Consider the following 130,195-nt stretch of genomic DNA (forward strand, 5'->3'; position numbering starts at 1 on the left):
ATCAAGTATATTATCATTGGAAAAAGATTGTATATCAATATGGGGACCATTTTAGATAAAGCATTTATATAATGAGTAATGTAAAAGAAGACTAAGTAATCTATACCATATCTAACAATTAACTTCTGTGACTAGCACGTGCTATTTAATAAGAAAAATTTATAGCAATACTATGTGTATTTGTATATATGGACATGATATCATCAAATTTTTTGTATATGAATAATAATTCACATGCATAATTAATTGACTAATGAGAAGATACGAAATAAGTTACAACTGAAGCACTTCTACCGGATTATATCTGCAAAAGAACGAATAACTTCTTGTATGTTGAGAAAATGTGTAGGAGGCAAAAGTTTATGTTGAAAATTATGTGTGTACACGTATTACATGTGAATATAAAACTAGGAGTAGGTTTACTGATAGAGATGGGGACCTACTAGTGAAGCTATCAGCTAACTGACGTGAAACTTAATCTCTTCTTAACAGAGAATGATAAGGGTCGTTTAGTATGAGAAAACTGATACCGTTCTGTGTTTTCAATTCATTTAAAAGTGAATTATTACTGAAAATATTGTTCATCACAAAGAGAAAGTTGTTTACAAGTTAAAAATTAAGGAAAATTATGGTCACTTTTAGAAATCTAAACTACGAAAAAGGTTGTTTTCGAGTATTGACATACTGAATGGAGACAGTCTATTATTAAATTGTGGAAAAATTATCTAAAAAGTCCTTAACCTATTGTACTTTTGCCAATTTAGTCCTAAACCTTTCAATTTTATCAATTTTGTCATAAACATTTTCACATTTTGTCAATTGAGTCTATCCGACTGATTTTAGTTGGAAATCGCTGACGTGAACGCCAGCCATCTTACATGTCACGTCCAGCACTAACGTGGACAATTAATAATATTTTAATATTTTTTCAATTTTCTTTTTCTTTTTTTTTTCTTTTCTTCTCTTTTCCCTCTTTTCTTTTCTTTTTTTACTTACCCTCGCCGGCAGTCGGCGAGGGTCGCATCGCCCCTCACTCGACCTCGCCCATGGAGGCCATATCTCGAGCTTGCAACTACCATGGTCACTCAAGCTCGAGCTCTGGGCATCAAATCTCGAACTTCCTATTGCCTCCCTCTTTTATTTTTTATTTTTTTACTTGTGGCGAGGATCGCAGCCCCGAGCAAGGCATAGCCGCCAAATCTGGAGCTTGCAGCTACCATGGTCACTCGAGCTCGAGCTTTGGGTTCGTGTCCATGGTGGTTGCGAATAGGCGAGTCTTGCCCCTAGCTGCTCAAGCTCGACTTGCAACCATGGTTGCCAAATCTTGAGCTTGTAGTTGCCAAGGCCGCAAGGCGGACTGAGGGTTTGGCGACCTACACCAGCCACAATTAAAAAGAAAAAAAATAAGAGAAGAAAATAAAAAAATTAATAAAAATTCGAAAAATATATATTAAAATATTATTAAAATTATCCACGACAACGCCGGCAGTGCTACGTAGGACGGTGGCACGGTCCGGGTGGGCGGTTCCCACCCTAGAACCGGGAACCCCCCACTAAAGACCAATTCCGAAAAATTGAAATCGGGAACCGCCCGCTGGTTCCATGGACCCACCCAGGAACCGGGCCGGCGGTCCGATCCGATTCCCGGGTAGGTCCATGGAACCGGTCCTACTAGCCAAGGACGGAGACGGAAAGATGGAGATGGAGACGAAGATGGAGAGTCGGAGTCGAAAAGGTGAGTATCGATCGAGAAAAGTGAGAGAGTGAGCGTGAGGCAAAAGCGAAAGAATGTGTTTCTTAGCTCAATATGAGGCTATGAGCGTTGAGCGAGTTAGGTTTAGTTTAAGGATTTAGGATTTTTCTTTTTAAAAAATAATTAATATATTATTATTATTATTATTATTATTATTATTATTATTATTATTATATTACCGGTCTGGTCCTAATGGGCGGACAGGTAGTTCCACGCCTGGAACCTTGAACCGGACCAGCACCCACCGGTTCTCAAAAATTGGAACCAACCGGACTGGTTCCCTTAGGAACCACCAGTTCTGGTCCGGTTTCTAAGCGGTCTGGGCGGTTCCCGATTCTTTTGCATACCCCTAGTTTAAGAGGTAAAAGTGTAATAGGTTTACGACTTTTTGGACAATTTTCCCCTTTAATTGTAAACACAATTCTTAACTTTGGTTACAACACAACCAAAAATATTTTTAAAATTTTTATTCATGTTGAAAAGTTTGGGAGAATTTAGATGACTGAGATATACGTTTCTCAAAAGAAAAAAATCAATATGACTTTGGGGCGCAATTATTTGCTCTAAAAGTTTTAAATTATCAGAGTGCATTGTGTTTTATTTTTCAAAGCTTAACATTACAGTCCATGTGACGGCCCGGGTCCTCCACTTCCACCGTACAATTTCGAGTCGGTCACATGTGCTAGTCATTCTTAGTGCCAGAGAATAACAAATTTTTGTGCATACCCACTCATTCTTGTAGAAAATGGCAATTATACATGATTTTGTTAGCTAATGCCTCTAAGCCACTAGTTAAGCATCTAAATAAAGAAGGGTAGCAAGTTTCAAACGATGCTTTCATCGTATTATAGATAATTAATATAGGGAAAAAAACGAAAACGTACTTGAATTTTTACCTACATATCACTTAAATACCTCTACTTTTAAGAATGCATGTTTACATAATCGCCTCAGCAAAATTTTCCTTATATTCATAACTTTGTCATTTCTCTAGTCAAAAACACCCTAATCATTCTCTTACTCATGCTCACACCTCTCTCTCTCTCTCTCAAGCTCTAGGCTCGCGGCGATGACCGCTCGAACTCTTGGCTCATGGCTGGAGCTGCCAGATGTTGAGTTCGCAGTCATGACCACCCTCCCTCTCTCTCTCTCTCTCTCTCTCTCTCTCTCTCTCTCTCTCTCTCTCTCTCTCTCTCTCTCTCTCTCTCTCTCTCTCTCTCTCTAACGGGGTTGAAGTACGAAGTCTGTATTTTGAAAAATAGAGATATGTAATTGATATCTACATGAAAACACACGCATGGTTTTTATATTTTCATGACAATTTGAAATCCAATGCTTAACTACACTCTATTAAGAACTAGAAGGACAATATACATGCAATCATGATTTAATTCTAGAAAACTTAGTGGGAAAATGACATAAATGGTCCCTAAACTTTGGTCTAATTTGTAATGCGGTCCCTAAACTTTTAATTTGTTCAATGTGATCCCTAAACTATAGCCCAATATGCAATGTGGTCCATAAACTTTTAATTTGTTCAATGTGATCCATGGACCTTTAATATTCAATATTGGTTTAAGGACTAATTTGAACATGTAACAATAGTCTATTAAATACATTGAATAAATTAAAAGTTCAGGAACCACATTGCATATTGGGTTAAAGTTTAGGTACCTAATTCAATAAATTAAAAGTTCAAGAAACACATTGAATATTACGATAAAGTTTAGGAACTATTTGTGGTATTTCCCAAACTTATTAGCAATCATTTGATGCAGTGATGAAGAAATTGTCCGGGCAGGCAACAGTTGCCCTCAAATAACGGCTCAGGTAATGGACGGATGGGGTACTTGATGTGAAGGCAGCCCCTTTACCTAGGCGTGTGATACCAATCAAAGATTCACATCCGCAAATCGCCACCCAAACAAAATAGGGAAATTGTCTAAAAAGTCATAAATTTATTTTATGGCGGCTAATTTAGTCTTAAACCTTTAAATAGTATCAATTTAGTCCTAAACCATTTGACAATTTGTCAATTTAGTTTTAAACTTTTCAATTATGCCAGTTTAGTCATAAATATTTTGATGATTTCATTTTAGTCATAAACCTTTTAACAATTTGTCAATTTAGTCCTTTTGACCAATTGTGACATGCTATCGCTGACATAGCGATCTAGTTAGCAACAATCGTCCTACATGGCACGGCCAGCGCTGATGTGGATACTTTTTGCAATTTTTTGAACTTTTTGAATTTTTTTCTTATTTTTTTTCCTTTTTTCCTTTTCCTTTCTTTTTTTCTTTTTCTTTTCTTTTCTTTTCTTTTTCTTTTTCCCTTTTTCCCTTCGCCGACCTCAAGCGAGGGCCACTCACACCAAATCAGGCAAGGACGAGGGGTGCACTCACCAGATTTGGCAAGGGCTACCCGACGAGGGTCACCCTCACCTGGGCTGGCGTGGGCTTCCCTCGCCACGCCTAACCTGGCGAGGGCGGCCCTCGCTTAAGGTTGGCAGAGGAAAAAGGAAAAAGGAAAAAAGAACAAGAAAAAATAAAGAAGGAAATGAAGAAAAGGAAAGGAAAGGAAAAAATAAGAAAAAATTGCAAAAATTATCCACGTTGGTGATTTCCGGCCAAAATTGACCAAAGAGACTAAATTGGCAAATCATCGAAAGGTTTAGAACTAAATTTGCATAATTGAAAGGTTTAGCACTAAATTGACAAGTTGTGAAAAGGTTTAAGACTAAATTGGTACAATTGAAAAATTTAGGACTAAATTGGCAGCCATATAATAGGTTTAGGATTTTTTGGACAATTTTATAGATAATTAATTTTGTGAAGAATACCAAAAACATACTCAAATTTTTACCTAGATACTAGTTACATACCTCTACTTTTGTAAATGCACATTTACACCCTTGCTTCAACAAAATTTTCCATTTATATGGGTGACTTTGTCAATTTCCTAGTCAAAAGCACGCTAACAATTCTTTTATACATGCTCTCTCTCTCTCTCTCTCTCTCTCTCTCTCTCTCTCTCTCTCTCTCTCTCTCTCTAAGCTCGCGGCCAAGACCGCTCGAACTCTTGGCTCGTGGCTGTAGCTACCAGACGTTAAGGTCATAGCCAAGACCACCATCTCTCTCTACTAGGGTTGAGGTATGAAGTCTATATTTTGAAAAATAGAGGGATACGTAATTGATATCTACATGAAAACACACTTGTATTTTTTAATATTGCTCATTAATATTTGAAATCCGATGCTTCACTAGACACTCTTTCAAGAACTGGAAGGGCCGATATACATTACACTCATGATTTAATTCTGGAAAACTTATCGGCAATCATTTGACAGAGTGATGAAGAAATTGTCCGGGCATCCGACAGTTGCCCTAGAATAACGGCTCAGGTTATGCCCGGATGGGTACTTGATGTGAAGGGCAGCCCCTTTACCTTGGCGTGTAGTACCAATCACAGATTGACATCCACAAATGGCCACCCAAACACCATTGCAGAGGTAGGCAGACACTATATGTTTGTGGCCGGTGCACCACATGCAACCATTATCCTCTCCTCCTCATTGCTCAACTTGTCAACTCAACCCAAAAGTCTCTCTCTCTCTCTCTCTCTCTCTCTCTCTCTCTCTCATACTCTTCATGTCTCCCTTCTTGCTTAAAGAGGCTTTTTCAGGTTTCGCCCACTCACCAAGTAGGTTGCAATTTTAGGGCAAGGTCACTTGTACCATGATGGGGTGCCTAGGCAAAGTCACGTTGGATCCATCAAGATATGTTGGTATTCGATTGTCAAATTCCTCATGACGCCATGATCCAATCCACCATGGTCAGATCGATGGCATGCATTAGGAAATGAAAATCGTGATTGGGCACTTGTGTCGAATGTGTGGACGAATTTATTAGATTAGTTTCGCCATATGTTATTAGATTGATTTAGGCAAAGGATTGGTTGAATCTTGGATAAACCCCATCATCAGCTTGCATCATCTTCAATCCCCCCCCCCCCTCTTTTGTCTTTTCCCATCTTTTGCTCTTGTGATTACTAAAACCTTTCATGTTTTGATCATCTCTAGGGCACAATGTATTATAATGGTGGGTGGGGTGCAATATTTTGGTGAGTTATTCTAAAGTTGCACGCATTTTTACTGGGCGCTTACGTATTTGTGAATAAGGTCTCGATCCACTAACAATGTGGATAATAAAGGTGTTTGGGTTATTGTAAGCGAATGGGCATCTTTTTAATCTTTTTTATAGGGCAAACAGGACACACTTTTTCGGGCCAATGTTTGCCCATGTCCCTGTCACTTGCTAACTGTTGTCGTATTATGAATCATCTTAAGTAAGGGTGAGCGGTTTCAGGTTCTTTACAGATTCCTTACAGGTTCTAGTGGAACCTAGAACCTACCATCGGGTACAGGTTCCTCATTTTTTGGAACCTAGAACTTATTTGTCGGAACTTGGAACCTGGAATCTACCCTGTCACAGGTTCTAGGGTAGATTCTAGGGTCTAACAAATTCTTTTTTATTTTATTTCATTATGAAAATGAACGCAATAATACTAAACAAGCTTGTCATTCACTAAAGAGAATACAAAAGACTAGTTTTACTAGCATTATGGTTCAAATAAATGCAATTAAAATGAGAAATCATTGCGTTAATCGATATTAGGGGTAAGCGGTTCCATGTTCCATATAGATTCCACATAGAACATACCCATGATAATAGGTTCATCATTTTTTAGAACCTGAAACCTATCGTATCACAAGTTCGAGGGTCAGTTCCAAGATCTACCTAGGTTTCACCTATATTATTAATTGAACAATTGCAGTGAATCATCACTTTTAATGAACACCGCTTGCTACTATAATCTACTGACCACAACTTATATTTAGACACACGAAGAATATGAAACATTAGCAAGTCATAAAATGAAAGCTCAGACTAGTAGTTCCAGATTATATACTCATCATTTAACACCATGAAACACAACAGAATCACACAAAGACATAGATCAAGAAAAAACACAAAAAAAACTCTTTTAGGTTTCAGATTTCAAGTTCTAAGTACTTACTCGTCGAAACAGGTTCTCTAATTTTTGGAACCTGGAACTTACTCTGCGTATCTTAGAACCTGAAACTTACAGATTCCCACCGGTCAGTTTCTCAAGTTTCAAGTTTTACCTGGAACCATGCTCTCCCTAGTCTTAAAGAGCAATCAAGCACTGTTCACAATCGCCACTGCTACGACTAATGAATTCTGTGTTTTCATAATTCGTGGGGTTTCTTGATTACTGTGCTCGAGTTAGGGTTGAGCAGATGGTTGAAGAGCTGGTGAAAATAAGGGCAAAGCCAATAAAGAAATGATAACAAAACGAGAGGCTGAGGGAAGTTCATCTTCCTAGTCACCCAAACAACGGAAAGGGATTCTAGTGGTAGAATCTTCTTAAGAATTGAACTTTGGTACCTAATCCAATTAGCAAAGCCTGACCTAAACTCATGTATTAACAGTTTACACGACTCCTGCAGCAAGCTAATCCACATATAATCAAATATCTTTTCTATTTTTCTGTTAAGACAGTGCTCTTATAAAATAATGAAACGTGCTGAAATGTAGGGGCCATTTCCTCTGGTAATGAAGGACTGGGCTCACAGACAGCGTTTTTCGTTCAAATGAACAATAGCAGGGGAAAAAAAGCAGAGTGTGGATGGCAAGTCTTTACCAGGACAAAAGCAAATGCACTTTCTGTTCTAGGCAGACAGATAATTTAGAGGGAAAAGAAGAAAGAGTTTTTATCAGATTCGGGAGGGACATTTCACGCTTTCGCTTTCTATCTTTTCCCTGATGATACGACACTCCTTGAAAAATGATACAGCTACCTCTCCTATGATGCGATATGCTGCAACATGCATCGATGACCCCAGACATCGTTCGACCGCTCGCACCTATCTATGTTCGACTAGCTTGTCGTTTGATTCACCAATTCTTTTGCTTTTTTGTTTCCCTTCCGCACCTTTCGGTGCTCGAGATATTATCTGAGATATCTTTTCCATCAAATCACAGATCCAAATGCTTGAGTGCGAGGGCAAAAGGAAGATCCCACGGGTACTAGGAGATGATTGGAAATGTTTAACTAACCAAAGCTTGAGGTTTTTCTTAAGCATAGATGACTGAAGAGAATGTCCCGGTGAAACATCCTAGAAATTTTTCATTAGCTCCATGATAATTTACTACTCTTCGCAGATCAATTGCTATCCAATCTACCATGAACTTACTGACACAGGTTCGAGGAGATCTAATTTATCTATTGATCACAGCTAACAAAAAGATGTCACCTGGCATATGCTTCACATATCAGCACAAATTGAAGATTATCGAAAAGGAAACAATACACAGATCTCATCTCTAATGTTGATAATCAAAAGACTGGCAATCATTTAGTAAATTGAGCTAGGGCCAAAGAGAACTTCACGAATTCTGCAGTTATAGATTAGATTCCAAGCATCATCCAGATGTGCCGCAAGGTAGTTTTGGGGGAAGAAAGAGTATCTATAGCAAAACAAGGTAGTTGTATTCTGCGGACTTCACAATAGCATGCTGAAGTTAGCCAAAATGAGAGTTACTCTTATTAGCTTCTCAAAAGGTTATGCCAAAAATTAAAATCATGCTCACATCGTGTTCTCTACTAGAAATTGGGTAAATTGCATGGTTATCACTCTCAGCTCTGGGGTTACATTAATCGGGTCACTGGACTCTCGAAACTTCCAGCCAAGAAAAGAACTCCAAAACCTTCAGCCAGATCACTAACCTCGGGGAGTACTTTTAATCAGCTTGCTCCGTCAGCCATCCATTAAAACAATCATCCATGTGCCCATGCAACATGCATTGAGTGACTGGATTGAAAGTATTCCATAAGTATAATAATACCTGGTTGATAGCCTGAAAGTTCAATAACTTAATTGAAAGTAGCTTCGAATTTGAACAAGATTAGGACACCGCCCACCCCACCCTCCACCCCCCCCCCCCCCCCCCCAAAAAAAAAAAGAAGAGATTTTTAGACTATCGAATCAAGCAAATCTGCCGAATAATTATATATCTAGTCCAAACTGAACCTCGTTTTGCACAAGTACTTGCGGGAGCCAGCATATGCAGGGTTTTGGTGCAAGTTGGTGCGAAGTTAGAAGGTAAGAAGAGGTGACCGAGAGTGCCAGAGAATAGAAACACCAGCAAACGGGGAAACATTAGAAAGACACTCCTGCAATACCCCATCCCCAGTCCCCCATCAACCTTCAAACCTGAAATGATTGTGATAATAATTCAAATGTTTCCACTTTCTTAAAAGTTATTGCCCTGAATCAGGAGTTACTTTGCAGGTGTGACAGCCACTCCCAGGAGTCACACAACCTCAGTAATGGTTTCTAGACAGAGTGAGTGCTTTGTTTGATTGCCTCAGTGGACACGATGAGGCCATAGGCACTTCATTCCATCACTGAAAATGACAACTTTGTTCCTTTCTACTTTCACACGTCCTCTGTTTTTTCCTTATGATGTAACATAATTTCCTTTGTGCAAACCTACAGAAATGAAAATGTAGGAGAATTAAATAACTGGTCATGGATCTGCCAATTTTTTTTTTTTTGGTGGCAAGATCTGCCAATTGTAATATCTCGACTTGGGCAACATACCAGATACATCAAAGGAGCAATTATCCAGTAATGTCATCACTAATGATATTATCTCTGTTGATGACACTAAATGCACTGCTACTGAGACAACAAATAGACGATACAAATATCTGGAACAATATTGCTCAGATGACATCAAACCTTCAAAACAGTAGCAAGTGAAATCCAGAATTGCAGTAGTGAAAATCCGCTGTAAAAGGCATATAAACATTGGCAGTGTATAAACTTGATGATAAACCTCAACACAAATAATTGCATGACATAAAATTGGATTAAAGAAAAATGCCTTAAGTGTTCGATAAAGCTGCTCACTGTTTGTAATTTGTAATTTCCTAGATTTTTCTATTTGAGAGCAAAGAAAAAGTTTTGCAAGAACATAACCATGCTGCCGACCCTGGAAGCATTTTGCAGACCTTTAACTCTTCTTACTTATCGAAAAACACATAAAAGCTTAGTTTTGCACATCTTTGTCAAAATGCAATAACAACTCGGAGCAAATATTTACCAATATCCACCATCCAATAGTGCGCGACTTAGCTTTTCTGAAGTACCTTCAAGAAAGGTGAAAACTGCAGGAGAAAAATCTCAGACAGAAAGTCCAGTTTCTTTTGTCTTCTTATGTATAATAAGTAAAATACTCTTACTTACAATAAACAACTGAATCTAAATATCAGAAACCAAGTCTAAATGCTTAAAAATGGTCCAGTTTGTCACGAGTGCCAAACCACCAATGTAAAGGAAGATGGCCTTCCCTCTCTGATTAAGTTATGTGCCTGCAAAGGTTCCAAGCGCTCTTGCAGAAATAAAATCCTAATGACTTTGTTCAAACCTACTCGAAAAACATTAACAGATTTACAGTCTGTCGATAATAAGAATCTCTTCCTAACAGCATTAATTTTCTTGAGCAAATATATTTTTCCCTGACAGCATATTTTGGCCGAACCCTAACAGCATTTGAATAACCAACTCAGTTTGTAACTTAAAACATGTCTAGAATTCTTAACATTGGTTGATTCAACCATCTTTCATTGATAAAAAGCAGAACAGTTTGATCAAGAACTAAAACTAAAAGCTACCTTAATTATCTCATTATTTTTTAACGTAGCAACTGTTAACTCATAAACTAAAGAAAGTAATGACTAAAATAAAAACCTAGAGTACTTTCATATGGATAAATTCCTTTCTACCAGTTCATACAAGAGTCAGAAAGCCAGTCAACTTTTTGGTGCGTAAAATAATTGTTTCTTATAACTTGTACAAGAACTTCCATCTCTTGATAATATGCTCACCAGTCAAGCACATAAATTGTTGAGTTTCTCCAACACCTGCAAGAACAATTTATGGAACTATCCTCCCCCAAGGTATTCTAATGGCGGTTAAAAGTTAAAACCCCTTCCCGAGCCCTGACCAATATAAGTTCTCAGAAGACAAGCTTTCATCTTCATATCGCATCACAATCACAAAATTCAAATAGAAACCCATACGCAGTCTTTCATCACTCTTGAAAAACCAGTTGAAATGTACTAAATCGGTTCACAAAATGGTGTTTATGAACTGCTAAAGAACATATCAATTGTACATTGTACTTAGCAAGAACCACAGAGATATATAACCAGTCAACTGTAATACAACTTGGGCTATACATAGAGGCACCGTATCTGGATGAAACTTCGGAATACATGCAACTCTGCAAAAAATCACATCATTTTTTGGAAACAATCAACACTGAGCCAGTAAAAAGCTCAATGATAATCACCATTCAGATAATTCATCAACAACACTGTGTTTCCATGTAATTTGCACATCTCAAATTGGCGTATCACTGCAGTCCACCCCCATCCATACCTCCATCCCTCCTGGTTCTCCGCATTCCCAGCCTCAAGTCCTCTTTCGGCAACTCAAACCGGCAAACCGGGCAAGTGTTATGCATCCTCAACCACGGCAAGATGCAGTCTTGATGGTAGCGATGCACGCAAGGCAACACCTTCACCTTCTCCCCCTCAACGAACATGTCCTTGCAAACCGCACAAACCCCATCACCAGTTCCCAATCCCTCTTTGCCCACAGTAAACAGGGGCAGGTCCTCCACGACCCTCGCCGAGGCCGGCGAATCGCCTCTTCTGGCGATCTCGTTCCGCAGAATCTGCTGCGCCACTGCAGCGAAAATCTCATCGGTATCAACATAGTCACCTTCAATGACAAACACAGGATCCGAATCCAAATTAGGGTTTACGCCCGAACCTTCCGGGGGGAAACTGAACGAGAGCTCCCGATCGGGGTCTCGCGACGGCCCTTCCCGCTCCGGCGATGCCATCGCTTGCTCAATCCCACCCACTGCTCCTTCCATCGCCTCTTCCCAATCGGACTCCTCCCCCACATCGAGCTGCGAACCCGACGCGACCGAGTCCAGATACTCCGAGTCCCAGCCCGAGTCCGAGTCGATGCCGATGATTTCGGCTCCGCCGCACGTCAAGCCGGCGACTTGGGACGACGGCGACGGCGCGGAAGGCTCGGGGGGCCGCACGGGGCGGTCGTCGTGCTCGGCCTCGAGCCCTGGATGTCGCTCCTCGTCCGCACGGTCGGACATGATCTCGAGGACGTCGTCTGGATCGGAGCAACGAGGTGAATCGACGAGGTCGTCGAGGTCGAGGTCGAGGTCGGAGAGGACGTCGAAGGCTTGAATTTCCGATTCCGACGAAGACATAACCGCCGGCCGGGACGACGGCGACGGTGCGGCGGCGGTGGAAGCTTCGGCTTCTGCGGAGTGCGGCGGAGCAGAGACGGACGAGCTCGACCTGAAAGTCTGAGCTCGCCTTCACGCTGGGATAACACTGTTTGAGTTCACAGTCCCACGCGGGGAATACGAAGGAAAATAACACAAATTGTAGCCCACTACTTTTAATTAGTTCGATATCGTGCCTAAACTACTGATAAATGTTCAATTTACCCTCCCTATAGTATATCAAAGTGTTCGATGCCGTCCTTTTGCTAATTCAAGTTAACGGCATCTGCAGGCGTGGCTAAAAAAGTTACGCGTGAAAATCAGTATACGATAATCCATGTCATTAGATAATGATAGCGGTGTTAACGCCCTGATTTTTCTTTCCTTTTCTGCGGTAGATGTATAAAGAGATTGATATGTTGACTCATCATTCTAAAAACCCAACTCGGTATATAATGAATCACGTCATCAAATAAGGTCTGATTTGTCTTTTAAGTAAACAAAAGGACTACATTAAATATTTCCTAAAAGTTCAGATATTACATTGAACAAAACTAAAATTTGGAGATGACATTGTACATCGAACCAAAATTTATTGATCATTTATGTCATTTTCCTGGAATATTAATAGGAAATGGAACAGCCTTTGCGGGGCTTTGAAATTTTGTTACATGAAAACTTAAGTTTGGGTCAAGGTTCGTGTTTTGATAGACTTTTATTTTTCAACCTTAGTCTTGGAATGTGATCCTCTAAATTTTATTTTCTGCAATCAAATTCTCTAACTTTCTTTCGTTTGCTCAATCATAGTCTTTGGTCAACCATTTTCCCTAAACCATCAAATAAATTAATGGTGTGGTAATGCTGGTATAGTACAAAATGGCCGATGCTTATGTGATGCGGAATAAGCAATAAACGAACCGGAAAGAGAAGGAAAAAAAAACTCTAATTTGATCTTATTGGTTACAACGACTAAAGAAAGCGAACATAGCACAAAATCAGAAAATTTGAGGATTTGATTGAGCAAAATAAAATTTGGAAGATCAAATTGTACGAATTGAGAAGGGAAAAAGCCACCAAAAACTCTAAACTCTGCCCACTATGACACATTTACCCTGAAATTTTTTTTTTGTGACATCAAAATCTCCAAACTATGCTCATTGTGACACATTTACCCTAAACCTTGTCTTGTGACATAAAAAATCTCAAACTTGTATCTATGTGACACATTTACCCTCCATCAAAATTCCGTCAGATGATTTTTCAGTCAAAACAATATTATTTTTTATTTCACTTAAGCCACGTGAGCACCATGTCAACAACGGTCACCGACGGGAGGTAAATGTATCACACAAGTATAAATTTGAGATTTTTTGTGTCACAGAAAAAAGTTTAAGGTAAATATTTCGCAGTAGGCATAGTTTGGGATTTTTGGTGACTTTTGCCCGGTTGAGCAAGATAAAGACTGATTGCACAAAATAAAAAATTAGATGGCCAAATCGCATAAATGCTGAAATTTAGAGAACTAAAGTTGTACTTTGACCCTCAAAGGATTCAATGTAACATTAAAAATCAATGAATTAATACAGATAAAAGGCCAAAAACGTACAGGAATTTTCACTAGGGTGTATCTAGGGTGTAAATATCGGTATACTGTAGATTTATCTTTTGCAGTTGCGTATTCTTCCGCTGTTGTACATCTGATTCCGCCATCATCGAAAATCACTACTGCTTCTGTCCAAAATGCTTTGAAATCCTACTTTCAAGCAGCCTGGTTTATTGACCAAAACAAAAGGTAGCCTAGCTTAATTCATGTCCGGTAATGTCCTATTCTTCCTTTGAACCCTGTCGTTTCATTGATATACCATTTTATTGCGATGTATATAGACTCGGTATGATGCCCATCAAGATAAGATACAAAATTATGGTTTTCAAATTCTCCCCATAACGAGTTCTTTCTTTGAAAGTAGGAGTCCGGTAATGTTGTATTCTTCCTTTGAATCTTGCTCCTCGTTTCATCTATATACTATTTTGTTGTGGAGTATATGGACTCGATACCATGCCCATCATAATAAGAAACCAAATTATGATTTTCAAGTTCTCCAACATGATCAGTTCTATTGCAAGAGTTCTTTCTCAAGATCAAAATTATGGATTCGAGTTCTCCCCATGATCAGCTCTTATGCAAGAGCTCTTTCTCATTTCGAATCCTTTTTGCAAGCTTTTGTGAAAGCATGAAATGAGTCATTCTTATCGGTTATATAGAATAGTCATTCACAACACGAGGTCCATATTTCTTGCCACCGAGACTCTATATCCTTGGGGTGATTTTCCAATCAATCATAAACATTTGCACGAAATTTCAATATAGTCATTCCAACCAATTATTATTGGAAATTGCTAAAGTGGCGTCCGATCATTATTGGTCATCCTACGTGGCACACTGACTAAATAATTTGTGGAACGTCAGCGATTTCCGGCAGTAATTGGCTGGAAAGACTACATTGAAATTTTAGGCATGGGTTTATAATTGCATTGGCAAAAGTCCAGGACTGAAGTATCATTCATCCAACGTGTTAGGACTGAATTGGTAATCTCCCCAGTATCTAGGCCCATCAAACAGATGGGTCAAATCGAAAATGGTACGATCCAAATTGACTCATTTAATTCGTTTTGACATATTTACATGCAATGCAAATGGGGCAACAAGTACCCAACCCACAAGCCATTTTTAGCTATTTTTTTCCTTAATTGTTGACTTTGAAGAATAGATGGCTCCATTGACCGACTCGTCGAGTTAATGAGAGAATTCGCGGGTCGGGTTATGGATGGGGGCACGATGGAAGTGGTAAAAGTACGGCTAGGCTAGCCATAAATCATGAAACAAGTTCCGACTTCGGTTTTGTGTTAAATATAGATAGGTTACGGAACGTCTATAAATCATGAAATGGGTTTCAACTTTAAGTTGGATCCCAATCTATCGCATTCAAAATCAAGACATTAATTTTAGTAGTTTGTTCAGTGGGCTTATATCTTGTCACTAAAATTCAAAGTAAATCCAAACGAATTACCCGATGTGATAGTGAAGATAGTCTATCACCATATTCCTCAGTCATATAAGATTCTACAGAATTAGCAGGGAAGCAAAGTGCTCCAGATAAACATGAACTTCCTGCACTTCGAAAAGCCCAGACCCCTGAAATCCTGCACTTCGATCCTATCAGGCTATGATCTCATCGAAAGAAGAAATATTTTCAAAGAGACTGGGAAATGCCAGTACAGAACAACAGTCACACTTCAAATGACACCATGTCATGCAAATTCAGGCATGAACAGGAACTTATCAATAACTTTCAATTGAATAATTTTCAGCTCAAACCATGCTATTGAAAACTGGTACTGCGAAATGACAAGAAATAGTTTCACGCGCAATCACAAGTTGCAATGCTCAACAGACTCCGAGAATTCCAGAAGCGTAAACTCACGCATCTCCGATCAAAACCACCGTCGAATCGAAAGTGAATTAGAACTGAATTGCAATGTCGAAACAGAAGGATGGGCAGAGGGAAAAGATTTTGACCTAGAAGCGAGGACGAGAGGTCGGCGAGGGCGGCGTTGCAAGAGGAGCGGAGAGCATCGGAGTGGCAGAGACACTAAGCGAAGAAGGACAATGAGCCCCGTTTATTAAATGGGTTGGAAATGGATTCATAACATTACCACATTAAACTCATAGCCCATTATGATCAACCTGTCAAATTTGAGGTGACCGATATATGATCGATATCAACAAATTTGGATTAATAAATGGCTTGAGACCCATTTTGACAAGTCTACCTATATCCTTATAGGATCAAAAAAGTTTAGATGTAGTATCTACAAACGACAATTACTCATCATAAAATTCTTAGACTGAAACGAACCTTTTGCTTGCCTACTCAGTGAACACGAACCGCGACAACTTCCCTCGCCGAACTCGATTTTGTGAAGACCACCTAAGCAAGAACAGAGAGTTGCTTGAAGTTCGCATGTCCAAGCTTTCTTCTACGGACAAGTTTTTCCTCACGGGAATCCTTCCACAAGCAGCAAATTGTCAACAGTAAAATTGTTACCACGAATAGTACCACGACCAATGCTCTTTCTTGTTGGTTGCCATTCAAAATGAGGCTGTTCCTCCATCTTTTATTTTCCAGAATGGCGAATTTTTTAGCATCCCAAGTCGTGTATTCGTGTCAGAAGAAAAATATTCAATTAGCAGATCTCACAGTGTAAAAAAATTTGATACATCTTTCATACAAAAGGTTGACAAGGCAAAATACTATTCTCTACTTTTCAAAATATTCCAAATAATGCATAAATAGCAACAAAAATAATAGGATGCGGCATCTAGTGCAACGCACGTGTGTTTTAACTTTTTTTTTAGAAACGTCTAAAACTCAATTGACTAATGAAACGTTTAGGATTCAATTGACCAGTAATTAAAAAATTTAGGACTTTTTTTCTCTTGCCTTTTCTCTTCCTCCCGTTCCATGTTGGAGTACTTGTAGGAGGACGTATCATACACTTTAAAAGAAAGTACCTAGATTAAATCTCTGAACCAGGTATCCAAGAATACAATAAGATCTTTTGAGAATTGAGAGAACCTTGAACTCTCTTTTATGCGAAATGTGAGTATGATCGTAATTGGAACTTATCGTGCAATATATTCTCATACATAGTACTCAAAATACAAACATTTCATAACCTTTAAGTCAAGCATATTCTTTTATTCAACAATCTCCTTTTAGTTGTTGGTAAAAGTTCATTTTAGGTCCTCCAACCTATGCATTTTTCCATACGAGTCCGTGAACTTTTATTTTTGCCGGATCAAATCTTGAACTCGCGTACCGTTTTCTGATAAAGCTCCTCTCCTTCCAAATCGAGCTATTTCGAATTGACACGTTTGTTGAAACCGGGTACGAATCGAAAAGCTCGTCTAGTGCTCATGTCGAGAAATCTCATGGTTTCAAAGGTCCGATGGTTGTGATCTTGTCCCATGCATGAGCTGATAATCCACGCCGGCTAAAAGGTTCTCCACGTCAGACTTTTGTTTTATAAGACATCGTACTCTTGCCGAATTTGACGAACACTTCAGCTCTCATTAATTGGGATAGGAGTTAAGAAAAACTCGATTAGACAAATAAAAAGTTCAAAAATCTTCTCACAGAAAAACGGCGCAACTTCAGAGACCAAAACTCAGACTTGTAACCTTTGATTTTATTACCATCTGTACATCTGTACTCTTTATGTGAGTAACCTTTTTTCTTGGATCCCTCCCATGTATTGTTCTAATACTCACCTTTAGTCATACTATTCCTTTCTTCTTTCCTTCATCTACAATAAATTTCTCAAAGATCAACTTGATATCCGCCACTTCTCTCCCTTTACATATCTCAGCTCAAGCGTCATCTTTTCAACTAAGTCAACACAGAATTAGGAAGAGAAAGTACCTACCTAAATTTCCACGATGAGAAACAAATTACTTGAATAAACAATCACTATCTTCATTGAAAATTTCATGCGTATTAGTATATTCAACTGAAAAGTTCGGATACAGAAGATGGAAATACAGCACATCAAGAAGCTGAATAGGTGATCAAGAGTCGGTAAACATACTTTAAAGAGAAGATAAACAACTCACATAGCACGAGATTCGCCTAAAAGTTTCGAGGGGTACAAAATTTGATTGAGCTCAGTAGGGAACAACTCAAAGCAATAGTTTGGGCAAGTGCAAAATCATGGCTAGAGCGATCTTAACCTGTTGATTTACTTGCCCGAACAACTCCAGGCAACTGATCTTCCGACTTATATATAGACTGAGCACCTTGTATCAAGTTCAGCTTTGAGTACTAGTACTTCACCTATAGACCACATTCCGGACGTGATTCTTTAGCACCGGCACTTTCAGATGAATCGTACCAGAAACTCCTGCCATGAGATAGAAGGGCCGCGATACATAATCAAGATATTTATTGGTAGTCCTCGCCTTCACAGTATTCGGTCATATCTTAGAGAAGGGAAAAAATTGATCCAAAATCCAAAACTGATCAGGGTAACGTACTTGGAAGATGGTGGTTACTTGCATCAAAAAGCCAGCCTAAAAATGATACACTTGTAAGCGCTCTCCAGGGCGCAAAAAAGCTCTCTCAAGGAACGTTCTGCTGTAGGTACACATAAGCTGCTGATGCAATTAGCGCTATCAGCCCAGCAAAAAGAACATGCTTGTAGTTGAGCGATCCTGCATCTATCCTCCTCACAGTGTCAAGCTGAGATGTTACTTCACCAGGCTCTGCTTGTGTTCCGACTGCTGATGGATCTTTAGATTTGTCATCTACCTACATTAGATGAGGACGAATGTCACACAACAGTTATTCCTTGTGGAACATCCACATCAAGAATTCAGGACTGTAGAATACAATTATTCTATGTACATATTAATATCATCAGAAGACAGAGATTATGCTGTGTAGAGCAAAAAGACCTGTACCATGGATGAAATTGCTGAAGTGGTCGAGATACATGATAATAGTAGAAAGGAAAAGAGAACTACAGAAAATATGAGTTTTTCCATCCAAATATTTGAAGATGTAAGTTTATGCATGTAAAAGGACAATAAACTACCAAAGTTGAGGTGGCTAAGGATTCTTTTTCTATTTCTTTGCATTCTCTCATAGATGCAGCCACAGGAAACTCAAAAGCGGGATCTTCTTGTCCAACATCGTGATTTCTAGGTACAGTCGAACCCTTGCTCGTCTGCTGCAACTTCACCACTAAAATTTCGTTCTCGATTGCTAGCGACTTCAACTGCACAAAAAGAACGTATTTCATTTACTCATCATCAATTTTGACTAGGGACCAGATCATGCAAACTGATACAGGAGGAACTACAATGAAAAATTTAATCAGTTTCAGCTGCATGAGGAAGGACCATCTTGAACAGATGTATGCACATGACAAACAGATTTACCTGCTTATGGAGGCGTTCTCTCTCAATTGCCAGCTGCATGACAAGATTAGCAATAACTTTGGTCCGAATTCCAATGTTCTTGGCAGTTGCTAGTTTCGACTCTTCGGCATGATGCAAGGACCCCTCCAAGCCTTGCATTCTCCCCCTCAAGAAAATCAGTTCATCGTTTAGCTCAGCATTGGATTCAGATAATATGATGCACTTCTCCTCTGCACTATCAGCGCGACTTTCAGCTTTTGCAACTTTAAGTTTCAGATCCTCAATTATATCCTCCATATCTTTAATAGCAGAATACAACATGGCTTGCTTCTCCTCACTAGCATCGGCTGATGCAACGGCATGTTGTAGTAGAATATCCGACTCCTTCAACTGCCTCTCGAGTGCTTCAACCTTCTCGGCTGTCAAGCAACTGCTTTTTAGAAAAACTAACTCTTCATTAAGCTCCTTATTCGTAACTTCCAGTGATTTGTAATTGGTTTCTGCATTCTCAACTCTGCTTTCTGCTTCTGATAACTTTTCTTTAAGATCTTCAATAAGATTTTCCATTTCTGACATTCTACAGACTGCAACATTAGTTTCTTCCTGACTTCCTTCTTCGGACCCCTTAGCAGTTTCAGATTCTTCCACCTGCTTCTCAAGTGAACTCACCTTGTCCCAAAGAATTGAATTCTCGGAATTGGCAAGATTTAGTTTATCTTGAACTTCCTTCAAACAGGCTCTTAAGCCGTCCACCTGAGCCGAAAGACAGTCACTAAGTTCCTTTCTGCTGACTTCAATCTCCACCAAAGCATTTTCCTTCACTTTCAACTGTTCAGTGGTATCCTCCAACTTAGATCTTAGCTCGGCTTCTCGCTGAATCAAGCCATTTCTATTAAACTGGGTGACTTGGAGTCGCCCTAGTAGATCTCTTGAGATGCCCAGAAGAACCTCAGCAGAATTATCTGCCTCAAACAATCTCTCCCACGCATCAAATACTTCTTCTTCTAAACAAAAAGCTTCTTGCTCTGCAGACCGCAGCCTCAGTTTCATGTCTTCATCGGTTTGCTTTGTCTCGGTTAACTTCTTCTCAAGATCTAATTCTCTAGCCAAAGATTTCTCCAGCATCCTCAAGAAATGCTTATGCTGTTCAGCTGTTTGAATTTTGGTTTTTGTCTTGACATTCAACGACCCACCATTTGCCAAGAAGCCCGCACCCATCTCCCTTTCCCCTGTCAAATAGAATCACAGATCATTCATGACTCGCTTTTTTACGCATGTAACGACATTCATCTTCACATGCAGCACGAAGAAGCAAATCAAAATGACACAGCAACTATTTACACAGATTCCTGATTATAGAGCCCCTATAAATTAACTGCCTCAGTTAAAATGGAGAAAATGGAAACAATACCATGACGACAACACAACCTTATATCATGATAAGGTATTTTATGTGACGGTACGTGGCAGTGACACTTGGTATAATAAGTCAACCAAAAGTGAGATGCATAACACACATGGCGCCAAGTAGAATAAGACTCATAGCACGTGGGCAATGGTAATTGGTCAGTTAAATCATGTTGTCATTGCAATGTGGTGTAAAAGTCACATAAAATACTTTCTCCTCATATCACTAAGTAGGCATCTGAGCAAATGGAAGGAGAGAAGCGAAACCAGCAACCCCTACAACCCTCAAACAAGGGAGGCCTGTTTCAATTTGAATATTAGTCTTCTATCTCATTGATTACTCTAACATTAACCTATAGATATACCAAGCTCAAAATAAGTTCCCACCAGTGCAAGTTATACAAAAAACAACAAATAAATAACTGAAAAACAAAAGAAAGAAATTCTGCCAGAAATTGTTTCTATAACTTACTCCTCTCTTCTCCAATAAAGCATGATAATGTCTTCTGGAACATTGAAGATTGTGCTTGCAACTCAAAGACCTGCTCCCGCAGCTGCTCCAATGTTTTCTCGGAATCACTTAACTTCTCTTCCAACTCTAGGAAAGATGTTCCTAGGTTTTGGGACGAAGATATCCACTTATGAGAATCCTCAATCTCTTTTCGAAGAGTGGTGATGAAATCATCCAATTCTTTCACCTCTGAATCCAAAAACCCAGACAAGATATCGCATTCCAAGCCCTTTTCCATGGAACTCACCATTTTCTGACCTCTCTCCGGATCAAGTACTTCGAATTCACTCTCTTCCGTCGCCACATGCATCATGAGTATATTAAGATTGTAAAACTTCTCGGAAGTACATGCCAAATCAAGTTCTATCCTTGTCAGAACCTCCCCAGCCCTTCCCAACTCTCCATTCATTTCTCCACTAACAGAGACACCAGCAAGCGAATCAACTTTACAAGACCCTAGCTCCGAGCAATTAGTGTCGATATCATCGACAGAAACGCTCACATCCGAAACAGGATCCGAATCCATCTTACGAGCTTGATATTCCGGATGCCCTCAATACCTGAAAACCAAATCCAAGGACAAAAAGGCCAACAATCGAGTCAAGAAACACAACAGAGAGGAAAAAGAAAAATGGCACGAGCACGAACTGTAAAACTCTGCCTGAAACAAAAAAGGCACCATCCAAAATAGAAAAAGATTCATAAGGGCATCCCGAATATCAATCCGCAAATTGAACAGGAAAAAAAAAAAGTTCTCCCAACGATCCAACATATCCATGAAAACGAAATACAATCCTCATAAACCATCTTCAGAAGAACCAAAGAGGCAATAACAACATCTTCCGAATTAGCGGATCAAGCAGCGTCCCAGAATTCTCGACAAAAAGCACAGATATATATTCACATTCATCCAGTAGAAACGTTTCCCATAAACAAACCATCAAGTGGTCCGCACAACTCACAAAAAAGAAGAAGAAAGAATTCAACCCAAAGAATTCATTCCACGCAATAACCCCACAAACGACCTCACCATTTCCCTCCAATTCATCAAGAACGAAAGACCCGTCTCAAGAAATCGTCTAAAACAGCCGCACGGAACAAGAAAAGGATCCCTTGCCAAAGATTTCATTCGTTAATCGGATAAAGAAGAACAGAACCCAAAAAGCTTCCGGGCAAAAACGAATCAAGAAAAGAGCAAAAGAGACGGAAACCATACTCGGAGGAGAGAGGATCGCTCGCGACGCGCCTCCACGTCGCGAGAAGCATCGTCGGGGGGGTCTTTCGGCCCTCCCTTCGAGCACCAGGAGCACGGAACAGGAACCGAAGCGCGGCGAGAGGCTTTCCTCGAAAAAAGGGAAATGAGGAGGAAAAACACTAACAAGAAAATGTGGCGAGTATTCGAAATTTAATGGTTTTAAAGGAGGGGAATAAGGAATTGGTTAGAAAGTACAACCTCGGATGAATCGGTTTCAGTTTCGTGCCCGCCCACAATGAGCGGCGCCGCTCCTTACAGCCGAGCCGGGCCGGGCCGGGCCGGTCATCTTGGGGGAGAATATCATTAGGTGCCCAGATCGGGAAAAGTACCAAAAAAGTTATAAACCTATTGTATTCGGTTCTAAACCTTTTCATTAAATCGATTTAGCCCTAAATATTTTCACATTTGTATCAATTCAGTCCCTTCTGCCAACTTAAGTCAGAAATTGCTAACGTTGACGCCGATCGTCCTACATGGCATAGCCAACGGATGATGAGCGATGATGTTGACATTTTTTATGATATTTAAAAAAAATTCCCCTTTTTCTTTTGCTTTCTTTTTTTTTTTTCCTTCTCATCCCTTTGCCTATGGCTGGTACTCAACCATGGGCAGTAGACATGGTCACGGGCCAGTTTTGGCCCAGAACCGATCCGGGTCAAACCCGGGTCCGGCCCGTTGACCGGGCCCACGGTTCGGAACCGGAACCGGCCCGTGGCCTACGGGCCCGGTTCCAGTTCCAATAATTTTGGAACAGGCCCGGAACCGGCGGTTCTGGGCCCGGTTCCAAAAAAAAAAAAAAAACTACTTAGCATGCACTCTGCAGCGATTCCTCTCCTTCTCTCCAGAATCTTCCCCTCCTTCGGTCCTCCTCCGCCGCCGCAACCCATGGCCCACGCGCTCCCCCTGCAGACCAGCAACATCGCCAACACCGCCGCCACACCGGCGGCGGCGGCGGCGCAAGGGCGGGGGACCGTGGAGGAGACCTACGGAAGAAGTCCCGGCTCGAGCACATCCTCCTCCGCCCCGACACCTACATCGGCTCCGTCGAGAAGCACACCCAGTCGCTGTGGGTCTACGAGGGCGACGAGGTGGTCCACCGCCCCGTCGCCTACGTCCCCGGCCTCTACAAGATCTTCGACGAGATGCTCGTCAACGCCGCCGACAACAAGCAGCGGGAGCCTGCAGCCCCACGTTCCAACCCCACCCACGCCCACCTCCTCTAGTCCTCCTCCAAATCCCTCCTTCCCCCCTCTCCCCGGCGCCTCCTCCGGTCCTCCCCTTTTCTCCTCCGCCCGCCCCCCGTCTTTCCAGATCTGACCCCCGCCGCCGTCGCTCTCGCCCATGGCCGCAGCCGCCGACGCCGACGCCCCCTCCTCCTCCCCCCTCGCTACCCTGCGCCTCCTCCCCCCTCGAACCGGAACCGGAACTGGCCCGGAACCGCCGGTTCATACATGGCCACGAACCGGAACCGCCGGTTCCGAAACGGAACCGGCGGTTCCTGAACGGTGGCCATGTCGAATGGGCAGCGACCAGCCACAGGCGAGGGTCGCCCTCGCTAGCTCTAGTGAGGGCTAGACCCTCGCGGCTTGGGTGAGGGCCGCCCTCGCTAGCCATGGCCGAGTACTTGCCACAAGCCAAAGGGAAGAGAAGGGAAAATAAAGAAAGGAAAAAAAGGAAAGAAGAAAGAAAAAAGGAAGAATTATTAAAATATTATTAAAAATGTCCACGTCAACATCGGCCGTCCGTCAGTCATGCCACGTAAGATGACTAGCGTCGACATCAACAACTTCCAATCTAAATTGGCCGGATGGACTGAATTGATACCATTGTGAAAAAGTTTAGGACTAAAATGGTCCAACTAAAAGGTTTATAACCGAATTGGTACCAATGCAGTAGATTTATGATTTTTTAGGTACTTTTCTCCACTCATACGATATAGACTCGGTGCATCTAAATCATTGGATCTTGTGAGGCCCATTTGAGGCAGAAGATTCAACAATTCGTATCTTTTGGGCTATAAACTGGGTGGTTCTCGATAATTTCTCTTTTAATAGTATCACGTGGGATCTATATGATTTGGGATGGCAAAGAGCACATTAAGTGCAGAGGTGCCTAACTAGTCGTGTTATTATGGCTTGTCTGCTACAGTGTGAAGGTGGACTTTCCGTCAAGACACCATGTCGGGCCTAGCGTGGCCCACAAACAAAGCGGGAATGGGTCGTTCTTGTGCTCATGTCGCTCTCGCATCGTGCTTGGGGCACTATAAACAGAAATTCATCGCACAATCATGATGGAACATGTCTCATCGTAGTAACCTAATTCAATCGATGATGATTACTAATGGAGCTACCCAATCTTTGAAGAACATTTTGGAGTATCACATTAAATCAGATAATCAAAAGCCGTTTCTGATGAAATGTTTTAGCTGAAGAAGTGGAATCATTCTTTAACCAAGATCTTGACGAGGATTTAGAAGCGGCAAAATAGGTCAAAGACCCACTTTTTAACTTATATTGAATAGATTGACCAAATAAAAATTTTATATTTAATAGGCTGGATTACATGCGGGTTATTAAAATTTAAAAAAAATAGCATGTTGAAGCAGTATGTTGTTTTATATGAATTTTAATGGGTCTACAATAAATAACCATTTTCAACTTATATTTTTGAAACTAGGGATTGTTGTTATTATTATTTTCTTCCTCAGAAACCTACGTAATATTTTTTTCTGAAGAGCAAGCACATCCCAAATAGTCATTACACATTATTTGACTGCATTATTCTCCCAACCAGATCAAATTGTTGCATTTCCCAAAGACATAAGTAAGATCAGTTCATACATCGTGTTTCTCTATGCTTGATTCTCAGCATTCTATGAGGCCATTTTTTCAGCAACAGATGTTGTCGCGTCAAACTACCGATCGAAAGCATTTTGTCCTGAAAAAAGTCAAGTTTATCGTTTTACTTTTCTATGACAACTGAAGTATTTCCCCCGATAATGATAATTCAGCCGGACATTAGAATTTTTCAAAAGGGTTTGTTCACAAATTTGATTTGAAATTGTATGTTTGTATTTGGAATTGGGAAAATGATACAAATGATCCCTGAATTTAGATCCAATATGCAATATCTATTATGAAATTTTAATTTGTTCAGTATGGTTCCTAAACTATTAATAAAGGTTCAATCTAATCTCTAGATTATATGAATAATGTTCCATGGCGTCCTTTCAATAATTCATGTTGACTGAATCTCCTGATATGGCTTCCAATCTGTTAAGTTGGAACAGTAGACGATAATAAAAAGTTACGCTTGGATTTTCTGAGTAAGATATTCATATCAAATCTAAAATAGATTGATAAAAAGATGAATATCCTAACTCATCATTTTAAAAATCAACTTAAATAATAATCCAAGTTATCAAATAACATCTAATTTGTTATTTGAGCAAACGGAAGGATTGTGTTGAATATTTACCAATAGTTCAGGAATCACATTAAACAAATTAAAAGTCTGTGGATAATGTTGCACATTGGACGACCATTTATATCACTTTCCCCTTATATTTCAATACAAAGTCTACTTTTCTAATTTTTATGCATCATCCCCACCAAAAACAAATTTATGCATCGTGATCACCTTAATTGCTAATTGAATTAATTGATGCTCATATTCTTCTTTTTCGTGTGTAATTTGTTTTTAACTAGTTGGTTTTTTTTTTTTAGTATACTATTTCCCATATTTGAGGGGGACAGTCTATGTGGCTTAAATGGGTTGATTCAGAACTCACTCAAACCGACCAGCCCATTTAATAGATCTATGAGGATCCAAGTATATTCCTTCATGTTCAATTAAGACCTAACCATGAGATTTGTCTTCCTTCGTCTTCTTTTGGCGGCAATCCAATCTTTCCCACACACGAACATTAGAAGTACATGTTTTTATTAGAATATAGGTGAAAAGGGTAATCAGCAACAACGATCCCCTTTGAGCATTATCATAAAAGCCACATCTATCATGAAATGTTTAATATGAGTCATAATTAGTTTACACCACTCGTGACCCAAAAGGGAATCTTAACAAATATGTCATTGTAGTCCCACCAAGATACTAACAATCATGGATCTCGCAATTAGTTTTTGCACATGAGATATGCTGCGTCTGAAGGTACTAGGTGCCAAATCACTTCGGAGAAATGTCATTGCAAGTACTTGAATATTTGTACTTGGGTACCTTGTAACGTCCTTATCTTACCACGGGATTATTAATTTGACATTACAGGCATGTCGTCGTCTCGTTTCTTTCATCTGATTATTAAACACATGCGGAAACGTGTATAAACAAATTCCCAAACATAATAACAGTTGGAAATCAGGGAAAGCATAACAGGCAAGACACATTATTGTCATTTTACTTAAACATATTTTACAAGCCTTTTTTCCACGGGCCGTCCACGCACAAATCATATCCCAAGTGAAGGCCGAGGTTAATCTTAGCTCTTCTATGTCATCCTTCATCTTACGGACCTGAAAAGGAAAACAACGGGGGATGAGTCGGGAGACTCAATGAGTAAATTCACTAATACTCGTGCAGGATGATGCCTCGTCGTTGTACTAACGCATACAAATATTTTCCCCGCCTTATGTCGATGGCAAATCAATAACAAAGACTTTTGACCTTGCCCTTGCCATGTTCACATGGAAACTCACCTTTATCCGATCACATAAATTCGGCTTATCAATAAACACATATACCGGCACACAATGAATTCATTACATATCGGCACACATATAAAATTCATTTATTGTCATCCTGGCTCAACCGGGGCATCCCGACTCAATCGAGGCATCCAGCTTCATGCTAGGCATCTTGGCTCAACTAAGGCATCCCGGCTCAACCGAGGCATCCCGAGGCTAGCTCACCTGAGGCATCCGAGCTTAACCAAGGCATCCTAGCTCAACTAGGGCATCTCGACACTAGTTTACCGAGGCATAACCGCCAATGCTATGTGACGACGGTCTTCTTCTTTTATTTAGTGATCACACATCATGGGTCACACAAGCCGGTTTATTATCTTGATTTCACTAGTCCATGCAATCAAGCCCAAAGGCGTGCTGTGCTTGTGTAATCATGATCTCTAGAACATTCGCCTAACATGCAAGTCACGGTCGAGGGCACGTGGTTTGGTCCACCATGCCAAGCGCCGGCTTAAAGCCGAACTTGGCCGGGATCTACACCTCCCAATATAAATTCGCACCAAGCCGAACTCGTCCCGTGATGCCACAACATGAGTACAAGACCATACGATACCCCGTTTCATGACTCGTACGTGCCTTGACTTACGATTATGAAGCAAAACAAGAAGCATTCATGCAAACATCGAGCATCACAGACACGATCACTACTCGAGCCAAACTCGTAACACCATGTCTTATCCTCTTACAATTTAACAAGCATGGATGAGAACATCAAGCATGGTAACAAGCGATGCGTGCAATTATCGAGACAAATAACAACACGCAAGTCTTAACAAAGACTCGGGTGAGAACTCAAGTCAACAACGCACCATAACTTCCTATCCCGAGATTAGGGAAGCCACTTACATGCCGCGTTCCAACCACGTAACACACTGCCCTATTCAAGTATTAGGCAATTCACTCACCTATAATCACAAGAAAACGTCTATGGCGATTGGCGGCGGCAAATGGTGAGAGAGAGAGAAGTGTTTGGTGTGAGGGTGAGAGATGGGAGAGAGGCGATGAAGGGGTGTGTGGTAACTAAGGGGGGGAAACTAAGCCTATTTATAGGCAAGCCAACTTGATCCCCAAGCTTAATCATGAAGAAAAGACAAATGACATCATGAAATAGCCCCTAAAGTCAAGTGCCATCATGACTATGATCTAGAAAATCTTGATCATTAATGACATTAATAGAGGAGAGCCAAATGACATTAATGAAATAGCCCCTAAAGTCAAGTGCCATCATGACCATGATCTAGAAAATCTTGATCATTAATGACATTAGTGGAGGAGAGCCAAATGACATTAATGAAATAGCCTCTAAAGTCAAGTGCCATCATGACTATGATCTAGAAAATCTTGATCATTAATGACATTAATGGAGGAGAGCCAAATGACATTAATAAAATAGCCCCTAAAGTGAAGTGACATCATGACTATGATTTAGAAAATCTTGATCATTAATGACATTAATGGATGAGAGCCAAATGACATTAATGAAATAGCCCCTAAAGTGAAGTGCCATCATGATTATGATCTAGAAAATCTTGATCATTAATGACTATGATCTAGAAAATCTTGATTGTTTCATTAATGATATTAATGAAAAAATCTAGCAAATCTTAACAATTAATAGCTCTCTCTCTCTTTCCCTTCTTATCTCTCTCGGCTCCCTCACGGTTTTCCCCCTTCTTGGCCAACTTCCTCATTTGTTTTTAGCTCATTATTGGTGACAATGAGTCACCATGCTCCAATAATAAGGGTGGAAAATTCAGCTATTGAGCAATTATGTAGGGGACACCTAAACATGACTCAATAATGGTGGCTTCAACAAGAAGAATTGGCCCTTGACTTGGCCAATTTCGTTTTCATATATGCCCCCTTCGTGTGACCTCCAATCAAAGCTTAGCATAGCTCATTTGAAAGCTCAGAATGAGCACATTAAATCACCAGAAGACATCAAGTCGAGATTCCAGCGTTCTCATATAGAAAATGATGAATCTTTGAAATCTGACAAAACAGGCAGTTTTTGTATTGTTCTAGAATCGGTCGTAAAACCGTAGTAAATGAACTTAGAAAATTCCCAAATTCGAATATGTCATAAAAAAGACCTTAACAAACATTTTCCATGAAGAACAAAAAATCTGAATCTTTCTGTAAACACAGATTTTAGTAGCTCAAAGACAGACTAAAATTGGTTTGCCGGAATAGAATCTTTGCTTCTCAAAGTAAGCTCTTTCCAGAATCCAAATAATCTCAAAAAATTCCTAAATTTATATATATTATAGAGAAATAAGTTCTAAACAACTTTTATGAAGGAAGTTTGTTCAAATTCGGCCCAGAAATGTTTTTAGAAAATCGAGAAAGTGTGAACATCACAGAAATACCCATTCTGGGCAGTTTTACACGGTCCGAAATTAGGCTATCGTACTACTCATATCAAGTTCAAAAATTATGAAACTAAAGTATGTAAAACTTCAAGATGTTTGGAGAAACTTTTAAGAAGGAAGTGTTTGAAAATTCGGATCACAAAAGTCTCCACAAAAATAACAAAATGAAAGGGATACAGAGGATCCAAATATGAGTTTTCCGGAACAAGAGTAGAATTGGCTCCGATTGGAAAACTACAAAACTTAAACCATAACCATTTCTCAGGGATTGAAATTGAGGATGTTACATACCTAAACTCTTTTTTTGCTGAATCAAATACCTCAACTTTTCAAATATCGGTCAATGCGATACCTCAGTTAAAATCACCACATTAGCATCCTATGTGTCCTCATGAGTTGATGTCACCTTTGTATAGACACATTAAATGGCTAAGATCGTCTAGGTCGGCATCCTCTCTCTCTCTCTCTCTCTCTCTCTCTCGCAACACTTCCATGGAATTGGCATAATTTCCACTTAGCGCTAGCAAGCCACGTCATCAATTTTGCTATAATTTTGCCAAGTAAGCGAGATCCGTCAGCAAAATCTTATGACTAGGTAATTTTTCAATGGAGACCTTACATCAAGTCATTTTTTTTTTTGGGTCAAATCATCAAATAAGGTTAGATACTTGATCGAATAAAAAAAAAGTCTAGATACTCGATTGTACCCGAGCACTTATCTTTTCGAAGGACATTCTCCCGGTTACTCTAAAGGCGAACTCTAATACCAATCTTGGGTCAAATTCGAGGTTTTAATGACAACCTATAAAATTCAAGAGCGTTATACGATAATTTGCCAATTTGGTTGGTAAAAGAAGATGATTCAACTGCCAGGGAGATGTCTGCAGAAACAAAACAAGCCCAGCCCTTTAACAATATCGGACCCAATGTCTCCCTGATTGCCATCAGCTGAAGGACACAAACCCGAATATCATGTGTTTGAAGTAGACCGCAGAATCCAGAGCTTCATTCCAGATTTCGAAAACTACTGAACTCTTCCAAGTTTTAAATCGTAACCCTCTTTCAAGAATCCCATTCCCATTTTGCACTCGTCGCTATGGTCGCAATCTTCCACAGATTTCTCTAATCTACATATGTAAACAATGCATATTCATTCCCCAGATGCTCGTTCCTCTTGCAGTAGATCCTCCGAACTAATCCAAATTCAGTGTCCCCATCCCCAAAGTTTCATTCTAATCTTGTCAGAATCAGTTTGCCACTTGATTGTGTCATCAGAATGCATTGAAAAAAAAAATAATCAAGAAAAGAATCTTATCTGCACTTAATAACATCCCAACAGGCAAGGTTCATCAGTATGAGGCAACCTCCTAATCAACTCAGTTTGCAGAGTATTTACACATTAAAACACTGAAAACCTTCTCGATGTACATAAGCTTTGGTAGTTGCAGAACCAATAGGCATCTACATAACCTTAATCCACAAGTCTTGGAAAAAATTTCAGCTTCACCATAGCAAGCATCAAAAGCTAATGAGACCCAGAAAGGGTGAGAGCAGTAATTTGAACTTAAACCATATGAAAATGCAGCACTGTCCCTGAATCACTGTAGATTTACCACATGTTTACGGATGCAAGTAAAGCCTAGAAAGATAAAACCAACTTCTGTGCACACCTTGTAGGAAAAGTTTATTTTTGGCATAACCCTGACAAACCTTTCAGCATAAGTTGAAAAGCAACAATGCCTTCTCATGTGCTCGAATAAACTACAAAGCTTTTTCCCAGCTTTTAAAAGAATAAAAAGCTCACAAACCTGAAGCAACTGATTCGAGTACAACATACACTCGAAGGCAACAATAGAAAGAATCAACATGATGAACATCATAACAGCAGAAGAAAACTTTGTAACAGAGCTAAACATTTCAGTCCTTCTAGAATGATGCCCTTTGAATATGCTCATAGTCTTGGTATGGTAACACTTTACATTTGAAACTTTTAATCTTCTGCAGCCTACAAGCTAACACCCACAGTGATGCATCGACCTGTAAAGTAACAATATGGGCGATAGAAATTCTGTTGAAAACAACAGAATGGAGAAAATATTCAGCATATAAACTGTTGAGTATGCTTGATAAACTCGAATGTGTTTTTGCTGTGATATACTGATCTCTTCTTGAACTGGTTACGAATCGTCAGCATACTTAAAGAAGTATAAATCACTTTTACCTTCGAACTTTCTCAAAACTCAATTGCATAAGTGTCGTTCTCCATACTCTCGGCGTTAGTTCTTTCTGATAATACTTAAAGAAGATTCTGCTCTCAAGTCATAATGGAAGCTCTTGTCTAGCGAACTCTTCGCAAGTTTTGAAGCATTAAAGCCCGTGTCTTGCCATCAGGCTTAAGCCCTTTCTCACGCATTCTCATGTAGGTCTTCTTTGCAGAATCAATCTTTCCCCTCAAGCACATCCCTTGAATAACAGCATTATATAGAGATGCATTTGGTGAAGCCTGCTACAAACCAGAAAAGTGTCACTATATAACAGATCTTTTACATTCTCCATGAAGCATCACCAAATTAGTGGCAGACAGCAGCAACTGTTCGGAAAAAAGATTTAGAGACTATGAGATGACAAAAGACCAAGAATAAAAACAACTTCAACTTGTTGGGAGTGTTAACCAGCTGAGGATGCAAAGGAAAGAATTAAGCTCCTGACAACTTTCCAAAAGAACTGACTGTCTCATCAAAACCAATAGATAAAACTGCAGAATTTGAAATTTCCAGAAGTGGCACCTATCGCTCATTTTAAAATATATAGAAAGATGGATATAGGTATGATGGCAAAGCATGTCAAAGAAGCTCACTTTACCTTCAAAATTTCTTCTATTTCAATCCAGAGAGATCCCCAAATGCAACTTCTTACTAGAGATAGATGGGTAAACATATCAGGAGTGCAGTTCTTGTGTATCATGTGTTCATACACTTGCAAAGCTATTTCTGGCTTTCTTGCAACCTCACAAGCGTTAATAACAAGATTATAAGATGCAGTAGAAACTGATAGCCCAGAACTTTCCATTTTCCAAAGAAGTTGAAGAGCTCTATCCCATAACCCAAGTTTAGAACAAGACATCAAAGCATTGTTGTACAGATGAACATTGAGCTGAGAGGCCTGCTCTCTCATTATGTTGTCAAAGAGCCGAAGAGCATCACCTGGTCGGTTTGCCCGATATAAAGCGCTAACAAGTGCATTCATTGTGTAAGCATCAGGAGTGTGGCCAAAAGATTTTGTAATGCTATAGACCTTGAATGCTAACTCGACCTTTCCAGCTTTGCCAAGCGAATTAATCAACACATTGCATGTGATCAGATTTGGCTCAAGTGCATTGCTCAACATATTCTGGTAGATGTTGAGTGCTAAATCCCATTTACCTTCTTTCGTGCTTGCTTTGATTATAGCTTGCGATATATCGGCATTGGGTTTATATCCATTTAGCACCATCTCCTCATAAGCATCAATTGCAAGCTCGTACTGACCACAACGGACGAACACACTGATTAATTCGGAATAAGTGACTTTGGTTGCTGTAAGGCCATTTTCCTTCATGCTCATCCAAAGCCTCTCACACTTATGCCAATAATTCATCCTTCCACAGATGGATATAATGGTGTTGTAAACAACAGCATCAAAATCTTTACTCCTATTTCCTTCCTCTTCTAATTCCATAAACATTCTGAGCGACGAATCGCAACCTTGAGCATGTGCAACTGCTTTAAGCATTAAGCTATAAGTATGCTGCGTGGTGATTGTTTTGTCCTTCATAAACCTAAAAACTCTCATTGCGTCATCATTAAGACCATTCCTCAGAAGGGACAATAATAGAGAATTACAGGCATGCGCATTTGGATGCAGACCCGCCAATTCCATCGATCTCAACAACTCCAATGCACTTCTAACCTTGTTTCTTCTACTGAGCACCAAAACCCGCTTCGATAACACCTCTGCATCCATTTCCTCTAGAAATTGCACGCCCTGTTGGTTCGCAACAACCGATTCTGACGCCGCTGGACCCTCATTTACACCTCCGAGCCCCAACCCAAAGTCATCGAAACCCGAATCTCTCCACGGAACCAACCCATTAACATGGAAACTCGACTCGAATTCTTCATTTTCAATCGGAACCACGTCTTCCTCTTCCTCTTCCTCGCACATTAACCCCGGTATCGCCTTCCTAAGCATAACCCCAACAGCACTAGACTCATTCAACCTCACCGAATTAGAACAAGAAGTTTCGGTCGTCACACCGGAAACCATGCCGAGTTTATGCATCAGCACCGAGCCGAACCACAGCAGGTGCCGGGACCGGGTTGTACACAAACAACCCGCGAACCGAGCCGATGAAGTCGCTCCGGAGACAAAACTATTCGACAGCGTTGCCATGACCCCGACAAGAATTACGTCTCAATTGCAGCCGAACATCAAACTTTTTTGGTTCCTAAAGGCAGGGGATTGACGAAGAACTCACCTTCGAATGCACGGCCAGCTCGAAGAACAGCTCAAGCATAAAGTGCTTGGCGGCTGAAAGCTTCGTCCACCCATCGAGTTGGAGGAAAGAGGAAGTGCGTGTCGACGAAATTCAGAGGGAGGAACGCCGGGGCACTGAGCCGGAGAGATGGGGGCAGCGGGCACTGATGGGTGGTGCTTCGTACAGAGAACTCCCCAAAACGGAAGGGATACTCGTATGGGGTGAGACAGATGAGGGGTGATCAGGGCAGGGGTGTGCACGGCACGGGGTACAGGACCGAAACGCCGGTTCTCGGCTTTACATGCAGAACCGAACTATCTAAATGGTTAGATTGATATGTTATTTTTCTTTACCAAAATCCTAAATCGAGCCGGTTCAATTCGGGAATTGGACCCGGACCGACCGATTTGGTCTAGTCCGATATTTGGCTTTAGAGTGGAACTGGCCCGAATTTGAAACTGATCACCCCCCTAAGGGTGATTGCCGATTGGGCAGTCATGTCGCTGGAGTGTTCACGTTAATTAAGTGAATTTTACGCGTGAATAATTGTCGTCTTATGGTAATTGACCCTCTTGACCTACCTAATAATATTTAGACATGATAATAAATTGTATGAGAACTTATAAGCGGTATGCCATCGTTCCTCTATTTTTTTTTTTGTTTCAAAATGATCTTCATACTTTTGAAAATGTTCACCGGTAGTTTTTCCATTAGTTTGGTCGGTCAGGACGCTAACTTCAATAATGGAATACACAAGTCACGTTAGGAATCGCTATAATGTTTTATGTAGACTTATCAAAATGGGTCTTAAACTTATTTATTAACGCAAAATTGTTTAAACAGGTCATATATGGGTCATCTTAATTTCGAATGACCTAATCATACGGGTTCCAAAAATGAAAAGCACAAAACAAACGGGTTTAAATGGGTTCTCGAATGAACCCATTTCGAACCCACTTAAATTAGGACTCTCTCTCTTTGACCCCCAAAAAAAAGAAATTAGGACTCTCTCCTGCCCCCTACTCCACAATACTAATATCAATATAGACAATATCAAGCAAAGCACAGAAGCAATCGAACATATAGAACTGATTTGAGCAAAGCGAATCGGCAATAATACATCCAATAACAACACACTTTCAATTCGCCGCTCAAGAACTTCGTCAAGAACAATAAACAGTAGCATACCTAAAAACCAGCATACCTTTAGGGAAGAGAGGCAAGCGGCAAAGTGGCGAGCGGCGTCGAGAGTGAGCATGAGGGAAGAGAGGTGAGTGGCATCGAGAGCGAAAACTATGTGGAGAGCGAAATAGAGAGAGAGGAGACACGAAAGAGAGGAGTGGCACTTTTAAGGTTTGTTTTAAAAGGGGTAAAAATGGAAGTATACTTGATAAACGAGGGTAAAATGAAAGGTTTTGAAATTTTCATTAAACCAAAGCTCAGCATTCCAAAAATGCAACTTTCCAAGGCACCTCTAACCCTACATTGATCTAAAGTCCTTTGGAGAGCATTGGAAATGCAATTGCATCTTCCCAAAGTGAGTAAAAAAAGTTATCAAGCGCTATTTGCATTTGGTCAAGGGACGTTAAAGCCCCGGTGTTCATTTCGAATGCTGAACCAAACGGACCTCAAACCCTCTTCCCTCTTCTTTAGATATACGAATATTCATCCCTTGCTGTTGGTCTCCATTTCTTTATCCACACCTCCACCAACCACAATGTAGTGGAGCCCAATCACCAAATTCGAACCAATTCAAGTGGATCCTTCCATACAAATTGTATCATATTGACCAACTGGATTGTGTTGACAAAACATCAACGTTACCAAACGATCCACGGATCAATTGGTCGATTCCTGGCCGTCGGATATACCGACGCTCCGTGGTCAGTGGGATACAGTTTCAATTACAATCAAACCTACCCAAAAATTCGATCCACCCGCTCGTTTTGTTTCAAGTCTTTTCTGGTCAAACTCTGCTCAAACTCACCTGCAGAACCAATACTGTCCAATTCTTCTGACCTGATTAAGTTTTAAGTCCTAGAATTTTTGTAATAATCTTGGAACGCACGTACGCACTTTTTTTCCCTTCCCACTCTTTTTTCATATGAATGTCTGTACGGAAAAGGAAAATCCTTTTACTCTTTTTTTCCAATATTTCAAATGGAAGTCATTATTTCAAAAAATTTCCGTAAAAATATAATATATGGTTTCGGGCTTCAAACGCTAATGTGTTTTGAAAGATTTTTAAACCTTTCGCGTTTGAATAAAAGTGAAAAAAATAGGAGCTGTCGAATTCGAGAAAAAAAAGTACCGATAAAGAATCTTATCAAACAGGCAGATAATGACTTTTAGTATTAATTTTGCAAAACCCATGTACCCCAATCAAAAGCCGTTTGAGATCGGTGGAAATTGTTTTATTTCATAAATATTCTTAGTATTTTGTTACTTTAAAGAACCTCTTCCAACGTTCGAACATGTTTTTCTTGAAACCAGCGAGAAAGAAAAAGAACAGGAAATTAGACCAAAAGATAAACAGGAGAGGAAGAGAGATGGGCTGTATCGTAGGTTAGTTTTCTTTGCTGCTCTCTTTCATTTCAACGCCAGAAGTTTTTTAACTTCACTGATCTCGGAGTCGGAAGTCTCCTCTTCTCCGACAAACCCCAGAAGCAAAATCTGGGATGGCGGTTCCTTCTGCCCGAGTGCGGAACGTGATCCCGTCCAAGAACACCTTTTGACGCATCTCTGACGCGGTAAGTGATTCGCCCGCATTGATTCATCTGTTTCTTGATCTGGGTTTCGGTGCTTGCTCCCTTTGAAGATGCCAAGCGACGGAAAGGTTTGGGCTTGTTGGGTTTTTGTCCGTGCGGCGGTCTGAATCGAGGTCTGGCGGTTGCGAATTTGTGATCTTTGTTGTGTGTGGACCATGAGATAGAGCTGGAAACTCGTCTTGGTAGAGCTAGGTTGATGGAACCGGGGCGCGCGGACGAAGTTGGGTCGTCTTCTCCATCTGGGTCTGGCGTTTCCACCTCCCAATTGACCGAAGATGGGGCTATTCGCGTCGACGACAGGTGCCCTAAGCAAGTGTCGCCCATAAGGGGTGGTGGGTCGAGAAACACTAGCCCCTTGAGCCGGGCAGGATCAAGAAACACGAGTCCTTCTAGGCAAAAGGTTATTAAGACGAAGCCCCGAGGTTTAGATGAGGAAACGGCGGCTACATTCAGCAAGATAGTGCACCCTGATGTTCAAATGGAGGATAATATATGGGCAATGTTGCCGGAGGACTTGCTGAATGAGATTTTAGCTAGAGTCCCCCCATTTATGATTTTCCGGCTTCGTTCAGTTTGTAGGCGTTGGAATTCTATCCTCCAGGATAGTAGCTTTCTCAAGTTCCATTCGCAAGTGCCGTCTCATGGGCCGTGTCTTCTGACATTTTGGAAAAATTCGCAAACCCCCCAATGCTCGGTTTTTAGTTTGCCTCTGAAAACATGGTACAGGATTCCTTTTAACTTTTTGCCGCCTTGGGCATTTTGGTTGATCGGCTCATCCGGAGGTCTCGTTTGCTTTTCTGGGCTTGATGGGTTGACTTTTAAAACTTTAGTCTGTAACCCTCTTACTCAGACATGGAGGACACTGCCAAGTATGCATTATAATCAGCAAAGGCAGTTGATCATGGTTGTTGATCGGACAGATCGGTCTTTTAAAGTAATTGCAACGAGTGATATATATGGCGACAAGTCGTTGCCGACTGAAGTGTATGATTCGAAGCTTGACATTTGGTCTCTCCACCAGATCATGCCTGCAGTTAATCTTTGCTCCTCAAAAATGGCGTTTTGTGATTCTACATTGTATTTGGAAACTCTCTCACCTCTTGGACTGATGCTATTTCGATTGGACAGAGGGCTATGGGAACATATCCCTGCTAAGTTTCCGAGGTCCTTATTGGATGGGTATTTGGTTGCTGGTACCCAGAAACGTCTGTTTCTAGTTGGGAGGATAGGCCTTTACAGTACACTTCAGAGTATGAGGATTTGGGAGTTGGATCATGGAAAGAATACCTGGGTGGAGATCAGTAGAATGCCGCCGAAATACTTTCGGGCTCTTTTTCGGTTGTCTGCTGAGAGATTTGAGTGCTTTGGACAGGATAACTTGATCTGCTTTACATCTTGGAATCAAGGGAAGGGTCTCATATACGATGTAGATAAGAAGGTTTGGTCTTGGATTGCTGGCTGCGCTCTTCAGTCATACAACAGCCAGATTTGCTTCTATGAGCCAAGATTTGATGCTTCCATTAACTGAACGGAGAAACATGGTATCATGCTTCTATTTGACAAGAATTATGTGGGATTGTTGGCTTCATCGGCATATGCATATATCAGCTACCTCTCGCTTCCCTTTTCCAATTGTTAACTGACCTCATGAATTAGCGGCATTTCTGTTGTTTGAGCTCTTCTTTGGGGATCATCCTCTGACATGACTACGATTGAAAGAAGTGCTTTTGTCTCAATTCAAGAGCACAACTAGTAATGACACTATTCATCAAGCTTTTCGTGCTGATTATTTGAAGATCATTGCGTTTACTCACTTGTATGGAAGTGGCTCTTGAGAGTCGTTGATTCGTGGACAATAGCCTCTGGGAGAGTATGTAATTACATCTCCTTTTGTACTCTTGGAGGCAATTATATATGGAAATTGTATCACTTGATTAATGGGCTCGTCATTTGGTTTTATTTTTCTTCACAATTGGCTCGTGATTGTGTCCCCATGTCGGAAATTTTCAGTGTCCAGCTATTTCTTACTTGTTTATGTGCACCTTTCCTTGTGCTGTAGTGATATCTGCTCGTCAACTTGCGACGTGCTTTGTACTGCATCTGTGTGAGGAGTTTTGCACGCCAATTTTTTAAAGTTTTTTTCCCCTGTAATGGTGCCTTTTACTGAGTTTAAAAATGTTTCAGTATAGAGCTTCCTTTATGGCAGTGTTTATTATGCCAATGGCATTTTTACCTGTTGACAAAAGCGTATGCTGGAATTCCATGTTGATAATATTTTAGGAAGAGTTCTTCTTAGTCTTCTTCACTTTCATGTCATAGAGTTCCAGCAAGTTGTAATTTAGAGAATAGAAAAGTAATAGGTACATCGATGCCTTCTGAAGAACAACTCTTAGAAGCTGATTTGACTTTGGCCACTTAAGTGGCATATCGTGAAAGGCATTGTCACAAACTCCTCGTCCTTATTTGTGGTCAAGACTCTCAAATAAGTAGAAAGTAAGGGTCTGTACTAGGTTTTGCCCTTAACGATAGAAGCTTGGTCATGGCCATTTCCTTACTTAGCAGGAGTGCCCTTTCCATCAGAATGGGCTTCCTGCTTCCAAATACCTGACCAAACAAAGGAGAAGAAATCTTGCTCAGAGTGCAATTCTAATTTTGCTGATTCTCTCAAACAAAAGGTGAACTGACTTGGCTCAGAATTGCGTGTGCAAAAGGGTGCCCATAATGCAAAGTTTCATTCTTGTCAAATATTTTTTTTAACTGCGCTGGATAATCCAGTCGAATTATGCAATCTGAACTTCTTGCTGTAAAGTTTGCTTTGCTGGGAAGTTATGGGTAAGATTGCTGGATATGGAGGGTGTAGATTGTTTCGTATGCTGTATCTGCTAAGAACTACTAATCCATTACTCATCAATACTGATAACAATGAGATCAATCGTACCATGGTAAGTACGTCGCAAATATTGTTTGAGATATGAAGTGTACTGGAAATGTTTATAGGTACTAGTTAATTCTCTGAAATCTGCTAAATCTTGTTTATCTGCTATTATGTCCCCAATAACGATGTCACTTTGATGAAGCTCTCAGCTAATCCGAACTAGAAGAGTGTGCTCTTTGATTTCCTGATGACAGGGTTCTCTCTTTTTGGTTTGGTCTAAGAAAGCTATTAAAAGAGCCATGTATTTGCAATTTTCTTCAATTCTTGCATAATTGCCCTGTTTGGGTTGTATAATTTACTGGTGAGGGAGAACATCTGGCTTGATTGGGATTTCATCTCCTGGAAAGTTCATGCTCTTTATGAGGGAAGATTCTGATTACTCGTCCTGGTAAGTTTTAGTTGGTTAGACATCCTGTTTGTGACTATGAAATGAGCCATGTATTGCCTGCTGAATGCTTTCGAGTCTTTTCCTTTGGGTTGGTTTTGACCTCAAACGCATGTGACATAGTCGTATCAGTTTCTCAGTGCTAGTCCAAAGTGGTGTTTTTGAAGTAACAGGAGTAGCCACAATTTTATGTCTGTCCTTGTGGGGAGTTCATTCTGAACCAGCTCTTAAGGATCTAAAGTATTTTTTTCTCACGAGATCGAAGATTGAACTAGTGTGAGCTAAAACAGTGGAGTTGATTAGTCTTTTGGAATTTGAATTGCGTTCTGTATGATCATATTAACTTGCCTGTGTCCTTTTTATGTTTAATTAAACAACCAAGCTGAATTTGAGAAGTTCTTGATTCCAGAGATGAAATAAAAGAAGACCAAACCAAGAAGATAGAAGAAACCTTGCTTGCCAAAAGAAAAAATTTGTGAGGGATCAAAATAAGAACTAAAGTTTGTTAATGTAGCAGAGCTTTTCAGAATTTGAACTTGCATCTTCCAAGTCTAGTCACCGGTTGTCAGGTTAGACAAGATAGGTAAACTTGGCCTACAATATTGAAACGAATGACCTTGTACCAGCTATGCCAGTGATTAGAAAATTTCTGTCGTCCATCATTCTCTCAATTAATTATTTTGTATTTTACTTCCGATAATCTGCAGAAGAAGGAAATACATCAGGTTTAGGATATCATTTCTATGCACACTTTTCCTGAACTGAAGGTTTTTCTAGTATGATTTCACAGTTGTATTTAACGAATGGGTAACGTCAAATGAGTCGAGGAGGAGCTGAAGGCATAGGCAGGCCTGGGATTATGCAAAGATAAAACAGAAGCTTCTAACATTTGGCCCGTGTGGGGGATATGAATAAGAGAATGGTTGAAACTGCAAAGAGTGATTTTGTGGATAACCACTGAAAGCCAAAGGAGACTAGAAGTGCTTGATATCATAGATATAGCGAATGGTCCGTCATGCCATGAGTCCTACCTAAGGCTAAGGCGCTGCATGATGCCATTTCTATGATGTTTTTTTTGTGACAAAGAGAAGGTTCTCCTTTTTCTTTACTGCTGCAAAATTCACAATGAGATGGGTCTATATTATCTTGACATATGATCTTTTAGGTTACCTGCTGATATATCATATAATATATATGCCGAGTCTTCTCATGCTTTCATGTGCTGCAGGAATTTAAGCTTTGGACCGGGAGCTGTTGTTCGAAGAACTAATCCAAGCACAAAAGATTATAAGAATTTATAAATCATGTGCTCTGTATTAATGGAAACAGGAATACTCTCTGTCTCTCTCTCTCTAAATTGTCAATGGTTCCTTGAGTTAAATTCTGCATGCCTTGCATATGGTAAGTCTATTCGGGACCGGATTGAAGCTGAGTACAGGTTGCTGCATTCCTTGCATGCATTGTGAACGCAGAAACTGTGAACACAATGGAGCAAGAACACAATGAATCAAGATTCAGTTCCAAGTCCGAGGCATGAGACAACGATCCCGAAGAAGGGAAAACATATTAGATGCGAAAATTCGCCGGTAGTTTCTGCTTAGCATGGGGTTCCGAGAGCGAGGATTCAGTAGTGACAGTGATACACTCCCTCTGGCATCTTTTGAAGTAGGATAACCATGAAACTTCTGGCGCTTGACTTTGCTACCTAAAACAATGTTGCTTTGTGGCTTTCAACCTCAGAATCTTTTCCACAGAGATGTCAGCGTTGGAGGGCTTCTCTTTTGTTACCCAATTGGCTACAAAAAAGTATGAAACTCCTAGTAGTGGATACGTTAGCAAAAGGGGGCAAGTGAGGAACAAAAAGTAATAGATGAGCGCCGTTGATCAGAGCTTAAATGATTACATAATGAAGGCAGCATATCAGAGGTTGATTTTTTAGTATAGTTTGGTTTTTAACAAAATAGAATGCATCTCCTCACCACCATATCATCCACGAATTGCACCATGTGTTGGTCTCTCTCTCTCTCTCTCTCTCACAGTTCAACCAAACATGCATGTTTTGATTATAACGCTCTAGGAATTGGTCTTGGGCCAGCCGGCACCCTAATTTGTCAGCATCCTACCAAACCCTCTATCATGTCTTCAAGTGCTGACATATTATGCCCGAGAGGTTTTCTTAATTATAAAAAAAAAATTTAAAAAAATCCACAAATTCTTCAGCAAATATATAAATAAAATGAAAGATTTTACATACAGGTCAACCATTACATTCCTCTTTCCTCCGTACACGCTACTTTGCATGTGTGTGGGGTCATGTGAGTTTCAGAAAACTCCCTTATTTAACCAGCTAGCCCCCCTAAACTGATTCATTTTTCATTTAAATGATTCATGATTGATAAAGTATATTTGGAAATAGAGATTTTGGATAGTTAAAAGTAATATGGAAACTCACACGGTGAAACAAAGGTGGACTAGAACGCCGCTGGAATCAATCAACCTTTTGGTTTGTCATAGATTTGATCAAATTATGTCCAAACGTTTTGATTTATAAGATGTGTTCGTGTGGTTTTAGGACAACTAATATTAAGTCAATTAATTTGCTGCGGCATTAAAAAGAAGATCGAAAAGATCGTACGTGACTTTGAACATCAATATATGTAGAATTATGTTAGAAATATTTAGGATTTTAAAGTTTGGGGGCATCCAACATCAATACATTCAAGATGTCGATCCTCCGAACAACGATTGAAAAAGTATAGTCACTCCAAGTACACACGTGCACGGAAAAAGGAACTATCGAAAACGGTCGCATTTTTTTTTTGTCGGAAATAAAAAGAGAATTCTTTTTGTAATCCAATTACGTAATCGTCGAGAAAATCATTGTCTCGATGGTGAAAGTCATTGTTATTTAATTAGTACACATATCAAGACAATTACCCATATAGAGAAAGTTAACATTCTATCCCGATTTTTTATTTTTTGGCACGGGACTGTGGACGAACTATAGCACAAAAGAGCTCCGATGATTGAAAAATATAAGTAGCATGCTTGAATTTACTCGTATTCAATTCCAACACATGTTAAGATAATTACCCATGTCAAGAACTTTAGAATTCAAAACAATTTTTTTTGGCATGGTAATGCTCAAAATGGGCCGCCCGTGCTATTCGCATCTCCATAGCCTTTTCGTCGATAAATGAAATTAAAATTTACCCACGCCGAGGGGGTTACACTTTCAAGATTCCATCCCGCAATTTTCCGGCACGGGACGACGGCCGATCCTCTTCGAACGATGCCATTGAGACAGAATCGAAAGCACAAAAGGAAATCAAATTGATTACAAGGATGAGCGTGAGCACCAACAAGATCGAGAAGGGAAAAGAAGAAAACGAAGGAAAGAAAAAAACGGGAGAGGCGGATCCGCCTAAGTCCTTGTTTTTCGCACGACCCTCTCGCAGATGACTCCAATGAATGTGCCGGTTCTTGTCCCCGCTACGCACAATCCCGTTTTATATTCAATCCCATTACCTTTTCTTCTGTTGGCTTCTTGGTTTACTATTCGCCAAGACCCACTTCAGCTTTTCCTCTTACCAATCACCGTGTTTCTTCAATCTCTCTCGTCTCTGCGCAGTTCCTTTTCGTGAACTGGGTCGTACCCCCTCTAGCCTTGACTCTTGACCCAGAAGCCAACCCTGAAGATGGAAGCCGGCGGAGGGCAAAGCGGGAGTGATCGTGCCTACCCAAGTTCCCCTTCTCTGCGCAGGAGCTGATCGAAGGGGAATTCTGCTGATTTGGCTGCTGAGCAGGCACAGCTCACGGTGGTGTTTCTGGGTGCTGAAAAGAAAAGCAGAGGAGGTGATTCCTGCGCGTTTCTTGTTTTTTTTGGTGAAAGAAGAAAAGGGTCGTGCTCTGTTGTTCTGAGGGTGATCCTTCCTTTTGTAGCTTTCTGGGATCGGTCGTTATTGTATTCTGCTTGCTTTTTTATGGTTGTCGTGTTTGAATGTTCGAGTTGTGAGGATGGTGGAGTGTATGTAGTGGAATGGGTGTTCTTCTTGTGCTTGCGAATTTGGAAGTTGTGTGCCCTCCTGGGGCTAATGATATTTATGTGAATACGTGTTTTGCTTAGGCTATGGCTAGTTGGTGTTCCCTCCCTTGTGTAGCAGGGATCGATGTCTCTTCGGAATGTATAGTCCGAGCTGATAGTTGGGAGGCTTTGGAAGGGAATTTGCCTCCTCTCATGTTGCAGTTTCGCATGTTAGGCTTTTGCTGCGAAATGAACTTCCGTAATCTATTGGTCATTTGTCGTATATCCTTTAATAGTGTTTGAATGAGTGAGAGTAATTGGCCAATAGCTTTTGGAATTCGCGCAATTGTAATAGGACTCTCCTTCAACCCTGTGTCTTTTCTAGTCTGGTGAACAATACATATTTCATACAAAAGCACCATATCCATCTTTTTTTCTCCCTCTTTCCTTTTGCTGACATGAAGATTATAAAGTGGTTATCTGCTAAATTGTCTTGTTTTGATGATATATGCAGCTTCAAATGATTTATTTCCACTTTGTTATTCATTCTTGATCACATTGTACAGTTGTACTAGACACTGCTTGTTTAGACTATGCATGCACGTCTTTCAGTGAAAATTATTTGACTCCAGATAATGTGGATATGTGACAGGGATTCTGCAGCATATCTGCCCTTCAAGATGTATGATCTGTTTGAAGTCCAAAAGCTGTTGCAGGATGAATAAATCTGATTTAATTATTGTTTGCATCTCTGTTGGTCCTGCCCTTGGCATTTTGATAGCTCTGCTCGTATGCTTCGGCGTAAGATGGTACAAGAAACATGCTCATCTTCGACGATGTGCGAATGAGCGTAGTATAACCACCCTTCCCATACGCATGAATGGATCAGACGCAAGCACTGACTTCAGTGCGTCATTGTCAATCTCAATAGCCAATGGGGCATCTGATAACCACCAGAAGAATTCTCCTTTTAACTGGCGGGGCCCCCAGAACAAAGAATGGCTTGCATCTGCATCAGGCATACCCCAATATTCTTACAAGTATGCAAACTGATTATCCTCAATAGCTCTAATATCCTCAGGATTTCCCTTCAACTACATATTCATTGAAATTTGAAATTTGAAATACGATTTCCGGATTTTTTCACTTCAAATCAAGCTCTTTTGAAGTTTATTTATTATGTGGCGAAAATATATAGATGATTTCTGTTTTGTCAAATAGAATGATCAATGTCCCATAAGTTAATGCTCTCTTTTCTTATTGTATGCATGTATGGCTACGTATTTAGTCTTTCTCAATGAATGATATTGTTGCTTCATAGCAATTCCCGCTTTGCGAAACAGGGGAGTATATCTCTCCCATGCTACATTTCAAGCCATGGACAATAGTTCAAATGATTGCAGGGTGATCGGATCTTTTCCACATGTATCATGTTCCCAAAAACTCTTCGTGAAATTTTATTATTTTCATTAGTAAAGTTGTGTGAGCCTTTGCACATCTGCAGGGACATACAAAAAGCTACACAAAACTTCACTACTGTCATAGGACAAGGTTCCTTTGGTCCTGTATATAAAGCTGTAATGGCAGCTGGGGGAATCCTAGCCGTCAAGGTGCTTGCCTCTGATTCAAAACAGGGTGAAAAGGAGTTTCAAACAGAGGTATGGGCTGAAGCAACATTAGGGTGAAGGAGCATATAATTGTTATAAATATAATAGACTACTTGTCTTTGGCCATTTTTTTCGTATAGTTGCCCTTAAGTTCTTTAATGTTTACTCCAATAAATAAGGATATTGCAAAATGTTTCTGAATAAATAAATGCATATGTGGGCAAATAGGTAGCTGGGTAATAGTCACAGGAGAATGTATGGCAAGGTTTGGAATGGTGGATCTTGTCAGAGTTTTTGGGGAATATTTTTGTGCTTCTATAAAATCGAGTCAATCACTGCAGGCGACTTTTTCATAGCGTCTTCTAAAAGAATATGCACTGAAGCATGCCAGGTAGTTTTTGACTTTGTTGATGCTATTGTAACTTACTCAACTGATGCAGCATGAATACACGAGTGAGCATGTGTGCACTGTGCTGAAATTGAGTTCTTAAATGAGGTGACCTTCTTAGATAATCCAGGACCAAGAGTAGTGAAAAGCAACTTCATATACCAATTACCAACCATGTGATTTCCTTACCATTGAATACATTTTGCCTTAGTATCTTTTATATTTCAAGTCTTTAGAACAAGCAACCTTTTCTTAATTGTGGATTTAGAGATTAATTTAACATGCTTTCTGAAATTGACAAGTATCATAGATAGCATTTGGAGCAAAATGTGTGCTAATGACACTGTCTCCTCTTTTGCAGGTGTCTCTGCTCGGTAGATTGCATCATAGGAACCTTGTAAATTTGGTGGGCTATTGCATTGATAAAGGGCAGCACATGTTGATTTATGAGTTCATGAGTAATGGAAGCTTGGCAAATCTTCTTTACAGTAAGTTCAAGGAAACCAACTGATCTGGAACACGCTACACCTTTACCATGTACATGTAAATTTCAGCCTTATGTGTGACTGATGTAAAGTTTCCTCAATCAGACCTTCCATTTTCATGATAGGTACAGGAGCTGGTTTCACTGTTTCGTCATTGACTGTTTCTCTTAATCTATTTTGGAGTCCCCGTTGATAAATCTCTTGTTGAAAGTTCAAAAAATTTGGTTATTGAAATAAACTTCAACAAATTTTTATGACCAATTGAACTGTTAGACTCAAAATTAGGATATGGGATTTCATTGTTGGTTCTGTTTAATTCTCCTCTTATGCTTATTCCTTATGTCAAATTTTCTGGCTTTGGTGGCTGCCTTCTTTCTACATCTGTAGCACATTGTGCTGTAAAATACAAGATATAGATAATGATGGCCAAGCAGAAAAGGTTGTAAAGTCCCAGCATCACTGTCACAAAAATTGGTTCACTCTATTTAAAGCAAGTGCCAAATGGCATCCACTTGCTTTGTTATACGCATTGGTCATCTTAGTATTAGTGGTTACGACTTATGACATTAACTGTCCATGTACATTTCTCATAACTGCTTGTTTCCTCAATTATGCAAGTGCACAGCCATATACTATTGTAGATGCTCAGACTGATATTTTTCCCCTTGTTACACGTTCAATGCTCCCTTTTGTACATGTAGTAGTGGATTTGCTAATAAGATTTTTCTGCTGCACAATGATCCAGATGAAAAGGAAAGGGTTTTGGATTGGGAAGAAAGGCTTCAAATTGCTCTAGACATATCGCATGGAATTGAATACCTTCATGAAGGGGTATGTTTGCTGACATTAGCTCTTCTTTTTTTGATAAATGGAGTATTCGGTTCTCTGATGAAAAAGTTTTGCGCAGGCAGTCCCACCTGTCATACATCGTGACCTAAAATCTGCAAACATATTGCTAGACCGATCCATGAGAGCTAAGGTAAGACACTTGTGCTCTTTTACATTCAATTTTTAATGTTTTTATCTCCTTTTTATGGTACATGATGTTGGACCTGTAAGCTGCCCTGCCCATTTTGTAGGTAGCTGATTTTGGTCTATCTAAGGAAGAGGTATTTGATGGACGAAATTCTGGCCTGAAAGGTACATATGGCTACATCGACCCAACATACATATCCACGAACAAATTCACAATGAAGAGTGACATATACAGCTTTGGTGTCATCATCTTCGAACTCGTTACAGCAATTCACCCCCACCAAAACTTGATGGAATATATCAATCTCGTGAGGGTTCTTCTAAACCTTCACAACCTTTTTTGTTTTGTCATCTGCACATCGATTCAAACTCATTGGTTGCATATTCTTTTTATAGGCTTCGATGAGTGCAGATGGTGTTGACGAAATACTCGATAAGCGACTGGTCGGAGAATGCAATCCCGACGAAGTGCGACGACTAGCTAGCATCGGTCACAGATGCCTGCACAAATTACCGAGAAAACGGCCTTCAATAGGGGAAGTTTCACAGGCTATATTGAAGATAAAGCAGAGGCGCCTCGTTAAAAACGATGAAGCGTCTTTTGCAATATCAGATATATCCAGAACTGTAAGCTTAATAGAGGACCGGCAGGTGGAGCTGAGTCAGATGGCCAGCATGAAGGAGAGAGATTGAACTATCGCTTCTTTGTTCTCCCCTCCTGGTTCATCACTTCTTTTCTTCCTTTGTTTCTTCGTTTCTCTTGTTTTTGTTTTTCTGTTCTTTTTTCCCTTTAATTTTCTGGTTTCTATTAGCATCCTCGTCTGGTCTTATTTTCAGCAAGCTTTGCCATAGCGTAGAGAAACAAGGATGTAGGTAGGTAGATGCCGATAAGCTTTTCTACACTAGATGAAGTTAATCAAAACCGAGCGGTGTAGATGACGATCCATGATGCTTAAGTGAGCTCAACAGTCTAGTTCTTGCAAGGCATATTGCATTTTGCTGTGTCTCGTGGTGGCCCAAGGCTCAAGAAACGGTTCCTCTTCTCCTCCCTGTGCTCGTCTAGTTCCTTGTCTTCTGAAATCAAAGTTTTGCCCCCACATAGTTGCCTTCACGCTCTTCGTTGTATGTTATGTGGCTGACGTGAATAAGGACCCACATTGAGCACAAATGGAGTGAATTGTAACTCTGATTCTGCGGTTTTTAAGATTGACCCTTTTGAAATTGGTGGGCTGGATACTGTCAACGCTTTGTTTGTAAACAAAGCTGCCTTAACCCCATCTAAGGAAGCATACACGAGCGAAAACTTTAATGAACCTGGAGAGTCGAGCGTCATCATCCTTGCTCAGCTTCAAGAGAAGTACAAGCATCACGCGTGGTAACTCCAAGAGGAGATGGTTTTGCCTTCATTGATTAAGCTTATGAAGATTATCCGGGTCAAAATTTTGTGGGAAAAATTACTGAAAAAGTGTTAAAACTATTGCAATTATATTAATTCAGTCCTTAATATTTTTTTTTTGTCAATTGAGTCATAAACTTTTTGCATTTGTGCCAATTCAATTTATTCGGCCAATTTTGGTCGGCTAGTGCTGACATGGATGCTAATCGTCCTACATGAAGTGGTCGGCATTAACATGGATAATTTTTAATAATATTTTAATATTTTTTCGAATTTATTATTTTTTCTTTTCTTTCTCTTTCTTTTTTTCCCTTCCTTCTTCCTCTGGCTAGTCGCTGGAGGCTCAACCTCGCCCAGATCTGGTGAGGCTTGCCCTGATCGTCGTTGGGCGAGGCAAGGTATTTGTTTTCCGGGGTTTGGTTGGTTGGTTGTTGGTTTCATGCATGTTGAGGGTTGCAATCGATTTGAAAATCACTCAATTTGATATGTTGTGTCGACAAGTTGGAGAGAATATGGCGGAAGAGCACCAGTGCCAAGCCCCGCGCCTCTGCACGAACAACTGATGCTTCACCCAGCGACGACGAGGTTCGAAGAAAAAAATGAGAAAGAAAATAATCGAAAATATATTAAAATATTATTTAAAATTGTTTATCTTAGTACGGGTTGGATCTACGTAGGACAACTAACGTTCACATCAACGCTAGTTGGGCAAAATTGGCCGGATGGACTTTACCAAATCAAATGAAAGTTGAAAACAGTTAAAATACATGGACTGCAACGTAACGATATATACATATTAAAGCTATAATTAAACAAAAGGCGTACTAAAACTGATACTTGGCTCTTTTCACCCTTACTTGTTTTTAAGTTATTTTTTGAATAATAATTTTCTAGTACAAAAACTGATACATGGCTCTTTTCACATAGCTTTGCACGTATCATATCATTGCATATTAGCCTTTTGATTCACAGTTTGCAGCAGCTCCTGTCTCGATGATCAATCATGAGGACTTGCTTGTGCTTGCTCATTGCAAACCAGGTTCTTCATTTTTCTCATAATTTATTTACTGTATTGATTATTAAGTATTATTTTCATGTTTACGCACCCACATGATCATTTTTCACGTGTTAGAGGTCCTGAATAATGAGATGATAAAGATTGCATGTAAAACACTTCCATTTAAAGAGAAAATGTACCAAAATAGCGTTAGAATAATTTAGCGCAACTTACATAACTGGTTTCTAATTGACTCATAAAATATTAGTGATGGCTCCAAGGTAAGTTTAATTATAAGTTTAATCAAGAATCTAAGTTGTGATCGGATGGGCTTTCAAGAACCCGTGTTAAGTGTGAGCGTCAGCTTCGTAAGAAATGTTAAAGTGTGAGCGTCAGCTTCGTAAGAAAGTCCGTCGTTCCCGCTTAGCAATTCGTCAGCTTTAAGGTCACCACAATTCTAATGTCAAAAGTGTCTGAAATTGCAGTCCACGGACCCAGTCAATCTAATCGATTGCCAGATCAAAACTCAATCACTTCCTAATCTCCCCCACTTGGATTCTCTGAGTTTGATCGATTAGCATTCTTCTATTTCAAACTGAAATGTTCCCCACCACATTCCAACATTATACATCAAAACATTGCCAGCCAAAACAAGTATCTGAAAATTCCACCTTATATATCCCATTATGAGACTCGAGAGAAGAAAACGAAAATGAACAAGAGGAAGGCAATAAATGGACAGAAGATTCACTTCGCAGCTAATTTCTCGGCAGTGGCCATGGTTCACGAACCCATTTTTGATCCTCCCCACTCCTCTCCTTCCAATTGGCCGTAGAAGAGAGGGAAGCAAACCTTCAAAAATATTGTGCTCATCAGACATCACTTGATAAGGATCGCTGCAGATTTTGTCAATGCCGAGGTTCCTCACCAGCAGCCGTTGCGAGGCGTAAGAAAAATCTGTGGAGAATAAGCAAGTCAGGAAAAAATGGTACATCCAACTACAAAACAATGCCTAGGACATCACAAAAGTTGTGACACAGAGCATGGACACGCAACTATACGTAAGGGAAACGAAAAGAACCCGCATTATGCTCATAAGAAATGTTTGATCAGTCCATCTAAACTTCGCTACTGGGTATTCACGATGCTAATCCGCCAAGTTTAATGGCAAGAAAACCGACTTTTCAACGTGACAAACAAAAAAGTCTACAACCCAGCATTTGGCTGAATCACCAAAATGATGAGATCCGATCGTTGCAGTTTGTTCTTGCAACGTATAAACAGTGGGCAAGCTATAAGTGCCCACACATTAGAATCCAGACATTGCTGTTGAGCCTGAGGATGTTAAGAAGGGTAAATTGCAGCACTGGACAAATAAGTAAAATATATTGAAACTCTGGTAAACTCCATTCTCATAACTGGATATATATACACACACATCACTAATTCCCTTCTACGTTCCACCCTTCCATTCTCAATTTATTTATGTAAACACATTGAACAGAAAGTGAAAGATGAAAAGAAAACAGATCCCCTCCCCATTACACAAGTATAATTAGATGCAGCGGCGACTCCAATCCTAAGTAGAAATGGTCCTGCAAGAGGATAGACCTGTAAAGCAAAGGTATTCATCTTTCCAGGTATGTTTGACAACTAACATTCTCCTTGAACATCAGCTATTGTACTGTTATTGTTCAATCTCCCTAAAATTGGCATGAAGTTCCAAGCCTCTGTCTCTGCATGTGACCAATACTCGCAGATCTACGACTAGCGAAAGCAGGAACTAGCAACTCCTGAAAATTTTCAAGGAACTGATCCCACTCTTCTTTATCCATATCAGCCAACTTCACAAAACTGCCACTTGCAGGTAGCTGCTCATTCACACTCCTGTTTCCAGATGATGTACCAGCCAAATAGCCAGTCCTCTGCCAGGTGCCCAGGTGCTGCCAGCTCTTCTCTCCATTGTGAACACATTTCACTGACTTGGACAACTTACAAATGCGTGGCTCTAGGTTTGTTGCGAGGTCAGTGTGCTTGTCTATCCTTGAAGCAGTGCTATCATTCCCATTCTCAGTCCCCTCTTCTTCTTCATTCTCCTCCGTGCTCTCCTCCAGCTTTGACAGTAGAATACGACCATTTCCACCTTTTCTGCCAGACCAAAAAGGTTTCATTTCCAAATTCTCTTCTATGTTAAACATGCATTTTAGTTCTTCTTCCTCACTATCGGCGTCAAACTGAAACTGGTTATCATCTTCTGGCTTAACCTCTTCAAAGGCTACTTCTCGCTTGTCTAAACGATGCCTTGCCTCAATGCAAAATAACTCAAGTTCACTTGGTTTCTCCTCATGGCCTCGAAACTCCCTACTCATCATCTCACCAATTTCTGCAAGACAAAATCCAAAAAACACTGCTGTCTTTAGGAAAATTGTGCAAATAACCAAGACACGATGGGAAGCCTCTCGGATCATTGGCAGCTCCATCCTAAGCATGTCAGAGTCCCTATCCGGGTCAAGATTATGTATATACTCAAGTTCATCCTCAGAGAAAGGGATTGATGCCTGTGGCCAATGTATCCACTCAAAGTATGGGTCCTCCAAGCTTTCTGGAAGACACAAACCATGATCAATGGGAATAAGCTCCACTTCAGCCAGGCTGCCAGTCCCTTTAAGCTTTCTAACCAAGAGGTTTCCAGCATGCCTGTCGGTGTTTAAAATTCGAACATCCAGTATTCCGATCCGATGAACTGCAGAAACAGGAAAGCTTGATGTTCCATGATCACTTGCATCAAAATCGTGAGGGATGAACTGCTGCAGTGAAGCAATCTTGCTGATCTGCTTCTTAATATGATACTTATTTATACTCACCCCATCATTTACATTAAAGATTGAGTGGGTAATCTTCACAAGCACCGTAAAGGGTACATTCGCAGAATGATCATGGTCAAGTAGGTAAGCTGCCACTTCTCTAAACCCCGTCTCGCCAACTCGTACTGACCGCTTCAATCCAGGTTGTCCAAGAGCTTTTCCCACAAAGCCCTTTGGGTTGTTAGGAGCATAAGGTTCCTCATCTGTTGGCTTCACAATAGCAACGTTATCTCCATCCGAGTTTCTAAGATAGTATGCACCGCCAAGACCACCACAAACAGGGATCGGATCAATACCATTCTTCATAGCCTTCACAATCTCCTTAATTAACTTTTTCTTTCCAGCAGAGCTATAAGAACATACTAATATCTCAATCGGACCACTCTGATCACTCCGTTGAAGGTCTTTCCCAGTTGGTGAGAGACATGGAGTGGAAGCGCTTCTGTGCAAAAAGTTCTTTGCAAGGAGCAGGGGAGAATCATTTCTAACAGCACTTAGATCATATCTCAACACCATATCTCCATAAAACAATGAACACTCTTCGGTTGGGACATCGAGAGCAAGCTGCAATCTCCTCTTTACTGTATGAGCATTGTCACTCCTGTCTAATTCTATGCCCATGACACAACCAGTTTCAGTTTGAACAAAAACACGCCTTCTAATAGAAGATTTCCTGTCCATCCTATGCGCACCAGACTCGCCTCTCAAAAGTCCTTTGAGGGCAGCAGCAGCCATTTGGTTATGTACAGATATGTCCAGATCAGGAAAAACAGAAGGAAGAGAAGTAAAGCATCATCCACTGGTGTCTGAGGTGGCAGCGGAAGAGAGCTGCTCTCTGAAACAGACAACCACCACAAATGCCAGCAACAAGTGAATCTGGGATACCTTTGTGTGTATGAAAATCATTTCAGCTTGGTAATAGGTTGAATCTGATCCGTTTATCTTACGTCTGATCAGAAATGCTGGGAAGTAAAGAGTTGATCAGAAAAAAAGGGTTACATTGGAGAAGCTGGTGGATATAGCTGGCTGAATAAGAAATATTAAGTGTCAAAAAGGATAGACGAGGAGAGAGATATGGTGAAGCAAATGCAAATCAAAACATTTATGTTGATGATAAAACTTTCTACTACAAGTCAAAGACAGTAAATGCTTTAAGTCTCGTCAACCTACCCAAAATCCAAGATCGACGCACTATTTAGGAGTCTACATTGCCAAAAAAACCATCCTGACATATTTTTATTGGAAATTAAGGGTTTGTTTGATCATGAAAATGTTTTCTTTTTCAATGAAAATGAAAGGAAAAATTCTACTTTTCGTCCTTGTACTTTCTTTACTTTTCTAATTAAGTCCTTGTACCTTCAATTTTCCTAATCAAATACTACTACTTACAAAAAATGTCTAATCAAGTCCCTCGAGCACAAATCTGGTCAAAGCCAACCAATGTGTCTGTCAGAGGATGCCGACGTGTGACGTGGATTAAATATTGCCGATGCACACACCCACTGTGAGGCATGGATGGTGGATGAATTTAATTTTGTTAATTTGTTTCTCTCCCACTCATCCTCTGTCCATGGTGAGAGTCCACGAAGGCCATGTTTTATCCACGTCAAACTCTAGCATCCTTCGACAGTCACGTTAGTTGGATTTGGCCAGATTTTATCCCAATGGACTTGATTAGATAAATTAAAATTGCCGAAACTTGATTTGAAAAAAAGTTAAAGTACATGGATGAAAATTGTAGAATTTATATACGATTTTATTTCATCTTCAGTTTTCTGAAAATATTTTTGGTACAAAAAGGTTGTCCAAAAGCACCAGGCTGGAGAGGGGTTGATGCATGCAACACCCCTGGTTTAGCTGTTTCTGTGACTTGAACCCTTGACCTAATGCCCTGATGAGCTACCTTTTACCACTACACCAACGCTCGCCCTCATGTTTGGTACACAGAAACGAATATTTTCATTTGTAAGTGAAAATTGCAAAAACATGTTTGGCACTCTCTAACAGCTAAAAATTATCCATTACAATTTTTAGGGGAAAAAGAAGAAAAGGCCTCATAAAATGACAATATAAGATATAATTACTTTATTAAACAAAATCAACTCCATTGACAACATTTGTTTTGGATTGTGTTCTTTTGCATTCCTCTTTCTTCTTTGTTATTTTTTCATTAAAGAAGGAATTTTCAAGGAAGCTTGGTTCCTTGCTTTAAGTATCTTTAGAAGGCTTTTGCGATTCCAGTAGCAAATCCATGTTTCATCTTTATTGCCCTAGTTGGAAACAGAAGTTTCGTTACTAACATGGCAATAGCGATTCCTCTTCTCACAAAATCATCGAGGTTCAAGCAGCTCATCTCTCCAGCAAACTGAAGGACCCTCCTCTCTCTCTCTCTCTCTCTCTCTCTCTCTCTCTCTCTCTCTCGTATGTGTCGATTTGTTTTGCTCTTTATGTTAATGTGTTCGTTTGTGCACCAGGGACTTGAGGTTTTAGATGAGTAATCATTAAGAGATCTCACTATCCAAGAAATTTTTCTTTGTTCCTGGCTTTCAGAAATGTGGAAGGCGCTGGAGAGGATACAAGGTTAGTGCAGAATGAAATTTTCATTTTGTAGTGAAAACTGACAAAAAGTGTTATCAATTCTCCAGCTAATAAATGAAAACACGAGGTGTTTTCAAAATCAACCAAATGTACTTTCATGGGGTGTTGTCATTCTCAAATCAGGATGGAAATAGAAATGTGGAATATACTCACATGACAAATAGCCCCTAAAACATCCGCTCCCCACCCCCAAAAGGAAAAGAGAGGAGAAAAAAGAGAGACACGGAAAGAAGAAAAACGAGAAAGAGATCTGGAGCATATTCAATCCATGTAGATTATAACATGCGTAGTAGCTATATGACCTATCCCATTGTAGAACTCCACAGAGCATAAAACCTAAGGTGACAGGAACACCTTCTTAGGTTGGCTTAATAAACCACATATCTTTCATCGCCCTCTTTGAAATTAAACTAGTTTCTCCAAAAGTGCCAAGTTAAGGCAGTCTTCACTAAAGTCTGTTTATCCAAATCTCAAAGTTCTTGGGAAACGTTCCAAGTTCCAAATAAGTAATACACTGCACCACGAGCATTTTCACTCTCATTGCGATAGAGGAAAACAGAAACAGGGCAAAAGCATTATAGGCAAATAGGCACAAACAACTGCATAAGGTTTAGCCCGAGAAGGAATCGAGTTTAATTCTATATGACCTTCGCATCACATCTCCAGTACATGCATAAAACATATAGTTTGTGCTCTTTTCTGACCGGTTGGAAAAGTCAGTTGCTCACTGTTTCACACCTTGATGTCCCTATACTTACGTCTCAGAATTGTATTAAAATCTAGAGAACCTCGACCCATCACCGCTCTCACACTCAGAAACAGGAATACCATTTCAGCGAGAAAAACGAAAAACAAGGCATGTCATGACCGGACAAAGCATACTACAACATTAGTGCCAAAAAAACGAAGAGACCTCAAAAACCCAATATCAGAATAAGAAAGAAAATGGAGACATCTAAGTACTAAGAGAGGCACAAGAGCGTTCACCTGACAGAGGATTCTTGCATTTGAATCAGCCTTCAACAGAGCTAGTGGGGAAGCAGGTCTCACTGCCAAATGACCAAAAACCCTTCATTGATCATCCATATCTCAGCTTCTCTTGACATTCATATTATCTGAAACCAGGCATTCAGCATTTTAGCCCAAAAAACAAGCCGTCTCCCAGACAAGACAAGACAGTGAAATGCAATAGCATGAGTCCACTACTCCGACGCTTAAATTACACAGCGAGGGAAACTGTTATGAAACTCAATGCTCACAAATTCCATTAATGGCTATCATTCAACTCCGAAAAGCCAAGAAACTGAAATTCCATCACTTAAACCCAACTAATGAGTTACGATCCACCATCAAGACACACACACACACACACGCAGAGGGATCAAATGCGAGCATTAAAGGGTCTTCAGAAGCACGAAGAAGGGACGAAATGCCGATGTTTACCACCGTCGAGCAGACACCCATCGTCGCCGACCGAGACGCAATCGCAATCACGCAACTTTCCGGTTCAGACATCGGATCGAATTCGAAGATCGGAACTCGCTACGCTAGCCCGGGTTCGGATTCTCCGGCGAATTCGGCGGCGCGTCGAGCCTACTCTCCGGAGGAGCGAAGGGCGGCGGAGGCCGGACGGCGGCGGCGCGATCGGCCGCCGGGAGCGGTGGACGGCCGAGATTCCTCGCCACGGTGGGAGATGAAGGGCTGAGATGCGACGAGGCTTCCCCCGGGGCGCGAAACCCTTTGGTCAGGTCGCCTGTCCCACTCGCTCCGAAGCTTCGGGAGGTTTTTCCTTTTTTAACTACCCGAAAAGGCGCAGGGATTTACCGCTGGGTCCCATGAGTTAAAAACTAACTATTATTTACCTAAAAAAGAATTAATAAACTCATTGCCCGGATAAATTTTTTTTACGTGTTCAACTTTAAATTGAGATAAAAAGCACCATAAAGTTATAAACACCAATATAGATGTATATTTATTCTAAACTTTTTTTGCAACACTAAAAATTTTAAATTTATACCTGTATAACACATTTACCCTCGGTCAATGAATACCATTAAAAATCTGCCTGTATAGATTACGGAAGGTATACGGTATTGATACGACGACCATTTGATTTAAGTGAAATAAAAAAAAAACTGCCGTTTTGGCTGAAAATCATCTTACGGAATTTGACAGAGGGTAAATATATCGCACGAAGAAAAAATTTAGGATTAGTATGTCACAGTTAGCAGTGTGCAAAATGGACTGCCCAAATCGGGAACCGACCGGATCGGATCGGACCGGACCGGACCGTACCGACTACATATACTTTTTAATTTTTTTTATTTCTTCAAAAAAAATTAATAAAATGTGAACTAAACCCTAAGTGAAGCATGTTTTGTGATTCGTCTTTTCAATTTGAGGATTACTACATACATATCACTTAATTCAACACGAAAAGATGGCAACAAATAGTAGGAAAAAAAAAGTGATCAGTTCCTGGTTCTAGGACCAACCGGTCTAGTCCCTGGTTCCGAATTTTAGAAACCGAACCGGACAGGGAACTGATCACCCCTAGTCACAGTTGGCATAGTTCGAGATTTTTGATATCACAAAATAAGTTCAAAGTAGGGGTGAGCATGGTTCTAAGGTAGAACCTGACTAGCAGGAACCTATATCTTCCAAGTTCCAAGGTATGCAGGGTAGGTTCTATGTTTTAAAAGTTGGGGAACCTATTTCGATGGATAAATTTCAGGTTTTAAGTATGTGGACCTGACTGGTGGAAGCCTGTAGGTTTCAGGTTCCAAGGTATGTAGGTTCCAAGTGAAAACCTATTTCGACGGGTAGGTTTCACGTTCCAGGTTCCACGTACCTAGAACCTAGAGCATAAAACCTTAAACAAGTTTTTTGTGTTTATTCTTGGTCTATATCTTCGCATGATCCTGCGGTGTTCCATGACGTTAAATGATGAGTGTATAATTTGAAACCATTAGTTTGAGCTTTCATTTTATAACTTGTTAATGTTTATATTCTTTTGTATATTTAAATATAAGTTATGGTCAGTAGATCGTAGCAGCAACTGGTGGTCATTAAAGGTATTGCAATTGTTCAATTAATAATATAGCTGGAACCTGGGTAGATCCTGGAACCTGTGATAGGGTAGGTTTCAGGTTTCAAAAAATGAGAAATCTATTCCATTAGTAGGTTCCAGATTTCATGTGAGCCTTGTACAGGACATGGAACCGCTCACCCCTAGTTCAGGTAAATATGTCATAGTGAACATATGGATTTTTTTTATGTTTTTTTCCCTTAAATTGGAAAATCTTACTTTTAAAAATAGTTGTGTAACCATATTTATCCACATGTTACTTATCCCTCGGTGAATTTGTGGAAGAAAATTTTTGTTGAGCAATAATAATCTTATAAGCATATTTAAACCTATATTTTTATTTCAAATCAATTACTACTTACTTTAGCTGGTGAAGGTTGCATTTTCTTCGAATTTGCCTCACAATTAATTTTATCGTATTTTATTTCGTAAATTTCCACCGTCTTCGTCAAAGGTGATCCCTAATTTGGGTGTTTTTTTTAAAATTGAATTTCAGTCATTTCTAGAACATGTGACATAGAAAAAAGAGGCACAATAATTGATGTAGATCTTGACATCTACCAAATTGGCAAATGATGGCTAAAAGTAAAAATTAGGTGGATCTAAGCCAATTAAAAAACAATTAGGTAGCTCTGTTGATGAATATAATTGAATATATGGCTTGGTTAGAAATGAAAGTTGGTGAGCGAAACCGGTTATAATTGCAAATTCAATTACACCTAATAAAATGAAATTCATCATGTTCTTTCTTGTAATTTCTTGACTTTAGCTGAGCCACCAGATTTTCAAGCCCATTATCTCAATCTTTCCAATTCGCTCCTTCGGAAGCGGAGGTCGAAAAAATTCACGATCAACCCTAATCATGGATTCACTTGATGTGATCGTGAATCCAGTGCCTGTGCATCATGGCAATGGACTATGTGCCCATGCCATGCATCGTGTCCTGGTATCGGGATTAGGTAATTTGCACGCCTACTGGGTTTCTTGGATGCGGTAATCGTTTTTTAGGCTCCATTTATGGAATCGAACCCTAATTTTCCATCATTCATCATCACCATAGTAGACTACTATTCTACCATCGAAAGTTGATAGGGTAGAAATTCAAATGATGTGTTGCCGGCCAGCACGATGGTTGTGCGATCTGTCAAGTCCGTTCTTATTCTCGTATACTATACACGTCTCGACCATAAGAGTCCTTAGCAATGTACAAAAGCAAGTGGAGTTTGAGTGTAGTATTAAATCACGCCATGACGAATCTGAAGCTCTATCATAAGTCGATTACGCCTACAAAACTACTTAGTACAAATCACGTGCCTGCGTATATAGATTTCTATTTAAGTACCAGTACTTGACCTTTCTCTTGTATTTTTTCAGAGATCGATGATAATTGATTACTATTATCCTCTATAAGTTGGCAAAGGTGTGTTTTGAATGATTAAATTTTTTGCAAATCTGTCGGTCTCCATTTGATTTATCAGAGATTGATTAAATATGTATTGTACTTTTAGTTTCGAGTAAAAAGTAAAGAAAAAAATGATTTATTTTGTTAAGCAATAAAAAAAGGGCAAATACCACGAAAAACTCCAAACTGGTACACTTGTGACACATTTACTATAAACTAATTTTTTTATCACAAAAAACCCCAAATTAGTACACTTGTGACAAAATTACCCCAAACTAATTTTTTGACCACCAAAAACTCTAAACCGGTACACTTGTGACAAATTTAACCTTTGTTAAATTGGATTAAGATCACGAAAAATCACAAATTGATAAACATGTGAATAACGGAGGGATAAAACCCAAAACTGTTGTACCCATCAACGGCCACGTATCATCTAACTCAGCAATTTGACGGTAAAATTTAACGGAAACTAATGGAGGGTAAATTTGTTACAAGTGTACCAGTTTAGGGTTTTTTGTGGTCAAAAAATTGGTTTGGGGGTAAATTTGTCATAGGTGTACAAATTTGAGATTTTTCATGATATTAACCCTAAAAAAATGGATGCTTAGTTTTTTTTTATTTTTATAAATAAAGATCATGTTCATAATCGAACAAGTACACAAAATGGGGTCCAAGGACAAAGCCGAAGGCCATGAAGGCCCAAACCATAAAGCAAGAAAAACTAGGGCCTGAAGGTTAATTATATCTATTATGAGATTGTAATTTACAAATCGAGAATGTAGTTTTCATGGAATTTATCGTTATTTTATTTAAATTTACCATAAGGTTATTATATCCATTATGGGTCGTAATTCATTTATAGTCGTCATTTTCACTTATAAGTAGTAATTGACATTTAGGAAAGATTCCAAATAAGAATTCAAAGTGAGGCTATTTTCTCAAACAAGGATTCAAAGTGAATATTTTTTTAAATAAGAATATGAAGTGGCTAAACCAATTTCAAATAAGGATCTGAACTGGCAGGCTAGCCAAATGTTCATCGACCGGCAAGCGTGTGACATTTTCGGTGGCTAGAATATGGGCAATTTTGTCCAAAAAATATAGATAAAAACTAACAAACCCTAAAACAAAAAACCCCCCAAATTCTTCACGTTCTTCTTCTTCTTCTTCTTCTACGTTCTTCTACCTTGACACTTGTAGCACCCAAATTCTTTGTTAATGGAGCACGAACTGAAAAACAAGAAACCCTACCTTCGTTTTTTCAAATCTTATTCCTTTCTTTTCTGTCTTTGTTTCTTTCCAAAGAAGAAAACATAGCTCGTGCAAAGCCACCTCTTCATTATTCAGACACTCGTATGTAATATGAGGGAATCGATTCTTCATCATCTTTCCTAGGTTCGTCATATACTTCGATCTACACTCACATTCAACTGAGGTCAGTTTTGTTCAAATTTGTGCAACCGATCCTTCGTTTGCCCAAGAGAAAGCAATTGTAGCTTGTTGAAGCAACATGTTGATAAGGTGTGGGCATGTGGTGGAATATCACATCGATGGCAGTGAAGACAGTGATGGCGGGAATATTTTTGTTTTGTAGTATTTTTTTTTTGCCATTGTGGTCCTACATGTTGTGGTGGGGTTCCCTGTTTTGCAATTTTTAATGCTCTCCTTTCGTTTTTTCTTGGTGTATATTTTGTCGCTAATGGCAAGAGCTTGTGCCATGTCCTCAAATTCAAAGGCCCATATAGATTCTTACGGGGAAAGTAGATAAACATGTAAATAAAAGCAATAATTACTCGGATTTTGGTTCTCTAATGGAGAAGTATTCAGAGGAGGAAGTTTGGTGAAAGCACATGTAGTCGAAATCAATTCAAGTCCATGTGCGCATGAGTTTAGAGTCAGAACATAGAGGCGTCTTGTTTTCAGTAATTTTTGTTCGCACTAGTTATTAGTAAATGGAGGCGTCTTGTTTCTTGTAGTTGTTGCGCATTATAATGGACGTAACTTCTAAAGCAACAATTTGTTAGATTTCTTATTAGAAATTCTTCTTCCCAAGTTATTAATTTAAAGACTATTTAATCTTTGTGTCAAGATGCATCTGGATCGTGCTAGTTAACATTCCTTACAATTTCTTAGTAAATCTACAATTAGGTCTCCCTAATAGGTTAGTATTTCAGCCTTGTGTTTTGAAAAAGAAAGAGAGAATCCAGACATGAGTTGAGCGACCAAACTTAGAAGTTAGTTGCGTTAGTTTCAAGCCAATAACAGTCATAGGAACCCAAGAAATGCTTTGAACGGAACTGGTTTTCTTTTTCGTACGGTATATATTCTCTAAGTTTGGTACTTGGACTACCATTGTTGGCTCACCTAAGGCGAAAGTTCTATTGACGCCGAAAACATTTTAAGTCCATAATGCACAATTTTTTTGTGACAAACGGTATCCAATAAAAGTGTGGTATGTAGTCACTAGTGTGACTAGTTTTCTTTCATTAATCATAGTGTGGTACAGATGCATTGCAATTTTTTACTGTTATTGCTATGTTTTTTTTGTGTGCATGTTTTGCATGAAAATATATTGACGTTATTTTTGCTTTCATTTTGCACCAATTGAGGGGTGTGAAGAAGTGAACTATTCCATATATGATAGTAGGTTTGATAAGGTTGTTGAGGGTGCTGAAGAAGATGGATTTGCCTTTACCGATGTTGATGAGTTATACATAAGATAATGTAAGATATGTTGGTGGTGATGGTTCAATGGAGAGGGATATGGACGTTGGAGACATCAGTCTGTACGAAGATGTGTTAGCTGATAATATAAATTTCTTGAATATAAATAGTGAAAATGAGTGTACACATCTTGAGTTTAATGCTGAGGTTGATATGGAAAATCTTATCTTTAAGTTAGGGATGTGCTTTAGTAATGCTGAAGAGTTAAAGAGGCTGTTAGGAACCATGCCATAAAAAATGGAAGAAATGTGAGGTTTTTTAAGAATACACCTAATAAGTTGAAGGCAATGTGTTTTGAGGGCTGTGATTGGCTTATATATGCTTCCAAAGTGCAAAGGGAGCATACTTTACAAGTCAAAACCTTCAATCTCGTACATACATTTAATAGAGCTCTACATGTTCCTCAAATAAAGCATTAAATGGTTAGCAAACAAGTACTGTGATAGGTTGAGAAACAAGGGGTGCTTCAATGAAAAATAATGGACTCTGAGAATGTTTTGAAGTTATTTAGGACAATGGTTTATAGAGCTAGGGCAACAAAAATGAGTATGATGACAAGGAATGAGGAGGAGCAATTTTGGATGATTAGGAGCTATTGCTAAGCACTTTTTGATGCCAACCCATGATCCACATGTATAATCAAGACTAAGCAATGTCAAGATTAATTCAAGTTTAAGGGAGTCTACATTTGTCTAGATGCATTCAGGAGGGGGCTTTATAGAGGGATATAGAGGGATGTAGGCGCTTTGTGGGGTTTGATGGTTGCCAATTTTCATCAGATTACATGGGTATACTTTTAGTAGCCATGGGCGTAGATAGCAACAATCAAATGTATTCCCTTGCATGGGCAGTTGTCGGACAAGAAATATACAAGACACGACACTGATTTATTAGTTTGATTGCAGAAGACTTGGGGATTACGGACCCTGAAAATTCAACGTACTGTGAAAATTCAACGTACTGGACATTTTTGTGTGACAAACATAAGAGATTGTTGCAAGCACTAGCAAATCTACTGCCTAAAGCAAAACATAGATTTTGCTTAAGGCATCTTTATGAAAACTTCAAATTGCATCACAAAGGAGTATAATTTAAACAAGATTCTTTGGAAGGCTACCGTGACAACTAAGGTATGTGATTTTGACTTGGCAATGGAAGAGCTGAAGGCAGTTGATGAGAAAGCATATGATTGGTTTTCCAAAGGCCTCCAGTGCTATGGAGCAAGTCCTACTTCTGGACAAGCTCAAAATGTGACATTTTCTTAAACAACTGGTGTGAAAGTTTCAACAAAAGCATCATTAACGCTAGGGTAAACATATCATCACAATGATTGAAGCTATATTAGTGCAGTTAAAGGAGATAATTTATAAGCAAAGAGATGGGATGGCTAAGTGCACTGGTGTAATCTATCCTAATATCCAGAAGATATTAGATCTTCAAAAACAATTTTAAGCATCATAGATTCATACCTGAATGGGGAGGATAAATTTGAATTGAGTGGCCCATGTGGAGACAAAAGACAAAAGATTTATTAATATTAGACATATTGTAGCCGTAGAAGATGGGACATCAGCGGATTATGCTGTGGCAATTATTATATAAATAAAAGAAGAGCCTGAAAAATCGATCAACACAAGTTTCAGTAAGGAAACATTCATATAGACTTATAATCGTGTTGTGCATGCTGTAGATAACATGGATACATGGCCTGCTAGAAAGCTATTACTCTCACCGGATGTGCCTAAGCAAGTTGGCAAAAAGAAGAAACAAAAAACAAAGTTAGTGAACAAAACAACTTATAAAAAATTGAAAACAAGAAAGAAGAAAATTCTACAAGAGCTTGTTATTACAATCACTTATGGGAAATGCGGTGGGTTAGGCCATAACAGGTATCATTGCAATAATCCATCGATAATATCAGCGGCAGTGGCAACGATAGTAGTAGCATCAACAACTTCAGCTCTTGCAGCTTATACATCAATCTCATGTTCACAGGATGCAGTGGAAAGCACTCTTTTGGGCCCATATGATTGGTTTTCCATAGGCCTCCTGTGCTACAGAGCAAGTCCTGCTTCTGGACTAGCTCAAAATGTGACATTTTCTTGAACAACTGGTGTGAAAGTTTCGATAAAAGCATCATTGACGCTAGGGATAAGCCTATCATCACAATGATTGAAGCTATAATAATGCAGTTGAAGGAGAGAATTTATGGGATGGCTAAGTGCACTAGTGTAATCTGTCCTAATATCCAGAAGATATCGGATCTTCAAAAACAATTTTCAGCATCATAGATTCGTACCTGAATGGGGAGGATAAATATGAATTGAGTGGCCCATATGGAGACAAAAGACAAAAGATTTATTAATATTAGACATGTTGTAGCTATAGAAGATGGGACATCAGCGGATCATGCTGTGGCAGTTATTATATAAATGAAAGAAGAGCATTTATTATATAAATGAAAGAAGAACAGTTATTATTTAAATGAAAGAAGAGCTTAAAAAATCGATCCACACAAGTTTCAGTAAGGAAACATTCATACAAACTTATAGTCATGTTGTGCATGTTGTAGATAATATGGATACATGGCCTACTAGAGAGCCATTACTTTCACCGGATGTGCCCAAGCAAGTTGGCAAAAAGAAGAAACAAAAAACAAAGTCAGTGAACAAAACAACTTATAAAAAATTGAAGACAAGAAAGAAAAAAATTCTACAAGAGCTTGTGGAACAAAGTTGAAGAGACAAAATATTACAATCATTTATGGGAAATGTGGTGGGTTAGGCCATAATAGGTATCATTGCAATAATCCATCGGTAATATCAGCGGCAGTGGCAATGATTGTAGTAGCATAAGCATCTTCAACCCTTGCAGCTTATACATCAGCCTCATGTTCACAGGATGCAGTGAAAAGCACTCTTTTGGGCCCATCAAAATCACAACTTGAGACAGTTGAATTGCTTGCTTCAATTTTTGGTAACATCTCAAGCTCGTTGTCATCTATAAAAAGCATGAAAATGCAGATATCCATCTGCCCTTCACTTTGTCCTAGAAGTGTTCTTATTTGCACTTGACTTTCTCTTGACTAATTGATTTATTTTGTTATCCAACTGTAGGTAAAGAGGAGGATGTAAAGATCTCAACATGAAAGTGTTGGAAGCCGAGCAATTTTTTTGGAAAAATGCAAGACCAACAAGACCAACAACACAAATATTTTTTTTTATTATTGTTAGTTGATATGGATAGGTCTGTATAGGTCTATTTAGGAGCAGCTTACAATTTTTTAAAAATTTTATTACTAACCAATTTTTTTTATTGTTAGTTGAGGTGGATGGGTCCGCAAGACCTACAACCACACAAATTTTTTGGAGCATCTCTGTTGTAGGGATTACATTGCATGAGTGCATCAATTGCAGTTTGTTTTCTGCAGGAGTGCAACTCAGGTTGGTCTTGGTAGTCCTTGGTGTGATTCGATCATAGCTAGAAAACCATATCTCGTCTTGCAATCCCTTCAGCTATGGGCAGAAATCCTTGCTTCTACTGTGGGGGAAGAACATCAGAAGTGCCAAAAGTTGTGTACGGAGCTCACTTTGGTGCCAAAAGTTTCATTTGGATCACTTAAGTGCCAAATCGGAGGAAAAATGATCACTTTGGTGCCAATGGCGAGAGATTCTGGCCAAATTAATACGTGACATTTATAATTAAATTTTTAATCTTAGTTGGATTTTTTTTTTTTAAAAATTAGTCTACGTGGCATTTCCACGTATATATTTTGATTTTTTAAATACTTTTCTGAATTTTTTTTTCTTCTTTTCTTTTTTTCTTTTCTTTCTTCTCCCTTTGGTCACTGCCAGTGACCAGAGGTCGGCCACCGGCCGCCTAGCCTCGCCCGAACGAGGCCGCCGCCGCCCGCCACGAGGGCGAGGCCCGGCCGACCCTCGCACAGGGGCGACGGCGGGCAAGCCCCGGCGAGGTCGGCCTTGCCTCGCATGGGCGAGGGCGAGCCCGGCGAGGGCTCCCTCGCCCAGATCCGGCGAGGCCGGCCGTCGCCCAGGCCACGGCGGCCCCGCCGGACGTCACCCAGGGGAAGGCGACGCCCGGCGAGGCCGCGGTGGCCTGGGCGACGGCCGGCCTCGTCGGATCTGGCGAGGGGAGCCCTCGCCGGGCTCGCCTCGCCCATGCGAGGCGAGGCCTACCTCGTCGGGGTTCGCCCTCGCCCATGCTAGGCGAGGCCGACCTCGCCCATGCGAGGCGAGGCCGACCTCGCCGGGGCTTGCCCGACCTCGCCGGGGCTTGCCCGACCTCGCCGGGGCTTGCCCGCCGTCGCCCGGGCGAGGTCGGCCGGGCCTCGCCTTTGGCGGGCGGCGGCGGCGGCCTCGTCCGGGCGAGGCCAGGCGGCCGGTGGCCAGCCTCCGATCACCGGCGGTAACCAAAGGGAGAAGAAAGAAAAGAAAAAAAGAAAAGAAGGAAAAAAGAAAAAAAGAAAAAAAAAAGGAAAAAAGAAAAAAAATTATTTAAAATAAAAAATGCTGACTGTACGTGCTGACTGTATCTCCGGCGAGCCACATCAGCTTCAGAAATTAATAAAAAAAATGCCACGTCGGATTTCCGGCCAAACTGACCGGAGTTGGCACTTAATTGATCGTTTTTCAAAAATTTTGGCACTTAAATGATCCAAATGAAACTTTTGGCACCAAAGTGAGCTCCGTACACAACTTTTGGCACTTCTGCTGTTCTTCCCCCCTTCTACTGTTATATTCTAACTGTTGCTAAAAGTTGTTAAAAGTCCTCTACTGTTTATTCTGACTGTGCTGTTCTATGATGTCATTGTAGCTAGAACTGAGCTTCTTGTCTCCTTTTCTGGATAACTCAGTATGTTGCTCACTTACCCATATTGAGAATCTACTTATGTTTGACCAAAAAATAGGTCTAGTTCTGATTTTAAGGTAAATATATCATCAGTATGTTGTTTTCACTACTGATAATGTTTACAATGTAAAATGCGGGTGATTATGGAGAGTACATTAGAAATCGAAGTTCGCATTCATAGAATGTGCTTATTGTGTCAAATGGTACCGATTTGTCCACCGGAATCGTTATGCAACTCCGCTAAAAGTTTTTGAATCAATTGTCGATCGAGATATGAAGAGGGACATCCGTTGGGAATCGCAAAACCAGAGTGCTTCACGCGCTTCACAAATTCACAGTACCATGTGAGACCATTAATAAATGCTATGCTTAAAATAGCTTCGTGATTGAAGAGGGATGTGTTACATCACGTATGAAATTAAAGCTGAAATTGCCACAGATGAACTACTGCCCTTGCATGATAATCATTTAATTGCAGAAGATAGACTATGTCATTGTTTTCAAATAGACATCCTACGCTTTTTTGACACATAAATAACTAAGTCACATTCATGAACAAACAACAGACACATCACTTTGTAAATCAATTTTGTGCACCAGTTTTAATGAGTCTACCATTTTTCTTACTGACATAACTGTTAGTCCCAAAACAGTCGTATTTCCTAAGCATAAGGACATTGACCAAGTCTCCGTGGCGATTGGACTCTCCAAGCGCATCTTCCTAAACGCCAGGGCTTTCAAACTTGGGAGCAATTGGAAGAGTCGCCTTCTTCCATTCACGCCCACGAATTTTTTTTTATTTTTTTTATGGAAAGAGAATTGTATTCATTACTCAAACTCGTTGGCCTTGGAGGGATTCACAGAAGACCCACATGGTACACACCACAACCTCTGATCTTTTGTTCAGCGACCCAAGAAGAAAATGACACCATTCCAACCTTATCAGCCTCTCTCTTTCTTCTTCTTCTTCTTCTTGATGTTGACTTTGAAAATTTGAAGTGAATCTAAAACTGGAATTCACCCGAACCTTACCTTGTGAGGGGCTGAGAAATGCTTAGAGGCAGCAACAATGGCTGCTTCAGGCACGGTTCGCTTGGTGTGATGCTTCCTATGATCCGCTCTTATGGGCGAAGCCAAGAAAGAAAAGAAGGTCTTGAACCAGGGTATGTTTTTCCGGTCGCCCTTCATCTTCTTACTCAAATTCTTGTATTCACACACCAGCCGAAAACATTAGTAAGAAATAAGACGAGAAAGAGGGAGAAGATGGAGTTGAACTTGTGAACTCGCTCCTTTGATGGGTGATTTGCTGTGTTTCTTGATTTCACAAAATTCATCTCCATGTATATACATATATATATATATATATATATATAGAGAGAGAGAGAGAGAGAGAGAGAGAGAGAGAGAGAGAGAGAGAGAGAGGTCATGTTACTTGATGTCCAAGGTTATAGCGCATACCGATTAGCAAAGAGACTGGACCTGACCGCGTTGAAACATAGGCAACGCCTGAACGTTTTGACCACAAGTACCATTTGGTTGACTTTAGTTCATTTTTTGTGTTATTACGCAGGCAATATCATTCGACTTTCGCTGCAGCCACAACTTCATGGATTTATCTTGGAAACCATCGTTGAAGCTTCCCCCTTCCGTAATTAAATTGGTTGAGTGAATCAAGAGCCGGCATTTCAACAAGTGAACAACTGAGTTTCTCATGTTAAACAATTTTCGACAGCGAAACATCAGCCATGTTATGAGAGTAGGACTTGATTTTAAACATTTTAAAAAGATTTAGAACTCAATCGTAGTAATATCGTGTTGAGGGGAGATGGTGATGATCATGGTGGGGGTGCCGCCGCTCCCCGGTAAATAGAAAAAATAAACGGAAAAAATGAAGACACTTGTGAATTATGATTGGGTCAACTCTCAATGGGATAACCTAAATCTACCCTTTAAATTGAGATATAATCCAATCTCAATCCTTCACCCAAAAGCATCATCTCTCGTTAACCTCTGCAGGATCAATACAGACATGACCACTTTGCATTTAGCACACAAGCTGTTATATCTCCGTGTGCATCGGGCAAAACTATAGGTAGCACTAGCAAACATGGCCAACGAAAACTGCTCTAAATGGGAAACTTCGTGATTTCACTTGTTTAAACGCCGGCCCTTGATTAACTCAACCAATTTAATGGCGGAAGAGGAAGCTTCAGTGATGGTTTCCAAGATAAATCCATCAAGTTGCGGCTGCACCGCAAGTCAAAAGATAGTCAAATGAATCTTCCTGGGGTCAAAACTTGAGGCGTTTCCCCTGTTTCTAGGCGGTCCGGTACAGTCTCTCTGCTATTTGATCATTGCTATGGCCTTGGACATCAAGTAACATGAGCTGTATATATATGTACATAGAGATCAATTTTGTAAAATCAAGAAAACGTACAGCAAATCAGCCATCAAAGAAGCAAGTTCACCAGTTCAGCTCTATCTTCACCCTCTTTCTCGTCCTATTTCCTATTTATTGATATTTTCAGCTGGTGTTTGAATACAAGAATCTGAGTAAGAAGATGAGGGGCGACCGGAAAAACATACCCTGGTTCAAGACCTTCTTTTCTTTCTTGGCTTCACCAGTGAGAGCGGATCATAGGAAGCATCACACCAAGCAAACCGCGCCTGAAGCAGCCATTGTTGCTGCCTCTAAGCATTTCTCGGCCCCTCATAAGGTAAGGTTCGGGTAAATTGCGGTTGTGAATTCACTTGAAACTTTCAAAGTCAAAATCAAGAAGAACAAGAAGATGAAGTAGAGGAAGAAGAAGAAAAGGCAGGCTGAGAAAGTGGGAATGGCAACACTTTCTTCTTTGGTCGCTGAGCGAAGGATCGGAGGTCATGGCGTATACTCGGTGTCGCTGCATTAGGACAACTGTGAATTCTTGGATGATGTTCACGTGGGTCTTGCGTGAAATCCATCAAATTTAAGGAGTTTGAACTTCGTGGGTGCGAATGGAAGCAGGTGCATGTTCGAATTTGTCCCAAGTTTGAAAGCCCTAGTGTCTAGGAAGATGGGCTTGGAGAGTGTATTTTTCATGGAGACTTTGGTCACTGTGCCAATGCTTAGGAATTATATCTGTTTTGGGACTAAACTTTAATGTTAATAAGTAAAAGGGAAAAAACCACCAAAAACCTCAAACTTTGCCATCTGTGACACATTTACCCCGAACTTTTTTTTGTGACACCAAAAACCCCGAACTTTGCTTTTTGTGACACATTTACCCCAATGTATTTAGTCCATGGGCATTTTCGTCTTTTTTGCTTTTTCTTTTTTTTTCCTTTCCGGCGAGGGGGCCTCGCCGACGCCGGGCCTCGCCGGATCCGGCGAGGGGGCCCTCGCCGGCGCCGAGCGAGGGCGGCCTCGCCGAGATCCGGCCGGGCGGCCCTCGCCGCGTCGGGCGAGGTTCGCCTCGCCCGGGCGAGCGAGGGCGGCCTCGCCGGACTCAGCGAGGTCGACCCTCGCCGGCGTCGGACGAGGGTCGACCTCGCTGAGCCGGGCGAGGGCCGCCCCTCGCTCGCCCAGCGAGGGCGGACTCTCGCCGACGCCGGCGAGGGTCGCCTCGCACCGGGCGAGCGAGGGCGGCCCTCGCCCGACTTAGGCGAGGTCGACCCTCGCCGACGCCGGCGAGGGTCGACCTCGCTCGAGTCGGGCGAGGGTGGCCCTCGCTCGCCCAGCGAGCGGCGAACCTCGCCCGACGCCGGCGAGGGTCGCCCTCGCCCGACGCCGGCGAGGGCGCACCTCGCCCGACGCCGGCGAGGTCGCCCTCGCCCGACGCCGGCGAGGGTCGACCTCGCTTTGAGTCGGGCGAGGGCCGCCCTCGCTCGCCCGAGCGAGGGCGACCCTCGCCGGATCCGGCGAGGGCCGCCCTCGCTCGACGCCGGCGAGGGCCCCCCTCGCCGGATCCGGCGAGGCCGACGCCGGAAAGGAAAAAAAAAAGAAAAAAAAAAAAAGCAGAAAAGACGAAAATGCCCATGGACTAAATACATTGGGGTAAATGTGTCACAAAAAGCAAAGTTCGGGGTTTTTGGTGTCACAAAAAAAAGTTCGGGGTAAATGTGTCACAGATGGCAAAGTTTAGGGTTTTTGGTGGTTTTTTCCCTAAATAAAATGCCAGACTCTTAAACCTACAAAACTCATTTCCTAAGTGAAGTGTCGGACCGTTATTCGTTCGCAAATATGATTCACTTGTTTAATGAATCGCTCAAAGTCGAGCACATCACTTAATAAATCAATTTTGTAAATGGATCTCTGTAAGCGTAAGATTGCTCGGTCAATACGTATGCATGCCACACCCACGGTTTACTTGTTTCTGCGACTTGAACCCTCGACCTCATGCCATCATGGAGCTACCTTTTTATGGATACACCAAAGCTCGCCCTTATGTTTGGTACATAGAAATGAAAAATTTTCATTTGTGAGTGAAAATTGCAAAAACATGTTTGGCACTCTCTTACAGCTAAAATATTCATGAGTTTTGTCCACAATTGTGTATCAAACTTGATTATGGGAATTCATAATAAAATAAAGGCCGGATTTTATTTGAATTGACGACAACTCAAAATCATCAAATTGGAGTTTTCCCTTTATTTACATAAGCTGAAGTTTTTTCCCCAATTACTTCCCATAATCAAGGTTTCCATGGAAAAAATCATGTTTAACTTCTTGAGCGGTGGAACTTGATAATTGAAGGTTTGTTTTCTGTTAAAAATATATTTCAAGATTTGGTCACCAAGATTGGTTGCTTTCTTTTACGAAAAAAAACCACCAAAAACCCCAAATTTTGCCACCTGTCACACATTTACCCCGAACTTTTTTCTGTGACACAAAAAACCCCAAACTATGCTATTTGTGACACATTTACCCCAATGTATTTAGTCCATGGGCATTTTCGTCTTTTTTTCTTTTTCTTTTTTTTTTCTCTTTTTTTTTCCTTTCCGGCGAGGGGGGCCCTCGCCGGTGTCGAGCAAGGGCGGCCCTCACCGGCGTCGAGCAAGGACGGCCCTCGCCAGATCCGGCGATACATACTGAAAAAAAAATTCATTAACTAATTCTTTCAAGCGATACAAGCATTCATTTACGAAAAATACTTGGCCAATCATTCATTTTCTGCGAAATAAACATAGCCTTGGCACACAAACTGGCATATCTCCATGCGGGCGTCGGCCATCGGGTAAGACTAGCACTAGTAAGAGATGGCTTGCTCTGACTTGTTTCAACGCCGGGCTCTTGATTCACTCAACCAATTTAATTACGCTAGGGGGAAGCTTCAACTATGGTTTCCAAGATAAATCCACGAAGTTGCGGATGCTGCGAAAGTCGAAGGACATTGCCTGCGTAAGAACCCAAAAATGAACTAAAGTCAACCATATGGTCATGAGGTCAAAACGTTCAGGAGTTACCTATGTTTCAACGCGGTCAGGTCCAGTCTCTTTGCTAATCGGTAAGCGCTACAGCCTTGGACATCAAGTAACAAGACCTCTATATATAACACATGGAGATCAAGCAAGAAAACACACAGCAAATCAGCCATCAAAGAAGCAAGTTCACGAGTTCAACTCCATCTTCACCCTCTTTTCTCTGTCTTGTTTCTTACTTACTGATATTTTCAGCTGGTGTGCGAATAGAAGAATCTGAGTAGGAAGATGAAGGGCGACCCGAAAAACATACCCTGGTTCAAGACCTTCTTTTCTTTCTTGGCTTCGCCGGTAGGAGCGGATAGTAGGAAGCATCACACCAACCGAACTGCGCCTGAAGCGGCCATCGTTGCTGCCTCTAAGCATTTCTCAGCCCCACATAAGGCACGGTTCGGGTGAATTGCGGTTTTGAATTCACTTCAAACTTTCAAGTCAACATCAAGGAGGAGGAGGAGGAGGAGGCTGAGAAAGTTGGCTTGGAATGGTGACATTTTCTTCTTCGGTCGCTGAACGAAGGATCGGACGTCATGACGTGTACTCTGATGAACCCAAAAGGAACAAGGAAGAAGATTACAACAAAAGAAAAAAAAGGGGAAGAAAAAGCAAAAGATGAATTATACATAGCCGAATGTCCAGGTGGCTCTGGGCAGTGATGGACAAGCGCTAGACGGCAGTGATGTACGAGTGCATCGAAGACGATGAACAGTAACAGCGATTACAGTACTCCGATTTTTTTTTTCTCTTTTTTAGGTTTAATTTTTATTTTATTTTATTTCCCTGACTGGGCGCTCACGTGGCGCCACATCAGACGTCACGTCAGAGACACGTCAGATTTTAACGTTGATTTTTAACGGAATCCTAACCGAGGGTAAATGTGTCACAATGAGCATAGTTTGGGGTTTTTTGTGTCACAAAAAAAATTTTAGGGCAAATGTGTCACAATGGACATAATTTGGGGGTTTTTTTGTGGTATTTTCCCTTTTTTTATTATTTTCAACTTTAAACTATTAGTCGGCTAAATTCACCCAAAACTATAACAAAAGTAAAATTAAATACTAGACAATCCTGAATAGGAGGTAAATGTGTGAAATCTTCATATAAATAACTCTATGTTTTTTTCTTTCAGAAAATGAGATAAAATTTCGTTTATTAAGACTTGGAATTAGCTTGGTCGGGGATGATCTCAAGGTGGAATCAATAATTCTAATGCCAAAATCTAGACATTGGCCCATTTAACACGACATAGGCCTTGCCGGCACAACCCATTGGGGATAGGCCAAGGGCCCAAGTTCATCGACACGGCCCAAGGAACGACCCAATTGGCGGAGAACCCGCAATAAATTTCTTATATAAGGTCCAACATTCTTGTAAGTATCATGTTGTACTACCATTTAAAAACACATCGAATTACGAATTCAAAAGGGGGAATAGGGTATGTTTCATATTGATTTTTCCTATTGGACCAGCACGTGTTCGAGCATGAGCAAGCGAGGGAGACAAGTAGAGTTAAGCATAGTTCCAGAGTAGAACCGGATTGCTTTCCAGGTTCTGGTGAGACCATGCCCAGTTCCCGGTTCCACAATTGTAGGAACCTTCAGTTTCTGATTTTCAGGGAAACCGGACCAGAAATCGAAAACCTATCCGAGAACCAAATCGAGAACCTACCAAACCATAAAATAGAAATTGACTTAGGCTTTCTCATTCTAAAAAAGCCCCTAATCTTCCTCTCTAGAGCGATTCCCTCCTTGGCTTTCTTCCTCTCCTCAAACCTCAAAATTGAAAGCAAGCTGAATGGTCATTGGCTAAGTAAACTCTTCATTATAGGGACATTTGACTGAATTGAAGGTTCGTATGAAAGGCTCTGACCTAGTAAATCAGTTATGGACAACAAGATGGTAACTGTAGCTACACCCAAATATTCCGTCACCAGATAAAGCAGTTTTATCCCTTCTCTTTGGCCTCTCAAATACTAAAATATGCACTTCTTGATCTCTGTTTGCCCCTCCAAATGGGCTCCCAAAGAGCTTTAATTGGATCTCCAAAATCACCTCATAGACCGTCTAAAGCTGTTGGGTTGGTAAGGCACATGCATGATGTACCAAAACAAATTTGGGGGGAAGATTTTGTCCTCTTGCTAGCATCTTCTCATTACCAGCTAAACTTCCCATTATTATCCACTTTATCATACCCGAGAATTCCACGTGGCAAGGGGCAACCGCCGAGAAGACCCTCGCTAAGTTTTATTTTAAGGCTAATATCATTAAAAACCCCAAACTGGTATACTTGTGATAAATTTTCCAAACTAATTTTTTATCCATCGAAAATCCCAAACTGGTACACTTGTGACAATTTTACCCAAAAGTAATTTTTCGACCATAAGAAACCAAAAACCCCAAATCGGTACACTTGTGACAAATTTACCCTATGTTAAATTAGATTAATACCACGAAAAATCACAAACTGGTACACTCATGACAAACGGAGGGTAAAACTCAAAACTGGTACATCTGTCAATTATCGCGTGTCATTTAACAAAGCAATTTGACAATAAAATTTAACGGAAACTAATAGAGGGTAAAATTGCCACAGGTATATCAGTTTAGGGTTTTTAGTGGTCAAAAAATTAGTTTGGGGTACATTTATCACAAATTTGGGGTTGTTCGTAATATTAATCCTTTATTTTAACAAAGGACATAATTAGCATTATTGATGTCACAGCTCTTTTTCCAAAAACAAAGATAGAGAAGATTCCACTCTCCCATTCTACAAAAAATTTAGATTTTATGTTACATGTTTTAAACCTTTTTTTTTTGGTTTTTTTTTTATTTTATGTGTTCATATTTTAAGGATTGTTGCTATTCACAAATGCGAAACCTTCATTTTTGTTGTTGCGTTCACTTTCATTTTGCTTGACTAAAAATGAAAAACAAAAAAAAGGAATTGGCCCTAGGTAGACCTTGGAACTTGTGACAATGTTGATTCCAGATTTTAGAATATGCAAGGTAGATTCGAGATTCCAAAAAATGACGAATCTATTATGACAGGTAAATTTCAAGTTTTAGGTGAAATCTAGACGAAATATGCCTAGAACTTGGAACACTCATCCCTAAAGACAAGCATGGGCATAGCACAAGCGCTTGCACTGTCGTGCTTGACTTTCTTATATTGAGTGGGACTGAGTTGGCCCATTATTCCATGTCTTTATACTTTGAGTTCATGACTCCACACTATCTTTTCATGTGTGCAATGGGATTGGCTGAGTTAAATTAAATGCTTAAAACTGTTGTTCCAATTCACATGAATTAACGTATGGATACAATAGTATTCCATTTTCTTTTTAGTGGTTGAGTGGTGTTCGAGCCCGCTTTCGTGTACCTCAATTGGTCTATCTCCCGGAGGATCTTGAGAACACACTCCTCCACATCGGCCGAGTACATTCGCGATTTTAATCCTAGACCACTCTCAACAATGCTTGAATCAAGACCGTAAAGAGAGAAGCAAACTGAATTGTCATTTAAGTCGACATCTTGCCAGCAATACACGATGATATTCTGTTAGTGTTTCCATAGAGACAATTAAATGACAATATATCAAATTACTTAACTAATTAATTTTTTTCAAAATAGGCCTTGCTGACTCCGTTATTACCCAATTTACAAAGGCTTGACAATGTAGTACCTGTGCCGATGGAAGAAATTTCTAGATAGGCCCTACTCTGAGGTGTGAATTTCCTTTAAGGAAAGCATGTAACTTTCAATGAGTTGGTGGATCTAAGCCGTTGTTAGATTCAAAGCATTCTATGACGCCTTGCGGGGTCATGAATACTGATGAATTACCCAAATTCCTTCGCTTAACATCTTATGTGCTTGCCAAGCATTTTCGCCGTCAGCATCATCTTACGCTTGACTCACATTATGCTGGTGCTCGCTTTAGAAAGTGGGACTATGACCTATACACAGTTTGAGCATATGCAATCCTCATATTGTTTACTTCGCACCACACTTATGCCTAGGTCAAATGGACATTCATTCATGCCGTTTTACTGGATCGGGTTCATCACAATCGTTGATCTTATGAACATTCGTCAATCATGTAGGCCATGTGAGATCTACAATATTAACGGTTGTGATGGACCCGGTCTTTTTTCAGTTCGGGTCTAAACAAGAATACTTCGCACGCACGACTTACAAGACGTTTCGAAACAGTGGCTAGCCTCCCAAATTTAGCCGAAGAAACGGTTTGTGTGGTGCGAAAGCTACGTTGAAAAGGGGCACCCGCTTGAAGTCGAAATTTGAGGATCGCTAGCCCTCAGCATACGACCAAAGTCATTGGAAAGCGGCTTCTTGGATCACCCAACAAAGGGCACGGAAAAACAAAGTCCTCGGATCACCCAGAAATAAAGCTTCATTGGATCACTCATTCCTCTCTCTATACTTAAGTGCTCCACCAACGACCCCATTGTCTCATTTTTCAATATCATATCTTCTGGACAGACTCGTTGGGTCCTTGGTGATTGCACTGAGATTATTAAATTCCTCTGCCACTTTGAGTGGATATTGGGCAATCATTTTGGGATGATGCAATAGGGCACGGTCTGTTCTCTCCACTTCGTGCACCAGTCAGACGTGAGTTCTACCAAATCGCGCGCACAATGTCTATTATTGTTATATAGAATGATGAAGACATCTGGTTTTTGGTCAAACTGGCAATACTTAATGGAGATGAACCCCAACCATGTTGACCACGGCTTATCCCAAGTCACACGGCTTTGGGGGAGAATTTATGGACAAACCCAGCTGGAAGAACTGAGTGCGGCTGAGGACGAATCAGAAATTCTTGAAATGTTCATGCATTTGTTGAATTCTTGAGTTACTCTTTCTCTACTTCCATAATGTCGTACCGGGTCTTGATTGGTTTGGCAATGCTGCACCTTCGAAGTCTTGATTTGTTTGGCGATGCTGCACCTTCGAAAACATTTTTTGGGGTTTCGAATCGATGCAGAAACGATTCTTTTGTGCAACATGATATTAGGATTATGGAATACAGTTTTGTTTGCTTCACGAGGCCGCAGATTATGGCAACAGGGAACATACTTGCGAACTAGAAAATACTTGTGTAACAAAAGATAAACTGATGAGAGATAGAGAGAGAGAGTGAGTCTGGTCGACAGTTCTAAGAAGGCAACTCTTTGCAACATGTATAACTGACATTACATCCATGGAGGGGGTGGAGTATTACAACTGTTGGACATCTTCATCACCCTCTAATTATCTTTGCAGCTCGAGTATGTAATAACCAATCAATGGCAAGTTTTCAATGATACATGAATCTGATTATTTGGAAAAATAAGGAATTACCGTTGGCCAACATGTCTCGTTCATTTACAGTAACCGCCGGTGACCGGAACTTCGAAAATCTTGACCCCAATGGGTTTCTGAGTTCCGACTATGACGTGCACACCGATGCCATTATTGTGAAGGGCACGTCCCACAGCATTTGCATCACCACTTCTGATGTTCAGTGGTTGTGGTCAGATCATGTACTTATCAGTGGCTCATCTAACAGTTGCAAGCACTCCTGAGGATTGGCATAGAAGTAATCTTCTTCCTTCGGTCTATCCGGAATCATGACTCGTGACTTTGGGCTGCCCATCCGAAGTGAATGAGCTTCCTTAACGAGAGAAGAGAACTCGTCCCAACCGAACGATCCATTCATGTACCGATCGACCAAACTGACCAGAAGCTTTCTGTCTAGCAAAATAGTCTTTTTGAAGCCCAAGAATCTGAAACAGAGTTTTCAAATGAGGCAGAGACTCAAACTTCGTGCACCTACCATAATACTAAAGCAGGCTACTGAAGTACCATAAACAGACTAGAGACTACTCCGCATTAATTTACCTTCGATGGCCTTCAACCACTTTCGCCATATTCCCATCGTACGTTGGAATAAATATATCACTTTCCAACGAGACTAAATAATCTAGTGCCGCCATTTGCGACGAGTGATTCTGGAAAAACTTCAAATCTGCTGGTTTCAGCAAAGTCTCTTTCCTCACCTGGGCCAATCAGCAGAGTTAACAAACAGTCACAGACGTAATAAGCAGTGAAAGAAGATTAAGAAATCTGTTTACTCCAACTGACCAAGTTACGAAAAGATGACGATAGAGTTTCCATCCTTCTCTCTCCACCATATATCTCTCCAGCAGCAATGTATATTTGGACGTTTCGATCAATACCCAATGCATCTAGAACAAGAGCAGTTTCTTCTGGCGTTAAAGGGCAGAAGCCTTCTCTTCTTTTCATCTCCGAGTCTATCACTTTCTCCTTCCACCACGGGTAGGCATATCTATAAAGTACGACAATGTCAGAGGATTTCTAGAGTAATAATAACAAGTTAGCATCGGGGATAGACTATGGCCAACTGGAAGATGTGAAGAAGGATTACCTGAGTCGTGTCAACTCCTCTACCTCCTCACTGTTGCAACCATGAGAGCAGCCGGAGAAAGCGAGCATGTCCATTTCGTATCTCAGATGCAGAACCAAGAAGGGGCCCTTTTCCCTCAGAATCCGGACGGCTTTTCTACCTAATTCCTCTATCTGGGGAGTAAATCTCAGAGAATTAAAGTTTACTCGACACCGCAGCTTCTGAATTTCCAGAGGCACCCCATTGTTGGCGAGCCGAGTGTCCGTTCGAGTCAAATGTAAAACTTTGTACTTTCTTGCCAGAGGAAGTACCTGTTGTAAATAGGTCAAAATTTGAGATTCATTCCCAGATAGGACTGATCTAAGTAGTTGCTTCATTTGTATGGACTTACTTGATCAAGATAGTAAGAAAGGTTAGACCAACTGATGGGTGGTAATGAGTAGAACATTCCTAGTTCCACTCTTTTCTTGAGCCTCGGGGGTAAGTCCTTCAGTATACGGACCTCATCTCTCAAAGAAGAGATGAAATGATCAACGTCAAATATGTCTTGGAACTCACTGCCTCGTCAAAATTTAGCAAAACTTTAATCTTATATTATTTGGATGCATCATCCATACATTGACAAATCCATTAATAGATATGGAACTTACCTCGGGTCAGCCCAGAAGGAGGTTTTGTCCAGTTCTGGAACAATTAGAGTGACATTCAAGTATCTGGCGATAGCAACCATGTCACATATCTGTCAAGCAAATTCAAAAGTAAGAGAGATGGAAATTCACATGAGGAATAGCAGATGAGGATTAAACGATAACCGAAAGTCGACATGGTTCTTTTATGCAACTAAGTTGAGAAGACTCGAAACAACTCACAGCAGCTCGCATTTGATTGAGCCCTCCATTGCATGAAACCATAAGATAACCGTTGTTCTTGTAAACCCCTGAAAAGAAATCATGGGGTTAAGCTAAACTAGGAATAGCAACCTTGGAAGCATCAACCTGATTGAGACATGGCTCTGAGAAGCATACAAATTATCAAGAAAATTAATAACCTAGAAAATAACTAAATACAAATGTCTGGAGGGTTTCAAAAAGCTCATCTTGTAAACAAATTCCTCGAATTCTACATCCCCCACAAACAAATTAATCCAGATGAAGGCTCAAGCACACGCATAAAGAAGCCTTCAGTTGTTCTATGACTAAATTTTCAATATTCTGTCTAATCTTTTTTTTTCACTGAAAAGGTGTTCACAAGCCAACTTACTCTTTGGGGGAAGCCGGACTTTGGTTGGTATAGAAGATGATTGAACTGCCAAAGAATGATCTGCAGGAATAAAACAAGAAGGCCAGTCCTTCAACAATCTCGGACCCCAAGTCCCCCCAATCGCCATCAACTGAACGACGCTAATCCAAATCAATGCGGTCGTGGTCACTCGCAGAATCCAGAGCTTCGTTCCATACTTTGAAACTAACGACCTCCTGAATTTCTGGACCTTTCCCTCTTTCAAGAATCCCATCCCCAATTCACACTCGTCTCTATGATCACAATCCTCCAAACGCTTCTCTAATCTGCACATCTTAGTACCAAGTAATTGTCCCTATCCTCATAAATTCACCATGACCATGACCCAATCAGTGCCACTTGATTAAACAGTCAGAGTGTATCCAAATGGTAACCCAAAAATTCAGGAATCTAATCTAATCTAACCTGATCTGAGCTTTCGCAATATTCTAAGAGCCACCATTTATCTCCACGAGGCGACCTCATTGTCAATAACTCAACCAGCAGAGTACAGACATCTTGAAACTCTAAAACCTCCTCGATGTAGGTAAACTTACTTAGCAGTTACACAAAGACCAATGCACATCTCCATGTACCTCATACCTCAACTCCCAAACAAAAACCAAAAGACGTGATCTTTGCAACTTCAGCATTACAATCTCCAGAATTCAACAAAACCCAGAAAGCACGGGAGCATCAATTTGTAGTTAAATCAAAGAAGAGCGTCACTCCCTCTCTAAACCACTGCCGATCCACAAGACATTTACTGAAGCAAGGAAAAAGCCTGCAAAAAGCTAAAATCAACTTCCACCCACGCTCTGCAGAAAAAAAAACAAAGTCCTCTTTGGCTTTTTAACAAATTCTTTTCCACCATAAGTTCCAAAGCAAGAATGCCTTCACATGAACAGATAAACCACAAAGCTCTGTTCTTTTTCAGCTTTCATGAGAACCCACGTTCGGAAAATGAGCAAGAACTGATTTCCCGGTGACATTTTGCCGAGCAGATCCCGGCCAATGCACCCCCCAAGAAGAGAGAGACAGAGACAGAGACAGAGAGCGGTGGCATTAAATAGCACCGCGGAGAACAGAAGGAAAAGCCTATGATTAAGGCGCAAGTGTTGATGCGATATCAAGAACAAAAAAATTCGAAACAATATTTACATAAAGAGGCGTGAAAGTAGGGAAGAAAGCCGAGCCGTACAGGATCACACCGTTTGTTGGTATTCTCTTTTTGTCCCTTATCATTACGATCAACCCACATGAACCCCCCCGTGACCCTGTGACGCATCCTAAGCAAAGAGGGTCAAACCCTTTTGATGACAGACAGACAGCATCGGTCTTGCCTGATCTTGATTCCAAAATGGGGTCGTGTCAAATCCTGCAGTTTTTGCCAAATTAGCTGACTTTTGGATTCGGGAAGTGTCGAACGGGGCGAACCATGGACCTTGTTTAATGGTTTGCTTCGTAAGAGTCATCGCCGTTGTTATCTTCAAGGGTGCAAATCTTTTGGCTTATGCATTTGGCAACTTGTGATCTTTCGCCGAATGGGGGCTTTTAATTCCTTTTTCTTGATAAGGGAACGATGGGTAGATCGCCTATCGTTATCCAAATCGACACTTATTCGTCCCTCAAATGGGTAGCCTTGCCCTCACCGAGCACACATTACCTCGACAAGAGTTGCCTAACCCTCGCCAGTCAAAAGGCCAAGGACTCGAACCATCATGGCGACATCCCCGTCGGCGTCCACGAGGAATTGAGAGCTGTTGAACCTCCGCTCTCTCCATGTACATTTTGGGACAGCTGAATCCCCGTCGGTTTAATGAATACATTTTTCTTTCGACCAAAAAAAAAAAAATCCTCGTCAGTGACCGGCTACTGCACGTCTCTCTCTGTTTTTCTTTTTCTTTTTTGGGAAAATTTTGTTGGTTGTCAATTTGTTGGTGGGTGCCGCTTATACGACGCCCTATCAGCACCACATGTCCATTTCACAGCATGGACGCAGTAAGACAATTAGGGCTATTGCGGGAGGACTTAACATGACAAATCGAAGGAAAAAAATATAGAGGATATGAGTATGCAATAGAAAAATTTAGAGGGTCGAGCGGGAAAGACGATGAACAAACATTGTAAAGCTTCATCTAGCAATTGTTACTTGTTTATATCTACGTAGCAATAGAAGTAGACTCAATAATACCAACAAAAATTTAGATTACAATGATCGAATGATAGAGGTTATCCTTTCTAGTTATTTGCAATTTTTTCTTTGAACATTCTATATATCGTCGGGTTTAATTAAGATGCTAATCATCCTGTTATGGACTTTTCTTCTCCGATTCCAAATGCTTTTAACGAATCTTTTTTTTTTTTTCCATATTGGAATATCATAAAACTAGACTTCTCATTGATTTTTGGGAATATCTTTTGTTAAACTTATATATATTACTATTTTTTTTTATCGTTCATAAAAAAGCGATGTATTGTAAACGTATATGTTTATCATTGAAATTGCATGCTGGTATGGAATTATGTGAAATCATACGTTATCTTGTAATTGCACACTGACCTCAAACGTTGTATGAAATTCGACGCGGATTGAGATTGCATGTTATAATTGCGTGTCAATCTTGGATTGTACATCGATTGGGATTGAACAATGAAATTGAAATTGAATGCTATCTTGATGGGATTGGATATGTCCCCCCCCTTAGTTACTGCCATGTTGTTTGCATTCCATGAGGTGATTGATTGAATTGGCATTGGATTCATGCACGTTTGAATGAATGCTGCTCTTGTTGGGATTGGATTCGTCCCTCTTGGTTGTTTCGCGGTAGGACGATGTTTGCATACGCGAATTGTACTGATTGATTTGGCATTGGATTCATGCCTGTCCGATTGAACGTTGTTATGATATTATTAGATTCGTTCCTGTTAGTTGCTTTCCGTGCTTGAACGTAGTTCTTGCACGCGTAGACGAGGTGTGTTGGCCTTTGGTTGGCATTGGATTCATGTCTATTTGAGCTTGTAATTCGTCATGGATTGGATCTATCTCTTTGTTTAACTTTCTTTGAACAAGTTGCATATTTTTGAATCACATAATATTCCAAGTTCCTAATCGACCTAAGAGAAATGATTGGTGGCCACTCCTGAAACGATCTTAAGATTTTGAATCACATTAGCACGCCCGGACCTAGGGAGACTCTCTATGCAATAGAAAAAATGGGACGGATTTTCAATTTTTTTTTTCTTTCGACTTTGATCCTCGATTTCGAAAGTAAAAGCTTCTGGAGATTCGATTCGCAGGCAGCAAGGCATTGCAAAGCCGATACTCAAAAATCGACCGCGAACGAGCTAGCTTTGCAAGCTGCATTCAGGTTTCACATCGCCACGCCATCATGTCCAGCACAATTCTGCGCATATCGTCACGTCATCGTGGATGTTCGCTCGTGATTTCATCGCGTTATTTTACATGTTGTCAATTGTCAAGGTGATCGCGCATGTTTGGAGGGACGACGCATTTTCATACGACAGTGGCACGCGACGAAACGGGCTAATAAAAAATCGGCGATTGCCAATTGAAGCGCCGGACAAGTATATGGCGAGGACAACATAATCGGTCGGTCACATTGCGCGGGTTCCGTGACCGACACAATAGAAGCTGATTCCAATTCAGAGTCGACGTACCTTCGAACAAAGATCGATGTTGTGTTTTTGGGCCAAAAGACTGCATGTGATGCAGTCTGTTGTTGTCGAAGGATGTACAGACCGGGATGATCACGTGCTGCAGTAAGCAAGGGGACCAAAAAAAAAGGATCACGGGAATTTGCCAGCGTCGCGAGTCCTGGAGGACTCTTCTTGGAAGTCCCGACATTTTGTCGCACCGGTCTTTCTCCTCGTTGGTTTTATCAGATTTGTTTACAGAATCACGTAAGGTAAAAAATGGTAAAAGACTTCTTTGTCTCTGCATTGATGGACTCTCCTTCTGTAATGGAAGTGAAGGACGATTTTTTTTTTTCTATCGATTGCAGCTGCGCAGCAAAATCAAGCGACGGGAAATTAATGAATGGACTGATTGATGAATTGTCCAATTCATTCTCTATGAAATAATTGATGGCAAAAGAAGGAAAGTGGAGCTAGAGAGAGTAGTTGTTGGGTAAATTCGAAGACGACCTCGTCTTATAATAATAATAATAATAATAATAATAATAATATATAATGTCTATTATATCATTCGCAAGATCTAGGGATGAGCATGGGGCCGAGGATCACATTACCTATCTCTGCCTCGCGAAGGGATGAACTGCCTCGCCATTGGCCCGCACCCCATGTCGGGCGGGGCCTAGGAGGCAGCAAAAGGTAGAACTTCTCTTTTCGGCCGCTAGACTAAAGAGAGAAACCCAAAATGTGAAGACGACGATGGAGTGTTTATTTGAGTATTGTCCGTTGCTGCGACAACAAAGAAACTCGAAAATGAGAGAGAGAGAGAGAGAGAGATAGACAGAGAGCGGAGACCACAGCGAGATGCGACATCGACAAAGCGTGCAAAGGAAGTGAAGACGGCCTCGACGATGGCGATTTGATGAGATCAATGACGAAGCTTGAAGAGGATGGTGGCGGAGAGGAACGCTCGATAAAAAAAAGTGATATTGGACAATTCTTAGGTTTTACATATTCTTCTATGGTTTTTTTAAAGAAATATCAATAGAAATAATAAAGAGGGAAAGGAGAAGGACACGATACTGGGCTCTAAATATCATGTATAAGATAGGCAGGCTTCGAGTACATGTACATATTACTAAATTGACAAATTATTAAAAGGCTTATGACTAAATTTGATAAATCGAAAGGTTTATGACTGAATTGGCATAAATACAATAAATTTATGATTTTTTTTATAACATCCAATTTTAAAAGTAGTTTCGTAGTGTGGGGCAAGGTCATGCCTCGCCTCGCGTGAATCCCTGATCCGCTGATGGCCCGTTTCCCCTTTACTTGTATCCAATTTACCCCGAACAGGACGGGGCACTGGACTCCGGGCCCATCACCAACAAAATCTTCGATTACATGGCCACGTGTCGAGGTGCGCTCGCCTAAAAAAAAAAATCCTATTTTTATGTTAAAGTAAGGGTATGCTCCCCCGCAACCATTTGCTGTCCGTGCAATTTTCCCTAAGATTTAACCATGCCTAGATCACTTCAAAGGTAATCTTCCCAAATAAACAAGTGATGTAGGCTTAAAACGTACAGACTGTATGGAGTCAGCTCAGAATCGAAGGGCGAACCTCAGCTATGTTCCTAAGTTTATCTGCCATTGGATTTATTTTATTGGACGGAGTCGTATAATTCCCAACATTCGAGGACAGAAAGTCGGAAGACCGAACGAAGTTGTTTATTTAGGACGCGAATGATAAAATTTCTCTTCCTCTATTTCTATTCTCCGGATGAGTTTCTGAGCAAAAAGTAGCGTTCGATAACGGCACAAAATTCCTATTCTTGGAATAGAAATTTGTTTGATAGGTTATTCTTAAATTTTTGTTTTGCGGTAGCCAGTTGATGGCGACGGGCAAAGCTGGACAGCCGGCGAGCAGTGGCAACGAGCGGCTGCCGGGGGCAGTGGCGGGCAATGAGGACGAGCAATAAAACAGAGTTGTTATTTCTGTTTCTATTTCAGAAATAGAAAAATAGAACATTTTAACTTCTCATTTCTGTTCCAAACCTATTTCTAGGCTAAAAATTTGTCCCGGAAATAGAATAATAAAATTATTTTACCAAACGGATTTCTGTTCCAAACCTATTCCCGGAAACCAAAAAAAAAAATAGAAAAACAGGAAAACATAATGGCTATCATTCGTGCCCTTAGAGTCCTTTGTGCGGAAAATAAATAATTTGAAAAATATTTCCTTAAAAATATGGTTAGAAAATATTTTTATCGTCCGCGAAAAAATTTAGACATAAATTGTTATCGATAACGAGAACATTTTTTTGACTAATTATTTCAAGCGACACAAGCGATCATTTCTAGCAAAATCTTCTTCAAATCACTCATTTTTCATGAAACAAACCGAGCCTTAATTAATCATCCGAAGGTCCTCCGCGATAAATTCCGAGGCGTGTCTGGTGTGCAGGTCCGAAGTACAAGAAGATTAGCCTCGGTGGGGGTAAAGACACTTAGATACAACAGCAATACGTACGGTTCATGAATCGAATATTGGAAGAGCTCGGATCAACTAGCCGACTAAGCAATATTGTAAAGGATACGCGACAGCGTTTTTTAAATTTCGCAAGTTATCTTTCATATTCGCATTACCTTTATTCTTTTATTCGTACTCCTTGTTTACTTTATCCTTAGTTGTTACTTTCCGGACCGCCACGAAACCCAACTCACACAAAAAAGCCGAAGAGCCAACTTCAGTGAAAGGTATTTTGGAAATCATTTTCGGCGAAACAAAAAGTTTTTCAAACTAAAAAAAGTTAATGTGCGCGAGTTGCAAGATTTTAATTAAATAAAAAATAAGGTCAAATGCAGGTGCACCTTCGATAACTTAATTGTAGATTCACTAAATTTTACATCGATCTAAGTTTAGGCGGAAATGTTTCATCGGCTTCTTTAGCTTACAAAAAGTACCATCAACTTATTATAATTTGGATCAATTACATATCTAGTCCTCCAAGTTTTAGTGTAACTACAATTTCATCATCTGATGACTTTTTTATTTTGTGCAATCAAGTCCTCTAATTTTCTGAATTTGTTCAATTTGGTCTTCTAAGTTTTACTTTGGCCAATCAAATCCTCTTTAACTCCCTTGATTTGGGTAATCAAGTGTCTCGTTTACCCACGGCAATTATAAATGCCAAATCACAATTTCTTTTTTTCTCATTTTTCCCGTTTTTTTTTTTTGCTCATTTAGCGACAAACTAGCAAGACGCGTCATTTTCTATCACACAAGCAATGCCACGTCACTAATTAATCCGACTGTTTAGTTACAGTACCCGACCAAGTGATTCGATTACAAACGTTAAGAAAGCTACAGGATTCAATTGCACTAAATAAAACTTAAAGGGATCAAATCGCATAATGCAGAAAGTTACAAGAGTTGATTGAACAAATTATAAAAGTTAGAGCGCCATATCGCATAACTGCTGTAACTTTAAGGATATATCATCTGTACTTTAACCCTTAAATTTTGATTCGATCAGATTTAACCGGGGCGGGACCCGACCCGACCCGACCCGGCCCGGCCCATAATTCTGATGGGCCTCATAGGCCATAGCCCACCGAGTTCGTGTCCTCCTAGGTTTTGTATGTTCTGCTCAATCTCTCTCCGTCTCTCCCTGCGTCTCTCCGTCTCTGTCTCTCTCGTCCCTCTGGCGTGTGTCGAGTTGTGGTGAGCCATGAGGAAGCTCAAGTTCCACGAGAAGAAGCTGCTGAAGAAGGTCAACTTCCTGGAATGGAAGAGGGAAGGCGGCCACAGGGAAGCTCAGGTCATGCGCCGCTATCACGTCACCGGTCGAGACGATTACAAGAAGTATAACCCTCTCATCTACCCACCCTTTATCTCTGCATGCCCATTATGTTGTGCTTGCGCCGCATTTCGTTCCGATTTCGCCGCGAAAATGTTGGGTCTCATTCGAATTTGGCGATGGTTTTGTTGTGGTGGTGGGGGGGAAAAAGGTACTCGAGCTTGTGCAGGATGGTGCAGAAGCTGGTCAACATACTGAAGCAGATGGACCCGAGAGACCCTTTTCGTGTCGAGATGACGGATTCGCTTCTCGAGAAGTTGTGAGTTCTTGTTCCTCCTTTTTTATGTTCGCCTTATGTTTGTCACTATGGGCTAAACTGAAGTGAAAGTTCTGTTTATGGGGAGTTTGATTGAAACTTCTTTTGGGAAGGGAATTGTTTGAATTGGAGATGGGGAAACTACCTCAATTAGAACACTGGTTTTTGGATTTCTTGTTTTAATGGTGATCAGAGTGTTGATTGTGTGATTGTTTTACATGAGGGTTTGTTGGCAGGTTTACTTTTGAACAAAGCTATTTGCTTTAGGGGATGACTTATGGGAAGGGTTAGGATGGACAAGAAATGGCGTAGTTTTGGTTTTGCTACTTTGTTTGATCTTAATCTTTCGCATGATGTGCTACAAGAACAACTTCATGCGTAAACTGGAGTTTTCCCTGGAAAGATTGACGTCGAGTTAGATGTGGCTATAGCTGTTACTTGGCGAGGCCTCGTCTACGTAGCAATTAAACATCTTCATTCTTCCGCATTTGCTGATTTCCTGCTTTGATTTTCCCAAGCTACCTGTGTCCAAGCTAGGACTCTCCGCCCACCCAAATATCCTTTGAAATTCTTGTGAATGCCAGAGGATATGAAATATCAAGTACTTGTCAAAACCACATGTAGATAAAGCAGTTGATGATTGATTGGATGGAGTGGAGTGGAGGTGATTATCTGGACACATGTGGTAGCATCTATAAACCGTTGCTTATAGTTGAACTATGGTCATGATCTGGGACTGCTGGATCTAGTCTTCTTGTATAATATGAATCATGAACAAATTAAATATTTTCAAGACCATGAAGGGAGGGCCAACCAAATTCCTAATTTTAGTTAGAAGTAATAGCAGTCAATCAAATTCCTTTAGGACTGTTACTTGGTTTACAACTATATCAGACTAATCCTGTGTTTAGATGTATATTTTGACCAGACTTGATTACCACAAGCTTCTCCTAGGTTCGTGTTTAGACATTAGTGTTTGCCAATCTGCAAGTCTTTAATCTGAGTCCTTATCTCCTCTGTTTCCAATTAAGGACATTCAGGCATATCATATCCATCAAGTGGTTCAGGTAGCTTGAGAATGTGTGCTGGGTGTTTGTCTGCACACTTTGTGCTTCAGAAGGTCTTTTTGTAATCAGTAACCTTAAAACAATGGTTAGAAGTAACTCATCAGCTGCTCAGTTTCTTAGATCATTACAATGCTAAATGAAGTGCAGCTTTGTCCATAATTGCCCGTCTGGTTTTCTTTGTTTAACAACTTCCCTTCCATCCTGAAACAGCTTTTATGAGCTCTAAGATTGTTCACCACGAGCCATTTAAATGTGTATATGCTCGGTTTTTTCCTCTGATCAGAGCAGTTGATGCAATACTGGAAGATTTTTGAATTTGCTGAAACTATTGCTGTTGTACAACAGGTACAACATGGGAGTAATACCGACGCGAAAAAGCTTGGCATTGTGTGATCACTTATCAGTTTCATCCTTTTGTAGGTGAGTGCATTTTTGCAATGTTATGTGAGTCATACCAACTGATTATCAATGGTATGGAAAATGTTGATACAATCCAACCCTTCCATCCCACATTCTTTCTGTGCGGACACAAAGTTTTGCTCCTTTTGGTAATTTATCAAGCACTCACCAGGTTTGCGCGTCTGTTTTGCTCTCAGACGGAGGCTTTCGACAGTGCTCGTGCGTTTGAAATTTGCAGAGCACCTGAAGGAAGCAGTTACATATATCGAGCAAGGTCACATCCGAGTTGGTCCTGATACGGTTACAGATCCAGCTTTCCTCGTGACGAGGAATATGGAAGATTTCGTGACGTGGGTAGATACGTCGAAGATAAAGAGAAAGGTCCTCCAGTACAACGAGAAGTTAGACGATTACGATGCAATGAACTGCTAAGCTGTGTGCTGGAGGCACTGTGTTTGCATACAGTTTAGCCAGCTCACACCGACGTTCATACCACATTCATAGGTTCATATTCAAAATTCGGATGGCTTGCTTTGCACTGTTTTGATGTAATGGGAGTTGGGAAACAAAATGAAAAAGGTGGTAGTCATCAGAAGCTCCAGCTAATTTTTGTTACTCATTTCGCGATGGCCAAGTTCACAATAGGCAAATGAGTTTCTGCTGCATTGAAATTTACATGTTTGTGAGTGGATTCATGGATTGAACGCCTTTGCTGGAAACGCATGCTTGAAACAACTTATGCAAAATACAAGGAAGCCTACTGGTGTTTTGCATTTTTTCGCCTGAGGGACTTTTCAAGTCTTGGCTGTTTTAGAGGAAATTTCTAAGGCTGTTACGCCTAGCCGAAGCTAGAAGTAGTGTTTTCCTCTTTCGAGACCTCTTTCCCTGGTAACTTGTCGATCAAATATGAACACTTTTATCAAATAGTTAACTTTCTTTGATGGTTTGAAAATTACGAATTTTTCTACTAATTTTTATTTGTATAGCTTACCAATGTAACGAATTTATCAACTCTTATATATAATTACTAACCTAAATTCGAAAGGCTTCCGACATTATAGTAAGTTATCAACAAAATTTGAGGAATTTACGAAGGACAAGTTTAATAGTAAGTTATCTAGCTTATTAAAAAAATTGCCATGGAAAATAGGATCTTACCATCGAAATTAGTAACGTACCTGAAAAAAAACTTACTAACTTACCGTACCAATTGGCCTCGCTTTTATAGTGGTAAGTTACCGACCAGACTATCAAGTAAGAAATTTATGGCCGTTCAATTTAATAGTAAGTTGTCAACCTTACTTGTAAATATCCCAAGATCATACCATTGAGTTAGCGCCCGTTTGGTTCGGCTTTTCAAATGCTATTTGGGGGAATGCAAATACTTTTAGGTGAAAACCACTTGGGAAAATGTAAGTGGCGTTTGGTAAAAAAAATTTTGTGAAGCTATTTTGGCCTAAGTAATGTTTGGCAAATTTTTTTTTGCAAAGGGTTTTGGCAATTTTTATTTTTAATATTCCTGTTTTGCCCTTGTTACTGTTCATCTTCTTCACCAAAATGTGACCGGCGAGGGCGGATCTGGCCAGCGAAGGGTCGGCGAGGTCGCCCGACCCAGGCGAAGGCCACCTGGGGTCGGGCGACCGCCCAGACACCGTCACCTGGGTCGCGACCCAGGCCGACGTCGCCTGAGGTCGCGCAACCCAAGCGACGGCGCCTGGGCGGTCGCCCGACCCCAGGTGGCCTTCGCCTGGGTCGGGCGACCTCGCTGGCCCTTCGCCGGCCAGATCCGCTCTCGCCGGCCCCTCGCCGGCCCTTCGTCGACCACCCTCACGGGCCACCCTCGCGGTGAAGAAGATGAACAGTAACAGGGGCAAAACCGATATATTGAAATTTGAGTGAGGGCAATTTGCGAAGAGAAAAAAAGGCTTTAACATTTGTGGAATGCCGAAAGCCCAAAACTGGTCCGGACCAGCTTTGGGCTTTTAGCATTCCAAATGCTAGCTTTCGGCTTTTCGGACTCGGAAAGCTGAACCAAACGGTTCAGCATTTTGGGAAGGGGCTTTCGAAGCCAAAAGCCCAATCCCAAAGCTGAACCAAACGGGGCCTTGATAACTAACCACTGTAATTTGTAACTTATTAATGGATGGTAAATTTTGGGCAAGTAAGTTACCAACCAATCGAGTGAGATTTGCCAACATTTGTCGATGGTAAGTTGTCAACCTATCTATTTGGTTTGTCATTGCCAAATGAAATTAGTAAAGGCTCGCATGATAACTATTCTGTTTTTCTGTTTTTCTATTTTTCTGTTCCCAAAAACAGGTTTAGAACAGAAATCTATTTGTAACGCAATTTCATTTTTCTATTTCTGAAACAAATTTCTACTCCAGAAATAGGTTTGGAACAGAAATCAGAAGTAAATTTTTTTTACTTTTCTATTTTTGGAAAAGAAATGAGAAATAAAAACTCTTCTCATCACTTGCCCTCACTACTAGCCGGCCGCCCACCCGCCGCCCCACCGTTGCCGTCGGTCGCCTCCCACCGCCACCAGTCGTTGTCATCAGTCGCCTGCTGGTCGTCATTCGTCGCCGTCCACTGTCAGCCACCTCCCGCCGTCTGCCTTTCTTCGCCGCCCAATGTCGATCACCTCCCATTGTTGGCTGCTGCCTCCCGTCGCCGCCCAACACCAGCCACCTCCCATCGCCACCCGCCTCCCGTCGCCGCCCAATATCACCCACCTCCCGCCGCCGCCCAACATTGCCCACCTCTCACCGCCGCCCACCCGCCGGCTGCCTCCCATTGTCATCCTCCACCGCCAGACGCCATCCTCCTCCGCCGCCCAATGTTGGCCATCTCTAGCCGCCGCTCGCCTCCCGTCGCCGTCCTCTGCCGCCGTCTACCGTCGTCCTCCGCCGCCCAATACCGGCCACCTCCTGTCGCCACTTGCCTCCCGTTGCTGGTCGCCTCCCGCCATCGCCCGCCGTCCACCGCCTCTCGCTCGCCGGCCGCTCGGGAGGGAGAAATTTTGTGTCATTATCAAATTAATTTTTATTTCAGAAATAGAAATTTTGTATTGTTATCATATGCATATTTTTGCTCAGAAACTCGTTCATGGAATAGAAATAGAAAAATCAATTTATGGAACAAAATGGTTGTCATTCGCGCTCTAACTTAACAACCTGCTTATTAGCACATTACCAACAAGTTGCGAGCGAATGAACGGAGCAAACTGTAAAACTTATAGTAATCCACTATTAAATTTGAGGGCGATAAAATCATTAATCCGTTGATATTCTAAATTGATTATTGGTCTGAATTGCAAAACTTAAAAGAAGTTCGGTTTGAGAGGTAAAATCAAGATATTATTGGTAACTTAGTAATGGCCCATGGACCTTCCTTGTAAAGGTTAGGGTTCATACCACAAAAAATTCTAAACTGGTGCATATGTGACAAATTTACCCCAAACTAATTTTTTGATCACTAAAAACCTCAAATTTATACACATGTGATAAATTTACCTTAAACTAATTTTTTTACCATCAAAATCCCAAACTGTTAGATTCATGACAAATTTACAATTTAACACAACGAAAAACCACAAATTGGTACACCTGTGACAAATGTAGGGTAAAACCCCAAACTGATATACCCGTTAACTATTGCGTGCTATCCAACTCAAAAATTTGACGGTAATATTTAAAGGAAACTAACAGAGGGTAAAATTATCACGGGTGTACCGTTTTTGGGTTTTTAGTGGTCAAAAAATTAGTTTGAGGAATAAATTTGTCACAAGCGTACCAGTTTAGGGCTTTTCGTGGTTTTAATATGCAAATTAGCAATGTCACTCTTCCTATTAAGTGTTTTCTTGGATAATTTTTACTATTTTCTCTCATTATTACAACAACCTCATTGACTGCCTCTATAACCCCCCATTGTCATGTATAATAACGACAATGAAGAACTTTTAATTGTTATCGAGCACTTTTGTTTTGAAATAATACATAAGAAGAAATTTTATATGAAATTGTAAACAATTTAAAGGATAATATATACATATATATAATTGTATTTACTTATGTAAAAAACATATTCCAATCTTTTACAAAGGAAAATAGGAAAAATTTCAAATAAGAATCTAAAATACCATCATTTTTTCAAAAAAGAGTCCGAAGAGAATCTTATATCAAAGCCATGTCAATCTCAAATAATGGCCGGAAGTAATTATGATAGTCTCAAATGGGCGCGCATGATAACCATTCTGTTTTTGTCTAGAACTAATTTTCTGTTCCAGGATCAGGTTTGGAATAAAAACCCGTTTGGTAACGCAATTTCATTTTTTTATTTCTGGAATAACTTTTTGTTCCAGAACTAGTTCTAGACCAAAAATTAGAAAAAAAAAATTTCTATTTTTAGACGAGAAATGAAAATCATTTCTAAAAAAACTTGTCTTCTCTTTCAAAACACATCTCTTTCTAAATTTGGCCCCGTCTTCTCTCATTTCATATGCATTTTAAATCTCTCTCTCTCTTCCTCTCTCTCTTGCCGTCTTGCTCGCTCGCTCCGGTCGAGAGGAAGCCAGGGCTGCCGTGATCGAGGAGGTCGGCTTCGGTTCTCCTCTGTCTCTTGCTCCGCGTAAGCTCCGATCCCGCGCCGGGTTTTCGCTTTTCGATTCGATTCTAGATCCGGAAGTCGCAATCTTTTTGGGTTCGACGCGCTATTTTTGGTTTGTGTTGTTTCTTGGGTAGATTGGCTTCGGTCTGATGCGATTCTGAATGTTGTGTATGTTTCTCCGGGTGTGTGAAAGTCGTGGGCTTTTGTCCAGTTTTGGTTTCGATAGCTTTTGTGGGTGTGCTTGTGTTGCTGATATATGGGCTGTTTGGTCGTCTGTTGGAGCGAACTGAGGCTCAGCTGCGTGGTTGATGACGGATCCTTTGCTTCTCGCTGAGAATGGCTTGTTGAATGTCTCATGCATGATTCGAGTGCGTGGATCGGTTGGGTCTGGTTGTTGTGTTTCTCGATCTGTATATGTGGTTTAATTCTCTGGTTTGCTTTAGTCCTGGGTTTCTTATCTTATGGTGGCTTGCCTTGGCTGGAGTTTTGGGAAGTTTCCAACTTTTGGAAGGTTGGCTGTGTGATGTGTTTTGATTTCTGCTCAGGAACTTCGATCTTTTCTTTCGTAAGACGGGGTCTGCGTCAAAAGCTTCTCGTTTTCGTTTGATGATATGGGATGGTTACTAGAAAGTGGTATGGATATTACTGGAATTAATTGTGGGCATGAGACAAATCTGGCTTGTTCTTCCCTTCCTTCTCGTGATGCCCTGAGTTGTGGCAAATTGCAATGTCATAGACACCCAATCCATCGTCCCAAATATTAGTTGTCGAAACCAACAATATGCAAACGCTTGGATGCCTGCTTCATTTGTGGAAATGGAGGCTCTGCATGATTTACAGTGATCTAGATGGGATGAAATCCTGAGATGCTTGTTTTCAAATGCTTGCTGGTTTTGAGGTTTAAAAGTTTTGGTGTTGCTTATTGTTGTTTGCATTTGTGAAGATGGAATGGCAGTAGCCTGAAGCTGCAAGACAAGGAAAATGATTTCTTGAAGCTTGAATTGTTTGACTTATGGTTCTAGATTTATTGAAAGGAAAAAAAAAACAGAGAAATCGATTTATAAAAACAGAGAAATCGATTTTTAAGACTTCTTTCAATTTTTTAGGTAACTCCATGTTACATTTCCTCTCACCCTAAACTCGATGAGGATGATATATGCTTGCGATATATGCTTGCTTGCACAATATGATATGTGGATCTTGACATCAAATCTTCTGCATTTGAATTGGTACACCGTATGATATAGCTCATTTAATGTTCAACCAATTAAGGTTAAATGGCATCCCAAAAAGAGGCATTTATGGCAAAGTGAATTGAGCCTTTAACCAATTTGCTTGTAAGCTTGATGGTAGAAGAGGTAAAAAAGGGAAAGCGCACCACCACTACCTATAACAAAGTAGGGTGGAATAACATAGTTACTGAATTCAATAAACAAACAACACTCCAGTTTACTGGAGTTCAGCTGAAGAACAGGGCAAACAAATTGAGGAGACAATATGAGAGTTATAAGAAGCTTCTTTCACAATCTGGATTTGGATGGGATAATATTAACAAAACGGTTATTGTGGAGGATCCAAGTGTATGGAAAGATCACATCAATGTATCACTTTACTTGGGTCATTTTGTTCTTATTGTGGATGTATGCTTCAATTATGTTGCTGACGTATGTCACTGTTTTGGAAAGTGCAGGATAACATTGAATGGGCTAAATTCCGGAAGGATGGGTTTCCTCAATATCCCGATATGTGTATTGTGTTCAGCGATACATATGCTACTGGGGATTACGCAGTAGGAAATGTAGAATACTTGGTGGTATCGGAGGGGGAAGACAATGGTGGTGGTGCTTCGGTAGGTGATCCGAACGAACTTAGTAATGGAGTCTTTACACCTGATGTGACTGCCACGCAAGTTCGCGAGAAGCACAAATTGGATAGGACTCCAAATTCCAAGAGGAGGAGAAAGAGTAGCATGTTTGATATTGCTAGCACCTGCAAAGCCATTCAAGATATGATCAAGTCCAAGGCGGATCAATTAACAAGTCGCTCTGTCACCTCACATGCCCCCCCACCCGAGAACCCCTACTCCATGGGAGCTGTGGTTGTCATCATAAATGACATGCCTGACTTGAAGCAGAATCTTTACAACAAAGCTATGAACCAAGCATGCCTTAGTGCCAACTGGAGAGAGGGTTTCATCATATTTTTACCTGAAAGGAGATGTGATCTTCTTGAATCTTTTTAAGTAGATGTTGAGGAATATGCTTTGGATTCATGTTTGCTTTATTTTTACTTTATGACTTGTGTCCTTGAGAGACTTTGGTTTGTTTTTATTTATGGAACTATGATGACTTTGGTTTGTTTTTAATTATGCAACTATGATGACGTTGTGGCTATTGTTGATTCCTGACTTATTTGTTGTTTTTGTGTTCTTCGTGCGATGGCATAGATAATATAGAGGGGGTGAAAGTAGCGTGAATAATGGTCCAGTAGCATCAGTTGAACCAGTTGAACAGGTCTTTGATGATTTTGAACTTGATACACTGATAGCATGGTTGTGTATTGTTACGTTGGACATGTCTATGCAAATGAGAGAACTTATTAGGGACAGTAAATTGTCAGGGCCCAAATGGATAAGAAAGATTCTTTATGGATATTCAGATAGAGTATATGAAGCTTTTACAATGGAGAGACATGTTTTTCTCAACCTTTGTGATTTAATGAAGACAAGAGGTTGGTTGGAAGATAGTCTATAGGGTAGACGAACAAGATGGGGTATTCTTATATATGATTTGTCACAAGAACTCGAATATAAATTTATGTGAGAAATTCCAACATTTGGGATAAACTATCAACAAGTACTTCGCTAAAGTGTTGTAAGCAGTTCTGAATATGGCAAGAGAGATTATTGGAGAAAAATGTCAAAAAAGTCCTAAACCTTTTGCATTGGTGCTAATTTAATCCTAAACTTTTTTTTTGTGCCAATTCAGTCCTAAATATTTTGTATTGGTGCCAATTTAGTCCTAAACCTTTTTTTTTTGTGCCAATTGAGTCATAAACCTTTTGTATTGGTGTCAATTCAGTCCTAAACCTTTTGCATTGATGCCAATTCAGTCCTAAACCTTTTTTTGGTGCCAATTCAATCCTAAACCTTTTGCATTAGTGCCAATTCAGTCCTTTCGGTTAATAGCTATTCACGTGTCAGTCCTTCCTGTTAATAGCTAGTCACGTGTCGAAAGACTGAATTGGCACCAATGCAAAATGTTGAGGACTAAATTGGCACAAATGCAAAAGGTTTAGGACTGAATTGGCACCACAAAAAGATTTAGGACTGAATTGGCACAAATGCAAAAGGTTTAAGATTGAATTGGCATCAAAAAAAGGTTTAGGACTTAATTGGTACCAATGTAAAAGGTTTAAGACTAAATTTGCACAAAAAAATGTTTAGAACTAAATTGGCACTAATTCAAAAGATTTAGGACTTTTTTGACACTTTTCCCGAGATTATCATACCACCTTCCTTTGATGTTGTCCCAGAAGAGATTCTTATGGATCCTAAATATATTCCTTACTTTAAGGTAGAATTTTCATGCATTCTTCTTCACTGTCATTTACATTCTGTTGATAATCTTGTATAATGCTAGTCTTTGCTAAAATGACAGGGTTGCATAGGCGCTATTGATGGCACCTACGTTCATGCTTCTATACCACTGTCGAATCAGATTCCATTTAGAGGCGAGAAAGGAATTACCACTCAGAATGTGATGTGTGTTTGTTCATTTGATATGAAATTTACATTTGTGTATGTTGGTTGGGAAGGCTCTGCCAACGATTGTCGGGTGCTCTCGGCAGCACTCGAGACACCTCGCTTACAATTTCTTCGACCACTACCGGGTATTTGCTTGTTCTTCATGGGATAATTTTCTTTATAAGTGTATTGCATTTGCAAATCATAATCAATATATGAATACCTTGTGATAGGCAAATACTATGTGGTAGATTCCGGTTATGCTGCAGCTTCGAGATTTTTGACTCTTTTCAAAGGTGAACGGTATCATCTGAATGATTTTAGGGGTAGAGTGAGGCAGGCAACAACTGCAAGAGAATTATTCAACCATAGACATTCTTCACTAAGGAATGTTATTGAGATATCATTTGCGGCATTAAAGAATCGCTTCTTCATTTTGAGATACATGCCTTCATTTAGGAGATCTATGCTGAAAATAAGGGAAAACAAGGTCAGTTTTGCAATAAGTATGCTATCTCGCACGGGCGAACCTCTTGTTCAAGCCCTTCAGGGACTACATTTTAACTGCAAAACTACTCGGAAATTTAATTCAGAGCATAGAGACACTCAGAGTTACCAGGATGATGTTATGCTTAACTGGCCGAGTTGCATTTTTTAGAGGATCATGCCAGGCTTTGAAGAAAAGGATTTTTAGAGAGGCATGGAAGTAAGAACTCTGAAATTTTACAACTTTCCCTCTTATTTCAAACTGAAGGATTACATGGCCTTATATAGGCGCTGGGGAGTTCATTGTTGGACGACGGTCCAGATAAAACAAAATACATCTAAAACACACTCAACACACTCATAGGGTTAGGTGAAACAGTACCAGGCTCTTATATGTTACAATGAATAGTGTTGGTTAGGTGAAACAGTACCCAGCTATTATATGTTACAATGAACAATGCCGGTTAGGTAAAATAGTACCGGTTTATCTCCATCGAGAGTTATAATCATAGTCCGAGCTGTCTGCACATTCATGTTCTGCTATTTGTCTCTATTCCAGAATTTGTTTAAAATTGTCTTTAGTAATGACTGGCGTTTGATTTGAGGAAGAGGATGCATATGTAGAAAAGGCTGGAAGAGATTAGTTTTGACTTGTTCTTTCAGGCATGACTAGCTAGGGCCAATTTCTTATTTGAGCATAATAGGAACTTGTACTGGTGTCAATTCCAACGGATAAGGACAATGGTCCATAGTCATAGGGATCTTGAGAGAGTGGTCCACCCCATAGGTCCTGAGATGCTCGTGCTGGATCTCCTGTGTCTGACATTTTTTGATCTTGTGATGATTCGAGTTGTACTTGTGCCTGATCGTATTCTCTGAGTGCTTGTCTCGTTGCAGATGAAGATCATTCGTGATCCCATGAAACGGGTGTGATGTAATCCCATGCTTCTTCTGAGATAATATGATTTTTTTGGCATAGGGTCCTCTGGAGTTCCCTGTAATTATATTCAACAGAGCCAATGCAACTAGAGAACGAATTATAGACACGTGCAATTTGAAGATGTGACTAGGGCTTGTAGGTAGTAGTACCTACTACCGTAGGAGTATCGGAGATTGTGCCATTGTTGTGCATAAAAGTCCATGGACGATGGAGGAGTACAACTGTATGTATTTATGGATTATCTCGAACTTTTTTCAACTCTTCGAGAAAGAGTCGTTTCCAATAAACAGGAGGGTAAAACCATTTGAGCACAGTTAAAAGATTTTTTTCGTGTTCATTTAGCTCAATGTGATCGGCCATAAGCAATCTAGTTAATTTGAAAAGAAATTTTATGGTGGGAAACTCAATAGCTATTAAGTACATACTGGTTAGGTACCATAATACCCATTTAAGTTTTTTTAGGAAAATCATTTTCTTTCCAAATTAATAGGTGAATGAAAGGGTACCTCGAGTGTAATCTAGAAGGGCTAAGAATAGAGCTTCCATGTAGTCTAAAAAGGTCTGTGTGACATTGCCACATGAGGTTGTCAAAATTTTCAGTGAACTTATCCTTTTGAATTTGTTCAACTATTTCTTGGGGATATTCCAAGTTGGGCCATTCTCGAAATCTTTCAATTTTGTACCTGTTTGGTTGAAGAGGGAAGGAATGCCTAAGAATATATATATTGATTTCTGCCGATGCTTTTGGTCTAGAGAGAAAATCTGCAAGCACATTCTTTTTTCCTACAATATGTTTGGTTTTGAAGGAATATTTCGAAAACCATTCAGCCCATCTGAGTAGTTGAGGATGAGGGATCTGTTTCTATTTGAATTTGATCATCTAGAGAAAAGAAGCTATATCCAGTTCTACTAGAAAATGGTGGCCAATAAGATGGAATTCAAACTTTTTTATTCCATTTTTTACTGCCAAAATTTCCTTGAAGGTAGAGTGATAGTGCATTTCTACTCGAGAAAACTTGTCACTTTTGTAAGCGCTAAGATGTCGCTTACCGTGAAGTTCTTCGAACAATATGGCCGCCCAATATTTATCACTGGCATCAGTCTGCAAAATTCTCTTCCCTTTGGATGGGATTTATAGAGGGGGAAGATCTTGCATAATTTCTTTGAGTTCCGCAACTGCTCTGGTTTGTGCCTTTCCCCATGGCACTGGATGCTTTTTTAACATCAGTTGCAAAGGGAAAAACAACCTTGTAATGTTTGGGACAAAATCTCTAAGATAATTAATTATCTCGAAAAATTGTTGAATTTGCTGGGTTGTAAAATCCTTTTCAGGAAATTTTAGTAATTCCTTGGCAATATGCGGCCCTGGATAATATGTACCTTTGTTAAGGTACATGCCTAGGAATTCAACTTCTGTTTGGGTACTGGTCATCTTTTTCTGGGAAAGCATGATGCAATATTTCTTTACAATTTCTGCAAACTGCTCAAGAAGTTGGCAGTGAGATTCTTCGTTTGGGTTGTAGAGTAATATGTCGTCAATATAGACAGCATCACTAAACAAGATCAGCTAGAATATGCGACACATAGCCTTTTAGAATAAGGAAGGAGCAACCTTGAGACCAAATGGAAGAACTCTCCATTAGAAGTGTTGGTTTGGGATACAGAATCCCGTTTTAGGTCTGTCATCAGGATGAATGCCCAATTGCCAAAATCCGGCTTTAAGATCAAACTTTGAATAAATATGGGCTGTAGTAATTCCCGTAAAAAGAGAATTTCGAGAAGGCAAAGGGAATTTGTCATTTTGGAGGAAAAGATTAAGAGGTTGGTAGTTGATAACCAATCTCATATTACCTCTATTTTGCTTAGCACGTTTATTGTTATAGAAAGCTTCACAAGCTCATTGAGAATTTAAAGTTTCAATAAGGCTTTGTTGTAACAATTCTAGGCATTCTTTTTTAGCAAGAGCCAAATACTCTGGATTCATTCCTGAATGACTTGCCTTAGTAGGATTTATATCCTCATTTTTCTTGAAGGGGAGCCGAACATAAAATTCAGGGTTTTTCCACAAAGGATAAAAACATTTTTAGGAGAATTCGAAATGATTTTCTGAGCATGATTATAATAGTTTCTGCATGATTAGATCTAACAGACTCATCTAGATGGAAAAGAGCCTTTTGTTATTGACAAATTCAGAGAATTGGTCTTTATACTTAAGTCCTTTTCTAGGAACAATTCTAAAGTCTGGAAGTTGGGTCATAATATCCTGCCCAATAATCAAATCTTTATTGGGAAGAAAGATCCAAGAATTCTAGTGGTAATGGAGCACTGAGGGAAAAACTGAATAGACATAGGTGTGGTGCGAACATTTGTAGAAAAAGTATCTCTTGAAGCAGAGTTGAAATACCGAACACAGGAAGTCCAGTATTCTTCAGGAAGAACTTTCGTATCTAAAATTGAAGCACTAGCACCAGTATCTATAAGGGCAATGACTGAAATTGGTTTGGCAAACTTTGAGAGATAGATTTTTACTGGAAAATGGGGACAATGAAGTTGACTGGAATGTATACTTGGGGTCCAGATTTTAATTCTGTGAAGATAGATGGAAAAGTTTTTCATGTTCTGAGTCAGAGTCTGTTTCACTGGGGGTGAAATAATAAGGAATAACACAAAGTGTTTGGTCAGTGGGATTTTCATCTACAGAGAATAGGGATTCGATATCATCATTGTCAAGAGAGATTCCTGTCTCTAGTTCGATATTATGAATAAGATGATTCTGACCTTTTTTTGCCCGAGGACAATTTTTGGCAAAGTGGCCCTTCTTGTTGTTAATGAAGCAATGGTTTGGTTTCTTGCGTCTTGTGAAATTTCTTCGTTTCCACAGGAATCGCCATTTCTTCTTCCTTCTGAAGTGCTTAGATCTTTTCACTCGATACTTCTTGAAGTGCTTGTTTTCTTGAATATTCTCCGCAAGAACCATTACAATCTTTCTTTGAATATTTGATCTTCAAATATTGTTTGGAGCAAACACCATCAAGTTCACGATTGTCTCTGATGTAATTTTTCATCATCTATCTTTGGAGGCAAAGTTCATCAAGACAAAGATGGATTTCTTGTTATAGCTCTCCAATGGGGATATCAACAATTCTTCTTTGCTTGTTGAGAAAAGATCTCTTAACTTGTTGGGAGAGTTCTTTAGGAATGGAAGCTAAGAAAACTTGTTTTAAATTCGAATAAGCTTCTAGCCCATAAAAGAGTTTAATAATTTCTCTGTAATGGCGATCTCGGTGGTTTTTTTTTTAAGAGAACAATATTTTCTTTCAAAGTATTCTCTTCTTTTGAGTTCAAAAAGATCAGCGGGTTTTCCTATGAAATATAAGTAAATGATTCCAATGGCTTGAAAAAAGTCTTGCAGAAAAAGAAAAGTTATTTGATCTGTCTCAGAAGTTGCTTGCCACCAATGTTTAAGGCTTCCAGTAAACCTTATGGCAATTCTAAAAGAACATCATATTTGCTTTCAACAACAAGAGCTCTGGTCTTCAACCAAGCATGGAATTCATCCAATTTTTCTAGCCATTTGGAATAAGGAGTATCATCAAAAGTGAAAAACTGTTTGGATTGGAAAACAGAAATCTGAGATGGGTTATTAATTTGAATAACCTCTGGTTCAGATGAATTTGGTTCCATGTCTTTTTCTGGTGAATCAGCCATGAAAATTGGAGGAGTAGTTGATGGTATATGGAAAGATTCAATGGAAGGAGTTGGAAAAGTAGAGGAAGAGGATGAAGAGTCAAATTCCAAGTCTGAATTTAGCAAATTTGATACTTTTGCTATTTTTGGAGAAGTGCACTTTTGTAGATGTTCTGAATCAGCTTCTGATTCTTTTGTTGATCTTTGCTTAAATCGCTCAGAAAAGATTTTATGGGGTTTGAGATTATCATCTGCTGGTCAGAATTCTTTTCAGGTTCTACAGAGGACTCATCAATAGATTTTGCTTTTTCCTTCATTCTTTCCTTTCGGAGCTTTTCCATTTCTCGAATGCAATTTCGCATTTCTATTATATCACTTCTGTCTCGTTGGGAAGAAGTTTCGGCTGCAAGAGCAGTTGCAGCAAAAACTAGAGAGTTTTAGGGTGGTGGAGGAGAGTATCCTATTCTTGGAATAGAGAAAAAATTAGTAAGCTTAAACTTTCCTTCTTCAAGGAGACTGATTTGCCTTTTGAGTTTCTCTATTTCATTTTTCGAACTTTCAAGATAATGATATCCAAAATGTTGTCCTAATTCCAGAGCATGAAGCCTTTTCTGGAAATGCACAAGCATCTTTTTGATAGACTCGTCATATCTTCGGATTTCTTGTTGCACATCAACAATTGGAGTCAATATTATTGAAAGTTTGATTTTGTGCCAGAAGAGTTTCCGATTGCCAATTTAGAACAGCCTCAGCAATATGTGTTCTTTTTGGTCTTCCACGTTCATCTATATCAGTGGGAGAAGGAATTTTTGGAGCATGAAGATATCTTCGCTGTGGATCAGTAAATTCCTTAGTAGCAAGAAAAGAAAGTTGAGAACTTTCAATATGATTTAAAGGAGAGAAATCAATTTCATTGAACATGGAAATAGATGGAAGTTGCCTGGTACTTGAGTTTTCAGGAAGGACGGGGATTTTAAGTGGACAAGAATTTTTCTTTACCCATTTATAGATTAATTTGTAAAAAAGGGAAACAACAGATTTTTTATATGTGAGTAAAACTGGAGATGATGGAGGTGATGGAGTTGACGGAAGTGATGGAGATGATGACGAACCATATGAAACCATAAACAAGTATCCGCTATTTTCTCCAAGGGTATTAATGGTTGAGTTTCCATCTGAATATCATCGATAGAAGCTGTTCTTGACGTTCTTGGTTTTTTGGCTTGGCCTGGTAGCTGGATTTACTTCATTTGGGGAATTTGTACATGAAGAACACTGGCAAAAAGGATCCCAGAAACAATAACCATAGGGGTAGTATTGAACCAACTTTTTTGGGTTTGGTTCTTTAGGAACTGGATTAGGAACACAAGGTTCTATCATAAAAATAGTAGCAAAGATGCAAGGAGTTTCTTCTTTTTCTTTGCTGAATTTGATGGTTACAATACCATCTCTTTTCCTGACGAATTCAGAATTTGAAGACTACAGAGGCTTGCTATTTTGGTGGAGTTTTTCATAATTTGTTATTCAAGATTTAGGGAGAGGCTTGGCTAACTTTTCTTTTGGAATCTGCCGAGGAACATGGATGCAAGAGGCCTGATCATTTTGCATGGATAGGAACAATGCATCTTCATTTCCATTTTGGAAATTTAGATATAAGGCATGATTAATCATGTATTGTGATTGCATGTTGTGCTATCCATAATTACATCCGTGATCAAGACAAGATGAATAAGAACTTTTCCCTATATGGTGATACGGAGTACCCGTTTGGAAGTGCACAAGATGAGGTTATAGACGATACATCGATCGAAGAGGGTATTGAGATCAACATACTTAAGAAAAGAATTGCCAATCAATTGGCAAGTGATAATAATATGGCAGAGAGATTCCATGAAAATGTGTTTCCGACTTTTGTAATGTATTTTCATTATTTTGTATTTGAGGATTTCCTATGTTGGCTCTTGTAATGTGATGTGCTTTGTTTACTTTTCTCCATAAGCATTTGGGATATTATGAGGAACAATGTATACTCACAAATATTGAGAGCTATGGTGGTTTAATGTGATGTGCTTTGTTTACTTTTCTCCATAAGCATTTGGGATATTATGAGGAACAATGTATACTCACAAATATTGAGAGCTATGGTGGTTGAATGCTGAAGACCCGTTCCGGTGCTTGGCCCTTTGCATTAATCTTACTGAAGCTTTGAGAAGCTCTTCTCCGAAAAGACGTAAAATTCAAATCGGAAAATTAGTTCAACAAAATTTATGTGATTAATTAGAAAAAAATCAGGCGATAATTTTGAACATACAAGGGGTTTGCATCAAATTTGTTCTATTATAAAGTTTGGAAATATAACTTTGTGTTGTTAAAAAAAATGGATTTCTGTTCCGGGAAATAGAAATTTTATGCTGTTATCAAACGGGTTTATGTTCCATAAATAAAATTTTTTGGTTGTTATCAAACGGGTTTCTTTCCACAAAAACTCGTCCTGAGAATAGAAATAGAAAAATCTATTTTTGTTCCAGAAATTGTTTCTGGAACAGAAGGGTTATCATTCGCGCTCTAAATATTCCAACCGATCAGGAGCATTTTCGTCCAAAAATAATTTAATTTTAAATTAATTTTTTTTATTTCTTTTCTTTTCTTTTCTTTTTTTCTCAATTGTCGTTTTTTTTCCCCTTTCCGGCGAGGGTCGCCTCGCCCAGTAGGGGTGAGCAACTTGGACCGCCCAAACCGGGACCGGACCGGACCGGACCGACGGGTTTGGTCCGGTTCTCGGGACTATCGGTCCGGTTCCCGGTTCCAAGGGGGAACCGGACCGGACCGGACCGACTATTTAATATATATTTTTGTTATTTTTTTCTTTAAAAAATTAATAAAATGTGAACTAAACTCTAAGTGAACTTCATTATCATAAATTCATTGATAAAAAATAGTAAAATGTGAATTAAACCCTAAGTGAACTTCATTGACATAAATTCATTGACAAAAATTAGTAAAATGTGAACCAAACCTTAAGTGTTTAACCAAAAAAAAAAACTAAACTCTAAGTGACCGGGTCTATTGGACCGGACTGGAGTCGGACCGGACCGGCGGTCCAATCCGGCTCCCGGTCATAGAACCAATCGGTCCGGTCCGCGGTTCCCAAAATTGGGAACCGGTTCTCTCGGTCTGGTTCCCGGTTTCACCTTAGAACCGGACCGGACCAGGAACCGATCACCTCTATCGCCCAGGCCCTCCTCGGCGGCGAGTGAGGCGACCCCTCCCCCACCTTGCCCGTGGCTTTCGAGGGCGGCCTCGCCGGGATCCGGAAAATATCTAAGATGAAAATTCGCGCTAAATCAAGGAAAACAGAGAGGAATATATATGAAGGCCCGCGCGGCTCCCTCCGTCGTTCAGTTCCATTTCGGTGATGGCAGATGATGATGAGTCGCCAAAGGAAGAAGGTCTCTTCCCGCGCGCCGCGCCCAAGCGCGAGCCCTCAATCTCCTCCTCCTCCGCCTCCCCGTCTCCTCCTCCAAGCCCTAATCTCCGCTCTCCAATCTCCTCTGGTACGCATCTCCTCCCTCCCTCCCTCCCTTCCTCGCGTGCTTGAATTCCGCCTCGCGTGCGCTTCGATTTGATATCCCGAGACGGCGGTGCGGTGCGGTGTCGTCGCCGCCGCCGTTGCCGCCGCCGCCCTGGCCCCTCTCTTGCTGCTTCGGTGTCCTGATTTCGTTCGTTCGTTTCATTTTTGTTCTTTCTTCTGTTGATGGTGTTTTTCCTCTTCGAAGAATGAGAGGATGTCGACCGCGCCGCGCGCCATTTCCTTGTGCCTCGGCCGATTCGTCGGTAAAGAATGGCCTTTTGTTTGTTTCACGTCATGTGAATGCATCTCAGCTGCTTGTCAAGAACTCGAAACGCCTGAATTTCCAAAATTTTTCTCGAGCTGATTCTCTTTGAGGCGAAGAAAGATTGGTGGGGTTTAAAGATTGAGGCCCTTGTTGTCCGCTGAGTTTATTCGTCGTCGAAGCCGTGTGAACTTTGGTTTTTCTAGTTACGAGTTGGCCAATGTAAGGAGCGGAATGTAACATAGGTTTTCCTAGAAGTTCTTACTGAAGTGAATGGCATTGCTAACAATTACCATGTGGAGAAACAAGAACTCGTTTGAAATGGTAGTTTGATTTTACCCAAGTAGGTGCATATGGGTGTGTACTGACATCTCTTTAGGATGTGATGATCGATGAATGAGAATGTTTGGTGTGGCTAGTTCTTTTGTTAATTGCAGTCGTTTGTAATGGCAGTGTCCGAAGCCACCACTCTTGAAACGATTGCGTGCACTGTTGATGTGCTTCTCCTTGAGAACGCCGGACAGCTCTTGCCTTGTCAATGTTTTACCTCAGCAGGATATATGTAAGCTGTCCGAAATCCTATACGAGGAACTTTGTGAAAGGTCTCAACAACTATTCTCTGCTTTGCAAGAAATTTCCACCGGTCAGAAGCATGCAAGGACACTATCATCCTCCAAGTTGTGGAATAACGTGGAAGAGCCAACCTTGCTGTTAAGGTGCTGTTTGTCAGTATTAACTCTGCTCAGCTTCGACCAAAATCTGATCCTTGAGAAAGCACGGGTTCTCCTTTCAATGCTCAGCAAGTTAATTTCTTTTACTTCAAGTGGAAATGATGAGGACACTTCTATTTCCTTTAAGAGGTTCCATCGGGAATGCAATTACTCTGAAAATGGTTACACTACTTCGGTTGCAGAGGACCTTGTTGCATCATTACATTTTCTTCAACCTTCAGATCCACGCAGATCACTCATAAGTGCGCTTCTAGAGGTACTTTCGATAAATTTTACATACCATGTTATGTTATTGTGAAAATATCAGTTGTGTTCTCCAGTTTAAATTCGTTCTTGTCTTTAGCTTTTAATGCAACTGCTCCATGAGATCCTAAAATAGACTCTATGTGAATTTCCACTTTTCGGGTTCAAGAAGTTCTTATTATTAGTGCAATATGCATATTTACCTGTTGATGGGTGAAGTAAGTTCTGATGCTGTCCTGTACTATATTTGAAAACCATAATTCATCAAAATCAAGAAATTCAAATGCTTATTGACAGGTCTCTATCAGAGTTGAGATTGAAACAATCATGTCTGGTACAACCTTGTTGAATGGGATGACTTGTCACCAGATCTAGAACCTAAGAAGGCCTAAGGACTTCCCCCATATTGCTAACAATGTCTTTATGTCGCATGACCTCTTAACCTTACACCAGGCACATTCTCAATTGGACGTTGTTATTGTACTAATCTTGTTGGGAAAATGCCATAATACAAGCTGAAACACGAGATAATCTATGCAAATAGATCAACATGTATGAATCATAATTAAAGTTTTAGAGGCGAGGGTTGAAATTTGGAGGAGTGGCACAAGATCTCGTTCCTTCAGCTTTTAAAAGTCCTTCAGATGGTTTTGATTAACAGTTTGTATGAAGTGTGGTTATTCTAAAACTTTGTTTTACTTGAGACGAGTCGCAAAAACAAGGGCCTAAAGAAAAGGAATTAATGGTGGATGATTAAAAGTAAGAATAGGTCCTTCAGGATGTTGGGAAGTGGAGTTCATCGGGGATGATGAGGATCCAGAATGGGATATCAAATCCTTTTTCTTCTTTCTTCTAGCTACTTTGCATGTATTGGATAAATTCTTCATAGGATAATCAACTGAGGTGGATGTTAGAGTCGATCTAGCTTATTTTCAGTAAGATCATTCTTTAGGAGGGCTAATTTAAGAATCAATCTGCATGGCAAGTCATATACGACATGGAGGATTATTTTGTTAACATCCCCTCTCAAGTGCAAACTGGACTGAGAACGGCACATGTAATTGACTAACGGGGAGCCTCACACAAGACATTAACTGGGCAGATTTTGGCTCTGCCATTATCTTAAAAAGTTCTATCCAAAAGTTTAAGTTATTAGTGGTGGGAGACTACATGAATATAAGGCCCCTCAAAACTCCATAGACAAGTGATGTGGGATACTTTAATAAGGGACTAACATAAACAAGAACCACATGCCAAACGAAATATCATATAGGACATGAAGAATTGAGCTATGATACCATGTTAGAGATCTCACTTGGTGCTTATAAATTAACTTCCAGGGTATGGAGGAAAATAGAAAAATAGAGAAGGTGTTTCCTGTTCCTGTTAATTCCTTTTTGACTATAATTGTGAATCCTGTTGAGCATTGTCTTATCTTCAGGTTTTTGCAGATGAACTCCTGTTAGAAGAATCGCTGAGGGGTCTCTTTGTTTCTGTCGATTCTGCTTTCTGCCCTGATGAAAATCTATTTATGCGAAACGGTAATCATCATAATGTTGGAGTCGTGCTAGAACTGATGGCAGCTCATCTTATGCTGCTGGATTCTAACGAGGGAGCAATTGAATCTATTTTGAACAGAATAGATGGGCACCATTGGAAGGAACACGAAATTCCTGAACTTAGTTTCACTGCGGCCTTGGCATTGCTTGTGAACCCTATTGCGTCTTTTGTGCCAAAGATGCTTCAGGCACATATAGTTCTGCTAGTTTCTGAAGTTATGGATACTCGCATGTTCTCTTTAAGAACAGGGCCAGATCTTACAGAGATGGACCTCTATCTGAAAGCATTTGAAAGGTCTGTCAATTTGTACAAGATGCATATGTGTAACTTTCGTGTAGGTCGTTATGCTCCGAGTGTTGAAGAACCATTCCCTTCATGTATGCTTGGGAGAAGTCAGCCATCCTTTCAATCTTGTATTAAGCAAGTGACTAAGGAGAAACTCGATCTTTTTGTTGCAAAATTAGAAAATTCATGGAACTCTTACAGGCAGAACATGATTTTGGAAAGCAAAACAGACATGTTATCTGCATCTATAGCACATGTCAAGCAAATATGCAATGTTGTGAATTGCTCGGACATAGATGAGATCTTATCAGTCTTAGAGTGCGTGATTTTAAAAGCATATAATCATGACCCTAGTCATAGCGTCCCTCACAAAAACGGGGGAGTGAGTTTTCAGGACGTCTATCTCCTTTCATCCATTCTGAATTTGATGAGCAATTCCATGTTCCAAGTAATAAGGCTCTTCAGGAATAATGGGTACACAAGTTGTCTGCACACCTCACAGGATGTTTCTTTCCAGAGGCAGCACAATTTCTTGCTTGAGATGGTTCGCTGCTTTCAACAATTTGGTGTTCATTTACCAGTTCAATGTTTCTTATTCGAGAGGATGAAAGTGCACAATTTGAGGCATGAAGAGTGTACAGGGATACTTTTTCATTTTCTGGGACTGCTATCATTATGCTTCGACACAAGGTTTGACTTTTTAGTTAAGGCTTGCTTGTCTATGATCATGGTGCTTTTGAATCTGATTATTTTGGAAGAAGGGGATTTAGTTGCGGTAAGGTCGTTACTGGCTCTAGAAGGAGAATCTTCGTATCATGGATTTTTCTCTAAAGAAGAGGTAAGTTTTGGTTTGATCCTTGTGGTCTTATGCATGCCTTTGTTAATTTTTTGATCTTCATGTGTCTAAAATTGACAGATCCCTGCAGTTGACAATTCTACTCAAAAAGTTGCGTCCACATTTCAGAAAATTCAGAGACAGTGTCTGAGGTTAGAGTTGTTTTTGTTTATCATGCAGAACAATAATTGCTTATTAGTTTAATTTATGCTGTAGAAGCTTTGTTGGATTGCTGATAAACTGGTGTTTCAGTCGGAAATATTCTCAGTGGGTAATTCTTTTGAACTTATGATTGGGGATGTACAAAATACCTGGTGAGCCCCAAAAACCAAACCGAACTGGTCCAACCTAACTGAAATCTTGGTTTTGATGAAACTCATTTTGCTTTTTGGTGGAAATTTTTTGTTTATCGGGTTTGGTTAAGGCCATTAGTCTAAAAACTGTGGACCATGAGGGCACGGTCTGACCATGTATGGCAAAATCTCTGGTTTTGTATTTCCCAATTGTGATAACCTTTCCTCTATCATTTTCCTCAAAAGCCACCAAACCGATAGAACCAGTTCTTAAAGGTGGTACTTAGTGCCTTCTGCATCTCTCTCTCTCTCTCTCTCTCTCACGCAGAAGGGAGATAAAAGAAGGGTGAAACCCCTGGTCCGAACCGATAGAACCAGTTTGCTTGAGTCTTTAAGGTATGTATCTGGTTGGGGTTTCACTTTTGAATGTTTCGAAATGAAGCGAACATTCACACCCACACTTGTGATTGTGATTCCTTTCTCATTGGTAGTTATGTCCAGGTTAACTCTGCTTAATTTGATTCCAGTGGGATTTTGCTTGCTTACACATTATTATTCCTGTGTACCCAGAAGAGTATACTATCAGTCTGATACGATTGTGATCTGATCTTTGGTTCTCGGCTAGCCATGTCTTTTCTAACCTGTCAGTATGAAACTCTGTTCTTTGGTTGGTCACCAGTGGCTACATGAACAGACTGAAGTAGGGTCTCCAAAATATTGAAGGCAAATAAGAAGATGAAATGTTTACCTTCTTCTCATAGCATTCTCGTTTTCTTATTTACATGTAGCCTTCTATGATAAATTACACCTTCATATATTAGTTAGGGTAGCTTCTACATCTTTCTTTGATCCTGCCAAAGTTGCCAAGCGTCGTTTAGTTGCGTTGGTTCAATTACCAAACAAAACTCATTATTCTTGTTTGGCATGTTTTTTCTATCCTCCAATTCGAAGAGTAAGGTCTTGTGATCATCTCTTTTCGGGGACAGCGTTTTATGCTGCTGTATAGTTTACAGAGACATCTGAAATGTGCAAGCAAGGTTTTAGAAATGAAACGCATGCAATATTGTTCTTTTGATCTTGCTATCTTCAGTTTTTTATTCCCCCTTATTGTGCATACAGGATGGTTCCTACCAGTTGCTTAAGCAGTAACATCCAAGAAGTGCAGGGCGATACTTCTAATAATGCCTTGGGAGCGAATCATGCAGAGTCTTTTTGTGTGGAAGAGAGTACAGAAGAAACCTGCAATGGGGAAATCTTTCTCAAGTGTCTCCTTGAAGGCTCAAAGAAGTCATGTGATTATGGTGATCTAGTAGATTTCATTGAGCTCAAGAAAGGGAAGGATTACATCGGCTGGTTGAGGAATAGGGTGAAATACCGAAGAAGGAAAAGCGAGCGGATGGCCGTCTTGAGGTGGAAGAAAAAGAAAATGACTTGGAGAATGACAAAAGGTAAGAAAAGCTAAGCTGGTGTTCAGTGTTGTGTCGGTCACCATTCTTTTTTTGGGGGAGAGAAACAGCAAACTCTTCTTTTTGTGTTTACATGACGTGTTATTTATTGCCCTGAGCAGTCTCCCAGAATGATGTACATAATAGTCACTGTGTTAGGATCCTGGAACAAGCGGCGTGTCAAGTATTTAATCCGCTTGTTTGTAGCATATTACAGTGTATTTGTATTTGTTCTAGTGTTAGTCTTCAATTGTCTAAATATAGTATCAAAATTTGTCGAGCATGGATCAAGCTTAGTGTATGGCTAAATCAGACTTGGATTGTTTCTACTTCATTTTGATGGTTACAGTTTCATTCATCTGCTCTGACCTCTATTCTTGTTACAACTATCCTTTCTCTGCACTCTTACCTGAATTTCATTCTATGGCTATTGCTCTTCCTAGCACAGCTGTGTTATGAGACAGAGGTTTCCCTTTCGTAGCTGCTGCCGCCGTCTTCGGGTGTATCATGTCTCAGGGATATTTATGAGATTGACGTAGGACCGTCGTCAGCCGAGAAAATTCTCACATAACCATAGGTAGGTATATGGTATAGGTGTATTCAAGTTGGTTTATCATCCAATTTCAATGTTGTCCGTCCCACCATGATGTGATTGGGAAGTTTACCATAGTCAAAGAAAATGGATTTTATTGATGAATTTCTCGGACACTTGTTCTGAAATCGCAAAGTTTAGAGTGGGGGCATAAGTGAGTCAAGCTACTCGTCAGTACCTTGTGCCCAACTCAATAATTACTTGAGATCGACTCAGAATGCCTTGGGCAGTCGTTCCGAAATTGCAAAGTCTGGAGCCCATAACAGAGTCAAGCTACTCGCCAGTATCTCGGACTCAGCTCGATAATTACTCGAGGTTGTTTCGTCTAATTTTGAGTCGAGTTCGAACTTGAGTTACTTGAGAATCTTGTTGAGTCGAGCTCGATTTCGCCAATACTAAACTCGGCAAGCTTGCAAGCATCAACGAGCCATATCAAACTTTTTTTTTGAAAAATCTTTCATGATTATAGAAAGCCAGAGAAGTCCTTAAAATTACATGTTGTACCCATGTAGATATAATGCGGTGCTAGTGGTCAAGCTTATTAAGCTTGAGCTCGAGTTTTTGTACAACTCTTTTAATCGGCTCGAAGTCCAGTATTTGGAATTTCTATGCGACTTGAGCTTGAGACTACATTCTCGATGGAGCGCGGGTCGAGTTTGGAGCATCAAGCATACAAGTCAAGTTAAGCTCAAGCTTGGCACTGTATCGACCAGATTACATCCCTAATTTGGAGTAAGGAATGTAATTCAAGTAAAAGATTTCTTGAATAAGAAATATATCATTTTGGGTTTTTCGTGGTATTAATTCATAATAAAATGATGTTCCAAATTCTAAAAGTTTGATACTTTTAATATGAAAATTGGTGGAAAGATCCAAAAACACTAGTTTTAGGGTTACCTTGGTTCAGCGGTTGTCCGGCTCAATTTGGTTCCTACTTGGGAACCATACAACATAGTATCGGTTCCAATTAGAACTAGGAACTGGACTAAGGAGTCTAGGTACCGGGAACCAAATCAATTTTTTAGGGTTTGTTTGGTTTGGTTCCCGATTCTACTCGGGACCTATGCTCACCTCTAATTAAAATACTGATTTCATCAGGCCATGTCTAGCAATAGATTACAAAGTACTTTAAGATTTTATAATTGAGCTCCAATGAAATAACGATTTAGCACGAATACCAGTATCCAGTAGTAGAATACTAAATGCTTTAAGATCTTACAAGTGATAATGATTTTATCAACCCCATCAAGTGATAAATTACCAAATACGGGGATAATTACCAAATACTTTAAAATTTTACGGACGAGTCCAGTCAATTGACTAGTAACTAAACAATGAAATTAAGATTTTCCATCTTCAGATCCAGTATCCATTAGTAGGTTATCAAGTGTTTTATATTTTACAAGTGGGCCTAGTGAGAAACAATAATTATAGGGCTTTGTTAGCATAATAATCTTTAGACCAATATGAGAATTGCAACATGTTGTGACCCACAAACTTTTGAAGGAGTGAACCTCACAACAATTTATAATTATTTTTTTTGTGGTCCAGAACATGCTGTTATTCTCACAGTAGATTAAAAACTATCATCCAATCATTTCTCGTAATTATACCACCCTAACACCTAATAGAAGATTACTAACTGCTTTAAAATTTTTCAAGTGGACCGGTTAACCAATTAATAAGTTACACTGAAATAATGATTTTATCGTACTCCAATCCAGTACGAGTAGTAGATTATCAAGTATTCTAAAATTTACTAGCGGACCCATCAAATGCTTAATAAGTTACCAATAAAATAACGATGTTACCTCAACACATCCAATAGTAGATGACCAAGTGCTTACAATTGTTACGAGTGGGTCCCTTTGCTAAATGATACTATTCTAATGAAGTTGATAACATACTATTTCACTTGTGATTGGTAAATTCCTTAATATGTTCGCAATTTCACTAGTAAGTTGTTAGTTTCACCATCTTATTTACAATGGCAGCCTCCTATATAGAATGATAAACTTGCTGTTGAAAATTTGATGTTGATACATTTCATACTTCTTCTGGCACTTGCTACCCTAGAAGCAAGCATACATTGGTAAGATACTAATTTCACTGGTACTTTTAACTTCAAAGGTGAAGCTTTACAACTTAATATTGAACTCGACGTCGGTAAATTCTTCGAATTGTCGGTAACTTACTATACTAAAAGCAGGTCTACGTAGGTATGTAACTTAATTCAATGGTAAGTTGCTAATTTCGATCTTATTTCCAATGGCAAATTCCTTAGTTTGTTGATAATTTACTAACTCATAAAGGGACTAGTGTTGATTAGTTATCATTTTCACTGGTAAGTTGCTAATTTCGGCACTAAATTTTCATTTTGGGTGGTAAATTTCTAAAACAAGTGAATAACTTACGACTGTATTTAATGTTGGTAAATTGCTAATATTGTCAGTAAACAGCCACCCACGTGCAACCACTTGGGTTTGCCCCTACACCAGTGGCCACTCTTTCCATTTGGGAAAGGGGAGGGGAGGAGTTCGATTTCCTACCTTCTCAGGTGGGTGGGTGGAGACGTTTGGTTTCAAATATGTGTTTCGACTTTTACGCTCTGCAAAGAAGCAGGACAAAAGTCTGAAAGTGAGTTGAGAGATAGTAAGATAGACAAAAAAAAACCACTCGCGTGCTTGAGCAACAAGTTTTTAGTTACATGAGTTTACTAACAAAATTTTAGAATTTACTAATCATATTAGGAAATTACCATGCATGAAAGTTAGTTCCGTCTTCGGCAAACGGAATAACATTATTATTCTGCTAAATGCACATTATTGTTGCAATAAAACAAGGACGGACATTCACTCGCAGGATGCTGCAGCTTGTACCAATGGAAGCTATTTTTCAGCATTATTATTCGCAGGTTACAATATATTCTTAAGGTCCCTCCATAGCCATGTTATTGACAAGGAAAAAGCAACCAACAAATTTTCCCCTACAGCATCCGATCCGAATCCTCCATGAAAGAAAACGAACGAGACACAACATGGTGCATATAATCTCTCCAAGAGAGAGCTTCACATGGGCATATGCTTATGTGCTACGTGCTCCATCAAGGAGTAGTCTTTGTCGGAAGAGACGAAGCAGGCGGGAATCCTGGTAAGCCGGGCGAAGGCTGGATTGGAATTTGAGGAAGGGGAGCCGGGAAGGATGGCGCAGGGGTTAGTAGTCCTGGAATTTGCGGAAGAGGGATCACATGCTCTGATGGTGGCTGGAGTGGGTTTGGTGGCAGGACGGGGTCCGGCTGGAATGGGTTCGCTGTCAAATTAGAAGCAACAAAGAGCTCCGGTGGACTCTTCTCTTGATCAAGTGACGGGACGGGTTTGGAACTGTCGTCGCCAGGTTTGGTGTTGGAAGATGTCCCGAAAATTGGGGGCAGTTGTGGGAGCCCAAGAAGAGGAGGGAGAGGAGGGAGTTGCAGCAGCGGCGGAAGCTGGGGAAGCAGCGGGATCGAAGGCACCGGATTAATCACCGTTGGGAGGTCTGGTGTGGCGGGGTCTTTAAGTGGAGGGGGGAACGTCGGATCATAACTAGGAGCAGGAAACTTCAAGATTTTCTCGGAGCCGAACTCTGAGCTCGGCTTTTTGCTGCACAGGTTGGGTCGTTGCCGGGGCTTGAACGTGAAGAACCCGGCAGAGAACACTTGGTCTCCATCCTTTCTCATTTTGAAATCGAGGGACGAAGAGGTTACTGCGGAGGCCACGGCGCAGTTTGGCTCGCTGCTGCTCAACTTCACAGAGCAACCCTTGATTCTTCTCACGTGCTTACCGACGGAGAAGGGCAAGTAGACTTTGAACTCCCCATGCTCGTCAGTCTTCGCTTCTTTGCGAAAGCTCGGTTTGGCGCCTCCATCTTTGCATTCGACCACCACAGATGCACCTGCACAGAACAACTACCACACGCTATGAGCCATTATGTATGAACCGTAAAGTTCAAAAAAATAACAAACCAAGGCTAATTTGTCGTAGCCAAAGTTCAGATTGGACCTGGAATGAAGTGGCTGGCCTTCGAGAACCGTTGCATGAAGCATGTGTCACAGTAGACCGTCCCGACGACTACGGTGGAAGGAAGCTTCTTCTCTTGGGTGGCTTCGGAGAAACTAAATGCAAAACTTAGGAACAAGAATGCTATCAGAAACCAGGACATTGTGATGGTCTTATCTAGAAGTTGGTCTCGAGATAGAACCAGAATGAGACGAGGCACCGAACAAAATTCTGCTCTCACCGTTACTTGTCCCTCTCTTAGCAGAGTCCGAGGCGTATATATAACATGCTCATCAACTTGTGAATCCACCAAGTCCTCCTTTATGACATTCATGCCGAAGCAAGTCAACTAAAAGCTTAGCAGCAGTGAATGTAGAACTGGTTCCTGCCAACGAACACCCGCAAAGCAGGCGAGTATTGGATGATAGAAAGCCAAAAAAGGTAAGAAAAGAGAGGCCTTGGCATGATTGCTGTTGGGTGTTAGAATGTGAAGTTGCACCCGACATTTATTGAGTTCGTTCCTTTGTTGGTTTGGAAACTCTGGCCAGAGAATAGTTGGGTCACTGTTGGCTCACGAGATCCTCTTAACGAGCCACGAGTTTCATGGATTCATCTTACTAATTAGCAACAAATGAGGGAAGCGTCTATTGCTACAAGGGAGTCTGGAGACATGCGGTCGATCCTCTCGAAAGTAAGTTCGAACAATTTAGTATGAGTTCTGTTTCACCGGAATTGCTTCCGTGACGAAATATCTTTCACCGAAACTAGCTCTTCGGCTTTTATATGAAGAGATCAAGTCCTGCACTAACTCCAAACAGAGAATATCTCATGCAAAAGGGAATCAATCTCTCCAATTTAAACAACAATAGACAATCCCAAACCAATCAGCAGCGATTAAATTCCTGATTTTCTGCTAGAGCTGTTAAAAGTTTAAGCCGTCGTAGTTTATCGCAAGTCATGTTGCCGGAAGAATCGTACTCGAGAAAATATAAGGCGATGCAGAGACGATGCGACTGGATAAACAAGGGTCCTGTGCATGCCAATAATGCTTTCCATCAATTTTCAAGAATCCAATTTTCCAAATTTTTGATTTCTACATCAATATGGCCAAAAAGGGAGCGTTTCACTTAAACGTGGAGATGCCCAATTGAAGCCAAAACATAAATCGACTCCTCTCAAATGTTATAAATAGCATACATGCATGCCCACGGACATGAACATGCGGTGTGCGTAGGCCTGTTAAATAGGTGGATTGGGTCGAGTTTGGGTCGTGGTCGAAAATGGTCCGATCCAAATTGATCCGTTTATAGACAATGTAAATTTGACGACCCATATCCAACCCAACCCAGGATCCGTTTTCAGCAATTTTTCTCCTTAAATTGTTGCTTTTGAAGCATGGACATCTTTGTGGACCAACTCATCGAGTTAGCGAGGGAGCTTAGGGTCATGTTATGAATGGAGGCGTGAAGCTACCATAGACACCTACTCTTCTTGAAATACAGTAACTATGGGACATATAATCATCTATTCATGTAGTTATGAGAAGTTCGTCTTGCTTTGTAAGCTCTACACAATTGCCTCCATTTACAGACCCTGAAAAGCGTAATATCTTGAGTTAGCCCACACAAAGCAACTGGATCCAAAATGACTGATACATTGGGGGATATAGGACACAGAAAAGTTGCAGAAAGTTGCTCACTTGAAAGTGAGACGGTATCACGGTCACAGAGAATCGTCGAGGTAATATCGCGTAATTTTCCTCATTTTTGTACCATGATCAATGTAATAAGCAGTTACGGATTGGGGTGTTGGGTTGAAGTATCTCTTAATCGGCATGCAAGAGAAAGGAAAAATGGCAAAAAAGTGCAGAGAACTTAGTTCCGGAATTTTTGGCTTCTTATTTATAGAAGCTTTACTGATCCTCCTGCATTTCTTTTATGCCTCTTCTTTTTTTTTTTACACTGTAAGAAGATATGTTTAATGATGGTTATAAGCTTGAGTTACGTGTGTTTTTATCAAATTGTAGTCGTCAGAAACTCAATCATCCCTCTTGTTAAAGCCCGATCGAAATCGATGGATAACCAATTAAAGTATCAAATCAGACTTCAAATCGAAGGTAGATAGATTCTAATATAGCTTGAAATCTCAAATTTGAATGACTAAGACAACGCACAAGCGAAATTGGAAAACTAAAAATTGGAATTGGAAAGAACTTTTACTGAGAACTTGAAATACGAAAGGGAAGCAAAAAGCTCACAACACTCAACTTAAAAGCTTTTATACTCAAAGAAAAATACTGAACTTTTTTTTTTTTTGGATCGACAAATGCTGAACTTAGGAAGTATAATCTAGTCCCATTTGAAATTCAAAACCTAAGTGAAGGTCTGGTGCGAATTATCTTCTTAAAAACCAGATGGACTTCTTGATTGATATTGTACAATTATTGTTCAAAGTGTTCTAATTGTCTTCAGAGATTTGTCTAATGTGTTTTAGATGATGCTTAGCTTCCTCTGACTTCGATTCCTCCCCTATCTTTAAGGAATGTTTCGGTACGCATGGTAAACTTCCTTTGCAAGTATCTGATCCTTTAGCCATGTTTATCCCTCGGTCGATGGATTCCTCTTGATTCAAACTTAAACTTCCTTTCATGTCTCGAGTCGATCGGTGCTCTGGCATGTGTTATAATTTCCATTTAAACTCCATCCACTGGAGAACTCACAATTGAACGAGTCCTTTGGACATTCCATCGACGGTTTCGTGGGCAACCTTTATGATTGACATGCTTATTTAAGGATTCTATTGAATTGTTCTCATGAGTTAAGTGTATTGTTTTGATCTGGTTTGAGCCATTAGTTTCTTTCTATTGGACTCGGATTTTGGGCCTGGTATCAAACAATGTCAACATCTCATTTGTGACGATGGTGCTTGAAGATCTCACGCGAGTCATAATGTGCTTGACCAGACCTGTACTGTACACGGAGTAATTCGACTTGTCTGCTACATAAAATGGCTATTATTACATTTCAGACGTGGAAGAGAATGGATTCGTACTAGACTTATAATATGTTCTTCCAAAGTTTTATCGAGAAAAGCAAGAACTATCTTGAGATAGAAATTCGCCCGTTAATGGCATGAATGTAGTTATTACAATGGAAAAAAAGAAGATATGGATGACAAAGTTGCCTTTTTCGATTACTTTAAGAAATGAATTGAAAGTATTGTCGATGTGTTGGAACCAAAAGGCAAATGAAATTTTGGATAGTTTTGTAGTAGGAGCACACAAATACCAAAAAAGGAGAGAGAAATAGATTCAAAATGCTTTTTGCGCAGGCTTTACAACTTATTGAACAAACACACACATATAAGCAATTTTACTATTTCTAGCAGGATGAGATAATTCTATATAAATTGAATTCGGAAAACACCCTAGAAATCTATCGTATATGATAAAAGGCTTGCCTTGGCACGGACGAGAAAAAATTAGATTTTTCAAGATTCACGATAAAAAATTGAATGGAAAAATTCGAAAGATGTTTGAATGAAATTCTGTTATCGAAATTGAAAATAAAAAGTTTCCCTTGTTATAAATACATTGTATGATGTGGATGTATCACTTTTCACCATTTCATGAATAGTTCTATACATTCCCTCTTTCAATGTACATGATCACCTCCTTTATTAATAGTATACATGAACACATACATTCATGTACAATGTACCTATATTATTCATGTACCCTCTAGCCTATAAATAGAGACTTTTGTAAACTTGTTGACGGGAGTAAAAGGGTTAACATTTGCTCCCCACTTCTCTCTTATCTCTTCCTTTCTCTCATATTATACTTCAAGTTGATTTCTGAGTTATTCCAAAGATCACCGTTTACTTTTAAAAAACATTATCAGAACGAACTTGTTAGAATCTTGGATATCACTCAAGGTAACATACCTTTACCTCTCCATTATCTAATATCTCTATAATTTCTTTTTAAGTATGTCAAACATTACCAAGAGAGTTTGCAACATTAGATATTACCGGAAGTAATTATCTAACATGGGCATTTGATGTCAAGATACACTTAACATCATTAGATGTCAGTCAATCTATTCTCCCAGAATCGAATTGTACTCTAGCCCAGAAGGCTAAGGCTCTTATCTTCATTCGCCACCATTTACATGAAGATTTAAAGGCTGAGTATCTAACTGAGGAGGACCCTGCACTTCTATGGCAATCCCTGAAGGATCGCTTTGATCATCAACAAGAAGTGGTCTTTCCTCATGCCAGGTTTGAATGGATCAACTTACGCTTTCGGGATTTTAAGTTCGTAGCAGAATATAATTATGCTATTCACCGAATTGTATCACAACTAAGACTCTATGGCCAGCAGATCACAGAGATTGAAATGTTTGAAAAAATATGATCCACCTTTCATGCCAATAACCTTGTACTCCAACAGCAATATAGGGCAAAGAATTACTCCAAGCATTCAGAGTTAATTTCTGCACTACTTGTAGTTGAAAAGCACGACCAGTTGTTGATGCAAAACCATAATTCTTGTCCTACTGGATTTGTACCTGTGCCTAAAGCACATATCGCACATCATAATAACAAGAGCCACAGACATTGGAAGGGTAAATGGCGTAACTTGAAAAATCAGCCTTATAAGAACTGAGATAGAGGTTCACAAGGACCTAAACATGGCCCACAAAGAAAAGAGGTCCAGAAGTACCTAACCAGGTTGGTGCCAATGTTTGTCATAGATGTGGTTCTGCAGGCCATTGGTCTCGCACTTGTCGCACCCCAAAGCACCTGATTGAACTCTATAAAAAGAGAACAAGATGAGAGAAAAAGGGAAGCCAACGTTGCAACCAAGCCCTCAATAGAGAATAAAGAATCATCTCTTGACAATACATCTCTTGATATTTATCATTTTGGTAATTTAGATTAAGCAATATATATATATATATATATATTATAAGTCTATGTTTATTCACATGTATTCTCTTAGTTTTGAATAATATTCATGTTTAATATTATAATTTCATTTCTTATTCTTTTTATGTTAGTAATCAATGATGCTAAACAATTACCTCGAGGAGAACAATGGTATTCTTTGTCTTGTAAACAATGGTACTACACATACTATCCTCCAGCAGAGGAAGTTCTTTGAGAAATTGAAAAAAATGTGAAGGTAATATTACCACTATTTCAAGTGATAGTAACATAATTACAGGCTCTGGAAGAGCTCATGTAATGCTACCAATGGGCACAGAAATTTTCATTAATGATGCTTTATTTTGCCCACGATCTAAAAGGAACCTACTTAGCTTTAAAGATATTCGTTTCAATGGGTTTCACGTTGAAACCGAGACCGAAGGTGGTAAAGAATACTTGTATCTAACCCAGATGAGTGGATACAGAAAACAAATTATGGAAAAGTTACCGTCATTCTCCTCCGGGTTATACTATACTTACATACATGTGAGTAATAAACATGTTGCGATGAACCTGAAGTTCACAAACCTAGAAGGTTTTCAATTATGGCATGACCGTTTGGGTCACCCAGGGTCGAATATGATGCGCCGAATATTAACACATTCAGTTGGGCATTCATTAACAAATCGTGGGCTCCCTTCACCCATTGATTATGTATGCGATGCGTGCGCTGAGGGTAAATTAATTGTACGGCTATCTCATACTAAAGTAAGGGTGGAATCTCCTATATTTTTGCATAGAATTCAAGGAGATATTTGTAAGCCTATCCACCCTGCATGTGGACCTTTAAGGTACTTCATGGTCCTAATTGATGCTTCAACGCGATGGACATATGTTGACCTGTTGTCAACACGTAATATGGCCTTCGCAAAAATTACTTAATCGGTTAATTAAATTACGTGCACAATTCCCTGATTACCCGATCCAGAAGATCCGGTCAGATAATGCTGGTGAGTTTACGTCTAAGGCTTTTGATGACTATTGTATGGCCATTAGGATAGACGTTAGGGGTGTCAATAGGTCGGGTCGGGTCGGGTTTTCATGATACCCGACCCGACCCAAATATTGGGCATATGTGTTCGACCTGACCCGAGACAAGACCCGAACAAGATAAAGCTACACGATCGGGCCGGGTCATGTCGGGGTGGGTTTTGTGTTTCAAACAATGAAGCCTCAGCGATTCAACCGCCGCTGCGGCATCGCCGCCTTCTGCGCCCATCGTCCCAGCATCATTGCTGCCGCAGCAGGAGGACTCCGCGTCGTCGACAAGCCCGCCACCACCGCCGCCGCAGGCGTCGGCTTCAGCCTCGTCTTCTTCGTAAGATTCACGAAAGCTCTTCCCACCCCCTCTCTCTCTCTCTAGCGCTCTCTTTCTCTCTCCTCTGTTTCACGATCTCCGTTCGCTGTTCGCATTTCGGAAGGAGGACGAGGAGGGAGGAAGGAAGGTTTTGAGATGGCGGATTAGCTCACCGACAACCAGATCTCCGAGTTCAAGGAGGCCTTCAGCTTGTTCGACAAGGACGGTGATGGTTCGCTTCCCTTCCTCTCCCCTCCCTCCCGTCTCCCCGTCTCTCTCTCTCTCTCTCTATCTCGCGCGTGGTTTCTCTCGCTCTCCATGATCTGTACGTATGCTTCTGTATGTGTCCGCATGCGTAGGGGGCCGTCCGCCGGCGACGGCGGTGTTCGCCGCTCGCTCGCGTCGCCTGTAGGTTTCGAGTGTTGGATCTGGTCTTCGCCGGTCGCTCGCTTCCTCCAGCTTTTGACTCGATAGGCCTTTTGAGTTTTTGCGATTCTCTTTTGAGTGCGGTGGAGATGGTGTGCGTTCTCGCGGTAGGGCGGCGATGGGGTCTGCGGAGAGGTCGGAATCGGAGGAGGCGAGCTGGATGACAAAGTCGCGACGGGAGGGGGGGAGGCGGGAGACGAGGGGCTCGGGGGAGCCGAGGAAGGGGTGGCGGCCGGGGAGGGGGCGGAGGCCGGAGGCACGGGGGACGGGGGAGTCGGGGTCGAGGAGGAGGCGGTCGAGGTGGACGAAGTGGACGAAGTGCATTTGAAGTGGTATAGGGTTTTGGTTATTGTTTGGGTTGGGCTTGGGTACCCAAGCCCAATAGATCCAAACAATACCAAATTCTTTTTATTGTTACCCAAACAAGTTGAGATTTAACCCGACCCAATAAGAAAATTTCGTGTTCGGGTCAGGTCGGTTCGTGTTTCGGTTCGGGTATCGTGTTTGGTTTTGACACCCCTAATAGACGTGGAGCATCCTGTGCCACATACTCACACACAGAATGGCCTAGCAGAATCTTTAATTAAACACCTGAAAATGATTGCTAGACCGTTGCTGTTGAGGGCCAAATTACCCTTTAGTTTATGGGAACATGTTATATTGCACGCTGCAGCACTGATTAGAATTCGACCTACTGCATATCATGAATACTCCCCGATTCAACTTATACGTGGATGTAAACCTGATGTTTCCCATTTGCGAATATTTGGTTGTGCCGTATATGTTCCTATACCACCTCCACAGCGTTCCAAAATGGGGCCTCAATGTCGACTTGGCATTTATGTGGGATATGAGACTCCATCTATTATAAAATTTTTGGAGCCCCAGACGGCCGACTTGTTTACTGCCCGGTTCGCTGATTGTATATTTGATGAGGCACATTTCCCGGCATTAACGGTAGAAAGCCTGAAGCTTAAAGAATGCCGTGAAATTTCCTAGAAGGAAAATCAATTGAATTACCTTGATCCACGTACAAACATGACTGAACTTGAAGTTTAGAATATTATTAACTTGCGAAATTTAGCAAGTAAACTGCCAGATGTATTTATTGATCATAAAGGGATGACTAAGTCTCATATTCCTGCAGAAAACGCACCACCTAGAGCGGAGATCCCTTTGCGACAAAAAATGTCTGATGAGCCTAGTCAACGCCGGAAGTGTGGACGACCCATAGGGGCTAAAGACATAAATCCGTGGAAAAGAAAAAACATTCAGTCACCCAATGTACCTTCTGTAGAGGAATGCAATCCTGGTGAAATTAGTGCAGTTGCCCCAAATAACAATCCCGGGAATACGGAACGGCCAAATCCTATTAATCTGGGAAACGAAGAGGATTTGGTTGATGTTAACATAGAAGTTGCAGTAAATTATATGAACACGGGAGTAAGATATGATAGAATTACAACCGTTGTCGATGGCTCCTTTGCCTCCTCAGTAGAGCTCACTGTTTCAAAAGATAATCTGGATCCAGAACCAAAATCCATTCTTGAATGCTAGAAGCGTTCATATTCGAATAAATGGAAGAAGGCAATTAAGGCAGAACTAGACTCGCTTAATAAACGTTGTGTTTTTTAACATGCTGTCTGAACACCCAAAGATGTTATCTCTGTTGGATATAAATGGGTATTTGTAAGAAAATACAATGAAAAGAATGAGGTGGTAAGATATAAAGTGAGACTAGTTGCCGAAGGATTTTCACAGAGATCCGGTATAGACTTTGATGTCATTTATTCTTCCGTAATGGACAACATTCGTTCTCTTATTTGATCAGTATGGCAATAAGTATAAATCTAGATATGCACTTGATGAATGTTGTGACTGCATATTTGTATGGGTCACTTGCCACTGATATATATCCATCGCTCGAGATGTTTTGGTGGTGCCCGTCTCGACTGTAGCATCAAATGTCGCATTCAGCACAAGAGGTCATGTACTCGATGTCTTTCGTAGCTCCTTGACCCCAAGCATGGTAGAGGGTCTTATATGTGTTCAAGATTGGCAACAATCCTCGCCACTTTCACTTTCAATTGAGGATGGCTTAGAAGAACAATAAAATTTTGAGTCAGGTCATAAAACATAATTGTGCAATATTTATTCTTTTCTATATTACAATGGATACTTAAGTTCTCATTTTGATTGTGAATTTAATGCAGAGTGTTCAACTAAAATTATGGAGTCGAACTCGATATCGGTTTCTCTTGATGATTGACGAAGTTGGAAATTGGTACTTACTAAAACCATTTTTTTTATTGCAAATTTACTTTTTTATATTCAGATTGGGCATTTAGTAATTGTTGTCTTCTTCATTTCTTACTTGCAGGTTGACTTTACTGAAGAATGGTTTCCTTTCTTTCCAAATCTTGGATGTGGGGTTATCAGCACCTGCTTTACTTTTTTATCATTGCCCTAGTTTGTGAATTGGTCCTAATATGCATGTAAACAAGGTTGTATAACATTGGAGTTGCCTTGGTGGAGTTGCTTTGGTTTGTTTAAATTTTAGTTGCTTTGGTTTGGTTTGCTTTGGAGTAGATTTGATCCACTTTTGTCTTGTTGAGGGGATGAGATGGGGTCATTGAATTGATTTCGAAAGTCAATAGGTTCCCATCTTGATTTTGGACTATATCGTCTATCCGACTTTGTTGATATGTGTTTGGAGTTTATATACGTCACGCCCCGTACCCTACGAGCATGTAACATCCCGCCGCGGTCGTTAAGAATGTGACTCCCAGGATTCGTCGCCGACCCGTTACCATCGAATAAGAGAATATACGCGGAAGCCAAACGAACACTCCATTCAACAAACATTCAAACAGGATAATAGAGAGAGACAATTTAAACAAACCAACAAACCATTTTATAAACTTAACGTCACATACAGTGATAACATATACAAGCCTTCCTGAAGGCCACAAACTCAGACCACGCATACTAAAAAAGGGATAGGGTGGTCGATCTGCTCCACTACTCTATTCAAAAGAGGAGCTCCAAAAAGGTAGGGATTTCTAACCCTATCAAAAACCTCCACAGCATTCTGGCGGTGCTCCTGGCGAAGTCGGGTCAGATACCTCGCTATAAGAACCAGGCAGCAAAGGCTCCGGTTCAGGGTCTGACTCCTCGGACCACGCCTGGGGTTCCGCAACCATCGGTTCGGACTCAGGATTAACAACAGCTCCATCAGGGGGATCAATTTCCATAAGATCCCACTCTCCTAAACCATCGTCAGGGGGAATATCAAATCCCCGGAGACGACCAAAAGTCTGAGCTCCATTCCTCAGAAATCATACCATATATTTGTGACCTATCAAGTACTGCTCACCATCAAAAGTCTTCAGGCTGCCTCAAATCAACAATGGCTCAAATAATGCATCTCTCATAGGAGAAGACAATCTGGACTTCCGAAGCTGCTGAAAGATCGGAAGTTTACTTACCATTTGTATAGTTTCTTCAGGTAAGATGGATTCTTGCTAAGGGCTCAAAAGAGAAACCAGCCGTCCCGTGCAACGCCCAGGGCCCCATCGCCCCCGGGACATCGCTGGCCGGAGTGGGCTCGCTCTCGGGGATCCGGCGAAGCTCCGTCTCCTTCCTGGGTCTTCGACGGGGAAGGCACGAATATGGATCTCAAAGGGGGTGCCCGGCGTGGTCGGGAACTAGCGCTGGTCCAATCCGGGACTCCTCAAAGCCGGCGACTCCTCCTCTATCGTGGGGCCGGTCGCCGCCTGGAGTAGGTCAGCGCTCGTCAAAGCCGGCGTCTCCTCCTCTGTTGGATGAACTTTTGATCTGAACTGGTGGGGGTCTTGGTTCGATTTGCTGAACTGGTTTTCTGGTATCTCTGGTTTCGTTTTCTGGTTCGGTTTTAGCTTTCTGGGTTAGATTTGTGGTTCGGTTTTGGCTTTCGGTTCTGGTTCACTGGTCAGGCTCTGGTTCTGCGGGTCTGTGAATTCCTGCTAGAGATCAATCCCCCCTTCGTGGTTTTGTGGCTCGGTCTCGGTGTTCTGGTGTTCTGTGGTTCTGTGGGTCTATATCTCTGGTTCCTTGGTTCTGTGGCTCTGAGAATTCCCTGTTTGAGCCTTTCCCATCCGCAACCATGTAGGAGGATTTTGGATCCCTCCCCCCATCCCTCCTTGCTGACCCATTTTCCTCTCTTAGTTGGTTGGCAATTTCTTGTTTGGGCATTGATTGGGCTAGCTTGGTTGGGTTCTTTATTCTTCTTCTTGGTTTTGGCATGGATTAGGTGGCTTGTGCTTCTCTTTGGTTTGGCCATTGCTTTGGCTGCTTCTTTGTTATTTTAATTCTTCTTTGTGTGTGGCTGCGATCTTTGGTTATTTCTTTGCGTTGGTTCTTCTTGGTTGAAATTTCTTCTTCTTTGGTTTAATTTCTTGCATTGTTTTTAATTCTTCTTTGTTGTAGATTCTTATCTTTGGTTAATTTCTTGGTTTAGTTCTTCTTTGGTTTAGGCTTTGCTACTTTGCCTGTAATTTATTCTTTGGTTAGTATTCTTCTGCTTGATTTGGCGCAGTGGGTTTGGGTTGGCTGCTTGCTCTCTTGATTGTTCTCTGCTACTGGTTGGCGTGGTTTGGTGTTGGCGTGGATTGGTTTAGGTCTGATCTGATTGTCCATGGTACAGGTTCTTGAGAGATTTGATCCAACCCCCTTTGCTCATAGATTCCAACCAGTTGCTTGGGGATCTTCGAATATGGTGGTAAGCACTAGGCGTGGTAAAGGTAGAAGTCGAAAATCCACTCCTCCTCCGATTTCTCCCGCGCTCAACGCAATCTCTGTAGATATAAAGAACAGTCTGTTCTGTGCTACGCCGAAGGGTATTGATGCAAGTGACGAGGCTGTCAAGGGTAAAAGTTCTCGAGGTTTCTCATGTGCTGCTTCCTCTAGTTACATTGCTGAAGATGTTGTGGCTGAGGGTAATGGTCTTGATGGCACTCATACTTGTACTAATGAGAATGGTGGGGGTATTGGGCTGTCTGCTGATAAATCTAAGGATAGCATTCCTTTTCCTGTATTAGCTAGAGACCCTTCTTCTCCACCACCTCAGGATGTTAGTGTGAATAGGACTTCGACAGGTGTATCCTGGAAAAATATCACTATGGGAAATATTGCCCAGTCCGCTAAACTTGACTTTCACCCTCCTTTGAAGTCTGGAAATAAACTTATTGCAACTCCTCCTCCGGAGGTTATAGATGAGGGTAAATATCATTTCCAACACTGCCTTGTTGGATATTTTCTTGCTGCCAATGCCTCCTTTTACTTAGTAAGAGGAGTTATCGAGAAGTTATGGGGAAAAGAGAATCTTATAGATATCACTGCCACGGAAGATGGCTTTTTCTTCTTCCGGTTCTCTAATGTAGCGAAAATGGTGGAAGTAATGGAGGCTGGGGTGTGGGATATTGCACGGAAACCCATGTTTCTTCAAAAGTGGCACCCACTCATTAGATTAGAGAGAGAGAAGATTACTTCTGTGCCTGCCTGGGTTCGGCTATATAATGTACCTCATGTACTTTGGACCAAGTCAGGACTAAGCTATGTTTGTAGTGTATTTGGGAGGCCTCTCTATATGGATTCAGCCACTGAACAAAAAAGACGACTATCCTATGCAAAGGTATGCATTCTCATAAACATCGATAGTACGTTTCCAGAAAAATTTGATATCGACTTGGGTAATGGCGACATCTTCGAGGCTATGGTACAATACAATTGGGTGCCTCTGAGATGCAAGAAGTGTAACTGCTTTGGCCACAAAGATTGTACTGGTAAAAGCAAGGAAATTTGGGTTCCTAAGACCCAAAAAGTTACTACCACTCCCAACTCTTCGCAGGAGCCAATAATAAGTAGAGATGGTTTTAGGGTTATTTCTGGCACTCCTAGGCCAAAGTCCACCCAAAGAGAAGATGTTCAACCCCAGGATGCCAAGGCGCCTAGCACTCTTGATGTTATGTTTAATCCATCTTTTTCTCAGCTAGTTGGTAAAACGGCTCCTGACTCGTTGGGGGGGGGAATGTTGCCTCTAACGGTGTATCTTCTGCTAATAGGTTTGGTCTGCTGGATGTGGTGGTGGATAATTCGATTTTCCCATTGGATGATTTGGGGGGCTTGGGGGATGTAACGGTACCTCCTGATTTATGAATATAGTCTCTTGGAATGTGAGGGGCCTTAATCGTAGCTCTAAAAGAAGAGAACTTGTAGACTTTGCTTTGTCTCTAGACCCTCATATTCTCATTTTGATTGAG

At 40.5% G+C, this 130,195-nt stretch overlaps 10 protein-coding genes, 1 long non-coding RNA gene and 1 pseudogene across 19 annotated transcripts; 6 read left to right on the forward strand and 6 right to left on the reverse strand.

Annotated features, from left to right (window-relative positions):
- Window positions 1–10,905: 10,905 nt before the first annotated feature.
- LOC115674013 (E3 ubiquitin-protein ligase RDUF1-like) lies at window positions 10,906–12,306 on the reverse strand. 2 transcript variants are annotated; one of them, XM_030596309.2, is made up of 2 exons: window positions 11,682–12,306; window positions 10,906–11,594 (listed from the first exon to the last, which is right to left on the reverse strand). In XM_030596309.2, exons 1-2 carry the CDS (start codon window positions 12,142–12,144, stop codon window positions 11,260–11,262), a joined length of 798 nt encoding a protein of 265 aa, XP_030452169.1. In that variant the 5' UTR covers window positions 12,145–12,306; the 3' UTR covers window positions 10,906–11,259. The 2 variants fall into 2 exon arrangements, with proteins under 2 accessions (XP_030452169.1, XP_030452168.1); XM_030596308.2 differs by having other exon boundaries at window positions 10,906–12,306.
- Window positions 12,307–17,678: 5,372 nt separating this feature from the next.
- LOC115674012 (WPP domain-interacting tail-anchored protein 1) lies at window positions 17,679–22,438 on the reverse strand. Of its 2 annotated transcripts, XR_004004893.2 has the most exons (6): window positions 22,276–22,438; window positions 21,021–21,619; window positions 19,163–20,370; window positions 18,817–18,999; window positions 18,257–18,530; window positions 17,679–18,123 (listed from the first exon to the last, which is right to left on the reverse strand). XR_004004893.2 is itself a non-coding variant. In XM_030596306.2 (5 exons), exons 2-5 carry the CDS (start codon window positions 21,583–21,585, stop codon window positions 18,342–18,344), a joined length of 2,145 nt encoding a protein of 714 aa, XP_030452166.1. In that variant the 5' UTR covers window positions 21,586–21,619; window positions 22,276–22,438; the 3' UTR covers window positions 17,679–18,341. The 2 variants fall into 2 exon arrangements, 1 of the variants encoding a protein (XP_030452166.1); XM_030596306.2 differs by having other exon boundaries at window positions 17,679–18,530.
- Window positions 22,439–31,031: 8,593 nt separating this feature from the next.
- LOC115674082 (pentatricopeptide repeat-containing protein At3g29290) lies at window positions 31,032–33,953 on the reverse strand. 2 transcript variants are annotated; one of them, XM_056320141.1, is made up of 3 exons: window positions 32,306–33,953; window positions 31,665–31,946; window positions 31,032–31,480 (listed from the first exon to the last, which is right to left on the reverse strand). In XM_056320141.1, exons 1-2 carry the CDS (start codon window positions 33,872–33,874, stop codon window positions 31,782–31,784), a joined length of 1,734 nt encoding a protein of 577 aa, XP_056176116.1. In that variant the 5' UTR covers window positions 33,875–33,953; the 3' UTR covers window positions 31,032–31,480; window positions 31,665–31,781. The 2 variants fall into 2 exon arrangements, with proteins under 2 accessions (XP_056176116.1, XP_056176115.1); XM_056320140.1 differs by having other exon boundaries at window positions 31,032–31,511.
- A 2,502-nt stretch (window positions 33,954–36,455) lies between these two features.
- On the forward strand, window positions 36,456–38,699 carry LOC115674071 (F-box/kelch-repeat protein At5g15710). The gene has a single exon (XM_030596399.2). The coding sequence runs from the start codon at window positions 36,924–36,926 to the stop codon at window positions 38,253–38,255; it is 1,332 nt and encodes a 443-aa protein (XP_030452259.1). The 5' UTR covers window positions 36,456–36,923; the 3' UTR covers window positions 38,256–38,699.
- A 4,894-nt stretch (window positions 38,700–43,593) lies between these two features.
- Window positions 43,594–48,532, forward strand: LOC115674007 (calcium/calmodulin-regulated receptor-like kinase 2). 2 transcript variants are annotated; one of them, XM_030596300.2, is made up of 8 exons: window positions 43,594–43,902; window positions 44,724–45,111; window positions 45,576–45,729; window positions 46,428–46,554; window positions 47,297–47,382; window positions 47,459–47,530; window positions 47,631–47,834; window positions 47,923–48,532. In XM_030596300.2, the coding sequence occupies exons 2-8, from the start codon at window positions 44,756–44,758 to the stop codon at window positions 48,217–48,219; spliced, it is 1,296 nt and encodes a 431-aa protein (XP_030452160.1). In that variant the 5' UTR covers window positions 43,594–43,902; window positions 44,724–44,755; the 3' UTR covers window positions 48,220–48,532. The 2 variants fall into 2 exon arrangements, with proteins under 2 accessions (XP_030452160.1, XP_030452159.1); XM_030596299.2 differs by having other exon boundaries at window positions 43,594–43,853.
- Window positions 48,533–50,741: 2,209 nt separating this feature from the next.
- Window positions 50,742–56,604, forward strand: LOC130140486 (uncharacterized). Its single transcript, XR_008818466.1, has 2 exons — window positions 50,742–50,865; window positions 56,360–56,604. It is a non-coding gene; the product is annotated as an uncharacterized LOC130140486 (long non-coding RNA).
- LOC115674006 (phosphatidylinositol 4-kinase gamma 7-like) lies at window positions 51,287–56,495 on the reverse strand. Of its 2 annotated transcripts, none has more exons than XM_056320006.1 (2): window positions 56,369–56,495; window positions 51,287–53,745 (listed from the first exon to the last, which is right to left on the reverse strand). In XM_056320006.1, the coding sequence occupies exon 2, from the start codon at window positions 53,516–53,518 to the stop codon at window positions 51,623–51,625; it is 1,896 nt and encodes a 631-aa protein (XP_056175981.1). In that variant the 5' UTR covers window positions 53,519–53,745; window positions 56,369–56,495; the 3' UTR covers window positions 51,287–51,622. The 2 variants fall into 2 exon arrangements, with proteins under 2 accessions (XP_056175981.1, XP_030452158.1); XM_030596298.2 differs by having other exon boundaries at window positions 51,287–53,809.
- Window positions 56,605–78,094: 21,490 nt separating the features above from the next.
- LOC115673995 (rhamnogalacturonan I rhamnosyltransferase 1) lies at window positions 78,095–81,790 on the reverse strand. Of its 3 annotated transcripts, none has more exons than XM_056320088.1 (9): window positions 81,052–81,782; window positions 80,608–80,941; window positions 80,217–80,284; window positions 79,998–80,086; window positions 79,739–79,856; window positions 79,369–79,658; window positions 79,065–79,269; window positions 78,822–78,979; window positions 78,095–78,706 (listed from the first exon to the last, which is right to left on the reverse strand). In XM_056320088.1, exons 1-9 carry the CDS (start codon window positions 81,109–81,111, stop codon window positions 78,460–78,462), a joined length of 1,569 nt encoding a protein of 522 aa, XP_056176063.1. In that variant the 5' UTR covers window positions 81,112–81,782; the 3' UTR covers window positions 78,095–78,459. The 3 variants fall into 3 exon arrangements, with proteins under 3 accessions (XP_056176063.1, XP_056176062.1, XP_056176064.1); XM_056320087.1 differs by having other exon boundaries at window positions 79,739–79,904; window positions 81,052–81,778; XM_056320089.1 differs by having other exon boundaries at window positions 78,459–78,752; window positions 79,739–79,904; window positions 81,052–81,790.
- A 6,144-nt stretch (window positions 81,791–87,934) lies between these two features.
- LOC115673997 (uncharacterized) lies at window positions 87,935–90,539 on the forward strand. The gene is made up of 4 exons (XM_030596283.2): window positions 87,935–88,147; window positions 88,294–88,401; window positions 89,811–89,885; window positions 90,062–90,539. The coding sequence occupies exons 1-4, from the start codon at window positions 88,014–88,016 to the stop codon at window positions 90,294–90,296; spliced, it is 552 nt and encodes a 183-aa protein (XP_030452143.1). The 5' UTR covers window positions 87,935–88,013; the 3' UTR covers window positions 90,297–90,539.
- A 5,195-nt stretch (window positions 90,540–95,734) lies between these two features.
- Window positions 95,735–96,865, forward strand: LOC115673969 (uncharacterized; annotated as a pseudogene).
- Window positions 96,866–106,654: 9,789 nt separating this feature from the next.
- LOC115674074 (uncharacterized) lies at window positions 106,655–112,884 on the forward strand. 2 transcript variants are annotated; one of them, XM_056320019.1, is made up of 5 exons: window positions 106,655–106,884; window positions 107,795–108,150; window positions 109,579–110,820; window positions 110,899–110,969; window positions 112,230–112,884. In XM_056320019.1, the coding sequence occupies exons 1-5, from the start codon at window positions 106,746–106,748 to the stop codon at window positions 112,570–112,572; spliced, it is 2,151 nt and encodes a 716-aa protein (XP_056175994.1). In that variant the 5' UTR covers window positions 106,655–106,745; the 3' UTR covers window positions 112,573–112,884. The 2 variants fall into 2 exon arrangements, with proteins under 2 accessions (XP_056175994.1, XP_030452262.1); XM_030596402.2 differs by having other exon boundaries at window positions 106,662–106,884; window positions 107,617–108,150.
- A 3,044-nt stretch (window positions 112,885–115,928) lies between these two features.
- Window positions 115,929–117,530, reverse strand: LOC115673927 (proline-rich protein 2). Its single transcript, XM_030596193.2, has 2 exons — window positions 117,185–117,530; window positions 115,929–117,077 (listed from the first exon to the last, which is right to left on the reverse strand). Exons 1-2 carry the CDS (start codon window positions 117,513–117,515, stop codon window positions 116,251–116,253), a joined length of 1,158 nt encoding a protein of 385 aa, XP_030452053.2. The 5' UTR covers window positions 117,516–117,530; the 3' UTR covers window positions 115,929–116,250.
- Between the last annotated feature and the right edge of the window lie 12,665 nt (window positions 117,531–130,195).

Source organism: Syzygium oleosum, unplaced genomic scaffold (genome assembly GCF_021117445.2).
Source record: "Syzygium oleosum isolate NSW1041296 unplaced genomic scaffold, Sole_v2.1 Sole_v2.19, whole genome shotgun sequence".
Classification (NCBI taxonomy): Eukaryota; Viridiplantae; Streptophyta; class Magnoliopsida; order Myrtales; family Myrtaceae; genus Syzygium; species Syzygium oleosum.

Excerpts from the sequence above, each read along its gene's own strand:
- LOC115674013 (XM_030596308.2), bottom strand. The coding sequence starts at position 12,144 with ATGTCTTCGTCGGAATCGGAAATTCAAGCCTTCGACGTCCTCTCCGAC.
- LOC115674012 (XM_030596306.2), bottom strand. The coding sequence starts at position 21,585 with ATGGATTCGGATCCTGTTTCGGATGTGAGCGTTTCTGTCGATGATATC. Across the intron at positions 19,000-19,162 it reads GAGAACGCCTCCATAAGCAG|TTGAAGTCGCTAGCAATCGA; the intron begins GTAAATCTGTTT and ends CTTTTTGTGCAG. Across the intron at positions 18,531-18,816 it reads CCTTAGCCACCTCAACTTTG|GTAGATGACAAATCTAAAGA; the intron begins GTAGTTTATTGT and ends CATCTAATGTAG.
- LOC115674082 (XM_056320141.1), bottom strand. The coding sequence starts at position 33,874 with ATGGCAACGCTGTCGAATAGTTTTGTCTCCGGAGCGACTTCATCGGCT. Across the intron at positions 31,947-32,305 it reads AAATAGAAGAAATTTTGAAG|GCTTCACCAAATGCATCTCT; the intron begins GTAAAGTGAGCT and ends GGTTTGTAGCAG.
- LOC115674071 (XM_030596399.2), top strand. The coding sequence starts at position 36,924 with ATGGAACCGGGGCGCGCGGACGAAGTTGGGTCGTCTTCTCCATCTGGG.
- LOC115674007 (XM_030596300.2), top strand. The coding sequence starts at position 44,756 with ATGATCTGTTTGAAGTCCAAAAGCTGTTGCAGGATGAATAAATCTGAT. Across the intron at positions 45,730-46,427 it reads AAAAGGAGTTTCAAACAGAG|GTGTCTCTGCTCGGTAGATT; the intron begins GTATGGGCTGAA and ends CCTCTTTTGCAG. Across the intron at positions 47,835-47,922 it reads TGATGGAATATATCAATCTC|GCTTCGATGAGTGCAGATGG; the intron begins GTGAGGGTTCTT and ends TTCTTTTTATAG.
- LOC115674006 (XM_056320006.1), bottom strand. The coding sequence starts at position 53,518 with ATGGCTGCTGCTGCCCTCAAAGGACTTTTGAGAGGCGAGTCTGGTGCG.
- LOC115673995 (XM_056320087.1), bottom strand. The coding sequence starts at position 81,111 with ATGAGGTCGCCTCGTGGAGATAAATGGTGGCTCTTAGAATATTGCGAA. Across the intron at positions 79,905-79,997 it reads TCCTTCTGGGCTGACCCGAG|TGAGTTCCAAGACATATTTG; the intron begins GTAAGTTCCATA and ends TTGACGAGGCAG. Across the intron at positions 78,707-78,821 it reads GTGGTTGAAGGCCATCGAAG|ATTCTTGGGCTTCAAAAAGA; the intron begins GTAAATTAATGC and ends ACTCTGTTTCAG.
- LOC115673997 (XM_030596283.2), top strand. The coding sequence starts at position 88,014 with ATGAGGAAGCTCAAGTTCCACGAGAAGAAGCTGCTGAAGAAGGTCAAC. Across the intron at positions 88,402-89,810 it reads GATTCGCTTCTCGAGAAGTT|GTACAACATGGGAGTAATAC; the intron begins GTGAGTTCTTGT and ends GTTGTACAACAG. Across the intron at positions 89,886-90,061 it reads TCAGTTTCATCCTTTTGTAG|ACGGAGGCTTTCGACAGTGC; the intron begins GTGAGTGCATTT and ends TTTTGCTCTCAG.
- LOC115674074 (XM_030596402.2), top strand. The coding sequence starts at position 106,753 with ATGATGATGAGTCGCCAAAGGAAGAAGGTCTCTTCCCGCGCGCCGCGC. Across the intron at positions 108,151-109,578 it reads TCATAAGTGCGCTTCTAGAG|GTTTTTGCAGATGAACTCCT; the intron begins GTACTTTCGATA and ends TCTTATCTTCAG. Across the intron at positions 110,970-112,229 it reads ATTCAGAGACAGTGTCTGAG|GATGGTTCCTACCAGTTGCT; the intron begins GTTAGAGTTGTT and ends TTGTGCATACAG.
- LOC115673927 (XM_030596193.2), bottom strand. The coding sequence starts at position 117,515 with ATGAATGTCATAAAGGAGGACTTGGTGGATTCACAAGTTGATGAGCAT. Across the intron at positions 117,078-117,184 it reads GGCCAGCCACTTCATTCCAG|GTGCATCTGTGGTGGTCGAA; the intron begins GTCCAATCTGAA and ends TGTTCTGTGCAG.